At 35.6% G+C, this 144179-nt stretch overlaps 2 pseudogenes; both read right to left on the reverse strand.

Annotated features, from left to right (window-relative positions):
• Positions 1-21615: 21615 nt before the first annotated feature.
• Positions 21616-94089, reverse strand: LOC118837342 (annotated as a pseudogene).
• Positions 94090-105031: 10942 nt separating this feature from the next.
• Positions 105032-113600, reverse strand: LOC118837343 (annotated as a pseudogene).
• Positions 113601-144179: the final 30579 nt, after the last annotated feature.

The raw sequence follows: 144179 nt of genomic DNA on the forward strand, positions 1-144179 counted from the left end.
TCCCTCCAATCCTTTCTTATAGAAACTGCTAAATCTTGTGTTGTCTTCACTGTGGTTCCATGATACTTGAGTCATTTTTTTTCTGGCTGCTTGCAATATTTTTGCCCTGACCTGGGAGCTCTGGAATTTGGCTATAATGTTCCAGGAAGTTTTCTTTTTGGGATATCTTTCAGGACATGATGAGTGGATTCTTTCAATTTCTATTTTATTTTCTTGTTCTAGATTATCAGGGCAGTTTTCTTTGATGATTTGTTGAAAGTTTATATCTAGATGTTTTATTTGATCATGGTTTTCAGGTAGTCCAATAATTTTAATTCTCTCTCCTCAATCTATTTTCCAGGTCAGTTGTTTTTTCAATGAGTATTTCATATTACACTCTATTTTTTTTCATTTTTGGTTTTATTTTATTCTTATCCTCATTGAGTTGTTGTACCTCTTTTATCATTTGGCCTAGTCTGTGTTGTAAAGTATTTTCTTTTTTTAATTAATTAATTGTTTTAGTTTTCAACATTCATTCCACAAGATTTGAGTTCTAATTTTTCGCCCTATCTCTACTCTCCAGACCACCCCAAGATGGCATGTGTACTGATTTCCCCTTCCCACGTCTGTCTCCTTCTATCACTCCAACCTCTCTTTATCCACTCCACCCTTACTTTCTTGTAGGGAAGTGAATGAACAAGTATCCCAGGCTCCACGCTCTCATTTTAGTTTGCATATCCTGTCCAACTATGCATTTTGTAACAACAACGTTACTTGCAGATATTGTGTTATGTCAGGCCAATAACGCCAGCACACAGAAGGGCTGCTAGCACAGGTCTTCACCCAAAATTCTGAGTGTTACAATAATTTCTCTTGATAACTAGAATCTATCACTCCAGCAATACATGTATTCCTTGAGCTGCTAGTCCTGGTATAGGTAATATGCATCCAAAGTAATTCTTAGGGATTCTCATAATATCCTTAAGAGGTTCTTCTTATCTCTTTTCTATCCAACCTAAGTTCTCTATGAAAATTGTAAATCATATCCTGCCAACTATACCATTTCTAAAAACAGCGTTACTTACAGTCACTGTGGCTGTGTAAGGCAAAAAAATCAGTACACAGGAGGGCAACTGGAACAGATTCTTTGATCTGCTTTTCTAAGGAAAGCAACTTTAAGGGGTTTACAATCTCACTTTAAATAACATACATATTTCATTCACTTAGTTCAGTGGAAAAAGTCAGCACCCTGAACTGCAGAGAAAACACAAACAGAAATTACAAACAGAGACAATATAAACAGATCAACAAACAAGTTTCTAGCTGTCAGTCCAAGACATTACATACATAGTTACCAGAGTGAGAAGCACCAACATCTGGGTTTTCAAAGCTGTGGCAGAGTGGAGCTCCTTGACAGACTACCCACAGTCTCCACACCAACACTTTTCCAATGAGTGTGCCCCTAAAGTATAGTGCCAGCCTCAGAGCATATACCCTGTTTAGGTTCCTGGGGCTTAGCACTTACTTAGCAAAAAGGTACAGACCTAAGGCTTAGCATCCACTTAGCAAAAGGGTGTGAGAAAGATCTTTAATCACTCCACCACATCATATATATTGTTTAAAATCTGACTCTTCATTCAAACAAAGGCAAGAAAAATCAAAGACACTTAATTGTCTTAGTGCTGAGAACAATTCCAAAACAAAAAAACAATAAAAAGTCCCATTTTGCTTCCCTGATTCAAACAAAGCCAAGGGTCAAAAGCACTTGATTACCTTAAGTGTTGAGAAGCACTCCAAAATTAAAGACAACCAGAAGTTCCACCCTGTTTGTCTTTACAACAAGATAGATTTCTATACTCCATCACCTGTATATCTTATTTCTCTGTTGTATATAAAAACAATTTTTAACATTTGTTTTCAAAACTCTGAGTTCCAAATTTTATCCCCTCTTTGCTCCCCACCCACCCTCATTGAGAAGGCAAACAATTCAATATAGGTTATACATGTGTAGTTATGCAAAACACTTCCAGAATAGTCGTGTTGTAAAAGACTAACTATATTTGCCTCCTTCCTACCCTGTCCCCCTTTATTCACTTTTCCCCCTTGACCTTGTCCCTTTTCAACAGTGTTTTCTTTTGACTACCTCCTCCCCAAATCTGCCCTCCCTTCTATCATTCCCCCTTATCGCCTCTCCCCACTACTTTGCTGTAGGTGAGATACCCAATTGAGTGTGTATATTATGCCCTCTTGAGGTGCTATTTTCTTCATTATTTGTGCTTGTGTCTTCTTTACCAAGCTTATGACTGATTTTTCATGATTTTCTTGCACCACTCTCATTCCTCTTCCCAATTTTTCTCTACCTCTCTTAATTGATTTTCAAAATCCTTTTTGAGCACTTCTATGGCCTAAGACCAATTTATATTGTTTTTTTCTTGGAGGCTTTGGATGTAGGGACTTTGACTTTATTATCTTCTTCTGAGTGTGTGTTTTGATCTTCCTTGTCACCATGGCAGCTTTCTGTGGTTAGATTGTTTTTTCTGTGGTTTGCTCATATCCACAGTCTTTTTCTTGACTTTTAACTCTTTGTTAAAGTAGGTTTCTGCTTCCATGGCGAAGGGTGCACTCTTCTGAGCTTTAGGGGTTTTGTTCAGCAATTTTCAGAGATACTTCTAGAGACCTATAAGTTTTCAGTTCTTCCAAGGAGATATAATCTAAAGAAAGGCTCTAAGAGAGATCTACTCTCCTCATATGTGCTCTTGTCTCTGAGTCACCACAAGCACCCTTTTTTGCACTGAAACATTGACAAGGGTCCCCACTCTACTCTGACCCCAAGTTCTGGTGTGCTAGTGTTCCTCCTCACCATGTTACCACCATCCAGGACTGTGACTCAGATGTGAGTATGTGCAAAGCATCAGAGTCCTGCTTCAGTGTTAGCATAGAGACCCTTTTAATCTCCTTCCATCCAGTTGCTCAACCTCCTTACTGTCTATGAGCTGAGAGCTGCATAAGCTGCTGCTGTTTTTGCTGATTCATTGGCTCCCAGGGCCTGTTTCTGGTTTGCTGTGCTGGGGCTGTGCTGGCATGGTTTGTGCTCCTCTCTCACCCTGGTGTGACAGATCTTTCCTGTCAATCATCTAAGTTGTCTTTGGCTGGAAAATTGTTTCAGTCTGTTTTTTGTGAGTTCTGCCACTATGAATTTGTTTATTGTCATTATTTAATGGTGTTTGGAGGAATTTTGGGGAGAGTTCAAGTTGAGTCCCTGCCTTTACTATGCCACCTCTCTGAATTGTGTTACTATTTTGTCTAGTTCTGTAAAGTACCATTTTTGTAGTTTGATTGGTATGGCACTAAATATTTAATTTAACTTTGGTAATATTGTCATTTTTAACTATGCTGTCATAGACCCGTCATCGACACTAAATATTATCTATATCTATATAATCTTTAAGAGATATATTGCAACTGAATCTTTGTAGATATTGAATGTTTTTTTGGTATGGTGACACCTCCAAAAAAGAAACAAAAGTATATGTGATACACTTTTAAGTTTAATCTGCATTTTGTAGTTATTTGGAATGGATTTCCCATTCAGTTGTTGTCTCCTTAATTTTTGTTTTTATCGCATAAATATCTAGCTGGTTTTTTATAGGTTTATTTTATAACCTAAAATTTGGTTGTTACCAGTCAACTAAATATGTTTTGCAAAACAACTCTCCAATGCCACCTACTAAAATATAAAGTAGTGGTCATCTCTTTTAACAATGTGCACCCAGAGTGAAACAAACAAACACACAAATGGCTTCGTGAAGTGATGTTGCTGTCTTGGATAGGGTGTAAAATTGATGTCAGATCTCCTCTGATACTTTGGAGATGCAGTTTCATGTGTTCTACACTTAACTTTTCTAAGTCCTGGTTTCCTAATCATTAAAATCAGGATAACAATATCTACTTTAAGGGTTAGTGATCATCAAGAATACATATTTGTTCTCAAAACGGTGGAGAAAACTTGAGCAAAATCATATTCGCTTGGTTCTCCAGTATACTCCCTAAGATTATGATTTGTGGGCCTGTTACAGAGTGGCATTGGTAGAGAAATATACCTCTTGGGTGTCTTTTTCATGGGGATGGGCTGGAGCACAGCTCCAATCTCCTTGAAGAAGCCAGTTGCTAAATTTTTGGTTTGTCCATTTATTCCTCAAAAATGAGCTAATAGCACAAATTGGGACTTGATCTCTTGATCTGTTGACTGTTGAAACTTAAAAAAAGATATGGAGATGTTAATTTGCAGTTTAAACTTAAAAGTGTGTCACACATATTTTGCAATATGATTTTTTCCTAAATTGCCAATTATTGAAGTTATAGGTTAGGACTAAAAAAAAAAGTAATCTCTCTTTCAGGGTTTTTGTGAAAGTCAAATATGGTAATTTATGTTAAGTCCATTATAACCTTTTAAAAATGCAATATAAAGGTTAGGTTTTTAAAAATTAATAATGCCTGAAACTTATCTATTTAGCACTTTGGAATTTATAAAGTGTCATGCTTATTTTATGCAGCTAGGTGGTACAGTGGATAGATCACTGGTTGTCAAGTTAGGAAGCTTCATGTCAATGAGTTCAAATCTGGCCTCAGATGCATTCTAGCCATGTGACTTAACCTTGTTTTCTTTAGTTCTTTGTTAAAATGAGCTGGAGAGAAAAGTGGCAAACTACTCTAGTATCTGTGACATGAAAACCCCAAATGAGGTCACAAAGAGTCACACAAGACTGAAAAATGACTGAACAGCAACATGCTTATTCTGTCAAAGAAACAGTAACTTGTCATTGTGAGCACATTGATAAGAAGGAATTTAACTAGACCTCTAGAACCTTCATTTCAATAAGCTTCATTCTTTGACAGTTGATACCAATACAAAAAATAGAACTATTGAGTGCTTAAGGAAAACAGCTCATCTATTGGGGGGAAATTTTATTGTTTTTTTCAAAAAGGGAAAATAATATCTCATATTTTAGATTAATCTGAGGGAGCAAATAAAACTTAGGAAGAAATTGCAGGTGTTGGTATTTTTTGTTTAAAGAGTTATTATATAGATACCTCACTCATTCTTAGGCATGTGTTTAAAATTTTCCTCAATTATTGGAATTATCCATTAAGTTTATATATCATATAGCAGTGTAAACAAAAGGAAAACATAAGAAGTACTATTCAAATTCAGAGGGGTCAGTTTGCAATGCTGATCCCAGAGACTCTGTTTTATACGGTGGATACTTCACAGTATCAAGTCATGGACAAATGACTTCCTTGCCCACTGGGAATAGTCCAACCTTGCCAATAGAGACTGATTAAAGGAAACAAAATTATTTCATTCAATCTAGAGAGAAAGAGGATGCAAGTATGTGTTTGTTGGGGAAAATTCTAGTAGTATATACCTTTCTCGGGGGTAAGTGTGTTTTTAATCTTTGTGTTTGTATATATCAATTCATGGCACAGTATCACAGTACCTTGCTTGATTTAATTGAATATGATTATGGAAGACATCTAGCACAAATAATAATGTTCAACATTTTGCATTAAGTAAAGATTTTTAAAATAGGAAAAAGCCTTAAGATTTCACATGCAAAATTTGTTAGATGATAGAAAAAATTCTCAAAGATGTTCCCCTGTAGTGGTCTACATGTGGTATTTTACAGCCAATTGTGGCAGCACACCTGAGGACTGCTACTGTGAATAATTTTAAGGGTCTAACTGCATAGTATAATGAACTCTCCTTTTATTTAGAATTAAACATTGTTCAATAAACTAAATCATAATATTCATAGCAACATCCTTAAGCAAAACATATCATTTGATATATATGTATATCTCATAACACTCAGTGTGTCATATGACACATGGCATATTCTTTGCATTCAGCAGTATGCCCCAAAATACTTGTTTGTATGTTCCCAGGCCAGGGTCTTCCCTAACACAAAATATCATTCTGAAGGGGTAGCAGAAAATTAAAAAAAAAAAACAAAACATCCACCCGTAGGTCACAGCAAGTTACAATCTTCTCAGTCAAAACAGAGTGTCCAAGTAAAGTCCTCTTTCATCTTGACTCATGGTTGACTTCCAAACCCCATGGTTCCTTCTTCATGAGCTGACCACTCCCAGCCCTTGCCTGGATTCACACACAGGCAGCTCTCCACTCCTGCTCCTTGTCTCAGCTCATAGGCACTGTTCCATTCCAAGTTCTTTCTGCACCTGCCTGACAGCAGGCTCCAGGGGCTGCTGCCCAAAGTCTCTGTTCCTGGGAAAACAAAGCCTAACAGGGCTGCAACAATATTTACACACATTGCCAGCACCATCATTAATACAGAGCAACACACTAACAGGTTAACACATTAAAACAGATCAACAGACAGGACTTCTGTCTGAGAAGTTAACAGAGGTCAATAGACAGGGCATTAACATCACAAACAGTCTTTCTGTTAGGCCTTCCCACAAGCAAGTTCCCCTAGCCTACTCATCCTCACTTCTCTCTCTCTCGGCTCTGCTTCTCTCTCTCTACCCACACCTCTACTTCCAAGTAATACATACTGTCTCTAATCAGACTCTTGATTCAGTTGACAGCAAGACTCTATCAAGGGCACTTGATTGACATAGCGCTGAGAAGAATTCTAAAAGAAGCAACAGCAAAAAATCCCAATTTGCTTGTCATTACAGGTATTTATTAAAGATTCATAAAAGAAGAGATTTTTTAAAAAATTAGATGGTAGACCACTGGTGACCTGCCTTTGGTTGGACTCATAACGACATGTTTTTTAAGTTCTCAGCAAAATAAATTACCCACACATAAGAGCTTTTACTAGAATCATATCAGAAGCAACATTAACCTTCTTAGTCATTCTTGTACTTTTTCAGTGGTAGCTGTGAAAGTCATTAACACTGGGTGAAGCCAAGGTGGTGGTGTAAAGGCAGGGAATTGTCTCAAAGTGAGAATAACATACACACTAAACTGGATATAGAAATCTATCTCATTCTATAGCAAAGTAGGAGGGGAAGGAGATAAAGAGAAGGGGGGGGATTGATAGAAGGGAGGGCAGATTGGGGGAGAGGGTAGTCAGAAGTAAAATGCTTTTTGTGGAGGGACAGGGTGAAAGGAGAGAGAGAACAGAATAAATGGAAGGAATAGGTCAGAGGGAAATACCATTAGCAATAGTAACTATGAAAAATGATTGAAGCAAATTTCTCAAACATATAGAGAACTGAATCAAATTTATGAAACTAAGAGCCATTCTCCAATTGATAATGATCAAAAGATATGACCAGTTTTCAGAGGAATTAAAGCTATCTATAGCCATACGGAAAGAAAAAAAAAGTCCTAACTCACTATTGATTAGAGAAATACAAATGAAAACAATTTTGTGATAATATCTTATACCTATTAGATTGGCTAATAGGACAAAAAAGGAAAATGACAAATGTTGGAGGAGATGTAGGAAAACTTCAAGCACTAATGTGCAATTGATGAAGCTGTATACTGATTCAACAATTCTGTAGAACAATTTTAAACTATGTTCAAAGGGCTAAACCACTATACCCTTTCACATAGCAATACCACTATTAAGTCTGTATCCCAAAAGAGTTTTTTTTTTAAATGAAAAGGATCTATATGTTCAGTTCTCTCTCTCCTTTCACCCTGTCCTCCACAAAAGCATTTTACTTCTGACTACCCTCTCCCCCAATCTGCCCTCCCTTCTATCAATCCCCCTCCTCTTTATATCCTTCCCCTCCTACTTTGCTATAGAATGAGATAGATTTCTATCCAGTTTAGTGTGTATGTTATTCTCACTTTGAGACAATTCCCTGCCTTTACACCACCACCTTGGCTTCACCCAGTGTTAATGACTTTCACAGCTACCACTGAAAAACTACAAGAATGATTAAGAAGGTTAATGTTGCTTCTGATATGATTCTAGTAAAAGCTCTTATGTGGGTAATTTATTTTGCTGAGAACGTAAAAAAAATATTGTTATGAGTCCAACCAAAGGCAGGTCACCAGTGGTCTGCCATCTAATTTTTTAAAAAAATCTCTTCTTTTATGAGTCTTTAATAAATACCTGTAATGACAAGCAAATTGGGATTTTTTGCTGTTGCTTCTTTTAGAATTCTTCTCAGCGCTATGTCAATCAAGTGCCCTTGATAGAGTCTTGCTGTCAACTGAATCAAGAGTCTGATTAGAGACAGTATGTATTACTTGGAAGTAGAGGTGTGGGTAGAGAGAGAGAAGCAGAGCCGAGAGAGAGAGAGAGAATGAGGATGAGTAGGCTAGGGGAACTTGCTTGTGGGAAGGCCTAACAGAAAGACTGTTTGTGATGTTAATGCCCTGTCTATTGACCTCTGTTAACTTCTCAGACAGAAGTCCTGTCTGTTGATCTGTTTTAATGTGTTAACCTGTTAGTGTGTTGCTCTGTATTAATGATGGTGCTGGCAATGTGTGTAAATATTGTTGCAGCCCTGTTAGGCTTTGTTTTCCCAGGAACAGAGACTTTGGGCAGCAGCCCCTGGAGCCTGCTGTCAGGCAGGTGCAGAAAGAACTTGGAATGGAACAGTGCCTATGAGCTGAGACAAGGAGCAGGAGGGAGAGCTGCCTGTGTGTGAATCCAGGCAAGGGCTGGGAGTGGTCAGCTCATGAAGAAGGAACCATGGGGTTTGGAAGTCAACCATGAGTCAAGATGAAAGAGGACTTTACTTGGACACTCTGTTTTGACTGAGAAGATTGTAACTTGCTGTGACCTACGGGTGGATGTTTTGGTTTTTTTTTTAAATTTTCTGCTACCCCTTCAGAATGATATTTGTGTTAGGGAAGACCCTGGCCTGGGAACATACAAACAAGTATTTTGGGGCATACTGCTGATTGCAAAGACATATGCCATGTGTCATATGACACACTGAGTGTTATGAGTATATACATATATATCAAATGATATGTTTTGCTTAAGGATGTTGCTATGAATATTATGATTTAGTTTATTGAACAATTTAATTCTAAATAAAGGAGATTCATTATACTATGCAGTTAGACCCTTAAAATTATTCACAGTAGCAGTCCTCAGGTGTGCTGCCATAATTGGTTGTAAAATACCACATGTAGACCACTACAGGGGAACATCTTTGAGAATTTTAATTCATTTTAATTTAGTTGATCCTTCACCAGTGGAGATGTACTATTAGCCAAAAAAGAGAATATTCAAGGAATTACTTTTCAATTCACTAAGTATTCAATGTTTAAGGAATACATGTTTAGGTTTACATACATGTGTGTCATTAAATTCCACCAATTCAGAATAATCTGGGGCAAGTGGGGATTTGAAACAGTGAAACAAAATATATTTTTGTTATGGTGTAATTACGGTCCTTAATATTTCTGAAACATCTCATTGCAAAATATCTTTCTAACCAAACTGTGAGTCTAATCTTCTAACATATATGTATATATATATATATCTATATATATATATATATATATAATATATTTGTGTGTGTGTGTGTGTGTTGTGGTGTGTGTGTATTTACTTCATGGCTAATCTGGCTTGTCACCTATAATGACTATTGCCCAGATTGGTTTACTACGTCATACAAGTGACTTGGCAGCAACTGGATTTTTTCTGTTTCCAAAAATCAAATCCATTATCAAATCATATGCTTCTGCTGAAGATATTTAAATAAAAGTGCCACAGGCTTTAAAGTCAGTTTCATGAAAAGAGTTCCAAAAGCATTTTGGACAAAAAATCTTTATAGTGAGGATAGTCTACCAAGGGTATAACTTTAAAAGCTTTAAGAAAAGGTAGAACTTTTAGTGAGTTAGTGGGTTGGTGGGGGAAGCTTTAATGTCACATCTTACTTTATTCCATCCTAGTTGGGAGAAACCAATAAATATCACATGTGGATTATACCTGTTTTTATTCATCCTTTATAATGTAATCAGCTTATAGTGATTTTAAGATGGCAGTGATTTAAGTCAACATTAATGGCTTTTACATATAACTAAGGTTATTTCATAAAACGTTTTGTATTTTTTAGCTACGAATGTAGTGGTAACATTACTCTGATTCCCTTATAATAAAGAAAGTAATGGCCTCAACGTGACTCCTCCTGCTTAAAATGAATTCTAAAATGAAGCAAGCTGTTCCTGATATAGATGATTAATCAGAAACTTGTTTTTTTTTTCACCAAACAAGTCAACTCTTGGTATCCATATTCAGTGAACATATATTCAAGAAGAAAATGGAAAATTGAGGGCATAAATAGAAATAATTATATATTTAAATCCTAAACTTCTGCATCATTTATATATTGTTTATAGGAACATTCTGTTTTTTCTCCTTGTTGCAGGGGTCTAGATTCTATCATTTACTTAATAATCAGACATTTATTAAGCATTAACTATATATAAAACAATATGCTAGTTGACAGGTACTACCCTTATCCGTAAAACAAAGTATGTGAATTAAATGATTCCTGAGGTATTTTCTAACTCTGATAGTCTTTGATTTTCTACTAGATGAAACATAATTTAGCATCCTTTTCCTCCCTAAAAAGCAACCTCATTCTTTCTTCTGATATATCTTATATCTGACACCTCTATGCTCCCACTGAGCTAGCCTCAATAATTTTGTTTCATCTTTCTCACTCATTCTCATCATACCACTGGATCCAGTCTCCAAAACTTATTAATTAAGCATCCTTGATGTGTAAAGGATCTGTCCTTTGGTTCTCATTCTTTATAGACTAGTTCAGACATTCATGTTCACACACACACATTAATACTTAATAACTTTAGGTCCCCCAACACTTTTTTCCAGGTTCTTTTCTGGAAACTTTTTACTACCAGGTGTCTTTTTTTTACTTTTTAAAACCAATAAACTGGAGAGAGAAAAAACGCCACTTGCCTGAAAAGGTGAATTGCACCCTGCCTTGAAGCAGTCAATGTAATCAGCTTCTAATTTCAATTTCTTTAGTGTAGGATTTTAGCAATCACACACCCGGGAAGAAGGGGTCATGTAATATCTCTCTCTGTATGTTCCACAGCTTTCCTATTTGTTTGCAATCAATCATAGAAGCAGCAAATAGAGCTCTCCCCTACTGGTAGGACTTCAAGCCAAGCTGAATGACCATTTCTTAGGTATGTCAGGAAGCAGATTCTTGATTAGGCATGGGTTGGACTAGGTGGCCTCTGAGGTAGGATATCATACGATTCTGTGGAGTTGCTTAATTTTTCATAGCATCATACAGCTATTTTGATTTTAGGTCTTCTGTTTAAAGATGTCCTCAGTGTAATCTGCTGATCAATATGATTAAGTGAATTTGATTAACTACGTGAAAGAAGAAAAACATTATTAAACTGATTACATTACAAAATCTTTATGTTGTGGTCTGGATCACTGAAGAATTCATGTAGACTACAGTAGGTCATTTGTGGTAAAGTTGTACTTAATTCATTCCAACTGGAATGAATTAAGTAGTAGCTAAATGGTAGGTGAGAGAGAAATAAGTATGAAAACCATGTATCCTCTGTTCTCAAGTATTTTAATACAATGGAAAGAGTGGACATAATTATACACAAAAATGAAGAAAAAATGTGATGGGAGTAAATGAAAACCTAATAAAATACAAATAAACATTAAGACAGATATGGAAGAGGGAGCATCTGATTTGGACTTTGGAGGAAGGGAAGGATTTAACACATGGAAACTGTTGCATCTGGAGAGGAGTGGTTTATCCCAAGAGTGAAAAGATAATGTGAGCAAAGGCTCTGTGATAGCAGAGGACAGAGAGAGAAAGTAAGGGATAGACAGCTGTCTACTTATTTTTTAAAAAATTGATTATGTCAAAGAGAATGCTGTGAGATAAGACTGTATATTTAGGTTGGAAATAGATCATTGAAATTCTTGAATTCCAAGAGAAGGAGATTAAACTTTATAATGCAGACAACAGAGAGTCACTAAAGACTTCGAGCATATTCATGAAATGAAAATACCAATTCATTAGCAAGATTACTCAGATATCAATAGCTAAGATGAATTCCAGGAAGGTTATACCAGAGATAATAAATAAGCCAGGACAACAACTTAGGTGAAAATTTGGGTGGTTGCATTGGCTGCAGATAAAAGGTTGAGGTAGATGTATCCACAGAAGTCTGAGTGAAGCATGAAGGTTTGGACACAGAACCTAGCTCTAAGACCATGTGTTGTTATCTAGATAGGAATGGAGTATTGGCATTAGTATTGATTAGATTCAGGTTTTTTAGTGACATGAATTTTGGGATTATTGACTGAGGATAAGGGCAGATATTATTTGGGCATGAGAAGATCTAACATGTTTTGCCTAAGAAATAAATAAAATTTATGTTAAATTTTTGTCTTCAGTGTTTAAAAAATAAAAAAAAAATAAGTTGAATGCATTATAATTATTTGAATATAAGAGACAAATTGATTCACAATGGAAAATGTGAACTAAGCTTAACTTTTCTTGCTTTTTTATTAAATTTATTTATTTTAGTTTTCAACATTCACTTCTGTAAGATTTTGAGTTCCACATTTTGTCCCCATCTTCCCCTCCCCAACCCAAGATGGTGCATAATGTGATATAGGCTCTACATATACATTCATATTAAACCTATTTTCACATGAGTTAGGTTGTAAAGAACAATTAGAACCAATGGAAGAAACCACAAGAAAGAAGAAACACAAAGGGGAGAGGCAGGGAGGAAGGGAGGAAGAGAGCTAGAGAGGGGGAGGGGGGGAGGGAGAGAGAGAGAGAGAGAGAGAGAGAGAGAGAGAGAGAGAGAGAGAGAGAGAGAGAGAGAGAGAGAGTGCAAATGATATGCTTTGATCTGCATTCAGATTCCATAGTTCTTTTTCTGGATGTGGGCAGCATTTTCCATCATGAATTTTTTTGGAGTTGTCTTAAATCCTTGCATTGATAAGAAGAGATGAATCTATCAAAGCTAGGTAATGCACAATGTGGCTATTACTGCGTACAATGTTCTCCTGGTTCTGCTCACTTCACACAGCATCAGTTCATATAATTCTTTCCAGTTTTTCTGAAGTCTCTCTGCTCATCACTTCTTATAACACAATAGTATTCCATACATTCATATACCACAACTTGTTCAGCCATTCCCTAATTGATGGACATCTACTTAATTTCCAATTCCTAGCTACTACAGAAAGAGGTGCTATAAATATATTTGGACATGCAGGTCCTTTTCCCCATTTGTATGATCTCTGCGGGATACAAACCTAGAAGTGGTATTGCTGAGTTAAAAGGTATGTGCACTTTTATAGCCCTTTGGGTAAAGTTCCAAATTCTCTCCAGAATGGTTGGATGAGTTTACAACTCCACCAACAATGAATGTGTCCCAATTGTCCCACATTTTCTCCAGCATTTATCATCTTCCTGTTTTGTTATGTTAGCCAATTTGGTAGGTGTGATGGTACCTAAGAGTGGTTTTGATTTGCATTTAAATCAATTGTGATTTAGAGCATTTTTATATGATTAAAAATAGATTTAATTTCTTCCACTGAAGACTGCCTGTTCATATCTTTTGGCTATTTATCAATTGGTGAATGATTTGTATTCTTATAAATTTGAATCAGTTTTCTATATATTTTAGAAATGAGGCTTTTATTAGAGACACTGGTTGAAAAAAATCTTTCCTGATTTTCTACTTCCCTTCTAATCTTGTTTACATTGGCTTTGTTCAAAAACTTTTCAATTTAATGTAATCAAAATTAACCATTTTGCATTTCCTAATGTTCTCTATCTGTTGTTTGGTCATAAATTCTTTAATTTACCATAAACGTGATAGGTAAACTATTCCTTGCTTTCCTAGTTTGCTTAGAGTATCAGCCTTTATATCTAAATCATGTACCTATTTGGACTCTATTTTGATATACGGTGTAAGATGTTGGTCTACTCCTACTTCCTCTCATACAATTTTCCTGTTTCCTGAACACTTTTTGTGAGATAATGTGTTCTTAACCCAGAAGCTGGAGTCTTTGGGTTTATCAAATAGTTGATTACTATACTCATCGATTTCCGTGTCTTGTGGAACTAATATATTCCATTAAAGTTACCACTCTATTTTTTATCCAGTAACAAGTGGTTTGGATGATGGCTGTTTAACAATGCAATTTAATATGTGGTTTAGTATGGCTAGACCACCTTCCCTTGCATTTCTTTTCATTAATTCGTTTGATATTTTGGGCCTTTTGTTCTTCCAGATGAATTTTATTATTTTTTCTAGCTCTATAAAATAATTTTTCATAGTTTGATTGGTATGATGTTGAATAAATGAATTAATGTAGGTGGAATTGTCACTTTTATTATATTAACTCAGCCTACTCATGAGCAGCTGATGGTTTTTTTCAGTTATTTAAATCTTTCTTCATTTCTGTGAAATGTGTTCTGTAATTATGTTCATATAGTTCCTTGGTTTGTTTTGGCAGGTAGACTCCCAAATATTTATGATGTCTATAGTAACTTTAAATGAAATTCTCTTTCTGGCTCTTGCTGTTGGACTTTGTTTTTAATATATAGAAATGCCAATGACCCATGTGGGTTTATTTTATATCCTGAAACTTTGCTAAAGTTGTTTATAACTTCAAGTAGTTTTTTTTCACTTAATTATCTAGGATTCTCTAAATATTTTATCATATCATCTGCAAAGAGTCATAGCTTTGTTTCATCTTTGCCTATTCTAATTCTTTCAATTTCTTTTTCTTCTTTTGTTGTTAAAGCCACATTTCTAGTTCCATTTTGAGTAACAGTAGTAATAATGGACAGCCTTGTTTCACCTCTGATCTTATGGGGAATGGTTCTAGCTTATCCCCATTTCAAATAATGTTTGGTCATGGTTTTAGGTACATAATACTTATAATTTTAAGGAAGACATAATTTATTCCTATGATCTTTAGTGTTTTTAATGGGCATGGGTGTTGCATTTCATCTAAAGTTTGTTTTTTTCTTTGCATTTGTTGGAATGATCATAAGGTTTCTGTTAATTTTGTTGTCGATAAGATCAATTATGCTGATAGTTTTCCTAATATAGAACCACCCCTGCATTGGACAGGTAAATCCTATATGGTAATACTATATTATTCTCATGATAATTAGCTGTAATCTTTTTGATAATTTAAAATTTTGCATCTTTATTCATTATGGTAATTGGTCTATAGTTATTTTTCTCTGTTTTGACCTTCCCAGTTTAAGTATCAGTATCATATTTCAATTATAAAAAGAATGTGGTAGGTCCCCTCACTTATTTTCCCAAATAATCCATATAGTATTGGAAATAATTGTTCTTTAAATGTTTGGTAGAGTTCACTTGTAAATAAATCTGGCCCTGGAGATTTTTTCCTAGGGAGCTGTTTGATGACTTGTTCAGTTTCCTTTTCTGAAATTAAGTATTAGTTAAGTATTTTATTTCCTCTTTTGTTAATCTGGGCAACTTATATTTTTGTAAACATTCATCCATTTCACTAAGATAGTTCTGAGATGGGCAGACTGAGGTCCCCCCCCCCCCGTATAGTTTTTTATCTATCTCTTCCTGTAGCTCCCTTAATATCACCTCTAAGAATTTGGATGATGTGCCATTAGATGCATATTGTTTAAACATGATATTACTACATTATTTATGGAACATTTTAGGAGGATGTAGTTTCCTTCCATATCTTTTAATTAGATCTGTTTTTGCTTTTGCTTTGTCCAAGATTAGCATTGCTATCCCCGTTTGTTTCTTTTTACCTGAGGTGACTCCTAATATATTCTGTTCCAGCCCCTTACCTTTACTCTGTGTGTATCTCTCTTTCTTCAATCTCTTATTCCCATAAATGACATATTGTAAGTTTATGGTTCTTAATTCACTCTGCTATCCTCTTCTGTTTCGTGGGAGAGTTCATCTCACTCACATTTACAGTTATTATTATTATTATCTGTGTCTTTCTCTCCATCCTATTCCCTCACCCTATTTATGCTTTTCTTTCTCCTTTTTTCCTTTCTCTCCTTACTAGGGTTTTGCTTTTGACCACTACCTCCCTCAATCTGCCCTCCCTTCAATCAGTCCCCTCCTTTTTCTTTTCCTTTTCCCTTACTATCTACTTCCTCTCTTCTTTCTATCCTCCTTTGCTTTTCTTTCCCCTTTCCCCTCCTGCCGTCTATAGGGCAAATTAGATTTCTATACTTAACTGAGCATGTTATTCTCTCCTTGTGCCAAATTCAATGATAGTAAGATTCAAACAGTGCTCATATTCGTCCCTTCTTTCCCTCTACTGTAATATGTCTTTATGCCTCTTCATGTGATGTAATTTACCCTTTTCTGCCTCTTCCTTTTCTCTTCTCCCAGGACAATCACTTTTCACCACTTAATTAGGTTTTTTATCATCACATCGCAGTCCACTTATATCCACACCTTCTGTCTATGCATATCTCTTCTAAATGTCACAGTTCTCAAGAGTTAAATGCATTATCTTCCTATTATGTTTACCAAGTAGGTAAACAATTTGCCCTTATTGAATAATATTTTTTTTTTCTTTTTTCCTATTTACTTTTATGCCTCTCTTGAGTCTTGTATTTGAAGATCAAATTTTCTATTGAGCTCTGGTCTTTTCATCAGGAAGGTCTGGAAGTCCCCTATTTCATTGAATGTCCATCTTCTCCCCTGAAAGTTTATGCTCAGTTTCACTGAGTAGTTGATCCTTGGTTGTAATCCAAGTTCCTCTCCCTTACAGACTATTATATTCAAAACCCTCTGATCTTTCAATATAGAACCTGCAAGGTCCTGTGTCATCCTGACTCTGGTTCCACAATATTTGAGTTGTTTCTTTCTGTCTGTTTGCAATATTTTCTCCTTGACCTGGTAATTCTGGAATTTGGCTACAATATTCCTTGGCACTTTCAATTTAGGATAGCTTTCAATAAGTGATTGGTGGTTTCTTTAATGGACTATTTACCTCTGGTTCTAGGACCTCAGGCAGTTTTCCTTGATGATTCTTGAAAGATGCTGTCCATAGCTCTTTTTGTTTTGTCATGTGTTACAGGTAGACCAATAATTCTTAAATATTCTCTCATGGATCTATTTTCCAGGTCACTTGTTTTTCCAATGAGGTATTTCATGTTTTCTTCATTTTTCATTCTTTTGATTTTGTTTGACTCATTCTTGATGTCTTATATAGTCATTAGCTTACACTTGCCCAATTCTAATTTTTAACAAATTAGTTTTGTAGCTCCTTTTACGTTTGGTGAATTCTACTTTTAAGGTACTGTTTCTTCAGTGTACTTTTTTCTCCATTGTGTCAGTTGTCTTTTTAAAGAAATTGTTTTTTCTCTTCACCAGAGGCTGCACTAGAGCATGGGTAAGTTCAGCAGCTGGTGCATGGTGTCTGCTGGTGCACGTGTTGGTTTTCTAAGCTGGTGTTTGCCAGTTCCCCTGGCTGTGCCAAGGCACATGCGGGTCCTGGTGTTGGTGATTGCTTGCCTCCACCACCCTGGGGCTCAGGATCTCCTACTGCTTTGCTAGGGCCAGGCTTGCCACAATGCCTCCTGCCCTGTACTGGTCACCTTCAGCCACAGCAAGAGGGAACTTTCCCATTAATCTCCCTAGCCTCCCAAACTAAAAGACTGCTGTATTCTGTCTTTCTGCTGGCTCTACTGTTACAGGATCTTTCCTTGGATGATGTTTTCTGGGTTTTTCAAGGTCAATAAGGGAGGGTGAGAGTGTCTTACTGTTTACCTCTGCCATCTTGGCTCCCCAGAGTCAAAGTGGATGATTTTCACACATTCTGTCTTTTGGCTGAGAGCTCCAGAAGAAGCTGCTGCATTGCCACTTGCCTCTGCTGCTGCTACTGCCATTTAATTCATTCAAGGCCTGCTCCTGGTTTGCTGGGGCTGGGGTTGTACTGGTGGGGGCCTATTGTGAACTGCACTTCTCTTTCACACAGGTCTGACCATTTTGCTTTTTTAATTAAACAAATAGGTTTCATTTCACAACATCCCAAAGTAGAATAATATGGATAGAAATCACCATTATTTTTGAAAATAATATCAGATATTTTTAAATTACTGAACAATAATTTGTTAACCCTTATTTTAATGCATGTGAAGTGTTTAATAATTTTACATTAAAATATTATTTTATAGTTAAGACCAATAAAGATGAAGCAATTTAGGAAAATATTTTATTATTAATTATCTAATAATATCCCTCAGTAAGGAAAAAGGAAAAGAAGAATGACAACTTTTGCTTTCTACTGGGATCCATCACTAATTCTTAATTTCTTTTTTTAATGTCTTTTTTTTGTATTTTTAGTTTACAACACTCAGTTCCACAAGTTTTCTGTTCCAAATTTTCTCTCCTTCCCTCTTCTCCCCCTTTGCCCCTAAGACAGCATGTAATCGATATAGGTTGTACATATACTTTCACATTAAACTTATTCACAGTATAGTCAAATTGCAAAGGAGAACTATAAACAATGGAATGAATCATGAGAAATAAGAAACCAAACCAAAAAGAAGGGAAATAGAGACCAGATAGTTTGCCTTAATCTGCATTCAAACTCCATAGTTCTTTCTCTGGATGTGGATAGCTGAACTATCATGAGTCTTTTGGATCTGTCTTTGAACTTTTGTATTATTCAGAAGAGCCAAGTCTATCAAAGTTAGACATCACAGATACTATGTGTCTGTAATCAGTATAATGTTCTCCTGCTTCTGCTCCCCTTACGCAGCATCAGATCATGTAAATCATTCCAGTTTATTGTGAAGTCTGTCTTTTCCTCATTGCTTAAAGCACAATAATATTCTATTACATTCATATATCACAACTTGTTTAGACATTTTCCAATTGATGGGCATCCCCTTGATTTCCAATTCTTTGACACTACAAAAAGAACGACTGTAATTATTTTGTACATATGGGTCCCTTTCCCACTTATGTAATCTCTTTGGGGTACAGCCCTAGAAGTGGTATTGCTGGGTCAAAGAGTATGCACGTTTTATAGCCCTTTGGGCACAGTTCCAAATTGCTCTCCAGAGTATCTGGATCCATTCAATCTCCATCAACAATGTAACTTTTTTCCCATTTTCCCCAAATCCTCTCCAGCATTTGTGATTTTCCTGTTTTGTCATGTTAGCCAATCTGATGGGAGAGATGCAACACATCATTTTTAAAAAGGCTATGATATTTGAATGTAATCATATTTTGAGTTATAAAGGAGCAGATGTAAATCTCAATATTAATTGTTTTGAACTTTATACGCAATTAGCTTATGTTTGTTTCAAATTTATTAATATAAATCTCAACTTTACAACACAAAATAAAATGGCATTTCCACATACATAAAACAACCCCAAAAAAGGTTTATATGCTAATCTTCAAATATCTATCATGTACAGTTTTATAGGCACTTAATGGAACCTCAATGCCAACCTAAGAGATCAATGAAACAATGGACTTCCCTTAAGTGGAATTGCCTCTGAATAATTACATACAATTTAGGAGTGAAAGAGAGAAGGCTAGAATCGTTATAATGCCTGGATAAATCTCTTAGAGATTTAACTTGTGTAGAAAATCTTTTGAGGACCTCCTAAAAAGTCCGGGTGGCATCTAAAATACATAGAGGGAAGAACCATTAGGAAAAATCTTTCAGAAATTTCTTTGGCTGCATTCTATTACCAAATGTGTGGAAAGTCGGTTAGGGGACAATATTTAAAAATACATATGTCATACAACCACCAGCAACAATAACAACTAAAACCATTGACACGTACTTACTATGTTCCAAGTATGAAGAGTTTTAAAAGACAAACAGAAGATTTTATATTTGACCTAAATTCCTAGATGTAATAGGGAACACTGGAATTATTGATGATGAGGTCAGTCTTGATCATTCACTTTGCCAGCTTTTCCATATGATGTCAGTGTCCTTTATTTTTATCTAGGGAGTCCTCTACCGTGATTCTTTGCAAGTTACTTAACTTCTGTACATTCCATGATTCATAGCATTATCACATCATGAGGAAGATATTAGTACGAGAAATAGTGTCTTTGTTGGCAGCAAGCAACTTAAAATCATTGAACATACAACCTAATCTCCCATAAGTGATAGATTTTTCTCTCTTCCTCTGATGCACCTATTGTTATTTAGAATTCAGCTATACTATAGCATAAAAACTTGGTAGAATGACCTATTTGTTTAGCCTGAGAATTTAATTTCCCCCCTTTGGAAACAATATCAAATAATTTTCTCGTTTCCTCTTGATGATAGATAAGAGAATGCTACTATATTCACCATATTAATCTCAAAAAGACACACAAACACACACTCACATGTGGCATACCTAAAAATGTATTTGAATTCTTTGGGACTATACATATGCACCTTTCATTTCCAATGAACAAATGTAATAATCTTTTAAAAATCATATTCTAAAAGCATGACCCTCTATTATACTAAATTCTGGAGAAACCAAGGGAAACCATTTCAATTTCAATAGTTCCAATTTTTTCTCATTCTCTAGGGCAAACATTAACCACTCATATACAGTTTTATACTAACACATAAAAACATGAAGTCAGGAAATTTCCCATTAGGACATATAAAATAAAAATGAATGGAATATTCTATTCTAATGTGGTTTAGTATAAAATGAAACATCATAATTTCTCCTCCCCATACATTGGAGCCCCTCAGTTGGATGATCAATCTTCACTGAAATAAAAGATAGGGTGTGTGGCCAAGATGGCATTGTGAAAGGAAGGAAATACTGGAGCACTCTCACAAATTCTGTTATATATGTCTAAAAAAGTGAATCTAAGCAGATTCGCAAGAGTTAGAAACCCACTAGTTGCTGAGAGGGGAAGGAGCCCTGGGCATGCGGAAGGGCACCAGACCAAACCAACCAGGAACAGCAGAGAAATCCAGCCAGCGCACAGGTCTGGGAGAGCATCGGGCAAGTGAAATGCCTGCTCAGGCTGAGGGAAGAACCACCTATTGCAATTGAGCCCCAGGCCTCTCAGCCCCAGACGGGAATCTGTAGGAGATAAGGAGACAACAGTGCACAGCCTGTGGCTGTGGTGGGGGTGGGGGGTGCAGAAAGCCCAGAGGCCTGCAGGCCACAGTCTAAAGGTTTGAAACTTGCTTTCTTGAACTTCCCGGAGCTATGATGGCCAGGTAAAATGGCTCTCATCTCTCCCTTGAATAAACCCAGAGAATTCTACCTCAGGAGAAACAGAAGAGCCAGAAGTGGGGCTTCAGTAATGAGAGAAGTTGGGGAGAGGGCCCTTATTTTGGTGGCAAAAGGAGACTAATGCAGGAAGAGAGGTGTCCCAGCAGCCCTCACCTCAGCAGAACCATGAGAGTAACTGAGCCCCCAGGGAGGTGGAGTTAACAAAGGTCAAAGCCAGGACCCCAGATGTGGGGTCTTTGAAGTGGGCTGGAGAAGGCTTAAATGGGGCTAAGGGGGATGGTGGAGTGGAGGGAGTTCCTTCAATGCTAAGACAGGTTAGGAGAGGAATAGGGGAAAAATGGAGAGGAGAGGCAGTGTGGGGTATGGACTCAAAGTGTAGTATAAGGAAGAAAGCTAGAAGGAGAGGGCTCAGAAAGGAGCTTCTCAGGAAGTACAAGTGGCCATTAGGGCCCATTTTAGTTGCATGTAGGTGACAAACATCACTGCATTCCAGGAGCCCAAGCAGAGAAAGGAAGGCACTGAACCCTTTGTTAAAAGGCTTGGGTCCCTCCTTCTAAAGCATGGTGAGATGTGCTTGGCCAGAACTGGCATTACTAGCCTGTGGCAGAGTTAATTATATCATCTTGACCATGTCAACAGGGAAGCAATGATGGTTGTACAGAAGCCAACCCAAAGTCTGATGTGAAGTGGCATGAAAGGTCATCAGTCATAAGATGGGCCTTCAGGAGGGCATCTTTGATGAGATCACAGATCACCAGCTCAGCACAGTTGACGATAGTATTGCGGGCACATTGGCTGAAGTTCCTTTCTATAGCCCTGAAGGCCCTCCTCTCTGGAAATAGTCTTATAGACATCCACTCTACCCTGATAGCTCTGGCTGCCACCTGCACGAGCCTGGACCTGGACACATACCTTCACCACATCTGTGGGTTTAGATCCCTTGGTGTAGAACTGATTGACAAAGTCATAAAGGCCAGTGCACACAGAGGAACAATTCATCTGACATTGCAACCCAGGCACCAGCCCATTGTACAGACTGCCAGGGCCCTCAGTCTTCACCATGGTCAGAATGGTGCCCATGACACCCTGGCACTGGGCATTGGTAGAGGAAGGCTTGGATGGGCCACTGGCTCTCTCCTTGATCTGCAGCTGGACTTTGGCTGTGGCCAGGAGGAGGTGATAAGGCCAACAATGCAGGCAACAGTGCCAGCCCCAAGGAACTTCACAGTGGCTGTTGGAGGCACATCTCTAGGCTTAAATCCAACAGTGATGAATGCTGGCTTTCTGCTACTTTCTAGGAGAAATGGAAAGATAGCCTCCACTGATTGAGCAAGATGAGATAGAGGAACTCTGCTGGAGTCCTGATCTGGAGGGTCTCACAATGATGGCACCTTGATCAAGCTTCTCTAAAGGTGTCCTGATCTTCAAAGTTGCTCAAGGCAACCATGACCCATTTCCCTTGATTTTCCATAGAAAGTTGTGGGGAAACTCAATACCTAATGATCATACTATGTGCCCAGGATCACAGAGGAGAACACGAAGAGGTGAAAGGAGGCATGAGGCCTTCAGCAGAATCTGGCATCCAGCAGGCTGGAAGGGCTGCCTAGCTCCCTCTCCACAGGGTTGCCAGGAGGTCTCAGCCTTAGAGGAACTTGATGCATGTACTGAGCTGGAAGAGCCTGTTTCTAAGGAAACTCAAAAGAGATCATCTCCTGGGCTCATGGATTCTACCTCTGCAGTACAGGAAGACTTGAGAAAATTTTCTGAGACATCTGTGACTAGAAAGAACCTTCTATCTAGTGGAACTGTTTCAGTATCTGAAACACTGTAACAGAAATGTTTCTAGCTTATCCACATTACATATAATGCCCGGTTATGGTTTTAGGTAGATGCTATTTATCATTTTAAGGAAAACTCCATTTATTCCTATGCTCTCTAGTGTTTTATTTTTCAAAAGCTTTTTCTGGATCTATTGAGATAATCATATCATTTCCATTAATATTATTATTGATATGGTAAATTATGCTCATATGCTGGAAGCTGAGGGTTAAATAGAAATGGAAAGAATCCATTGTTCAGTTCCTGAAAGAGATGCTAAAATGATAACTCTAAGGAATATTACAGCCAAATGCAAAAATTATTATATCAGGAGAAAACACTGCATACAGCCAGAAAGAAACAATTTAAACATAAAGCAGTCAAAATCAGGATCACATAGGACTTAGCAGCTTCTGCACTAAAGGATTGGAGGGCTTGGGATATGATATTTTGGAAAGCAAAAAGCTTGGATTACAACCAAGAACCAAGTACACAGCAAAACTGAACATAAACTTTCAGGGGAGGAGATGGATATTCAATGAAATAGGGACTTGCAAACTTTCCTGATGAGGAAGACCATAAGTGAACAGAAATTTGTTCTTCAAATAAAAGACTCAAGAGAAATATGCAAAGGTAAACTGGAAAGTAAACAACAACAACGACATACTATTGAATAAGGTTAAACTGTTTACATCCCTACATGGTGTGTCAACAACCCGGCTGGCAGCTTCTGTGGGGGTATAAGATTCACCCACGGCCAACACCCAGAAAGCTGCCAACAGCACAGGTTCTTTTGATCTGCTTAATTAAGGGAAGCAAGGTGAAGGGGTTGACAAGCTTACTTTTAATTCAAATATCATTCAGTTAGTTCAGGGGAAAAAAAAACCAGCACCCTGAACTTCAAAACAAAATGCAAATTACAGACATCAATAGACTTTGTCTGATTCAAGTCCCAACAGATAGTTACCACAGTTCAACAAAGTTTCAACATCCGGGTTACAAGCTGGAGGGCTCCTTAGCTACAGCTGCCCGGAGTCTCCTCATCAACACCATCTCCAGAGCCCCGCACCAATAGCTCTGTCCTCCCTTCTTATAGGGCTTTAGACATCATCAGACATCATCTGAATCACCAGAGCTCAGGCTCTGGTGATTGGTTCTTGAGTTGGCCCTCCCCTTAGGACCCTGGGATGTTCACATCCACATGGATTACATTAACACCTAATGGGGTTTGGGCCTGGGGCTTAGCACCTAGTAAAGCTCACTGAGATAATTGAGTCACTCAAAGAAAACAAAGACAATTCTGGTTACACATGGGAAGATGATACTTGTTATTCTTGAGAACTGTATCACTATTAGGTCAAATAAAGGAGGATACATAGTCAGAGGAAGAGGGTATAAGTAAACTTTGAAGTGACATATAAAAATTACATAGTTAAAATGAATTGAACCGGTAGAACAGGAAAGAGAGAGGCAAAATGAGGTAAATTGTATCATATTAAGGGGTAGAAAGCATCTATTATAGTAGACTGAAATAAGGGAGGGAGTGAGCATTGTCTCAATCTTACTCTCATCAGATTTGGCCCAAAGAGGGAATAACATACACACTCAATTGGATATAGAAATTTATCTTACATTATAGGGAAATACGAGGAGAAAGTGGAGAGAAAAGAATTGGAGAGTGATAGAAGGGAGGGAAGATTTAGTGAGGCTCTGGTCAGAAGAAAAACACTGGTGATGAGGAAGAGGGTGAAAAGAGGGAGAAAAGTATAAATGGGGGAGGGGAATAGAATGGAGGGAAATACACAATTAGTAATCATAACTGTGAATGTGAATGGGATGAACTCTCCTATAGAATAGAAGTGGATGGCAGACTGAAATAAAAACCAGAATCCTACAATATGTTGTTTACAAGAAACACTTTTTTCCCAATTTCATTTTATTTTTATTAATTTCTTTATTTTTAGTTTTCAACATTCATTTCCACAAGTATTAAATTTTCTCCCCCTCCTCAAGATGACATGAAATCTGTTATGGGCTCTACACATGCATTCCTATCAAATTAATTTTCACACTACTCATGTTGCATAGAAGAATTATAACAAATGAGAGAAACCATGAAAAAAGAAAACAAAACAAAACAAAAAAGAAAATAATCTGCTTTGTTCTGCGTTCTGACTTCATAGTTCTTTCTCTGGGCATGGAAGGCATTTTCCATCCTGAGTCCTTTGGAATTCTTTTGCATTGCTGAGAAAGTATGTCTAACAAAATCAGTCAGCACAAACTGTGACTGTTAATGTGTACAATCTTCTTCTGGTTTTGCTCACTTCACTCAGCATTAGTCCATGTAAGTCTTTCCAGGTTTTTCTAAAATCTGCCTGTTCATTATTTCTTATACCAGAATAGTATTCCATTATGTTTATATACCACAACTTCTTCAGCCATTCCTCAAATTATAGGTATCCCCCAATTTCCAGTTCTTGGCCATCACAAAAAGAGCTGATATAAATATTTTTGTACATGTGTGTCATTTTCCCGTTTTATGATCTCTTTGGGATATAGCCTTAGAAGTAGTATTGCTGGGTCAAAGGGTATGCACATTTTTATAGCCCTTTGATCATAATTTCAAATTGCTCTACAAAATTCTTGGATCAGGTCACAGCTCCACCAACAAACAATTAGCATGCCAAATTTCCTGCATCTTCTCCAACATTTATCATTTTCTTGTTTGTCATGTTAGCCAATCTGATAGGTGTGATGTGGTACCTCAGAGATGCTTTAATTTGCATTTTTCTAATGAATAGTAATGGAGAGCATTTTTTCATATGACTACAAATAGCTGTAATTTCTTCCTCTGAAAACTGCCTGCTCACATACTTTGACATTTATCAAATGGGAAATGACTTGTAATTAGGAAGAAAGACTTTTGAAACAGAGAGATACTCATAGAATAAAGGTAAAAGGCCAGAGCAGAATATATTATGCTTCAGCTGAAGAAAAAAGGAGGGGTAGCAATCATGATCTCAGACAAGGCAAAAGGAAAAAAAATAGATCTAATTAAAAGAGACAAGGAATAAAACTACATCTTGCTAAAAGGTAACATAGATAATGAAGTAACATTAATACCAAACATACATGTACCAAGTGGCATCCAGGTTCTTAGAGGAGAAGCTAAGTGAGTTATAGTAAGAAATAGACAGCAAAATTATACTATTGGGGGATCTCAACCTCTCCTCAGAAAAAGATAAGTCAAACCACAAAATAGACAAGAAAGAAGTTAGAGAGGTGAGTAGAATTTTGGAAAGGGTAGATATGATAGACCTCTGGAGAAAACTGAATGGGAATAGAAAGTAATATACCTTTTTCTCAGTAGTACATGGCACCTACACAAAAACTGACCATGTATTAGTGCTTAAAGAACTCACAATCCCATGCAGAAAGGCAGAAATAGTAAATACATCCTTTTCAGATCGTGATATAATAAAAGCTACATGAAATAGTGACATGGAAAGCTAGCTTAAAAATTAATTGGAAACTATTTTAATCTTAAAGAGTGAATGGAACAAACAACAAATCATATAAACAATAATTCCATCAAAGTGAATGACAACATTGAGAAAACATAGCAAAATTCATGTAAGAAAGAACCTAGGGGAAAATTTACCTCTCTAAATGTTTGTGTGAATAAAATAAAAAAAGAGCAGATCAATGAATTGGGCATGCAACTAAAATAGGCTAGAAAATGAAGAAATTAAAAATCTCCAATTCAACAACAAATTAGAAATTCTGAAAATCAAAGGTGAGATCAACAAAATTGAAAGTAAGAAAAATATTGCAGTAATAAATAAATCTAAGAGCTGGTTTTATGAAAAAACAAGAAGTTACATAAACCTCTGATTAATTTCATTTAAAAAGAAAGAAATCAAATTATCTGTATCAAAAATGAAAACAATGAAGCTGTCAGCAATAAAGAGGAATTAAAGCAATAATTAGAAGCTGTTTTGCCCAACTTTCTGCCAATATATCCAACAAGCTAAGTGAAATGCATGAATATTTACAAAAATATAAATCATGCAGATTAACGGAAGATGAAAAAGAAACTGAACAAGCCATTAATAAACTCCATAAGATAAATTCTCCAGGGCCAGGTGGATTTACAAGTAAATTCTACCATACATTTAAAGAACAATTAATTCCAGTACTACATAAAATATTCTGAAAATAAGAAAAGAAAGTACCCTACCAATTTCTTTTTATGATAGAAGTGTTGATAAATGAACCAGGAATAGCTAAGACAGAGAAAGAAAATTATAGAACAATTTTCCTAATGAATATAGATGCAAACATTTTAGCAACACATCAAGGAAAAAAATACAGCAATTTATTACCAGGTTAATACACTATGACCAGAGAGTATCTATAGCAGGAATGCAGAGCAGGCTCAATGTTAGGAAAACTATCAGCATAATTTACCATATCAATAATAAAATTAATGGAAATATGATTATCTCAATAGATTCAGAAAAAGCTTTTGAAAAATAAAACACTAGAGAGCATAGGAATAAATGGAATCTTCCTTAAAATGATAAGTACCATCTACCTAAAACCACAATCGAGCACTATATGTAATGTGGATAAGCTAGAAACAATTCCTGTAAGATCAGAGGTGAAATAAGGATGTCCATTATCACCACTGTTATTCAATATTGTACTAGAACAAAAGGTTAAGAAAAAAAGAGGAATTAATGAAAAACAAAGCAAAGGAAGGTTCCTTAGACATACCAATTCTAAAACTATATTATAAAGCAGCAGTCATTAAAACTATTTGGCACTGGTGAAGAAACAGAGTGGTGGATATCTGAAATAGATTAGGAACACAAAATATTCTTCAGGATGGCAAACAATCTGATATAGGCTATATATGTGTAATTCTATTAGATGTATTTCCACATAACTCATGTTGTGAAGGAGGAATGAGAACAAAAGGAGAAAACTATGAGAAAGAAAAAAATATGCTTCTATCTGTATTCAGACTCCATAGGTCTTTCTCTGGATGTGGATAGCATTTTCCATCCTGAGCCTTTTGAAATTGTCCTAGATCATTGTATTGCTGAGAAGTTATAAGTCTATCAAAGTTGTTGCTATTACTGTCTACAGTGCTCTTCTGGTTCTGTTCACTTACTCAGCATCAGTTCATGTAAGTCTTTTCAGGTTTTTCTGAAATCCACCTACTCATCTTTTCTTATAAAACTATAGTATTCCATGGCATTCATATACCAAAGCTTGTTCAACCATTTTCCAATTGATGGACATCCCCTCAATTTCCAATTCTTTGCTACCACGAAAAGAGCTGCTATAAATATTTTTGTACATGTGGGAAAACAGAATATTGTAATACAAAAAACAATAAAAGATAAGTGTTGAGAACTTATGAACTCCAAAATTAGTGACATTTGAAAAAAAAAGTATACATATACATATATATATATATATATATATATATATATATATATATACATATATATATGTATATATATAACCTCCAGAAAACAATCCAAAGTTAACAACAACAAAAAATCTTGTACTCTAAATACTAAGGGACATAGTTGTTATATTTAATAACCCCAACAGCAAACAACAAAATGTACTAGTGACCAGGAAAAACACCTCCAAATATTAAGTTTGGAATGAAGCCTGGGTGTCTTGGTGATACAATATATAGAACGCCAGGCCTGGAGTAAGGAAGACTCAGTTTGCATAGTTGAAATATGGCCTCAGACACTTACTATCTATGTAACCCTGGACAAGTCATTAACCCAGTTTGCCTCAATTTCTGTATCTGTAAAATGAATTGTAGAAAAAAATGGCAAATCACTCTAGAACCTTAGTCAAGAAAACCTCAAAAGAAGTCACAAAGTGCATGAAAGGACTGGAACAACAACAGAAACAAAGCTCATAGCCTTTTTTACATGGTGGCAAAGCATACACTAGAAATGCCTTTGGATATTTACTGTTATACTTTTTTCAGGCCTTAATGTCTCTGGTTTGTTTAGTAGTATGTAATTCAATAGTTTATGTTGTGAATCTCTTTTAGGACCTTAAGGTATAGTTCTATGTTTCTAGACTTTTGAGAAAGTTAGCACTTCCTAAGTAATTTCCTATCAAAATCTCAACTGTTCCCAGAAGGAATATTTGTAGGGAAGCCATAAACTGCCAAAAAAATTCTTTCATAACACTTTGACATCTGTAAAGTTCTCTATTTTCCTCTTGGAATCTTCTAATCATGCTTTTCTGATCTTAATTTACATACTCATACAGTGTAAATTTAGGGGAAAATATTGAGAAACATATTCTAAACTTATATTTCTTATGTTTTTATTTTTAATTAAATAGCTTTTAATTTCTCACCATAACATGCACCAAAGCACAGAAATTCTTACATCTATTATGCATAGTGAAGAAACAAAAAAATCCAATATGGGCTATGTTGAAATTACTTACTTATAATTTTGATTGCCAATTACTTTTGAACTTTACATAAAATTCATAATAAACTGAAAAAGACATCTTTTTAAAACAAGTAATACTCCATTAGGTGAAGCTGGTTGTTAAAAGGACACTTTATTTCCCAACTTTCTAGTGGTATTGGCATATATAATCAGTATTTCCAAAGCACTTCTATTTTCTCATGTGAAAGGTGTTATGTATTCTGAATGACTCTCCCTCAATCTGTTCTTTGGTTGCTATGGTGATTAGTCATGTACTTATACATTTAAAGAGAATTTTAAACATACCTTTCAAGCCACAATACAAAATGCTGAATGCATTTGACACACTTGTATTGCTGCAACAGCACTTAATCCCTTATTAAATATCATTCTAAGAAATTCCAATTTATTTAGCAGACAGGAGTAGATAAGAGCTCCTGAAGGTTAATAAGTTCTTGTCTGTTCTTCACTTTGTTCTGACCTTGATCGGATTTTAATAATCACAAAGAATGTCTAGCTTAGATTGCATTTAAATCAGATGCTTAAAAATTCTGTCTTTATGTATGTATGTAACAGATTCTAATTTTTATACTCAATTTCATCCGTCAGTGGTGAAATCCATTGAGCATATACCTAGAGTTTGAATTTACATAGCACAAATAGATATAGGGTCATGTAATAACTATTCAGGTGCATTAATCAACATAATAAACTAAAGAATAGTTTAAATCTTTGGTTTCTTTTAGCTACTTTTACCAAATTATCTACATTTGTCTTACATAGACATCATCTCCAAGCTTGTGTTTAAAAAGACAGGTAACTTATCCTATCATGAGGACTTCTTTAAAGTAATAAACTTTTTTAAAAAAATATAGGTTTATTAATATAAAACTAACAAAAATAAATTTACATATTAATATATATAACATATGCTTCATGGAGAATAATTGCATTTTCCGAAAGAATGAAAAGGGTGAGAAGAATGACATCATATTATATTTTCACATATGTGGCTTGATGGAAGACACAAATTCTTTTTTTTAATTAAATTTTTTTTATTTTTAGTTTACAACACTCAGTTGTATATGATTTTGAGTTCCAGATTTTCTTCCCCCCCATCCTCCTTCCCTCCCCAAGATGGCATGGAATACAGAATATCTTCCACATATAACTTCGCATTAAATTTATTTACACAATAGTCAAGTTGTAAAGAAGAATTATGACCAATGGAATGAATCATAAGAAAGAAGAAACAAAACCAAAGAAACAAAAACAAAAGAGAAAAAAACAACAACAAAATGAGAGCAAATAGTTTACCTCAATCTGCATTCAGGCTCCATAGTTCCTTCTCTGGATGTCAATAGCTCTCTCCATCATGCGTCCTTTGGAATTGTCTTTAAACCTTGTATGGCTGAGAAGAGCCAAGTCTATCAAGGTTACTCATTACAGAATCAATGTATCTGTGGTTGTGTATGATATACTCCTGGTTTTGCTCCCCTCACTCAGCATCATATCATGTAGGTCCTTCCAGATTATTTTGAAGTCCGTATCTTCCCCATTTCTTATAACACAATAGTATTCCATTGCATTCATGTACCATAACTTGTTCAGCCATTCCCCAATTGATGGGAATTCCCTTGATTTCCAATTCTTTGCTACCACAAAAATAGCCACTATAAATATTTTTTTTACATATGGGTCCCTTTCCCATTTGGGTGATCTCTTTAAGATACAGCCCTAGAGGTGGTAATGCTGGGTCAAAGCATTTGCGCGTTTTTATACCCTTTGGGCATAGTTCCAAAGTTGGTTAACCCTGTTTGTCTTAATTTACTCATCTGTAAAAGGAGCTGGATAAGGTAAGGGCTACTCACTCCAGTATATTTGCCAAGAAAATTCAAATGGGGTCACAAATAATCTGACATGACTGAAATGTCTTAACAATAGCACATTAAGTAAAGTCAGCCTCACATGAATGTGAACTTTGCAAAAGGAGAATTATTTTAATAGACATAATGTAAGTATTATTATAAAACAATAGTTTTGCTCTTATGCACCTGTTTAAAGGGTCTTGACATCCTCCATTTAAGAAGAAATACAAGGTATATATTATTTTAACATCTTGGTTTGATTGATTTATTCAATAGAGATGCTCTCATTTTATAAAGGCATTAGAACTAACGTGTTCTGTTTTTGTTACTTTAAGTAAGATAGGGGAATTGATTGACTAAAATCCTGTTCCTTACAAAGGAAAAGCTTATTCATATGAGAGCTTCCCAAAAGTAGAATGTGCTCCCTCTAGAAATGGTGAGTTCTTTCTTGCTGGAGGATTTGATGCAGAGATTTGATAGACACATTTTGAGTATGTACTGTTAGTGGTTTCTTTTATCCATGTTACAGGGATTTTTTAAATCTTCACTACTGTGATTTGGTATCCTTATCCAAAGCCTTATGAGCTAATATTTGTAAAGTGCTTTAAACACTTTAAAGTGTTATATAAATGCTGGCAATAATTACCAATTCTAGGCAGTACTACTATCAACATAAATCTATGATCTTATAAATGATGCTTTTGTTTTAAACGCCTCCTTTCTAATTTTATATTGTCTCACCATTATTTTACAGATGAAGAAATTAAAACCCAGACAACCTTATAGCCAGCTAATACAAGATATGGGATTAGAACTCAAGTTCTTCAACATCTTTTTTCATCATTCTTTCTATTGTGCCATTAGACATCAACGTATTGGGTGAAAAATTCTCTTGTGTGAATGAATCGATGGTGAACCCTGTTCTGTTTAATTTTCTAAATAAATTTTTAAAACAATTGACTTCTATAAAGGCATTAAAAATTACTGCCTCCATTAGTGTCATGCATTTACTTAAGGTCTCATTTAAAATTCATCATTAAGACCTGCTTGTTCATTTTTCCTTAGCCTGAGGATCATAGTTGTGGGATGATTTGAAGAAGTAAACTAATATTAATGTCATGTCCTGAATTAAAATGGGAACTAATATTTTGTAAGCCCTGAATGGATTCTCTGTCTATAGAAATCTTTCTTTTCCTTTTGCAACCTTAAGCACAGGTGCTACTTCTTCTAGCAAGTATTCTCTGACTCCCTCTGATAGATAAGATCCTTTTTTCATTCCCCAGAAATTTAACCATCTTTGTTTAACCTACACCATGAATTCACTATATTCTATCAATTATTTTCTAACTTAGTTCCTAAGAGACTCTGAGGTCCTATAGGTTTGTCAAAGATTACACCTTTCATCTTCATCTATCCCCAATATTTATGTCTAATTTCATTGAATTGACATGAACCGAAATCATCTTAGTTTACTGCCAGCTCATTGTTTGTATGTTTCATATGGTTGAATTGAAGATATCCCAAACACATTTGATCAAGAACAACAAAAGTAACTGAACTTTAAATACAGGTAGATGGAATTTTCAAAGATGGCGGGAGAAGAAAGAAAATCTAAAAAGTTATTGCAAAAAGGAAAAATTTAAAAGAAACAGTGCTTCAAAAGAATGGTATTTTGATAGGAAAATGAAAATGCTAATCTACAATTTAAAAAAAAACACAGTATTAGAAAAAATATTGGTGGCAGAGGCAAAATTCAGGAGTAAAGACAGGTATTCCCTTTAGCCCTCCCCCCAAACCCTCCAAATAAATGTAAAAATGACTAAAATTATAGTGCAGCAGAACCCACAAAAAAAAACAGAGCGAAACAAATTTTCAGCCCCAAACAACCTGGAAAGTTGAAAGGAAAGGTCTATTGCACTGGGCTGGGAGAGGAATGCAATCCAATGCAAGCCACACCAGCATAGCCTTGTCCCCAGTGAACTTGCAGCAGGGCTCAGGGGACTGACGCTCAGCCAGCTGTTGTGATTTTCATACTTTCCAACCAACACATGCCAAAGACAACTTAGAAGGTCAGTAGGAAAGGCCTGTTCGACCTGAGTGAGAGAGGGGCTCATTGAAATCCCAGCCCTAGCATAGCACTGCAGTAGAGACAGCAGCAGTGACAGTGGCAGTGGAAGTGGCAGCATCAGCCAACAGATCGTAAGGGGATCAAACAACTGATCAGAAGGAGATTATAGGGGTTTCTTTGATGGCACCGAGGCAGGATCCACTTGCTTTGCCCAAACTCGGATCTGGATCAGAGTCCAGGGGGAAGGAGGAGCACTGACACAGCAGAGCTTGTGACATCAGTGGAGAGGAACCCTCCTCACAGTTCCAGGGCAGAAAAGAGTGCTTGTGGTCACTTGCAGTCCAGGAGAGGAATAAACACCTCTCCTTATATCATACTGCCTTGGAAGAAATGAAAACTTGTAGGTTCCTAGGAGTATCTCTGAAAACAACTGCACAGAACCAATGAAGCTTGGGACAATACAACCTCCACACTGGAAGCAGAGTCCTACCTTAACAAAGAGTTAAAAAGTCAAATAATTGGGTACGAAAATGAGCAAATATAGGAAAAAGACTCAGACTATAGAATCTTAGTTTGATTATGAGGAAGATCAAAACATACACTCAGAAGAAAACAACAAAGTCAAAGTTCCTACATGGAAACCCTCTAAGAAAAACATGACTTGGTCTCAGGCTATGGAAGAGCTCAAAAAAGATTTTGAAAATCAAGTAAGAGAAGTAGAGGGAAAATTGGGAAGAGAAATGAGAGTGATGCAAGAAAACCAAGAAAAATGAGTCAACAACTTGCTAAAGGAGACCTCCTCAAAATGCGGAAGAAAATAATACCTTAAATATAGACTAGACCAAATCACAAAAGAGGTCCAAAAAGCCAATGAGGAGAAGAATGTCTTAAAAGTAGAATAGGCCAAATGGAAAATGTGGTCCAAAAGCTCACTGAAGCAAATGATTCCTTGAAAATTAGAATGGAGCAAATGGAAGCTAATGACTCTATGAGAAATTATAAAAACAAAAAAAAGAATAGAAAAAAGAAGAAAATGTGAAACATCTCAATGAAGAAACCACTGACCTGAAAAATAGATACAAGAGAGATAATTTTAAAATTATTGGACTACCTGAGGGACATGATCAAACAAAGAACCCAGATATCAGAATCAAAGGGTAAAATAGAAATGGAAAGAATCCACCAGTCATCTCCTGAAAAAGATCCCAAAAGGAAAATACCCAGGAATATTACAGCCAAATTCCAGAGTTCCTAGGTCAAGCAGAAAATATTATAAGCAGCCAGCAAGAAAAAATTCAAGTACTGTGGAAACACAATCAGGATAACACAATATTTATCAGCTTCTACATTAGGTGATTGGAGGGCTTGGAATATGATATTCCAGAAGTCAAAGTAGCTAGGATTACAAACAAGAATCCCTTACCCAGCAAGTCTATACACATATATGTCTGTATGTGTAGATAGATAGATAGATAGATAGATAGATAGATAGATAGATAGAGATATAGGTAGAGGGCACAGGGTGAGTTAAATATGAAGGCATGATTTCTAAAATAACAAAATTAAAAGGTGAGAGAGGAATGTACTGGGAGAAGGTGAAAGGGAGAGGAAGAATGGGGTAAATCACCTCACATAAAAAGGCAAGGAAAAGTGTTTACAGTGGCGGGGAAGAGGGGGGAGGTTAAAGGGAAAAAGAGAATCTTTTTTTGGACTTAGCTTAAGGAGCAAATAACATACACATGTAATTATGTAGGGAAAGCTATCTTACCCTACAGGACAGTAGTGGGGAAGGGGATGGGGGGCGTGGTAGAAGGGAGTACAGAATAGGGGTTGGGTTAATCAGAAGCAAACACTTTTGAGGAGGGATGGGGTCAAAGAAGAGAACAGAATAAATGGGGTGGGGGGAATAGGGTGGAGGGAAGTGTAGTTAGTCTTTCACAATATGACTATTATGGAAGAGTTTTGTATGACTATACATGTATATTCTATTTCCAATTGCTTGTCTTCTCAATAATGGTGGGTAAGGAAGGAAGAAGGGAGAGAATGGGGAACTCAGTTTTAAAAACAAATGTTAAAAATTATTTTTACATATGACTGGGAAATAATATACACAGGTAACGGGATATGGAATCTCTCTACCCTACAGGAAAATTGAAGGAATAGGGGATAAGAGATGGTGGCATGTGGAGGTGGGTGAGTGGGATGTGGAGTAGGGAGGATAGATTTAGAAAAAGAATAATCAGAATGCATGCAGTCTTGGGGTTAGAGGAGAGAGATAGGGACAAATTTTGGAATTCAAAATCTTGTGGAAGTGAATGTTGAAAACTAAAAATAAATTAATTAAAAAAAGAATATTATAAAGCTTCAAATTTAAGAGAATTTATTTCAGAAAAAAAGTAATCCATTTTGACTGGATAGTAAAAACCTCAATTTTCCAACTTGGCTTTTTTTTCCTTTATCAGATTAATTGGCCACAGGCCTTATTCCCATTCTGTTCTAAACTCTATTGATAAATATTTTCCATACAACACTAGTGAAGCAGAAGCATTTTTTTTTAAAAAGTCTATTTCTGAGAGGAAAAGAAAAAACAAAACAAAGAAACTAAGTAAAGCCAGAATAGACTTTAGCCAAGAAAGGCATATGAATCACTTACTGAAATTGTCAGAAAACAAGTTATTCTTAGAAAGGTACATAAATATGTTTCTGGTATTTCTACCAAACAGGAGTGGAGATCACTATTCATCTAACAAATGACTTTTTAGGTAAGAAATCACTTTATAGGAACACAGTTCACAGATTCAGCAGGAAAAAAGAAAAAGAAAAAGAAAGTTGAAATGAATGACCCTACTGGCTTTATGACTGCTGGCAAGATCCTCTTCTTAAAATTTCAAATGACTGGCATCAAAGTCACAGATTATAATCACCTTGATATAAATATGAAAAGGCCATGAGAACAAACTTGTAAAAGGTCCTGGTCCAGGTATGTTTGATAAGAACTTAAAAGGGGCAGAGGAAAGGAAACAGAGAGTCATGTCTAGTAATTTCTGTGCTAGTCACTTTTTCTAGATAGATAATCAATTATCTAAGAAGGAAGAAAGTAAATATTGATTTTGGGTTATTATTTCTTAGTAACACTGAGTAAGTGATGAGGAGGGGGAAATGTCTTTATTCTTTTTTAATCTTTTTAAAACTTAATACTCTATTTTTTTTAAAAAAATATTACTCTAGCATAGTCTTCCACTCTTTCTGCCTCACCCAATACCCTAACTACTACCACTTCCAATACCATTTAACTTTTATGTGATGAGTGATAACTGCTCAAGCATAGTAGTAATGAACACCATTTGAGTTGATTTACTTTCTGCTTTGATCTTTGCTCATTATTCATTAAACGTTGTTACATTTATATAAATTCACTACATTTACATGGAACAAAAATGATTTCTATTTAAATGTAGTACAAAGAGAAGCTGCAAATACATACATTTTTTAAACCACACTTTTAGGTTCTAAATCCATTTGCATGTCATTTTTAATCCTCAAACTAATACCATGCGGTAGATATTAATAATAATAGCTAGCACTTATATAGCAAATCTATGTATTAATACAAATATTAATGATAATAGCTAGCACTTATATAGCACTTTATCTTTTGCAAAATAAAAATATGTAATTTCATCCTCAAAACAGTCTTTAGAGATAGGAACTATGTTATCTTCATTTTATAGATGAGGAAACTGAGAGAAATAGAGGTTGATTGACTTGCCGAGGGTTTCACGGCCAGTGTCTGAGGCTAGATTTGATCTTAAGTCTTTCGGGATTCGGGCCAAATGTTTCATCCCTTGTGCCACCTTGCTGCATATCTGTACACACACACACACACACACACACACACACATGCATATATGCAAACATGCACGTATGTGTATATATTGATGTATTTCTGCGTATCTGTATGGCATTCTAACTATTTAATCACTGCCCCCAAGGCCCGGAGCTCACCTCCAAAGGGAACCCTACCTCAGCCATTAGGTAATTAGAGTAACAGACAAGTGATGGCATTTTTCACTCTCGTTCCTGCTGGTCTGGGTGCCTAGATAGTGATAAGTTATAATTTCCCTGAAGGACCTATACAAAGTAAGGAAAGGAGAAGACTTAAACCTTCCAAGGGGGAGGGAGAGAGTAGAATGGGTGAGTTTTGAAAGATAATGCTGGGGATGGTTGTTTCTGGGACAGGCCCCACAATTGGGAATCTAGGCAAGGGGAATGAAGACTCATCTTCTTCAATGCTTCATTGATTGGTTACACACTCCTTGGGGTATGGCTGTGACCTGAGACTATTGAGATCACTGTTTTATTGCATTACTAGTCCACTGAAGTTGGGGGAACAAAACATTCTTTTAATGAGAAACTGATACCATTCATAGGACCACTAACTTTGGTTATATATTATTGAAGTATTAGCAGGAAAGACAATCCAAATAACAATCATATAATCCATTTGAACTACAAAAACCCTGAAAAAAATACTTTGAAACCTTACATGAACTTTGTTTAAAAAAAGGAACAATAGCTGGTATAAAAAAGATAAAAAGGGAGAAATAACAGAGGAAACAGTGGCACAATGCAAAACTTGAAATATTTCCCAAATATAAAAGTAATTCCTAACATTTTTGGATTTGATTTTTTTATTTCTCTCAATTGTATGTAAGTAAATATTTTTAACATTCGATTTTTAAAATTAGAAGTCCCCAATTCCCTCCATCTCCTGGCACCTTTTTGAGAAGTCAAGCAGTATGATATGTATTATACCTGTGCAGTAATAGAAATCATTTAAATATTCGTTGTGTAAAACAGACAAAAGAAAAAAAAAAGACCAATAAAGAGTATTTTTAAACTATGCTTCAGTTTACATTTAGACTCTACCAGTTCTTTTTCTGGAGGTAGATAGCATTTTTCATCATAAGTCCTTTTGAATTGCCTTGGATCATTATATTACTGGAAAGAGCTACATCATTCATACCTGATCACCATGCAATATCACTATTACTGAGTACAATATTCTAGTTCTGCTCATTTAACTTTGAATCCATTCATGTAAGACTTCTTAGCTTTTTTTGAAAATATCCTGCTTGTCATTTCTTATCTCCCAATAGTATTCCATTACTATCATACAATACACTTGTTTAGCCATTCCCAAATCCTTGAACATCCCCTAAATTTCTAATTCTTTGCCACCACAAAAAAAATGATCTGCTGTGAATATTTTTGTATGTATGGGTCTTTTTTTCACTTTCTTTGATCTCATTGTAATAAAAACTTAGTAGTGGTATTAATGGGTTAAAAGGTATTTGCAATTCTAAGGCCCTTTCAGTATAGTTACCAATTGCTCTCAAAAATGATTGGATAACCTCACAACTCCACCCATCGTGCATCAGCGTCTCAATTTTTTTTCCTCACAACCTCTCCAACCTTTATCATTTTCCTTTTCTATCGTATTCACCAATCTGATAGTTGTGAGGTGGTTCCTCAGAGTTGTTTTAATTTTTAATACTCTAATTAATAGTGATTTAGAGCTTTTTTCATCTAACTATAGATAGCTTTGACTTCTTCATCTGAAAACTGTCTTTTATGTCCTTTGGACATTTATCAACTGAAGAATAACTCATCTTATAATAAATTTGACTGAGTTCTCTATATATTTAAAAACTGAGGTCTTTACCAGAGAAACTCACTATAATCCCTCCCCCCAGTTTCCCACTTCCTTTCTTGGCTGCATTGATTTTGTTTGTGAAAGCTTTTTTTTTTTATTTGATGTAATAAAAATTATCCATTTTAAATCTAATGAATCTCACTAACACTTGTTTGGTCATAAATTCTTCCCTTATCCAGAAATCTGACACTTAAATATTTCATGCTCCCCTAATTTGCTTATAATATCACTGTTTATGTCTAAATAATATAACTATTTTGACCTTACCTCAATATACAATGTGAGATGTTGATCTATACCTAGTTTCTGCCAAACTTCTCTCCTATTTTCCCAGCAATTTTTGTCAACTCATGATTTTTGTGGCTTAGAATCTCAGATCTCTGGGTTTGTTAAACATTAAATTACTATGCTTATTAACTACTCTGTATTATGTACCTAGAATATTCCACCACTCTAGTCTTAGCCAGTACCATATTGTTTTGATAATTAACACTTTGTAAGACAATTTGAGATTTGATACTGCTAGGTCATATTCCTTTTTATATTTTTTTCATTGATTCCTTTGATATTCTTGACTTTTTGTTCTTCCAGATGGATTTTGTTATTTTTCTCACATTATAAAATACTTTTTTCATAATATGAATAATATGACACTTAATAAGTAAATTAATTTAAGTAGAATTGTCTTTTTTCTTATATTGCCTCAGGCTGCCCCTGAACAATTGATATTTTTCCAATTGTTTGTATCTGACTTTGTGTGAAAAATGTTACATAACTGTGTTCAGATAGTTCCTGAATTTGTCTTGTGTATTAGCAACCACACTTGCACACAGTGGAATGTTAGCACGGGTTCTTGATCTTCTTTTATAAAGGAAAGTCTGCTTCAAAGGGGTTAATAATCTTACTTTGATTAAACAATGGAGAAAGATATATTACCCAAGAATGACCAATATCATCCACTAGTTCAGGGGGGAAAGGAAGCACCCTGAAGTGGAGAAAATCAATTCCTTACAAGCAGAGAGACATTAAGAAATTAGTTCCGATAGAGAGGGCTCCAACCGTCTTAACAGAATAATAGAACTATTTAAATACATCACTAGACTGAGAGAGAGTGCTGACATCTGGGTTCACATAGCTTAATAATGGCTACCCAGAGTCCTGTCTAGGAAATCAAGAATACCTCAGGCAAAGCATTCTTCCCATGAGTGAGCCTCAGGGCAAAAAAAAATCCCCTGAATATATATAGTTTTCAAACAAAGACTCAGCACCTGATTGACTCAGTGCCAAAAAGAACGTGAAAACTCACCTGATTCAGCACCTAATTGGCTCAGTGCCAGCAGGTGTGGAAGCCAGTGTGACTCAGCACCTTATTGGCAATGAAAAATACCTGGGATCACAGAAATTGTTATGGCCATGGATCCTGGGAAACTAAACTCCAAGAAATAATAACTAAAATCCACTTTGCCTATACTTACATTTTGGCAGGTGACTGCCAAGTATTTTATATTTTCTGCATTCATCTGACAAGGAATTTACTTTTCCATCTCTTCCTGCTTGCCTTTTTTTTTTGCTAATATATAGAAATGCCAATGATTTATACAGGTTTATTTGATCTCCTGCAACTCTGTTAAATTTGCTAATTATTTCTAATAGTTTTTTTTTGATTCTCTATGATTCATGATTACCATGATATTATCTACAAAGAGTGATAGTTTTGTCTCCTCAATGTCAATTCCAATTCCTTCAATTTCTTTTCTTTCTTTTCTTTCTATAGCTAACATTTCTAGTACTATATTGAATAATAGCAGTGATAATGGGCATCCTTGTTTCATCCCCAATCTTACTGGAAAGGCTACTAGCTTATGCCCATTATAGATAATGCTTGCTTATGGTTTTAGAAAGGTAGCAGTATTCATTTATTTCTATCCTTTCCACTGATTTTAGTAGGCCTGAGTGTTGTCTTTTGTCAAAAGTTTTTTTTTTATCCACATATTAATATAATCATATAATGGTTTTTGTAGTTTGTGTGTTTTCACATTTTATATGGTCAATTATGCTGATAGTTTTCCTACTGGTATAAATCTCACCTGGTCTTAGTCTATGATTTTTATGATATATTGCTGTAATCTCCTTGCTGGCATTGTATTTAAGATTTTTTTCATCAATATTCATTTGATTTCTCTGTTTTTGCTATTCCTGTTTTAGATATCAGCACCATATTTGTAGTGTAAAAGGAATTTGATAAAATTCCTTCTTTGCTATTTTTCCAAATTATTGTATAGTATTGGGATTAATTGTTCTTTAAATGTTTGGCTAAATCCACTTATGAATCCATCTGGTCTTGTGGATTTTTTTCCCATAACTGTTCCAAAAACAAAATCACAATTAGAATGAGGAAACCCAAGATCATTATTAGCTATATTTAGTAACAAATTGAAATAAAATCTGCTTTTGGAACAGATGGCTATATCTCAGTTGTGTTACTATGATACAAGAAATATATTTTTAAAATGCTAACTATATCACTAAAATGTCATCAATGCTTCAAGTTGATTTATTGGAGTTCTCAATAGAATGTAGGTTTTAAACCTTGATGGGATCTTAGAGATTGCCTAGTCTAAAATTTCCCCTTTATAGACCAGGTAATTGAAGTCCAAATATATTAAAAGATTCACCTTAAGCCTACCCAGGAATAGTATTAGGATGTGACATAATATCCTCAGATCACAAATACAATGTTCATTTTAAGATGCTAGGTTGTCAGTCTTTCTTTGTTTTAAAATTTATAAAAAAGAACCTGTCAATGCAAGGCACCTATTTTGCTGCATGTCAAACCTCAACTCATAAACTAGAACATGTAGAATGATTTGATATGAATTCCAAAGGAAGGAGTCATGAGAGAAGGGTGAAATGTGGTTCCTTTTTCTTCAAATATGATTTGTATCTGGCAGAATGAGACTTGTGGTCCTCAGGATTGGGCTGTGCTGAAATACTTATGACCCACATATCATTCTTTTCTAATAAACTGAAAAGATTTCCACCAACTCCCATACTGGGACTGTATGACCTTAGACAATACCCCTAACCTGTCTATGCCGCCAATAGACCTCTAAGACCATAAGATAGTCAGATAAATTGTATATCGGCATTAGTATAGTATCACACATTATATCAGTAAAGCAAGATAAATGACCTTGAAGATAACCATGAACATGCCCGAATGGTTCAGAATTGCAAAGTATGAAAATCTCTATGTAGAAGGCAGGGGAAGTATAACATTTATTTCGACTCCAGAGGATAAAATCCAAGAACCAATACCCCCAATTCCATATAGTAGGAATGATGTTTCAAAACCAGTAAGCCCACCACAGTTTAGTAAAAAGGAAATTATAATACAGTATTGTAACAAGGAACCAAGTAATCCTGCAAACTTCCCACCCTGCTAGGGCCTTCCTGTAAACAATCACTCACAAATCCTTACTCTCCACTCAGCACTCTCTTCTGCAGCTCTGACAATGCTCATTCTCTCAATGTCTGTTCTTCAGTGCCGTCTTGATGTCTGCTCCCTCAGTGTCTTCCTTTCAGTTCTGCTGCTCTCAGTTCTGCTGCTTTCAGTCCTGCTGCTTTCAGTTCTGTTGTGTTTTAATTCTCTTCTCCTCTTCCATTCTGCCCCTGTTCCATTCTGCTCCTCTTCAATTCTGGGTTCTCTTTTTATACATTTCTACCTGGCATCTGATTGGCTAGAACTAAGGTCTCTGATTGGCTGAATTCATGATGGACTAGAAGTCAGTGCAAATACCACTGCCTCTGGTCTTAGCAACTGCCATTAGGGTCCTGAGGGCTTCACGCCCACATCACCTACTTGCAAACAAAAATATAATCAAGCTTTCTCACCTAGGCCCACCTGAGGCTTATTGAATAGTAGAAATGACCTGCAATCACATCAGTACTATACACATCTAGCAAAAGAGTAGATGGGACAGAACCAGGATGGCTGAGTAGAGGAAGTAACCCAAAAGAACATTTTCCATTATTCCTCTCAAAATCTGGGAAATGAAATGTATACTTGTAATTATATGAAATGAAAAAAAATGCACAAACAAAACAAATGCAGAAAACATTGGAAGGAATGTATGAAACTGATGACAATATTTTACTGCAAAAAAATTCTTATTAAAGCCTCATTTTTCAAGTATATAGAGAACAGGTAAATTTATTTTAAAAATGAGCCACTCTCCAATTGAAAAATGGTCAAAGGATATGAACAGGCAGCATTAAGAAGAAAATAAAATCAAAGCTATCAGTAGTTACATAAAAAGTTCTAAATTACTATTGATTAGATAAAATTAAAAGAACTCTGAGTACCACTTTACATCTATCATTCTGGCTAACATGAAAGAAAAAGAAAATGATAAATCCATGAGGGAATTGTGGATAAATAGGGTCACTACCACACTGTTGGCGGTGTTTTGAATGGTCCAAATATTCTGGAAAATAATTTGAGCTAAGCCAAAGGGCTACAAAACTATGCACATCTTTTGACCCAGCAATACCAGTACCAAATCTAAATCCCAAATAGATCAAAGAAAAAGAAAAAGTACCTATATTTCAAAAGCATTTATAGCAGCTCTTTTTGTGCTGGCAAAAGACTGGAAACTGAGGGGATGCTTATTGATTGGCAAGTGGCTGAACAAGTTGTGGCACATGATTTTGGCAGAATATTATTGTTCTACAAGAAGACATTAGCAGGATATTTTCAGAAAAAAACTGTGAAGACTTGCATGAAATGATGCAAAATTAAGTGAGCAGAAGCAGCAAAACACTGTAAATAGTCACAGCAATATCGTAATGATGCTCAATTGTGAAAGAAAGCCAATCTTTTCAATCCAACCATCCAAGACAATTCTGAAATACTCATGAAAAAATGCTATCCACCTGTTTATTTTATTTTATTTTCTTCCTTTTTTTTTCTTTTTCTTTGCAACATGGCTAAAAATGGAAATATATTTTGCATAATTTCACATGTATGATTGATATATTGCCAGACTTTTCTATCTGCTGAAGGGAATGGAGGTGGAAAAGAATTTGTATCTTAAATTTAAACAAAGAATATAACAAATATACAATACATTTTAAAATATCTTGCATCTAATGAACTTTGTACGAAGAGAATATGTATTACATTCTTTCTAGGAAATTGTCATGGGCATAGTGGGGAGAGATCTTAGTAATACTGCTGTTACATTGGAATTGCACTCATTTTTATTATGTTTTGGGTGTCTTCCAAGTTCTCCTTTTTTATGGCTAGCTCTACACAGAGCTCTTTATGAAATTAAAAATAATAATATTTGAATTTCTTGAGTTTCTTAATGGGAAGAGAATTAAACATTTGTGGGTAGGGGCCATTCTACTAAGTCATATATCAGATAACTTTTCTTTTTAATTTTGTTTTCTCCTCCTATAAGTCTCATTAAGTTGTTGCATCAGAAGAATTAGCCTATGGGTCATTAATCTCAAATACTAATATTTAGTTCATTGTGGAATCACTGCATTTGCACAATGGTCCATTCCCTTTACTAAGAGTTGCCTCAGTGAGCATTTACTACATCTGCTCATCATCTCAATGCATTATCTAAGAAGTTAACAAGGCCATAACTTGAACAAAAGGTGGAATGATCTGGAATACATTTGTTGTTGTTCAGTTGTTTCAGTCCTGTCTGACTTTTCATGACCCCATTTGTGGTTTTCTTGGCAAAGATGCTGGAGATATTTGCCATTTCCTTCTCCAGATCATTTCACAGCAGAGAAGACTACGGCAAACAGGGTTAAGTGACTTGTCCAGGGTCATAGGACTAGTAAATGTCTGAGGCCAGATTTGAGCTCAGGAAGATGAGTCTTCCTGAGTCCCACCTGGGCACTCTGTACACTATAACTGGAAGCTCTGATTTTTTTAAAGAATCTTTTGATAACTAAATGACCACTTAGCTCCACCATCTGGTTGTAGTCACAATCTACAAAGCAGTCAGAGAATATTCTACAACATCCTATTTCCTTCCTCTCAAAACCTTCATGTTTTCTGAATCCTTCAAATCTCATGTCCAAAATTCCATTTGCTATGTAATAGAGATGAGGTGATAATACATGGGCTTTTACTGAAATCACTTTAATCATTTTACCAACTATATTAAGCATACATGTAAGGTATAGAAGGTCCAGAATGTATGTCTTTGCTATTTTAGAACATGTTTGTTACAATGGTACTATACTTGGTAGTCTGAAAATGTGAACAACTTTTCCATACACATGTAGATTAATACCAAATAAATGGGATGTGAATTCCATATGGTACTAAAAAAATACATAAATGGTAGAATAAGAAAATATTAAATCAAATATTTGTTTCAAAGATGACCCTTTGTACTAGCAATACATATGTTATCATTGAAAATATTATGTTATATTCCAACAAGGTCCAGGTTGACAATATCATCTTCATTAACTGGCCTCCATTATGTTGCGATTTCTATAAAACAAAGAGAATGGTGTTATATTTGTCTTGCAGGGCTTTACTAACTCAAGGAGGTATGCCATTAAAGCAAAATTCATGTCCTTGAAGAGGACCATGAGCATGCCTGAATGGTTCAGAATCACGGAGTACAATGAATTCTCTAGGTACAAGGCAGAGGAAGTATAACATTTATTTAGACTCCAAAAGGTCAGACCCAAGGACCAATGCCCCAAATTTGATACCATGGCAGCAACATTCCAAAACCAATAAGCCCACCTCACTATAGTAACAAGGAGATTACAACAAAATATTATAGCAACCAGCCAGACCATACTTGTGCTTCCCCTCAATGCTAGGGCCCTCCTATAAGAAGGTCATTCAAAAATCCTAAGTTCCTGCTCAGCCCTCTCTCTCCTGCAGCTCTGCTGACTCCAAGTTTTCAAACTCCCTCTTGTGTTCAGCACTCTGCAGGCTTTGGAAGCCGGCTCTTGGCTCCTGAATCTTGCTGCTCTCTGTTTCTTGATTTCTTTAGCTTCTCACTTCTAGTCCTCCATTTCTCAGTTTCTGCAGCTTCTGCTATTTCTAAGCTCCATTCTCTCTTTTTATACAGTACTTAGACATCATCTGATTGGCTAAAACTCAGGCACATACCACTGGCTCTGGTCTTAGCATTTCTCCTTAGGGCCCTAAGGGCTTCATGAGTCTCTCAAACTAGATAACTAGTTTGCTAACCAGTCTGGGGCCTCACACATAACTAGTGAAGGGTGTGGGTTTCTCTCTAATCGGACCTCCCTTTGTTGGCCCCACCTGAAGCCTATTCAATGGGCGGGAAAGATCTTTTCACTTATTGATTGGCTTTACTGGAGGACATGAATACTCATAGTAATTAGACTTTATCAAACATTTTGCTGACAAATATGATTTTTATTTTTAAAAAACTGTCAGCGGCCAAATTTTGAAAAATCCATAGAAAGGTCAGAGTATATTTAAAGGTAAGAAGTAATTCTATGGCATTATCTTTGGGGAGCATTATATTTTGGGGCCTTCAAATTTATAATGCTCACTCCCCTTTTCCACTGTAATATATATGGTCCAGTGGTTAGAGAGCTGGGCCTGAAGTCAAAAATGTTTGAATTCCAATCCAATCTCACTAACTGTATGACCACTGGACAAACTGTTAAAACTCTGTTTGCCTCACTAACCGCACCCCGCCCCCCACCATGTTAAATGGGTCTAATAATATTACCTATCTCACAAGCTTGTTGTGAGGATCAAATGCAATATTAATTGTAAACATGCTATGTGGCACACAGTAGATGCTATATAAATAATAGTATTAATATTAAAACCAGTCACAAGACATTTACTAGCTGTGTGACCCTGGGCAAGTCACTTAACCACTGTTTTTCTCAGTGTCCTCACTTGTAAAATGAGGATAATAGAACCCATCTCCCAGGATTGTTGTGAGGATCAAATAAGATAAGATTTGTAAAGAACTTAAAATGGTGCCTGGCACATATTGGGCACTATCTAGATATTCGTTCCCTTTTTTTTTCATCTGTTCTAAGAGGGACACAAGTCACCTCTACCTATCAACAGTGATGGCATAAAAAGAGCATTCTAAAAAAAAAAGCCTAAAATCCAACAAATTTTAAGTAAGAAAAATAATGGAACAATCATGTAGCAAATGAAGGATATTAAAACCAGCTATTTTGCTGGTTTCTATAAAATGTTAAAGCATCTAGCTCAAGGTCTCATAGGCAGCATTGTAGGTAGCTACTCAATGAGGCATTTATGGGAAAGTATGCACAAGAAACTTGTAGGATAAAAATGTGAGGGTATTGTGATCTCCATTAGTGGAGAGAGTGTCCAAGTCACTAAGACCATGGGGCTAGGCCTACTGCTAAAAACCTGGTTTTGTAAAAGTAATTTAGATGCTACAAATAAATGCACGTAATGAGTGAAATATTATTCTTAAGGATTTGGGATGTAAGAGTTTTAAAAATATATTTGGCATATACTTCTCCTTAGCAGTTATTTCAGTTCCCTACATACAGAAAGTGTGAAATAAGAGGAAAAACTCCGGGTTTATTTACAGCCAGAGGGCTTATATTTAAATCCTAGTTCTGCCACTTAATTCCTGTGTGACCATAGGCAAATTACAAAATCTTTAGACCTTAGTTTCCTCATCCATAAAAGATGGAGTTGGACTAGATCAGTGGTTTCAAACTCAGATAGAAATGAGGGACACTAACCAATACACAAGGAATTTTGAAAGTGCATATTGACTTAAAAAACCCATAGCAATATTATTTATATTTTATTTAATTTTTATTTTTGTTAAATATTTCCCAATTACATTATAATTTCTCTTTGGCGGCTTTCAGAAATGTTGAAGACTACATGTGACTTATAAGGAATGTGTTGATATCATTGGATTATATTATTTCTAAACTCCTTTTTTGTTTTAAATCCCAATCATATGATCTAACATACAATCATTTCTCAATTTCTGTGGCTTAAGTGAATTTGAATTTCATAGGATTTCAAAATCTGTTCCTTTCTCTTTCATTAGGACCTGGCAAATGTTTCAGGGTATAAATGATATGGAGTAGTAACAAGTTTCATTTTGTTCAAACAGTGAAAGCTATTTTTAAATGCAATCTCATCTTTATCTCTGTCTCTTGCTCATAAAAATGTACTGACTTATCAAAAAAGATTGAATTAGCAATTCCTTGGGAAAAAACATAAAGCAAGAATGCATGCTGACCAAATTATTATCTCCATACATGTATACAGATATTGCTTTTATTCATCATTTTACTTTTGAAACTCTCAACATTGTTCTGAAGAATTGTGAGCTATGGGAAACACTGGCACTGGATTGTCCAGCACAACATGCCCACATAATGAAGGTATTATGCTATTTGAGCAAAGGAGAATTGTGGTAGCTTGTGTTGTACTTCATTTTCAAAGAGGACCAAGGCATAAGGAAAGGATGACATGACTTGCAGTTGACTTTGATTTGAGTGAGGGAGGGCTGTGCAAGGTCACCAGCCTCACTTTCTGCTCCAGAGCTATCTGAACACTTTGATGGGGTGTTGTCCCCCTTCAGACAAAAAGGGCAAACAACCAAAAGAAGCATCAGTGTTTGCATATACGCATATGTGTGTATAGATGATATATGCTAAATATATGTTATTACACGCATTCATATATATTTATATACATATGCTTTGATACATTGATTAAAACATACACATTTAGGCATGTGCATGTATTTATGCATGCAAGCATGAATGTCTATCTTGACCAATTACTGTAAGTGGATCCATAAATAGTTCTGATAGATGGAGCCATTGGTCTCTTGATCCAATTGTAGTTCAGACTAGGTCATGTGAGGGAAATCATAGAATTTCAATGTTTGAAAGTTGCTTGTTGCTACAAATTCTCATCTTCAGAACAATAAATTTAATCTATGAATGCTATAAGTTTGCAAAGCACTTAACACTTTACTCTTTGTTGAATTAAAATCTCTGAGGAGCCAAAGGACAATGGAAAGTTAAATGATGGGTTCAAGTATGCTCCAGTAAACAAACATTGATGATATGTACACACAAATGACATAAAAGACATCATTAAGAACTTTTATGATGGGAAAAGAGTCTGGCTCAGTCATATTACTAAATTAAGAGACAACAAACTGACAGCCCGAGTGCTTCAGATAAAAAATTTGAAAACAATGAGAGGAAAGCTTCAAAGGAACGCAGCATTGACTGAGATATATGAATATGAATCACACAAGTTGAGAAACCATGCATTGCTTTCAGCTGTTACATGTTGTGAATTATCCACAACATCACGAATCTATTGAAATATTGAAGTATGGTTTAACGTTTCTAATTCCATATTGACCAGGTTATATGTTTGCCAATGGATATAATAATGAATCTTACTCCAAAGAGTAATGTATAAGGGTTAGGTATGGATAAAGCTGGACAGGGATAAATACATACATATATTATTATATGTTATATATGTATGTTATATATGTTATATGTATTACATATATACATAAACCCATATGACACATATACATATACACTTACCCATCTGTCTATCTATATCATATAGCTTCTTCAAGGAATGTCAAAAATTCCTAGTCAAATTGAAAAGGATACCCCAAAGAAGTAAGAATTTGATTGGATCATAACAGAAGTTTTGATGAAGCAATTTAAGGCCTTTCAAAATTATTGGCATATTTCTACATGGTAAATCAATCACATCATTTTTTAAATTTGACTGATACAAAATTATAAAATCATTTTGAAATCATGTCTTTGAATCCTTCAATTAATATACAGACATTAAATGTTTAGCTTCGACATTTTATTTCGTTGTCATTGTATCTAGCCAATTAATACAAAGGTGCCTTTTAAAATTATAAGAGAATGGTTTTTTTATGAGTGGGCTACTAAAAATCATATTGTGGAGTGAACATGTTTTCTTTTCAGGGCAATATTAATCCTAAAATGAAGAATTAAATGAATAGAAGGATCCTTATAGGTTCTTTATGAATGCAGCTTCCTTTTGTGTTTCTAGAGCAAAAATATAAAATGGCCTAAAATTTGTCTTTTATTATAACTGTTTTAAAGCTGCAGGAAAAGAGGCCTTTGGAACATCCCATATCTATTAAAAATGACACTGAGATCATCATCCTTAAATTGAAGAAGAGGGTAAAATATTTGTCACAATATAGTCTTTCCACCCTACTTTCCCAAGAAGAATGCTGTGACTAAAATTAGAGAGTACAGCATTACTTAATTTCAGTCTTTTGTAAAGGGAGGAGAGAATAAGGCCTGAGGAGATAAATAGAGCTCAGAACAAAGGAAAACTAGGCAGTTCTTGTAAGTGTCTCCAACAACCCTGGGTGGTAAGACAGCAGTGTCCAAGAAACATATGCCAGGCTAAAAACTCAATAGAGGGGTGTCTGTGAATTGCATCAAACCTCATATTTTATCTTTCTTTGTAACAAGCTTAGCTTCTGCAACTTGAAAAAGTTTTTCTTTAATTTCATATTCTCTGGTTGGTCTTTTTAATCTATAAAATAAGGTCAGTGCATCATTTTTAAACACAAATCATATTTATATCACATTAGAAAGCAGTTTTTTTTAACACTCAGTCACAAAATGCCCAACCCGATCTTAGTGCCTTCCCTGCCAGATTTAAGACAGTGAGTCATGGACCTCAGGAAATCCTTGTCTCATTTCAATACTAATCTTGGATAAGCACTTAATAGAGAAGGTAGCAGGTTGAACAAATTACATTAGTGACAAAAATACAAAGAAAGTATTTAGTTGTCTGGAAAGAGGTTGAAGTCAGATGATTCCAAATTCCTAAGGCATTGCAGACCTGTTTGCTTTTTTTTAGTCACAGCTTCAATACTTTGCTAATATTCATTACTAAGTGAACAAACAATATTCATATATCAAATGATGGTGAAAGATGTTTAGTTATTATTGGATGAGTATTTGTTACTGCTATAGGCTTTTTATTGTTTTCATATACAACAATTAAGGAGTTTCTTGGTGAACTCTGTAAAGAAAAGAACATTGCCCACTAGTAGCATAATTTCATTCATTTAAATAAGAAATATCTACAGATATTAAAGATGAAAATAGCATTGCAATATTGCATCTGAAATAGTACAAAGAACATGTATTTAGGTTGCTACTGATCTTTACAAGACCACATTTGTAGGCTGTCCTTGAACTTGTTGCCTATTTAAAGTTGCCTTTCAGAGTTGATGTGCATTTCATTAGTTGATTAATTTTCAGTTGGTGTGTGGATTTATTTGCAGGAATTTTCAAACGCTGAGAATTGTCTTTCTTTAAAAGATTTCATTAATATAGCCAAAAACAGCTAATGGATTGTAATAGAAATAGTGTGATGTGATAGGAAGACTACCAGGCTTAGAGTAAGAAAATTTAGGTTTTATAGCTGATTTATACACTTATCTACTATGCCCCTAGGGACAAGTAAGACTTTAAAATGATTTTTCCATTCACTAAAATGAACATAAGTATATTCACACTGCCTTTCTCATAGAACTGCTATGAGAAAAGTGTTTTGTAAATTGCAAACCCCAAATAAACTTGAAATGTTAATAACTGAACTCCAAGGGTTTCTGGGATCATAAGCTCTCATATCAGTAGTAGAAAAGGACCTCAGAGTTGATTTATTAAAGTCACATCCTTTTATACATGCAACTGAAGCCCAAAGAGCTTCTGTCTTGCCCAAGGTGAAACAGATAAAAATTAACATAACCAGGATTTGAATCTAAGTCTCTAGACAGGATTTAAAACATTCTTTCCTCTCTTACGTACCAAGTCCAACAAAAAGTTAGAGCTAGAAATAGAGAGTCTAGACCTATGATTTAATTAGCCTACAGAGTTTCTGATAAAGCAGCTTCCCTCCCAGATCTTTTTCTTCAACTAATAAACTTAGAGAGTATCCTGGAGTATTGTGGGGTTAAACGCCTCACCCCGGATCAGGAAGCCAGAATGCTTAAGTAAGAGTAATTGAATTGATGATATCCTGACTTCAAGGGCAAGGACCTTTTTCCACTTCAGTTATCCCTTCTACCCTTGATCTGGAAAATCTTTGTAAAATTTTTGCCCCTCCTTTTGTGTAAGAGAAGAAGTCAGAATTATTATGATACTTTAAAAGTGTTTATATTATATACTACATATGTATATTTTATGCATTTCTGAGTTTCTAAACTTTTTCTGTGTCATCTGCTGGAGTTCATATATTGTCTGTGACTTCCACAAACTCCCCCAAAATTACCATTTAAATTCTTATGTCAACCTGTGATATATTTAAACCATGATGGGGAAAGTTACAATGTGGAAGGGATAACCGTACTTTATGTTGTCTCTCCAGTAATATTTTTTAAAAGTATTCTATGCTGTGCCCTCATCTTATCTTCCTCTACACTCTTTGTAACTTTACTAGCTCCTATGAATTTAACTTCTCTAGGAAGACTTCTATACCTTTATATTTGTATATATAGATCTACCCCAGTCTCTTTTCTGAACCTCAATCCTACATCCATAGTTGAGACATTTTGAACTGAATAGCCCAGATATATCTTCAATGTAACACACCCACAACTGTCATTATCTTTACTGCTTACCACCACTCATTCTTTTTCTCTTCCAAATTTCCCTATTTCTAAGGTACCACCAGGGGCAGTTACATGATACAATGGTTAGAGTGCTGGTTCTGGAGTCAGGAAGCTTCATCTTCATGAGCTTGAAACCAGGAGCTCAGGAGCTGACTGACGCTTACTAGCTGTATGACCCTGAACAAATCATTTAACCTTGTTTGCATTAGTTTCCTCATCCGCAAAATGAGCTGAAAAAGGACATGGCAAACCTTTCCAATATCTCTGCCAAGAAACTCCATTGGGGGTCATGAAGAATTCAAAACAACTAAAAAATGGCTGAACCGAACAGGATACCATTATGCTTCCAGTGTCTCAACTATGCAGCCTCATTCACATTCTAACATGAGACAGTTAGGTAGCACTGTGGACAGACGGCTGGGCCCGAAGTAAGGAAGTCCTGAGTTTGAATCCAGCTTCAGACACTTATTAACTGTGTGACTGGGCAAATCTTGGTTATGTCTTCTGAAAAACAGGGTAAGAACAAAACCTACCTCCCAGAGAATCAGATGAAAAATTATCTGTAGTACACTCTGAAACTCTTAAAACACTGTATAGATATGTAAATATATTTAGATTTTATATATATATATATATGCATATATATATGTATATAGATAGACAGATAGATAGATAGATAGATAGATAGATAGATAGATAGATAGATAGATAGATGTTAAATAATACTATAGTTACTACTGGGTGCTAGGTGCTGCTTGCCATGGGCTTTCATTGGATAGATATAAAGCTAATTTGGACATCTTTTCTTCTGTTATAGACATTAAAGTTAATCATGGAGAATGTGAAGTGTGTGTGTGTGTGTGTGTGTGTGTGTGTGTGTGTACATAAATAAGTAACATTTGAAGCAGGTAGGTGGAACAATGGATAGAGAACTGGGCCTGGACTCAGCAAGACCTTCCTTCAGATCTGGCCTCAGACATTAGCTGTGTAACAGTGGGCAAGTCACTTAACCTCATTTGTCCCCTCTGTAAAATGGGGATAATAACCACCTACATACAAGTATCTACATCTCATGGTTGTAGTGAGGATCAAATGAAATAGTAATATAAAGCACTTAGCATAGTGCCTGGAACATTGGAAGCACTATATAAATGTTAGGTATTATTATTACTACTCTTGCTACTACTTTGACTGTTATTACCCTTCACCTCACATAGCCCATCTGTTGGTAAGTCTTACTGTTTCTACTTCAACAACATCTACCTCATTGAGTCTCATCCTTCCACTCAAATCTTATTTGATGTCTTCCACTTCTTGCTCATGTTATTGCAACAAGTTTCTAATTTATCTTTCTGAATCAAATCTCTCACCTATCCAATCCATTCTACACACCACTACCAAAGTTATGTATTCCTGAAACACAGATCTGAGTATCTGACTTCCCTATCAATTAAATCCTGGTGCTTTCTAATAGCTCTATGACATAAAATGTGAACTCTTCTAGTTTTTAAAGATATACACAATTTTGGCCAAACATAACTTTCCAACTTCACTAGCCATTATTCACTTCACATACTTTTCAGTCAGCCAAACTGTCCTTTTCTCTTCCTTACACTCCATCTTGTATTTTTACACTGATCTTTATGCCTAGAATACTATTTCTCACCACTTCCATTTTATAGAGTCTCCCTCTTCAAGATGTAAATCAAGCTTCATCTTACCCACTTTTGTTGATCTCTGTCCCCACAAAATACTAGTGCCCTCCCTTCCAAAAATTATCTTGTATTTAACTACTTTGAATATTCTATACAATAATATTTTCTATATAATCTAAGTTCAGAATAAATAATTCACTTACAATAAGAATAAGGGGTGACTAAAACAAGAGAAAATAAAAGAGAGTTAAAGTACTGAATGATTACATTACTAGAGTCACGTAAGAGTATTCCATTTTTTTTAATTTGTAAAGCATAATTCAACTTGAGCAAAATTGTATTCATTTAAAGAAAAACTCTCTCTTGGATGGAGTCAAGATGGCAAAGTAAAAGCAGGGACTTAGTTAAACTTTTCCCCAAAACCCTCCAAATACCTGTAAAATGACTAAAAAAAAATCTAGAGTAGCAGAACCCAAAAATGACAGACTAAAACAAATTTCCATATTGAGACAACCTGGACGGTTGACAGGAAAGATCTGTTGCACTCAGCTGGAAGAGGAGTGCAGTCCAGTGTGGGCCATGCTGGCACAGAGAGGGCCCCCAGCAAACCTGAAGCAGGGATTAGGGCACTGAATCACCGGCAGTTATGACATCTTAACCAACAAACACCAAAGACATGTTAGAATATTAGTAGCAAAGGTCTGTAGGACCTGGGTTAAAGGAAATGAGATCTGGCCCTTGCCCTGGGGTGGAGGAGGTGGTGGAAGCTACTGAGCTCTTGGCCCACAGAAGGCTGTTCAGATGAGATTGTAGGGATCTTTTTGCTGGCTCCAAGACAGGATTTTCTTGCTTTGTCCATACTTGGATTTGGGTTGCACTCCTGGGTTGTGGTCATGGGGTAAGGAGGAGCTCTGGCATGGTGTAGCTTGTGCCTGGCATGGAGAGGTAATCCTCCTCACAGTTCTGAGGCAGACAAAAGTTCTTGTGGTCTCTCAGAGACCAGAGACCAGAGCACATGCTGGGAGAGGAGTAAACTCCTCTCCCTTGATCATACCACCTTGGAAGAACTGAAAATTAGCAGGTCCCTAAAAACATCTCTGAAAACAGTTGCACAAAACCCCTGAAGCTCAGCACAGTACACCATCCACACTGGAAGCAGAGTCTTACCTTAACAAAGAGCTCAAAAGTAAAGTAATTGACTGGAAAAATGAGCAAACATCTGAAAAAATCAGACTATGGAATCTGACTTTGGTGACAAGTAAGAACAAAACACACAACCAGAAGACAACAAAGTCAAATCTCCTGCATCAAAAACCTCCAAGAAAAATAATATGAATTGGTTATAGGCCATGGAAGACCTCAAAAAGGATTTTGAAAATCAAGTAAGATAATTAGAGGAAAAATTGGGAAGAGAAATGAGAATGAAGCAAGAAAATCATAAAAAAACCAAATCAACAACTTGCTAAAGGAGTCCGAAAAAAATGCTGAAGAAAATAACACCATATAAAAAAGGCAAAAGGCAAAAGAGGTGCAAAAAGCCAATGAAAAGAAGAATGCCATAAAAACCAGAATTGGCCAAATGGAAAAGAAGGTCCAAAAGCTCACTGAAGAAAATAACATCTAAAAAATTAGAATGGAGCAAATGGAAGCTAATTACTTTATGAGAAATCAAGAAAGCAAACTAAAAGAATGAAAAAAAAAACATAAGACAATATGAAATATTTCACTGGAAAAACAACTGACCTGGAAAATAGATCCAAGAGAGATAATTTAAAAATTATTGGACTGTGTGAAAGCTATGGTCAAAAGAAGAGCTTAGGCATCATCTTTCAAGAAATTATCCAGCAAAACTGCCTTGATATTCTAGAAAGAGAAGGGAAAATAGAAATTGGAAGGTTTTACCACCTAAAAGAGATCCCAAAAGGAAAATTTCTGGGAGCATTGTAGCCAATTCCAGAGTTTCCAAGTCAAGGAAAAAATATTGCTAGCAGCCAGAAAGAAACAACTCAAGTATTGTAGAAACACAATCATGATAAAATTTGGCAGCTTCTACATTAAGAGATCAGAGGCTTGTGAATATAATATTCCAGAGGTCAAAGGAGCAAGGATTGCAACAAAGAATCATCTAAAATATAAAATTAAGAGGTGAGAGAGGAATCTAATGGCAGAAAGAGAAAGGGAGAGGTAGAATGTCGTAAATCATCTAATTTAAAAGAGGCAAGAGGGGGGTGGAGCCAAGATGGCAGCTGGAAAGCAGGAACTTGCTTAAGCTCTCCCCCAGGTCCCTCCAAACACCTGTAAGAATGGCTCTGAAGAAATTCTAGGGCTGCAGAACCTACAAAACAGCAAAGGGAAGCAGGTATCCAGCCCAGGAAAACCTGGATGTTCTCTGGGAAGGGTCTATCACTCCAAGCTGGGAGCAGAATGGAGCAGAGCCCAGCGTGGGCCATGCCAGGACCAACTGGATTGGGAGCTAGGTGGAACAGGCTGTAGGGCCTTGAATCATTGAGCTGTGGCAGTTACCAGACTTCTCAACCCACAAATGCCAAAGACAACAGAGCAGGTTAGTGGGAAAAACTTCTGGGACAGATTGAAAGGAGTTCCTAGTTGGCCACCACCCCAGGGGCTGTGGAGGTGGTGCAGCTCTGAGGCTGCTTACAGAGCTACAGCTGCAGTTGCTTCAGGCCTCAGGCCCACCTAGTGGGAGGAATTAAGCAGCAGATTAGAACATGAGTGCAAAGCCTGCTTTGCCCTGCCTGGATCTAGGCCGCAATATTGGTTGGCAGTTCTTGAGGGAGAAGGAGCGCTAGTGTGGCAGAGCTTGCTGTGTAGAAGTAGCTCTGGAAACAGCAGCACAGCAACTCAAGCGTGGGACAAGCTACTCTCTACTCTACAAGTTGTCATACCCCGACAAAAAGCTGAAGGGTCAAGTATTTGGCTTGGAACGTGAATAGGCAGCGAAAACAGACTCGGACTCAGACTATTGAATATTTTTTTGGTGACAAAGAAGATCAAAACTTACAGCCAGAAAAAGTCAACAAAGTCAAAGAGCCTACATCAAAAGCCTCCAAGAAAACCATGAACTGGTCTTAGACCATGGAATAGCTCAATAAAGATTTGGAAAAGCAAGTAAAAGAAATAAAGGAGAAATTAGGAAGAGAAATGAAAATGATGTGAGAAAACCATGAAAAACAAGTCAATGACTTGCTAAAGGAGACCCCAAAAATACTGAAGAAAATAACACCTTAAAAATAGACTAACTCAAATGGCAAAAGAGCTCCAAAAAGCCAATAAGGAGAAGAATGTCTTGAAAGGCAGAACTAGCCAAATTAGCGAAAAGGAGATCCAAAAGACCACTGAAGAAAATACTACCCTAAAAATTAGACTGGAGCAAGTGGAAGCTTGTGACTTTATGAGAAGTCAAGATATTATAAAACAGAACCAAAGGAATGAAAAAAATGAAAGACCATGTGAAATATCCCATTGGAAAAACTACTGACCTGGAAAATAGATCCAGGAGAGATAATTTAAAAATTATTGGATTACCTGAAAGCCATTATCAGAAAAAGAGCCTAGACATCATCTTTCAGGAAATTATCAAGGAAAAATGCCCTGTTATTCTAGAGCCAGAGGGTAAAATAGTAGAAATTGAAAGAATCCAAAGATCACCTCCTGAAAATGATCCCAAAAAGAAAACTCCTAGGAATATTGTTGCCAAATTGCAGAGCTCCCAGGTCAAGGAGAAAATACTGCAAGTAGCCAGAAAGAAACAATTTGAGTATTGTGGAAAAACAATCAGGATAATACAAGATCTAGCAGTTTCTACATTAAGGTGTCAAAGGGCTTGGAACATGACATTCTGGAGGTCAATTGAAGTAGGATTAAAACCAAGAATCACCTACCCAGCAAAACTGAGTATCATGCTCCAAGGCAAAACAGGGATTTTCAAGAAAACAGAGGACTTTCAAGCGTTCTCAGTGAAAAGACCAGAGCTGAGTAGATAGTTTGACTTTCAAACACAAAAATCAAGAGAAGCATGAAAAGGTAAACAAGAAAGAGAAATCATAAGGGGCTTATTAAAGTGAACTGTTTTGTTTACATTTCTACTTGGAAAGATGATGTGTGTATTTCATGAGACCTCAGTATTAGGGTAAGTGAAGGGAATATACACACATACACACACACACACACACACACATATATGTATATACACACACACACACACACACACACAGAGACAGAGACAGAGGGCACAGGGTGAGTTGAATATGAAAGGATGATATCTAAAAAAAATCAAATTAAGGGCTGAGAGAGGAATATATTGAGAGAGGGAGAAAGGGAGAAATAGAATGGGGTAAATTATCTCACATAAAAGCGGTGAGAAAAAGCAGTTCATTGGAAGGGAAGAGGGGGCAGATAAGGGCAAATGAGTAAATCTTGCTGTCATTGGATTTGACTTGAGGATGGAAGAACATACACATTCAATTGGGTATCTTACCCCACAGGAAAGAAGGAGGAAGGGGACCAAAAGGGGGGACAATAGATGGGAAGGCAGATATGGGGAGGAGGTAATCAAAAGCAAACACTTTCGATAAGGGACATGGTCAAGGGAGAAAATTGAATAAAGGGGGACAGGATAAGAGGGAGCAAAATATAATTAGTCTTTCACAACATGAATATTGTGGAAGGGTTTTGCATAATGATACACATGTGGCCTATTCCGAATTGCCTGCCTTCTCAGGGAGGGTGGGTGGGAGGGAAGAGGGGAAAGAATTTGGAACTCAAAGTTTTAAAAGAAGATGTTCAAAAAAAAGTTGTTTTTGCATGCAACTGGTAAAGAAGATATACAGGCAATGGGGTGGAGGAATCTATCTTGTCCTACAAGAAAGTAAGGGGAAAAGGGATGGGGTGGAGGGGGAGTGGGCTGACAGAAGGGAGGGCTTACTGGGCAACAGGGCAATCAGAATATATGCCATCTTGGAGTGAGGGGATGGTCAAAATAGGGAGAAAATTTGTAACTCAAAATCTTGTGGAAATCAATGCTGAAATCTAAAAATATTAAATAAATAGTAAAAAAGAGGTCAATGAAAGAGGAAAAGAACATTTATGTTCAAAAATAGTTATTATAGTTTTTCCCTGGTGGCATGGAATTAGAACTAAGGGGGTGACCATCGATGGGCAATAGCTGAACAAGTTATTGTGTATGTGCTGGAACACTAATGTGCAAAAGAAATGATATGGGGGATGATTTCAGAGAAAACTGAGAAGACTTGTATTTACTGATGCCAAGTTAAGTAAGCCAAACCAGAAGAGCAATTCAAACAATAATAACTATATTATAAAAACATATAGATTTCAAAGACCTAGAAACTCTGATCAATACAAAGACCAACAAGAATTCCAGCATATTCATGATGAAATATGCTATTCATTTCCAGATAGGGAGACATACTTTTTGGACATGGCTAATACAGGAATTTATTTTGCTTGGCTATGTGTATTTGTAAGAAATTTTGTTTTTTCTTTTCTTTTTAATGGGATAGAAGGGAGGTTGAGGATTTTTGGACTAAATACAATAAATTGTCTTTAAAAATAAAAAAAAATATAAAAGCGGCATGAAAGAGCTTTGACAACGGAGGGGAAGGGGGGGAGGTGAGAGGGAATGAGAGAACCTTACTCTCATCAAATTTGGCTTAAGGAGGGAATAACATACATACTCAGTTGAGTATGGAAATCTGTCTTACCCTACAGGAAAGTAGGGGAGAAAGGGATAAGAAAAGGAGGATGAAAGAAGGGACAGCAGATTGGAGGAGAGGGGAATCAAAACAAACACTTTTGAGGAGAGACAGGTAAAAGGAGAGAAAATAAATGGAGGGCAGGACACATTGGTGGGATTCAAATGAATTAAAAAAGTTTCTTCATGGAACAGTGCCAAGTCCCCACCCCAACTAACAACCAGTTCTCGCAACTAAACCTAAAGTTAGGTACCAGTTCTACCAAACCAATGCAAACCAACAGAATCCCCCAGGGAAAGGATGGAGAGAAATACAGTAAGTCCTTTATAACATGACTGTTATGGAACTGTTTTGCATGACTACACATGCTAACCTATATCAAATTGCTTGTCTTCTCAATGGTGGTGGTTGGGGAGTGAGGAAGGGAGAAAATGTGGAACTCAAAGTTTTAAAAACAAATGTTAAAAATTGTTTTTACATGCAACTGGGCAATACACACACACACACACACACATATATATATATATATACATACATACATATACAGGCAATGGGGTATAGAAATCTATCTTGCACTACAGGAAAATAGAAGGGAAAGGGATAAAAGAAGAGGGAGGTGATAGAAGGCAGGGAAGATTGGGGGAAGGTGTAATCAGAATGTACACTGTCATTGGGTGGGATAAGAGGAGAGATGGGAAGAAAATTTGGAACTCAAAAATCTTGTGGAAGTGAATGTTGAAAACTAAAAATAATTAACAAAAAGGCAAAAAAAATCTCTTTCTCTGAATTCAGTCTCTTTTATTTGTAGATACTGGAAAAATGGATTCGTCTCTAAAACATGTTATTACAGTTAGTACTAAGTCCTTTCTAAAAAAAAACATGATTTGGGCTCTTCTTAATTAAATGGCAATCATATATGCATATACACATATATATATATGTATGTGTGTGTATATATGTGTATATATATATATATATATATAATACACGTAATATTTGCATTTTGAAAGGCTATCAGTTCTCAAAGAATGAACTAAAATGTCACTTTTGTCAAGAAGTCTTCCCTGATAACCCTCTTCACAAAAAAGTATTTTTTTAATAATGCCTCCAATAAAAATTTGTACTTTTTATGTTCCCAATATATCGTAACTTCATCATAAAATATTTGTTGTGGAATTATGGCTCACTTTTGATTACTTGTGGGTAAATTACATCCTCTATGATATAATTTAAGTTCCATAATAGGAAGGCAGATGACTTAATTAGCATTACATTTACCTTAAGAAAGCACATAATGAACAGGGCCCGATATATTTATGTACTTAAGAAATGGGTACTCACAATGCACAGAATATTGGACCTGAGGATAGGAAGACCTGAGTTGAAATCTGGCCTCAGATATTAGTTTTATTGCCCTGGGTAAGTCATTTGAGTAGGAATTGTGGTAATTCAGTGAGCCACACTAACTCAATCTTGGATCTAGCTCAGTTTAGTTGACACAATTCCCACAATTCTCTCACTTATAAGCTGTTTGTGTCAGTTTCCTTAATTATAAAATAGGAAAAATATAGCAGTTACCTGCCAGGCCCAGAGAAGTTAACAACTTATCCAAAGATACATAGTTACCCAATGACAGAACCAGAATCAGAGCCTAAGTTTTAAAACTTCTAATCATTTAAAATAAACCTACATTGGCATTTCAATAATAAATAATAAATCATTGACATTTCTATGTAATACTAACAAAGCCCCACAGCAAGATAGAAAGAGAAATTTCATTTAAAATAATTGTAGACAATACAAAATATTTGGCAGTCTAACTGCCAAGAAAAACCCAGGAATGCGATGAACAAGATTACAGAACACTTTCCACATAAATAAGTCAGATTTAAATAATTGGAAAAAAATTAATTTTCATATTCAGTGCCATACCAATCATGCTATCAAAAATAATTTCAAAGAACTAGAAAAAAATAATAACAAAATTCATCTGGAAGAGCAAATATTCCAGGATATCAAGGAGATTAATGAAAAAAATGTGAAGGGAAGGTGGCCTAGTGGTACCAGATCTTAAATTGTATTATAAAGCAGCAATTATCAAAATTACTTGGTACTGACTAAGAAATACAGAGGTGGATCAGTGAAATAGGTTAGGTATAAAAGACAGTCAATGGATATAGTAATCTACTTTTTGATAAACCCAAAGACTCTAGCTTCTGGGATAAAAACTTAGTATTTGATAGGAACTGCTGGAAAAACTGGAAAATAGTATGGCAGAGACTGACAGCATACATCATTTACCAAGTTAAAGTCAAAGTGGGTAAATCATTTAGACAGAAAGGGTAACACTAAAAGCAATTTAGGAGAGCAAGAAATAGTTTACTTGTCAGATATATGGAGAGAAGAAGAATTTATGACCAAAGAAGAGAAAGAGAACATCAAGAAATGCAAAATAGGTAATTTTTATTACATGAAATTAATTGTTCTGTACAACCCAAAGCCAATGCAACCAAGATTAGAAAGGAAGCAGAAAGCTGGGAAATATTTTTATAGCTAGTGTTTCTGATAAAGGCCTCATTTCCAAAATATACAAAGAACTGACTCAAATTTATACATACATACATACATACATACATACATACATACATGTATCTATGTATATATATATGTGTATATCTCATTCCTTAATTAATAAAGGGTCCAAGGATGGGCAGTTTTCAGAGGAAGAAATTGAAGCTATCTATAGTCACATGCAAAATGCTCTAAGTCGCTATTGATTAGAGAAATGCAAATTAAAACAATTCTTAGGTACCACTTCACACCTATCACATTAGCTGTCATGACACAACAGGAAAATGATAAATGTTGGCAAACATGTGGGGAAATTGCATGGTTGGTGGAGTTGTGACTTGATCCAACCATTCTGGAGAGCAATTTGAATTATGCCCAAAGGACTATAAATTTGTACATACTCATTGATCCAGAAATACCTCATCTAAGTCATAAAAATGGGAAAATGACTCACATGTACAAAAATATAGCAGTTCTTTTTGTGGTGGCCAAGAATTGGAAATTGAGGGGATGTCTATCATTTGGGGAATGGCTAAAGAAGTTGTGACATATTAATGTAATGGAATACTGTTATTATTCCATAAGAAATGATGAGCAGGAAGTCTTCAGAAAAACCTGGAAAGATTTGCATGAATTGATGCTGAATGAAGTGAATGGAACCAGAAAACATTGTACACAGTAACAGCAACATTGTTTGATGACCAACATTGATAGGCTTAATTCATTTCATCAATGCAATAAAATAAGACAATTCCAAAAGACTGATGTTGGAAAATGCTATCTCCATCCAGAGAAAGAACTACAGAATTGAATGCAATTAGAAGCATACTATTTTCTCTTTTTTCTTTGTTTTTTTTCTTTCTCATGGTTTTCCCCCTTTGGTTCTAATTCTTCTTTACATAATGACTACTGTGGAAATATGTTTAATGTTATTGTACATGTATATCCTGTATCATATTGCACACCACCTTGAGGAGGGGAAGAAGGGGAAGAAAATTTAAAACTCAGTATTTTATAAAAGTGAATATTAAAAATTAAAACTAACTAAATAAATATTAAAAAATTGTAATCCCATCATCTATGCTCTACAATATATATGTTTTTTTTTTATTTTATGGATTTAAAAATATTATTCTGAGAAAGAGTCCACAGTTTTCACCAGACTACCAAAAGGGTCCATGTCACATACATGAAGGTTAAGAATCTGCAGCTCTGGTGAAAAACAAAACTAACTGACAAGAACAGGAACAACAAATTTGCTTTTAAACCAACAATACAGAGGGAGGAAACAAAAAACACAATGGATAGTTTGAAACTCCTTACCTTTTGACAAAATATCTGTGTTTTATGTGGATAATATCTTGAAAGGAGGCAGGAGGAAGAAAGACAATCTAATTGTCTCTTTTTGTCAGTGAAGAATCTGAAACACAGGGAAGTTTAAGTGAGGTTATGTTATATAGAAATTTACCAGAATTCTCCACTTCTTTGTGTAGGAATCTCCTAGAGCCTATTTAACAAAACATAAGCACACTCATACAGCAATGGTCTCATATAGAGTGTTAATTTTAGCTTCAGAAACACCTGAGTTTAAACTCCACCTCAAACACATTTTAGTTGTGTGCAGGTTTGCCAGTCACCTATTGACTTTGAGCCTTAGGCAATTCTCTCAAACATATCTGCTAAGTTTTAGATGAGATGGATAAAGGTAATATTTTGGGTATACAATTAGTTCTACATTACCATAACCTACCTAATGCTCAGAAGTCAATGAATGTAATAAAAATCTACATTTTAGTTAGCTAGACTACTTTCCAAATTATTACTGAATTGTGGAATTTTCTAGTTTACTTAAATTATTATCAAATATCAAATTATGCATCTATACACACATATACAATTATCACCAGTTATGTGGAAAATAAGAGGGAGGAAATATTGTACGTCTTCAGTCATAAACCAATTAAAGAGGGGAAAGAGGCACACAAATACAGATTTCCATGCTGCACAACACCAGAAATTTTCAATCAGAACAAAGCAGGGAGCAGAATAACAATTAACTTGTAGATGACTTTTCATTTCCATCTGAGAGGAAAAAAAAGGCGCCTTCTGAAAAAAAATAAGACAAACCAAATATTTCAACATGCATGTGAAGAAAAAAATTGTCTCATCAGATAATGAACATGTGAGTGATATGAATAGAAATACATTGATTACTAATGCTGGTAACAAGGCCAGTTATGAGAACAGAGGATTTGCTTACATCTAATCATGCAAAATTTTGTATTCGTCTCGCACAGATATCATCACATTGCATTTTGTGTGTGTACCTGTATACATATCATCATATTATACACACATACATATATACGCACACACGTATCTGTGTATATGTCTCATCACTACTGTTAGAATATATGACTATTTGGTTTAAAAAAAAAGACTCCATATCTTGCTAATTAGGACAGCATGGTGTTAATACTTGTTACTTCAAAGTACCTTGACCTTGGCTGAGCAAAATTCACCAAATGTTGACATGAAATGCTTTGCATAAAGAAGCAAAATTTAGAATTATTTAATTGACAGCTTAAGTGAGAAATTGAGAATCAAAATTTGGCAGCATTTGTAGGAAAAAAATTAAAATATGATAAAAACATATGTTAAATTTTAAATTTGAATCTATCTTTTAAAAGTATGCTTCAAAATTGATACATAGCAGAGTACTGGCTTTACTAAGAATGTTAGAAAAACATTTAATATAGATTATTTTCTTGCTTTGTTCTTTGTTCTTATTATTGATATCATTTATTCTGACATCATGTTTATTTCTGAACATATATCTTCCCATTCTATACCCAACAAGCCTTCCCTAGTAAAAAATATTAGAAGAAGACTGAGTTAGCCCACTCCAATCATCACCAACAACATAGTTCAGCAAAATCAACAACCTATCAGCTTTGACTGACAGTGCAAAGAAAGGAGAAAGAAGCATTTTCTCAACTCTTTTTCATTGCCAGTCTTGGCAAATTTAAAACACTTTTAATGATAAATTGTGTGTAGAACTTCCTGGAGCATCCACAGATCCTAGTCTTGGAGAATTTACTTCATGCCCTCCATGTGATTGTGATGAGTAATGTTCTTTCCTCTACCCAGAGCTGTTACTTGGATGGGGAGCCTAAGGATTTTCCCAAGGACAGACTGTTAAAGGATACAGATAGGCTTCTGCTTCTACAGCAATGGTAGGTAGAAAAAGCTAAGAAATAGCAGGCAAAATCAACCAAAATTTCAACTAGTCAGCAAGAATAATTAATTAAAATAAAAATTAATAGTTGACAAACTCCTTGGAGCACTATCTCCCCTGACTTAAGGCTCACCCAGGGTGAGCTCTTTCCTGGTCCTGTTCTGCCCTGTTCCACCATCTGAAGTGGCCTGTTCAACAGTGACCTTGCAGTGACACAGAAGAATTTCTTCCAGTTAACAGATAATGTTACTACAAGTAATTTTCTGAATACTGCTGGAGGAAATCAGAAAATCATGTTGGACTAGATCCACTGCAAATTATTGTTATTCAGCATGGGTCCACATTGCCGCACAGCAATCCTTTTTAAAATCATGTTCTGATTCTATATGACATTCCCTACAATAACTGTTCTAAACATGCTCTCCTTTCCTGTTCTGATCACTCACAGATGAGCTGTCTCCTATTAGCCTTAAAACGTTAAGGTCAGTCTGTGTGAACTGCCTCAGCTTCATTGTTTGTTTTTTTTCCTCTTTAGCAGTGTCTTTACCCACCTTCTACTCCTACTTTTCGGTTTCAGAGGATCAGATTGCTCTCCTCCTTGAAAGATAACCTCACCTACTGTAGCAACAAGCCTGTTTCCCTCGGTTATTTATCCATATTTATCAATATTTCTCCCTCAGTCATCCACCATTTCCTCAGTCATCTTCAGTCTCTCCGTTCCCACAATGATCTTTTTTTGCCAATATACAAATTTGTTTAAACTTCCCATAGCATTAAAAATCATTAAACAAAAACATGAACCTGCCAATCTTTCAGGTTATTATTCTTTCTCCTCCTTTTCACTGACACAATTCTAAAACAAGTAATGTCCATTGATTGACTGCATTTTTTGTGTATCTATGTCTGCGTGTTAGGTAAAGTTGATATTGGAAATTATCATTGAGGAAACTGTCTTGATTATTGCATATTGCTGTTTTGAAATTTAGTCATAAAAAGTTACTTGAGTCAAATGGAGGAAAACTATCTAATCTGAATAACAGTCTGCATGTTTCTGAGATCCGATTTTAGATGAGGTCTTCCTGATGCCTATACTTGCTCTTCATCCATTTAACCATTCTACCTCTCTCATTTCTTGCACTTCTTCAATATCCACCAAATCCTCAACCCCTTTGTACTCTAACATCCATCCTCATTTTCTACATAGCCTTGTGAAATACATGTTTTTTGAATTGAATGGAAACATCTATCTCTCTTTGGTAACTAATGACTTGCTTTTTGCAAAATCTGATTACCTCTTTCCTGTTCTCACATCTTTGATTTCTCTCTGGCATTGGCACTGTAGATAATGATTCCCTGGATGAGAGTTATGCCTCCACTTCACATATGTCATTACACTGTGTATATCTCTATCCTTTGTAGTTACCTCATCCTTCTTTGTTTTATAGATATGTATTTCTAGTCTTTTGTTTTCAAATAAATCGTAAGCTCTTTGAGCACAAGTTTTATGTCTCTTACTACACCTTTCTCTCCACAGTGTCTAACATAATCTCTAACACAGACTTGAAACTTGATCAATTTTCCATGAATGAAAGAGAAAGAAAAGACTTTCTCCTGACCAATGTCAAAATAATATGTAATTAAAGATTGCTGCTCTTGAAATCAGAATACTTGGGCTCCCTTCCTTTTTTCTGTTAACTACTAACTATGAGACCTTAGATAAGACATTCAATCTTTCTGGGCCTCAGTTTTTGTAATTTCTAAAATGATGATATCAGACAAGATCATCTCAAAATGCCTATCAGCTGTAACTCTATGATTTAGTACAAATTCAAAGTCCCAAGTTGGCAAAGATATAAAGTCCTCATCTTCAATTTGTCATAAAATTTTTCTGGAGATAAATTTCCCAAATCCATAAAAATTAAGCATGCTCTAAAATTCCTTTTGCTTAAGAGGAATGTAAACTGAGAAAGCTTCGGGCTCTGAATTCAAGAGGAACCTTTCTCTCCCCAAATTATCATTATGGTGCCTTGAGGATTGCAAACACAATGAAGGTATCTAACTTGAGATCATGTGAGGGAAATAAGTACTACAGATATGATCACCCCTCATTTGGCAGATGAGAATACGGAATAAGACATTGAATGAGTTCCTCATATGAAAAAGTGACTTAATTAAGAAGAATTAGTTGTTTACTATATGCAAAGCACTATGTTAAATTCTGGAGATATAAATGGTAAAGTGAAACTGTCTCTGTTCTCAAAAAGGTCACATTCTAAGACAAAATGCATAGGAGGTTTTAGCTGTAAGTCAGTTATAAAGATTCCACCATCCTTAGAGAATATTGACAAAATAGAAGAAATGAATCTCCTTTATTGTCATTTCTATGATTAAGCCATTTGATATTACCAAGAATCTCAGTGGTGAAAACTTTTGTTTTTCTGGTATGTTGGATAATAGCTGGATAAAGCAGGCTAGAAGTAGCTTTGGGTCAGGTGGATGAGTGTTTTCAGGATTTGGGATTTGTCTGACCACAGGTGGTAATTGATTGACATTTGTGTTGTTGCCACCTGGGATCAAAGCCCTGCTCCACAGGGTCCCTGCTTCCCTGGATTATAGCTGCAGGGATAGCAGGGTTAAAGCAAAGCTGGTGATCTAAGGTGTCCTTGTCTTCACAGGTCTCTTGGTTTGTTGTGACCTAAGATTTAAAAGCAGTTTTCTCATTATTCTATGTCCAGCACTCTTTCTCATACCTCTGGTCTGCTTGCAGTTCCTTCTAATCCAATAACAATATCCCATTATCTCTGAGTCCAAAGTACTCTCTCTGAATGCTTGGATTTTGTCCTGATGACGTCCTCCTGATGCCTGCCTATGATGACAGCTGCCTATTACTACATATGCCCTGCCTACTGTCAACAATTCTCTTTGATGGGAGCCTAATCTGTTCTCTACCTTAACTGAAACTTAGCCCGATTTTGCAGACAGGTTGCCAAAAAGCTGCAGCCTTTATTCTATGACCACAGAAGGATAGAATCATCAAGTTTAGCATTGCAAGAGATAAAAACAGTGATCTAATCCCATCCTCTCATTTTATAGATGAGGAAACTGAAGCCCAGAGACAGGAAGTGACTGGCCAAAGAACAGATAGGGACTTAGGGGTAAAGGTAAAGCTAGTATCTATATTTCCTAATGCTCAGCCAGCATCACAAGGTAGAAGTAAACACAGACTAAGGGATCTTCGAGTTATCAAGCAGTGCTGTTTTCTAAAGTCAGATATATACAGTGTGTATAGGTTATTCAGGGTCATCTGTTACAATAGCCTTGAAGGCAGCTGAAGCAGACACTGTGGGGCACATAGAGCTCAGTCAGGCATCAAAGACACTAAGGGCATCCACTGCATTCTAGGTTATCAACAGTCATCCTGACTTTTGTCTTGTCACTGAACTCTGATAACTCCCACTCACATCTCTGATATGAGAATTCTAAATTGATCTGTAGAAACTTGCCTGAACAGGGCTTTGGATTTCTTTCAGTTCTAGGCATAGAGTTAAAAACTAAATATTAGTTTAACATTTAATTGATTATAAAGCATTTTATTTATTATCTTGTTTCCTAGTTGAATATTAATAAGGGACTTGTGAAAATTGAAAGTCTTCAAGAACTAAAGGGATGAATGTATAATTCTAGAATCCTTGACATTGTGGCTTATGGGGGTGTGTGTTGGTAAGCAAAATGGGCTCCTTAGCACTTAGTTCAACCAAGTGCCCTTGAGTAGTTGGCCTTTGTCTCCTTTGAGTGATTCAGTATATTTCATTGAAACTTACTAGGTGCTAAGCCCCAGGCCCAACCACCTATTAGGTGTAGAACCTATGTGGGTATGGATTGGTGACTGGGGTGGGGCCCAAGGTGGGGCTGGCAACCCGATCAATTCATAAGGACAACCCAGTACTGGACATAACTAGACCAAAATCCCTGTTCAAATAAGCAATTCTAGGAGCTACCTGTTAGAATAGTCTTGCTCATAGAGGGTAGTAGTGGGTGATCTATTCTTTGATTTTTATTCTTACCTACTATTGTGCCTGATTCATTCCGCTACTGACATCCACTGACATGTAGAATGCACATAATTATATTTTACTCAGGGTAAAATCTGGTTTTGAGATGTTCTTTACATTTCAAAATCACTTATCCATTAGATGCCATCAAGCTACCTGAATATTATAACAATTTAAAACTAGATTAATCCTTTGATGATAGACTTAATTATGAACTCCTAGAACATATGGAAATTCAAATCTGTCATTAAACTCAAAGAGTTATTACTCGTATTAAAATTATAGATGAACTTTACAAAGAAAAATAATATCATGTCCTGTTGGATTCAATTCTAATTATTAAAATAATAGAAACTGGCAAAAGTCTAGTGCCCCCTACAGTTTCATATTATTCTCCAGCTAAACAATCTTTCTGCAAGATATATATATATATATATATATATATATATATATATATACATATACATATATATATACACACATATATGTGTGTATGTATGTACACACATACAGAAATATATATATATATATATATATATACACACACATACACACACACACATATATATGTATATTAGTATCAATGTCCACTATTGTCCTAATTAGTCTAACATAATGATTTTTCTTTCCCTGTTTCATAAAACGTAGCAGCATACATGTGAGGGTAGGAAGGATAAAATCTTTAAGTTGGTAAGGATGTTTTAGGTCCTTTAATCCAAATTCTCATCTGGTGCACGTATTCCACTCTACAAAATGTCTGAACCCCTCCACTCAATTTAATGTATTATACTAAAATAAGAGTCATTCTGTCACTAAATAGTTTTAATTGCTAAAAAGTTCTTTTATTTTGCTCATTGATCTGAGTACTGTTCTGTGATGCTATACAGAATAGTCCCCACTCATAGGTGGCCATTCAGACAACTGGAGACAAGGATTATGACCTTATATTTCTTCTCTTTTACAGCCTAAAGGTAACCATTTTCTCCAACTATTGGTCACTATGACAAGGTTTTTAAATCTTTATCATCCTGTGTAGTCACTTCTAGATGTGCCTTTATTTTTCAATATCTCCTCTAAAACATGGTCAATGAAAATATCTATGTCTATGTCTATAACTATAACTCTATCTATATCTATCTATCTGTCTATACTTTTGTTAGTTCAGTGTTGTAGAGTGGAATTATTTTGTCCATCACTCAAGTCACATTACATATCAACTTCATGAAAGCTAGAAGTATTCTTGAATACCTCAATGAATCCATGATCTTATTGATGTAGGTATGTCCTCTAATCATTTAGGCAGCAATAAATTCATGTTTTTTCATCCTATATGACTCACTGATATCCTTTCAAGGAATTTTAAAGAGGTCTAGCCAACATAATAGGGAAATAAGATAAGGTTTTTGTTTATTTCAGCAAAAATGTCATACTGTTGAATTATATTGAACTTGAATACTGCTAAAATTCTTATATCATTGGAGATAAAGTGCCATAGATCTGGTTTTCCTCACTTTATATTAATGCAATGGATCTTTTAAACAAAAATCTAAAATTCTTCATTGCTTCCTACTATATTTTATTTTATCAATAGTGAATCATTATTGTCATGAATGTTTCCTTCCAAGCTTTGAAAATGTTGACTACCTTGTGGAACTGAATGTTTTAGACTAATAATAATTAATTAATTAAAAAAGAAAAAAAAAAAACATTGACTAGTCCTATGCTAGGGGAAAGAAACCTGCAGCCTTCATTTCAAATCTCCATTTCTTCCTGTCTATCTGTCTGTCTGTCTATCTGTCTATCTATCTATCCATCTATCTAGCTTGCTATCTATCTATCATCTATGTGTATGTAAAAACTACAATATACCAACAAAAAGATGTGCCAATAATAGTGATAAGAGAGTACTAAAAATAGCATTGATGCATTTCTTTTACACAGGGTAAGGTGCTGTATATGTATCATCTTACTCGAACCTTACAACAGTCCTAACACTCTAGTTCATGAGACCCAACGAGCATGTTTCCCCTTAACAATTAGTATGTATTGAGATATCATAGTAAAAATAAAAGCTACAAACCTTTGCTCCCCCACCCATAAATCATTGGCATGCCCTCACAAACATATACTATAACCGTGGATGAATTAGTCCAAACATAGAGTACAATAGTAGTAAGGCACATGTTAAATACATATATGGATAATGTAATAGAATATACACTTATTAAGCACCTGCTATATGCCAGGAACTGTGCTAAGTGCTAAGGATTCAACTAAGAAAAAGTCCTTAAGGAACTTAAAACCTAATGGGGGAAGACAACATACAAAATGAAGGTGGAAAGTGGGCAAAGAATGGAGGACACTTCGGGGAATGATGATAGTGAATTTGAAGCAAAAGAATACAGCTGGTAGAAAATGGAGAATTGGCTGAGTTTCTAGGTTCTCTTTAAATTGAGGTTTGGGGTAGAATTCTATGCTTTGCCCTCCAGCTCTCTAATGAGAGGGACAGAGTCATGTAAAGCTACAAATGAAGTATGAATACCAAAGTTGGAACAATTGCCATGATGATGAGTTTACTGGTGATATCCTTGGGCCTAAGGATGATGCTAGAGTAGATAAAAATCAGTGCAATTGGTGGGGGATAGAAGTATGTACCAAAAAATCCCTGCTGCTGCAGGGTCTGGAAGTCATCTCTCTTCAGTCATAGCAGCTCCATTTGGGTGCAATATCTCTTAGGGGCAGGTTCTTATTTGGGTTTTCAGAGGAGCTGATTTCTCCACATCACGTCATTATTGTTAGGGTTAGCTGTCTCTTAAGTCCCTAGTTGATTTTCTTCAGGGGATCCATTCTTTGAAGCTTCTTTTTGCCTCTGGTTGCAATACATCTTAGTCTTCATTTATTATTTCTTGAAATATGGTATCCAGTGTTTTTTTGTTTGTTTGCTTGTTCATGGTTTTCAAGGAATCTGATGATTGTTAAATTATCTCCACTTGAACTTTTGTCCAGGTGTTACAGGCCAGGCTAATATCTCAAGGTTTAGGTGACGATTATGCACTTGTAGTTAATCTAACTATTATGAGAGCTTAATTACCCACAACAGGTGAAAGATATCCCAAGCAGTGGAAAAGATGGCGGTGGAGTATATAACGCTGAATTAATTGACCAGAGTTTCTTGGTGTTGATCCTGATGCTTTTCTCCAGGTCCAAATATCAGGGAGAACACTTCTAACTCATCATTTATTGAATCTTCAACTCTATTTCAATGGACTGGACCTTAGTTCTGTGAGCCTTCCAGTCTTAAAGACAGTTCCAATAATATTTAAAGAACTGCATAACTTTCATGAGATAGGATCTTAGCAAAAGCCAGACCAGTACACAAAGAGGAAGACTATAATAGATATTACTTCTAACACACCAAGTCAATTGCCATTCATGTAAAAGATATGTTATGCTTTCTCCTATTTTTTTCATTCTATCATTTTTATTTAATATCTCTTCATTCATGGGGTAATTTGTTTGTATTTGTTCTTCTCAAATTGTTAGGGAATCCATTACTTGGGTAATATTTTCTATTATAATTGTTATGCTTCTAATTCTCTAATCCACAGCTGTTAATTTCACTTATAATTTTTTTCTTTGAACAGATACTTGTATAGTCTTTAGGAACAAACCATGTTTCTCTCACTGAGATTCTTCTTGTAGTCTTTGTAGCGTTACATTCTTCATGTATGTGTATATGTCTTGGAAATCATTTGATACATAATATTTTTTTCATATGTTTGAAAACTTCTCTTCAGGCATATATTTCATCTCACTTCTTGTTTTGGTCTTTGTGCCAAAGCTAGGCTGTGTCTCCTCCCATGGTCTTTTTATGTAATGGAAGGGCTTTCACTGGTTCTAATTTCAATTATGTAGGCTGCTGCCAATGATTTCCATTTTCCCTGGTGTATCTGTATTTACTGGACAGGCAAATTTCAGACCCCCCTGGATTGCCTGGGTCCATAATGTTGGTTTCCAAGTCCCTTGGATGGGGGATTATCTGTACAAGAACTCCTGTTCTTTCTTCCAGAGGAGGTACATTCCACTCTGATCTTTCTTAACTGGAAGTCATAATAATCTTTTCATGTAGTATGGTATTTGCTTTTATTCTGACAATTTGTGAGATATAATCATTTTCAAAATACATGTAATTCTGTTCCTGACTCTTTGGACTTCCCCGCCTTATACAGCAGCCCTCTCAATTCTCACCCAGAATTGTGCCTCTGGGTTCTTGGCCCTTCTTCTAATCGGTGAGTTTCTCCTCAGAACCTCCATTCAAGGAAATGTCCAAGCCAGCCATGATTACTGTTTTTTTTTTATTTTCTGGCTCCAATCATGATTCTCAGGACTTGTCCAGCTTACCTCATTGATTTCTGTGAAGAAAATGATATATCATGGGCAACATATAACAGAAGAGGAGATGGTGACAGCAAGGAGAAGGCACTTACAACAATAACAGGCTACTTGAATTTTTTCCACCCATGCAGAAAAGGATGACAGAATGTAAGCTTCTCAACAATTTCATTTTTTCCCCTTTGTATCCTCACTACCTAGCACAGTGATAGACATAGAAATGAGAGGTACTTAATATATGAACATTTACTAACAGACAGAAAAACAAAATGTGCCTCTATGAGTATTGTGATGAATATTTCTCATTTCTGCCACTTTTAAAGGTAAATCAGAAAACACCTACAGATATACAAACACATTCTTCAGTGTATTTCCATTTCTTCCCACAAGTCTATGATGATAATCATTTTATGTCAATTTGGTAACCTCTTCCTTTATCAACAAGCCCAGATGGGGTTGACTTAAGAGCATTCTTTCCTCTGCTCATAGCCACTATGGATGAGACCCTTCACCCAAGACACTACCTTGAATAATAGGACTTTTTCTTATCTTAATATTTTACAGACAAATAATATTTTATGGTGTGTTAATGGTAAAGAAAGTACAGATATCCTGGATCATAATTTCAATTGACACTTTGTCAACTCTCTTATCTTACTGTATTTACAATTCTATCCAATTAAGGAATTCATTGCTTATACTGTGGTTACACATACATGGAGAGCATAAATTTGAGTGACAGAGACATGCTGAGTTGAGACTATTTTAAAATGTATTTAAGCTTTCTCATTCTTTTGTTCAGATAGTCAGAACTTATGCTGTGGCTCCTTGTATGTACAAGTAAGCAGCTATGCTAGCTTTAAGGGAATAAATAATATGAATTTACATATCACCTAGTTTGTTTGCCTCCTTTAACCAAACTCTTGGGTAGACAATACAGATGAAATCTGCTCAAAATGGACATCAAAAGAAATTGAAAGAAATAAAAAAAATTTTTCTGTGTTCCCAACAGAAAAGTAAGGAAATGTTGATGAGGGATGTGCTGGTAATTTTTAACAACAGAGGTCTTTAAAAAGTATGCATGATACACTTTTAAGTATAATCTACTTTATTAGTATTCTCTTCATCACTTTTTTTAAGTCTGGAAAGGAAAAGGGAGGAGAGGAGAGAAGAGGAGAGGAGAGGAGAGGAGAGGAGAGGAGAGGAGAGGAGAGGAGAGGAGAGGAAAGTGATGTTTGTGTTTGGTTATCGAAGAAGACCATGACATCAGGGAAATGATGACATGACTTGCACTTGACTTTGATTTGAGTGAGGGAGGGCTGTCCAAGGTCACCAGCCATTCAGTGAATAAGCCTCTTTAAGAAGTAAATCAAGGGATGGCTCCTTTAAGCAAAACTCAAAAAAAAAAGTTAAGGAGGGAGCATTCAGCCATGGAAAATGTACCTTTATTTGGGCAGAGCAAGGAGTGGAGAGCAAGAGGGGGAGGCAAAGACAAGGGCAAGGGCAAAGACAGGTTACCTTTAGGTTTACTGTCTAGATTTCTTTCTCAAAAACCAAACCTTAAACCGAATTCACTCTGCAGCTCATAGATTGGACAACAGGTCTCTGCCCTCCTAGCACAGAGTGAATGTAAATACTAAATAGTAACTGTTTCTCTTTTGACCAGAAAGCCTGAGGGTCTTCCCTTCCCAGTTTGATTTTTTTTTTGAGTAGGTCATCCCTTGATTAACTTCTTAAAGAGGACTATTCACTGAATGGGCATTACCTCACTCAAAATGAGAACCTGAAAAAACCTTAGCCAAAAAAGGGTCAGGGTCTCCCAATCCATCCTGGGTCACCTCCAATTGTCCTGGTGAATATCGGGCCCCTGGATCCAGATGGCTCTGGAGGAGAAAGTGAGGCTGGTGACCTTGCACAGCCCTCCCTCACTCAAATCAAAGTCAACTGCAACTTATGTCATCACTTCCCTGATGTCATGGTCCTCTTCAAGAACACAGGACAAGCACAACCCACAGGTCTTGAGAATCAACAATATAATACGTTAATCCCTGATTTGTAGGATTTGCTGATTTCTGAGGTGTAAATGCTTAAAATGAAATTTTTAACAATTGACTCTTGAGAGTCAGTGTGAACTGGCTCCAGTATACTCCTGCTTCTAGAGAAGAATGTTGCATATATTGTCAGAAGAGATCACTGAATTGAATTTTTTACTTATTTTTTTTTCTGAGTTGCAGTGGAGGAATAAGTTTTGGGATTTGGATAGGAATGAAAAAGAAGAGCATTTCCTGAAACACTTATGATTCAAAAATAAATGGCATCACTAAAACATTACTGGTTGTCATAAAAGGTCAATGTAGAACTCAACTAGAGCATGGGCATAGGAGATTGATAACAGGTGATCTGTCTAGGAGGAGAGAAGTGGAAAATGCCAGACAGAGCACCTATACTAGATTTTCATTTATGTTTGAAAGTGAGCTTTCTATCTCCCAGGGATAGGAAGTAGGAGGTTCCTTATAACATTCCCTTATAATGAATCTGGTTTTGAGAAACATCATTTTTTTTGTAAATAGAGTATTCATATAAGACACTTGAAGCCCCAGAAAATATTGGATCTCAGAGCTAGATTTTTCTATAGATAATGGCAAAGTTTCCCCATGATAATTGCAGAAGGCTATATCTGTCCTTAATTTGAGATAGAATAAAAGGTACTTGAGAGCAAGGACTATTCATTTTTGTCTTTGTATTCCTAACGCAACACTTAGCATTTTAGGTTTTAAAAATAGTTGATGAAGTATAGAATGTCCGCTCTAATGAACTGGCCAGACATTTGCATAATGATTCTGGTATGGACAGCTGGAAGACAATATTCAGAAGTTAAGGGTATACTGATACCTATATGAATTAGGAAAAAAGGGTAAGGTTTAGTGAGTGAATATAAGGATAAGCATAGGACAAATTGGACTCAAATTATGCATGTATACAAACTCTTTTCCCTTAGATTTGAGCCAATGATAAATTGACCCCACAGGCGATAAATCCACTTTTCCCTCTCATTTTACCCTATAACAAGTCATCATGATGAAGGGAGCATAGGAAAGCAGGTATTGAACCTTGAGGTTTGTTTTACTATCAACTAGGAGTCAATCTTTCTATCCTTCTCTCCCATATAATAAAACATGAGGCCTGAGGCAATTACCTTTCCTTTCCATTTTTCCAGATTAAGTAGGTTCTGATAACGACATAATAAAATATATATTGTAGCTGCACACACAAATATCAAAGTGACTTCTCTTATTCCTGATGCTGTCAAAAGTCCAGAATATCATAATGGTTCACTATTCTTAGAAGAAATTCCTTTAAATAAGGCACCTTGTTTGGACCCATGCTATTATGATGACTGAGTATCTAGATCTAGATTCAGCTAGATCTCTCAATCAATCAATTGATTGAATGACAGATAGAGAGCGACAGTGAGAGCGAGAGAGAGAGGGAGAGAGAGAGAGAGAAAGAGAGAGAGAGAGAGAGAGAGAGAGAGAGAGAGAGAGAGAGAGAGAAGCAAAGTGTCCTTATATTGATGTCCATAGGCAGTGGGGGAGAGAGCAAGAAACCACAGTTTTATGTCCATCTCTCTGAATTTCAAACAAGCATATAATTGTTTTTGACAAATCAACTCTTTTTAATACTCATCACAAGATTACTTCCTGAGCAGAAATATTAAGTGAACTTTATTCTTCTTACTTTTCATATAAACATTGTCATTAATGCTTTAAATCTATAAATACATTAGGATGGCACTTTAGATGGAGGGGAGAGGCGATATTCATAACTAATGATGTTTATACTTTTAAGTGTCGCAAATTTTCACATTAAAAAGGTTTGCAGTCTGGCAGCTTATAAAGGGCACATATGGTTGGGAAAAACATGTACTTTGTTTTCACTCTTAATTTTTTTTCAAAAGTTGTGGTCCCCAGGATTGAATTCATCCAAACATTGGATTACCAGTCAGGAAGCCCTGAATGTCTCTTATAATCTTGGTGATTCAGAAGAATTTGGAATATTCCTTAGGGTACCTATTTCTAGGGACAGGGGATGCCACATGAAGAAAGACCATCCTATTTTTTAGCAACACAGTGAAGAGGTTCTCATGGGCCAAAAATATCAGGGGATGTAAAGCCTATACAAATATCAAAAGTTTATTTACAATTATAATACGAATGAGGCAGCCTGCTTTACTACAGAAAGAATTTTTTAAAAATCACAATCCACAAGGGAGCTGTGTTTGAGGCATCCACCCCCTCTTTATGTTCAGTGACACATTTTACTGGTGAATATCCCTTACTTAGTTCAACCTGACTTCCTAACAACAAACACCATATAATCTGGGTGTTCATGGATTGATATTGGATGAGCTTAATAAAGGGTTCTACTTCTGTACATCTTTGGAGTTAAAACAAAAGGGACTAACCCTGCAATTAACAGCTGTAAATAACCTATAATTTTAAAAAGCCCAATAGTAGTTTTTATGATAATCCATTGTGCTCCAGATAGTGGCCTAGTTGCAATATATTCTGCCTTAGGAGAGCTGAGAATTTGTTTAAATGCATTGAAATGTCCATATCTGGGCATAGCAGAGATAAAAGTTGCATTGTCAAGAAGCATACAACACCATGTTGTATGTTTAGTAATGTTGTGTTTGTTAACAATTAGAAATAGCCATGGCAGCTTCATGCAGTATAGTCATTGTGGGTTTCCCTACTATCGATATAAAATAATCATTGAATACATCACAATTTAGATTTAAGTTTCTTAATCCAGTATCTAATGATTCATTCCAACATAATAGATTACACATTATAGACTTAATGGAAAGAATATTTGTTTTAGAAACAGAGGACATCTGGGTTCAAATCCTACCTTTATCTTTTATTATCTCTTTGACTTAGTGGGAATCACTTCCTCTGTGGGCATGAGTTTCCTCAAATATAAAATTAGAGGCTCGATTGAGAACACCTCTATGTTCCCTCCCTTCTACTTGTATACGTATGATCACATGAACATAACAGAAAAATGAAGCATCTATGATATTTTCTTTTTTAAAAAAATAGTATTTTGTTCCCAATTACATGTAAAAACAATTTTAGCATTTATTTTTAAGTCTTTGAGTTCCAAATTCACTCCTTTTCTACCTCCCTTTGTTGAGAAGGCAAGCAGATATGGGTTATACATATGTAGTCATGCAAAAATGTTTCCGTAATAATTGTGTTGTACAAGAAAACACAGGCAAAAACCCTTAACAAAAATTTTGTAAAATGAAAAAGTGTGCTTTAATAGCATTTTTCATCCTAAGTTCTTCATAGTTGTCATGGATCACTATACTGCCGAGAATAGCTAAGTCATTCACAGATGATCATCTTACAATATTGCTGTTACTTTGTACACAACACATTTCACATTCCATTAGCTCATGTAAGTCTTTCCAGGTTTTTTCTGAGAGTATCTTGCTCATCATTTCTTAAAGAACAATAGAATTCCATCATAATTGCATAGCATAACTCATGCAGCCATTCCCCAATTGATCACCTCAATTTCCAATTCTTTGCTCCTAGAAAAGAGCTGTTATAAATATTTGTGTACATATATGTCCTTTTTCTTTTTTAAAAAATCTATTTTGGAATACAGACCTAGTAGTCTTATTGCTACGTCAAAGAGTATGCTTGTTTATAACGGCCTTTGGTCATAGTTCCAAATTGCTATATAGAATGGTTTAATCAGTTCACAACTCCACAGAAAGTGCATTAATGCCCTATTTTCCCCACATCCCCTACATCATTTGTCTTTTACTATTAGCCAATCTAATATGTATGAGGTAGTAACTCAGAATTGTTTCAATTTTCATTTCTCCAATCAATAGGGAGTTAGAGCATTTTTTATTTTTTCCAGGCTTTCACTTCCTCTTTTTTAAATTTTTCTTTATATACTTTTTTAAATTTTAGAGAAATACAAAGATTTAAATATATAATAAGAAAAGAAAAAGAAACATTATAAACTTCAATATTAGAATTCAATGTAAAATAAAAAAACAAGAAGAAAACATCATGTGCACAGCAGAATATAGGAGAGAATTCAAAATATATACCAATAACTTACCATTTCAAGAAATCTTATATGTTAAATACTGTGCATTAAGGTGAAAGCTGTCCATCTTTTCTTTGCTTCCTTGTAGGCTTTCTTTTGTTCTCTGCTGTACACTTTTTATTTGTTCTTCTTCCCCCTTCTGCCCAACTACCCACCACACCAAGGCTACCATTGAGAGTTGATATATTTATATATAGGTATTCATAGATGCACACGTGTACACATACGCACATCCATACACAATACATCCATACACATATATATTTGTATATAGGTATTCCTATATACACACATACATACACAATACATCCGTACACACATATATTTATATAGGTTTTCATATATACACACATGTGTACATATACACACATACGTACACAATACAACCATACACACATAACTTTATATATAGGTATTCCTATATACAACCACGTATACATATATGCGCATACACATGCAATACATCCATACATATACACATTTATTTACGGGTATTCCTATATACACATACGTGTACATATATGCACATACACACAATACATCCATATACATATACATTTACATATAGGTATTCCTATATACACACATGTATATATACGTACATACACACAATGCATCCATATACACATGCGTATGTATGTATGTATGTATGTATGTGTGTATTCCTATATACACACACGTGTACGTATACGCACATACACACATAATACATACATACACATATATTTGTATATATAGATATTCCTATATACAAACATGTGTACATATATGCACATACACACAATATATCCATATACACATATATTTGCACATAGGTATTCCTATATACACACATGTGTACGTATACGCACATACACACACAATACATCCATACACAAATATATTTATATATAGGTATTCCTATATACACCCAGGTGTACATATATACACATACACACAATGCATCCATACACACATATATTTATATGTAGGTATTCCCGTATACACACAGTGTACATATATGCATATACACACACAATACATCAATACACATATACATTTACATATAGGTATTCCTATATACACACACGTGTACATATATGCACATAAACACACAATACATCTGTACACATATACATTTATATATGGGTATTCCTGTATACACACACGTGTACATATATGCACACACACAATACATCATAGACACATATTTATATATAGGTGTTCTTATACACACATACATGTACATATACACATATCCATACACAATAAATCCGTACACATGTACATTTGTATATAGGTATTCCTATATACGCACCTGTGTACATTTATGCGCATATGTACACAATACATCAACACACATGTATTTTATATAGGTTTTCATATATACACACATGTGTACATATACACACATACACACACAATGCATCCACGAACACATATATTTATATACAGGTATTCCTAAATACGCACACGCGTACATATACACACATACATACTCAATACATCCATAAACATATATATTTATATATAGATATTCCTATCTACACACACGTGTACATATACACACATACACACAATACATTCATACAAATATACTTTATATATAGGTATTCCTACACACACACACACACACACACACACACACACGTACATATATGCACATACACACACTATACATTTATATATAGGTATGCCTACACACACATATACATATATGCACATGCGTACACAATACATTCATACACACATATATTTGCATAAAGGTATTCCTATATACACACATGTGTACATGTATGCACATACATACAGAATACATCCACACACATATAGTTATATATACGTATGCCTATATACACACATATGTACATACATGCATAATACTTCCATACACACATATATACACACATATATTTGCATGCATGTATTCCTATATACATACATGTGTACATATACGCACATACACACATAATACATCCATACACACATGCATTGATATATACGTATTCCTATACACACACACACACGTATACATATACGCACATAGACACACAATACAACCATACGAATATATATTTGTATATAGATATTCCTATATACAGACATGTGTACATATGTGCACATACATACACAATACATCCATACACACGTATATTTTTATATAGGTTTTCATATATATACACACACATATACATACATACATACATATACATACATATATATACACACGTGTGTACATATACGCTCATACACACATATATGTATATATAGGTATTCCTATATACACCCACATGTACATATACACACACAATACATCCATACACATAAATTTATATATGTGTATTCCTATATACACACACAATACATCCATATACACATATAGTTATGTATAGGTATTCCTATATACACCCACGTGTACATATACACACATACACACACAATGCATCCATGCACATATACATTTATATATAGGTATTCCTATAAACACACACGTGTACATATATGCACATACACACAATACATCCATACACATATATATTTCTATATAAGTATTCCAATATACACACATGTGTACATATACACATCCATACACAATACATCCATACACATATTAACATATACTTTTCCTAAGAGAGTCTATTCCTAATCTTCTATTTGTGTTTGTGCATGTCTCTTTTCTCCCATTTCTCCTAACTCCTCTACTTTACTTCTACCTGGTACCTTGACCTCCTATTACTTAACCTACCCCCACTCCAGCAATCCCTCCATTACCCTCCCATTCCTAAACCTAAAAACCATTTTGTACACCACCTTGACCTATTTCATCCCCCTCCACTCTAAAGCTCCCTCCCTTATATTCCATTTCCCTAAATTTAGTTGGCTTTCTATTCCCCCCTTTTCGCCTATTACCTCACCTTACCTTCTAAATATCTCTCCTTTATCATCTCCCCTCTTTGTATCCCCTTAGAGTTTTCTTTCTTTTTTTTTAATTTAGGAGACCTTTATATTCCTCTAGATTTATATGTATTTCCCCCTCTTAAACCATTCCCAATGAAAGTAGGTTTCCAGAACTAATAGCCACCCTCCCCAATCCAATTCCTCTGTATTGTTTGCATTAATTTCTCTTTCACCTCATTTGTATAGGATAATTACTCTTTTAGCTGTTCTTGAATGGTTTAACTTTTTAAAATCACATCACACTCAGGTCTACCCCAATCTTTCTTATAATCTTTCATTATTATCTTTCTTATAACCTACCTAATTACTTGTAATAATCCTTGACAGAGGTTTCACATTTTCCATACCTAAAAGGTAAACATTCTATCCTTATTGAGGTTTTTGTAATTGGTGATTGATATGTACCTTATTTTTTGCTTGACTCTTTTACGTCAAATCTTCTATTGAGTTCAGTCTTGGTGGTGTTGTTTTTTAACAGAGTCCTTAAAGTCTGGCTGTTGATCAAATGTCCATCATTTTCCATTCAAAAATGCCTTTCCTGGGTATTATATTTCTGGCCAGAGGCCCAATTCTTTACACTTTGATATATAGTGTTCCAAGAGCTATGGTCTTTTAGTGTCGCCAAAGCTAGGTCTTGTGTAATTGTAATTGTGGTACTATCAAATGTAAATTGTTTTTTCTTGGTTCTTATGTTTTGTGCTTGATTTGGGGATTTCAGGATTTAACTGCATTATTTCTCTGAGTTATCCTCATAGGATCTCTTTTAGGTAGAGATTGGTGAATTTTTTCTATTGCTACTTTCCCCTCTTGTTCTAATGCTTCAGGACAATTTTCTTTAATTATTATTTATATTATTGTATAAACATCCTTTTTTGATCATAACTTTCAGGTAGCCCGATTATTCTTATGTTTTCTCTTCCTGATCTGTTCTCTAGATCCATTGTTTTTCTTATGAGATATTTCATATTCGCTTCCATTTTTAATTATTTTTTTTTTCCAGAAGGGTATGAGAAGTGCAATTGTGGTTAAGTGACTTGCCCAAGGCCACACACCTACTAAGTGTGTCAAGTGTCTAAAGCCGGATTTGAACTCAAGTCCTTCTGACTCCAGGGTTTTACTCACTGTGCCACCTAGCTGCCCCCTTTTCATTATACAGGTTGTCCATAAAGTCTGGGCACATAGGAAAACATTGCTAACAATATTTTCTTTATTTAATCGGAATATTCCTTAGCCCCCGTGACATCTTTTTCTGCGGTATGCTAAAGGAGAAGGTGCACTCAATGAAAATCACAGATGCAACACACTTGATTGAACGCATAAAGAGTGAATATGCTAATATTGGGGGCAATGAGGAGTTGTTGCATCGAGTTCAGGTGAATCTTGCAAAGCACAACAACCTTTGTGTCACAAATGATGGAAATCATATTGAAGATGTTATTTGTTAATATTCCATTTAAATAAAATATTGTTGAAAATTTCATTCATTTAATTTCTTGAAAATGTGCATTTTTGCCTATACGTCCAGACTTTAGGAACACCATACACACACACACACACACACACACACACACACACACACATATATACACACATACATATACATGCACACACATATACATACACATGCATATACACACACACACATATATATCATATAATATATATTATTTGAAGATACATATTATATGAAGATATACATACACATATACATATACATACATATATACATATATAAATATACACACACACACACACACACACACACACACACACACACACACACATATATATATATCTTCATCTCTTGTAATTTTGCTGGCTTCCCCTTTTCCAATTCTAATTTTCAAGGAGTAATTTTCTTCCTTAAGATTCTGGATCTCCTTTTCTAATTGGTTGACTTCCTTGTCATGATCTTCTTCTTTTTCTTGTATTATTCTTATTTTTCTTTTTAATTTTTCCTCAAGCTCTCTCAGTCTTTTTAAAACTATTCGATGCATTCTTTTTGGGCAAGTGACCATTTGACATTACTCTGAGGATGAATCCTGGTCTTCTCTATTCCCATAGTAACTCTCTATGGTTGGATTATTTCTCCTTTGCCTGGAAATTTTTTGGTAATAATTTAGGTTTTTTAATCACCTCTAGTTCTGGGGTATGGGGGATGGTGTCTCTGGCTTCCAATCATCTTCAGTTCTGCCCTTTGACCAATACCTCCAGGCTCCTGTAAGTGCCCATAGTCACCAGGGTCCCCACCACACTGCTTCTACTCTCACTATGCATTTATTGGTCCCTTCTTGCCTGCCATTCTTTGCAGCACAGCCATGTCTAATGTTTCTTGTCAGCAGACATTCCCTAGATATTCCTCAGGTTAAACACCCAAATCCCCTTACTTTCCTGGGGGTAAAATTTCCTTTGGTGGGCCTAGGCTGCCTCTCAACTCAGCTAACCCCAGGGATTTCAAATTGTTGTTTAAGCAGCTTGCCTCTGGTTGTTAAAGGGAACTCTAGACTAACAGTATTTACTCTTCACAGGGAGGAAATCTTATACTGGAATTTTTCTTCTGGTCTTCTCCAATTGTCCGAAGAGGATCCCTGTTCTGCCCCTACTCTTATTTGCTTTCATGGCCCTATGTTCACCCAGAGTTTCTATTTTATCTCTTTTTTGGTGGAAAATCTTGAGAGTTTGAAATTCTCTGACCTATTCTACCATCTTCCAAGAATCCTCTTTAAAATACTTTTTTAATATTGCTATAGATAGCTTTGATTACTTCATCTAAAAATCTATTTCTATCTTTTGATCGCTTATCAACTGGGGAATAGCTCATGTTTTTGTAAATTTGATTCAATTGTCTATATTTGAGAAATGAGGCCATTATCAGAGAAGTTTGCTTCAAAAAAGTTTTTTTTTTCATATTTACTATTGCTAATGGTATTTCACTCCATTCTATTTCACTGCTCCACCTTGTCTTTTATCCTCTATCTCCTTTCACATTATGGCTCTTCAAATGTGTTTTTCGCTGACTACCCCTCTCACAAATCTACCTCCCCTTCTATCACACCCCTTCTTGTAATCCATTCCCCTCATACTTTTCTGTAGGATAAGTTAGATTTCTATGCACAATTGAGTGCATATGTTTTTCCCTGTTTGAATCAGTTCTGATATAAGTAAGGTTAACTCATTTCCTCTCAATTCCACCCTCTTCTCCTCCACTGGAAAAGCTATTTCTTGCCTCTCTTATGTGAGATACTTTATCCAATTCGACCTTTCCCTTTCCCTTTCTTTCACTACATTCCTCTCTCACACTTTAATTTTATTTTTTTTTAGATATCATCCCTTCACATTCAATTCACACCTGTGCCCTCTGTCTATACCTACTTCTACTAATTGCCCTAATGATGAGAAAGATCTTGTGAGTTATAAGTATCACCTTCCCATGTAGGAATATAAACAGTTTAACCTTATTAAGCCCCTTATGATTTCCCTTTCCTGTTTACCATTTTATGCTTTTCCTAAGTCTTGTCTTGGAAAGTCAAATTTCCTATTCAGCTCTGGTCTTTTCATCAAGAATTCTTGAAAGTCCTTTATTTCATTGAATGATTATTTTTTTCATTGGAAGGATTATACTCAATTTTGTTGGGTAGGTGATTCTCAGTTGTAATCCCAGCTCCTTTGCCCTCTGGAATATCATCTTGCAAGCCCTCTAGTCCTTTAATGTAGAAACTGCTAAATCTTTGGTTATACTCCCTGTGGTTCCATGGTACTTGAATTGTTTCTTTCCCCCTACTTGTGCTATTTACTCCTTGAACTGTGAGCTTTGGAATTTAGCTATAATATTCCTGGACATTTTCATTTTGGAATTTCTTTAAGAAGGTGTTTGGTGGATTCTTTTCTTCTTTCATCAATTAATTAATTTTTAGATTTCAACATTCATTTCCACAAGATTTTGAGTTCCAAATTTTCTCCACATCTCTCCCCTACCCCACACCACAAAATGGCATGCATACTGATTACTTCTTCCTCCCCCAGTCTGCCCTCCTTTCCATCACACAAGCACCCCTCTTATCCCTTTCCCCCTTAGTTTCTTCAAGGGCAAGATAGATTTCTATACCCTATTGCCTGTATATTTTACTTCTTAGTTGCATATAAAAACATTATACATACATACATATATATATATGTGTGTATATATATATATATATATATATATATATATATAAAATGTTAATTTTTAGTTTACAACATTCATTTCCACAGAAAGATGGCATGAAATCCAATGTAAATTATGTATTTCCCTTCTCATTGAACTTATTTACGTAATAGTCCAGTTGTAAAGAAGTATAGCCAATAGAAAGAATCATGAGAATGAAGAAACAAAACCAAAAGAGAAGGAAAATGTAGAGAGAGCAAATAGTTTGCTTCCATCTGCATTCAGACTCCATAATTCTTTCTCTGGATGGGCATAGGTTTTTCCATCATGAGACTTTTGGGGCTGTCTTTGTAGTTTCATTTATGAGAGAAGTCAAGTCTATCAAAGTTAGTCCTTACAGCTACCATGTGTCTGTAATTGTGAATATTGATCTCATGTTTCTGCTCCCCTCACTCAGAATGAGTTCATATAAGTCCTTCCAGGATGTAATTATGTCCGTCTACTCTTCATTTCTTACAGCACAATAGTATTCCATTACTTTCATATACCACAATTTGTTTAGCCATTCCCCAACTGATGAGCATCACCTTGATTTCCAATTCTTTGCCACCACAAAAAGAGCAGCCGCAAGAATATTTGTACATACACGTCCCTTTCCCACTTGTGTGATCTCTTTGGGATGTAGCCATAGAAGTGGTATTGCTGTGTCAAAGGGTAGGCACATTTTTATATCCCTTTGGGCATGGTTCCAAATTGCTCTCCAGAATGACTGGATCAGTTCACAACTCCACCAACAATGTAGCAATATTCAAGTTTTCCCACATCTTCACCAGCATTTATGATTTTCCTGTTATGTCATGTTAGCCAATCTGACAGGAGAGATATTGTACATAAGAGTTGTTTTGATTTGCATTACTCTAATCAACAGAAATTAATAGCACTTTTTCACATGATTATAGATATCTTTAATTTCTTCCTCCGGAATCTACCTGTTCATATCCTTTGACCATTTCTCAATTTAGGGATGACCTGTATTCCTATGAATTTGGTTCAGTTCTCTGTATATTTTAGATATGAAGAATTTATCAGAGACATTGGTTATAAAGATTCTTCCCCCAATTTTCTGCTTCCCTCAATCTTTCTTGAATTGGCTTTGTTTATGCAAAACTTTAATTATCCATTTTGCATTTTGTAATTCTCTCTATCTTTTGTTAGGTCACGAATTCTTCCTTTTCCCAAAAATCTGACAGGTAAACCATTCCTTGCTCACCCTAATTGCTTAGAATATCACCCTTTATTCCTAAATAATGAACCCATTGTGACTTTATTTTTGTATATGGTGTAAGGTATTGGTCTATACGCAGTTTCTACCATACTATTTGCTAATTTTCTGAGCAGTTTTTGTGAAATAGTGAATTCTTAGCCCAGAAACTGTATTCTTTGGGTTCATCAAAGAGTAGATTGCTACAGTCACTGACTATTGTGTCTCGTGTACCTAACCTATTCCACTGATCCATCACTCTATTTCTCATCCAGTACCAGGTAGTTTTGATGACTGCTTCTTTATAATACAGTTTAATATCTGGTATGGCTAGGCCACCTTCCCTAGCACTTCTTTTCATTAATTGCCTCGATATTATGGATCTTTTGTTCTTCTAGATGAATTTTGTCATTATTTTATCCAGCTCTGTAAAATAAATTTTTGGCAGTTTGATTGGTATGGCACTGAATAAGTAAATAAATTTAGGTAAAATTGTCATATTTGTTATGTTACCTCGGCCTAACCATGAGCAACTGATATTTTTTTTTTCATTTAAGATTTGACTTTATTTGTGTGAAAAATTACTCATAATTGTGTTGATGTAAGCCTTGGGTTTGTCTGGGCAAGTAGACTCCTAATATTTTATAGTGTGTACAGAAACTTTAAATGGAATTTCTCCTTCCATCACTTGTTGTTGGGCTTTGTTAGTAATGTATAGGAATGCCAAGGATTTATGTGGGTTTATTTTATATCCTCCAACCTCGTTAAAGTTGGTCATTATTTCAATCAGTTTTTTTTTTTACTTGATCCTCTAGGATTCTCTAACTAAATCATCTTATCATCTGCAAAGAGTGATAATTTAGTTTTTTCTTTGCCTATTCTAATTTCTTCAATTTCTTTTCCTTCTCTTATTGCTACAGCTAATATTTCTAATACCAAATTGAATAATGGGGGTGATAATGGACATACTTGTTTCACCCCTCATCTTATTTGGAATGAATCTAGCTTATGTCCATTATGTATTATGCCTGCTGATGGTTTTAGGTAGATGCTATTTATAATTTTAAGAAAGACTCCATTTATTCCTATGCTTTCTAGTGTTTTTAATAGTAATAGGTATTGTATTTTGTCCAAAGCTTTTCCTGCATCTATTGAGATACTCATGTGGTTTCAAAGAGTTTTGTTGCTGATATGATCAATTACACTAATATTTTTCCTAGTATTGAACCAGCCTTGCATTCCTGGAATAAATCCTACCTGGTAGTAGTGTATTATTCTCATGATAAGTGTCTGCAATTTTTTTGGTAATATTTTATTTAAAATTTTTGCATCAATATTAATTAGGGAAATTTGTCTATAATTTTCTTTCTCTGTTTTGACTGTTCCTGGTTTGGACATTAGTACTATATTTATGTCATAAAAAGAATTTGGTCGGACTCCTTAACTTATTTTCCCAAATAGTCTATAAAGTATAGGAATTAATTGTTCTTTAAATGTTTGATAAAATTCACATGTAAAACCAACTGACTGTAGAGATCTTTCCTAGGGAGTTCATCAACAACTTGCTCAATTTCTTTTTCTGAAATTGGGTTATTTTGTCATTTTACTTCCTCTCTTGTTAACCTGGGCAATTTATATTTTTATAAATATTCATCTATTTCCATGAGGTTATTAAATTTATGGGCACAAAATAGAGCAAAATAATTCTTAATTGCTGTTTTAATTTCCTCGTCATTGGAGGTGACTTCACCCTTTTCCTTTTTGATACTGGTAATTTGGTTTTCTTTTTTTTAATCGAATTGTTTTTTTTTCATAAAACCACTTCTTAGTTTTATTTATTAATTTAATAGTTTTCTTGGTGTCAGTTTTATTAACCTTTCCTTTGATTTTAATTTTTTCTTATTTCGTACTTAATTAGGGATTTTCAATTTTTTTTCTAGCTTTTTCAGTTTCATGCCAAATCAATTGATTTCATTTTTATCTGTTGTATTCATGTAAGTATTTAGAGTTATAAAACTTAACCTAAGAACTGCTTTGCTGCATCCCATAAGATTTGGTATGTTGTCTCATTATTATCACTCTCTTGAATGAAGTTGTTAATTGTTTCTATGATTTGTTCTTTTGCCCACGCATTCTTTAGGATTACATTATTTAGTTTCCAATAAATTGAGTTTATTTTTCCATGGTCCTTTATTACAAATAATTTTTATTCCATCATGTTTTAACAATCCAGCTAGCAGCTCCTGCTAGCAGCTCCTGTGGGGGTGTAAGATCCCCCCACAGCCAGCACCCAGGAGGCTGCTGGCATGCCAGGAAACCACAGGTTCTTTTAATCTGCTTAAACAAGGAAATCATGGTGAAGGGGTTGACCAGCTTACTTTAATCCAACATTCAGTTAGCATACAGACAACATTCATTTAGTTCAGGGGAAAAGATGCCAGCATTCAGTTAGCATTCTGTTTGTTCAGGGGAGCAAAGAGACAAGCATCAAGAGACAGATCAAACACAGTTTCATTCACTTACTTCAGGGGGAAAAGCCGGCACGCTGAGGTTCAGAACATTCATTTAGTTCAGGGGAAACGAAACAGCATCCTGAATCTCAAAACCAAAATACAAACAAATTACAAATATCAACAGACAGACCCAATACAATTCAGTTACCAACATGTGGGCTCTGCCCGAGAGCAAGGGCTGGCCCAGAGTCACGCTTGCCAATGCTCCCGCACCAACCAGAAAAGGAAAGAGAGGAAGCTTCAAACTGTCTTCTCTCCTCTTATAGAGGTTTTGACATCATCAAGTGCCGCCTGAATGACCAGGGCTGATTGGTTCTTGAGTTGGCCTCTCTCCCTAGCGTAGACTAGGTTACCACCCAATAGGGCATAGCTCTGGAGTTAACACCTCCCCTCAGCCAGCCCCATGACTCATCACACAGGAAGTTCTCTTCTTCCTGGCATGGTTTCTGGGCTTCCTGCCCTGGAAGAGAAGCCCCAGATCCCAGAAAGGCTCAATGAGGTAAGCTGAGTCACTCAAAGAAAACAAAGGCCATTCTGGCCACACATCATGATCTGAAAAGGTATGCATTGACTATTCCACCTTTCTGCACTGCATTGTGAGGTTTTTACACCCTAGTATATGGTGAATTTCTGAGCATACTGCTGAGGGAAAAAAAAAGTATATTCCTTTGTATCCCCATCCAAATTTTTCCAACAGTTTATCATATCTGCCTTTTCTAAAATTCTATCCACTTACTTAACTTCTTTCTTGTTTATTTTGAGGTTAGATTTATCAAGTTCAGAGAGGGGGAGGTTGAGGTCCCCAACTAGTATATTTTGGCTGTCTCCTTCTTCCTGTACCTCCCTTATCTTCTCTTCTAAGAATTTGCATGCTATATTACTTGATGCATATATATTAAATAATTATATTGCTTCATGATCTATGATGACTTTTAGCAAGATATAGTGTCCTTCCTTATCTCTTTTAATTATATCTATCTTTCCTTTTACTTTGTCTGAGATTAGGATTGCTACCCCTGCTTTTTTTTTTTACTTTAGCTGAAGCACAATATATTCTATTCCAACCTTTTACCTTTATCCTGTGTATATCCCCCTGTTTCAAATATGTTTCTTGTAAACAGCATATTGTAGGATTATGTATGTACATGTATAAACATACATAAAGCAAAATAATCCTATATAAGGATGTAAGCAATTTGCCCTTATTGATTAAAAAGTTTTCTGGTTTTTTTCCACCTGTTTACCTTTTTATGTCTCTCTTGATTTTTTGTATTTGAAGATCAAATTTTCCATTAAGCTCTGGCCTTAAAATCAGTAAGGTATGGAATTCCCTTATTTCATTGAATGTTCATCTCCTTGCCTGAAATGTTATTCTCTGTTTTGCTAGGTAGTTTATCCTTTCTTGTAGTCCAAGCTCCTTTGACTTTCACGATATCATATTCTTATCCCACCGATCTTTTAATGTATAAGCTGCAAGATCCTGTGTCATCGTGACTGTAGTTGTGCCATATTGTAATTGTTTTTTTCTGGCTTCTTGCGGTATTTTCTCCTTGACCTGATATTTCTGGTATTTGGTTATAATATTTCTTGGAGTTTTTAATTTGGGATCTCTTTCAGGGGGTGATAAGTGGATTTTTTCAATTACTACTTTATCATCTGCTTCTAGGACCTTTGGGCAGTTATCCTTGTGTTTTATCAGAAGAGACTGTCCAGGCTCTTTTTCATTATGGCTTTCTGGTAGACCAATTATTCTTAGATTATATCACCTGGATCTATTTTTCAGGTCGGTTGTTTTTCCAATCAGATATTTCAGGTTTTCTTCTATTTTTTTCATTCTTTAGATTTTGTTTGACTGATTCTTGATGCCTCATAGAGTCATTAGATTCTATTTGATTAACTCTAATTTTTAATGAATTATTATCTTCATTTTGCTTCTGAGTCACCTTTTCCATTTCTTTAGTTTTACTTTTTGGGGCACCATTTACTCTCATTAGATTCTGAATCTCCTTAGCCTTTTTGCCAATTTTACTTTTTCCAGATTTTTTCTGCTATTTGATTATTTTTTTCCAGTTTTTCTTTTACCTCTATAATTTTGCTTTAAAAATCCTCCTTGAGCTCTTCCAGGAATGCTTTTTGGGCTTGAGACCAGTTCACATTCCCTTTTGAGATTTCAGAGGTGAGCATAGGGTCCATGATGCTCTCTTCCATGTTGGTATTTTCATCTTCTCTGCTCCAGAAAAAGAATCAATGGTCTTCAGTTGATTTGAGTGCTTCTTCATGTTGGTTAACTCTTTTTCCTGGCTTTAAAGGGGATTTCTGCTTCTGGGTCTCAGGGGCTCTGTCCCAGAATTCTTGTTTTGGGAACTATGCGCCTAATTACTGGCTTTGTTTGTTATGGCCTCTGGTTTCATGAGGTTTGGGGGAGGTGTGGTCTGGCTGATGGAGGTCTCCTCTTCCCTGGGACTGCTGTACAGCAGGGTGGTCTCAGTTGTTGTCTGTGCTGGTGTCTGCCACTTTCCCTTTCTCTGTAAAGGCACATCTGGTGTCCTGGTGTTGATGTTTCCAACTCCGCACCCCTGGAGCTGAGTAATTCTCATCGTGCTGCTGAGGTGAGGCCTGATGGGTCACTTCCTTTACTAGTCTCCTTCTGCTACCACAAGAAGGGCCCTCAACCCAAGTTCTCTCACAAAAAGGCTACTGAAGTCCCACTTCTGGTTCCTCTGTTTCTCCCAAGGGAATATTCTCTGGGCTTATTCAAGGGAAGAATGACAGCCAATTTACCTGGCTATCATGGCTCTTGGAAGTTCAAAAAGGTGAGTTTCAAACCTTTAGGCTGCAGGCTGGAGGCCTCTAGGTTAGCAGCTCCCACTGCCACAGGCTCTGTGCTGGTGTCTCAGTATCTCTGATGGACTACCGTCTTGGGCACTGTAGCAGGTACTTCCACCCTGGGCCTGCTCCTTCTCTGGCAGTTTACTCTCCCAGCACTCTCCCAGAACAGCATGCTGGCTAGGTTCCTCTGCTGTTCCTGATTAGTGTGGTCTGGTGCCATTTGGCATTCAGGCACTCCTGCCCCTCTCAGTCTATTAGTGCCTTCTAACTCTTTCAAATCTGCTCATATTTACTGTTTTAGATGTATCTGACAGAATTTGGGAGAGAGATCCAGTAGTTCCCTCTTTCACAGTGCCATCTTGGCTCCACCCACTTCTTTTCTTTAACAAAGTAACCAAATGTTTATAGATTTTATTGTTTTTTTCATAAAACCAGCTCTTATTTTTGTTTATTACTTGTATAGTTTTCTTGATTTCAATTTTATTAATCTCTCCTTTGGTTTTCAATATTTCTAATATGGCATTTAATTGAGGATTTTCAATTTGTTATTTTTCTAGCTTTTTAAGTTGCATGCCCAATTCATTGATCTCCTTTCTTCTATATTATTCATGTAAGTATTTAAAGATATAAAACTTCCTCTAAGAACTGCTTTTGCTGCATTCCTTAAGTTTTGGTATGTTGTCTCATTATTGTCACTCTCTTGAATGAAGTAATTAATTGTTTCTATGATTTGTTCATTGACACACTCATTCTTTAGGATCAGATTATTTAGTTTCCAATTAATTTTTAGTTTATCTTTACATGTTCCTTTATTACAAATATGTTTAATTGCATCATAATCTCAAAAGGATGCATTGACTATTTCTGCCTTTCTGCACTGGGTTGTGAGGTTTTCATGCCCTACTACATGGTCAATTTTTGAGTCTGTGACATGTACTGCTGAGAAAAAAAGTATATTCCTTTTTATCCCCATTCAGTTTTTTCCAAAGTTCTGTCATATCTACCTTTTCTAAAATTCTATTCACCTCCTTGACTTCTTTCTTGTTTATTTTGAGGTTAGATTTATCAAGTTCAGAGAGTAGAAGGTTGAGGTCCCCATTAGTTTAGTTTGGCTATATGTTTCTTCCTGTAACTCCCTTAACTTCTTTGCTAAGAATTTGTGTGGTATACTACTTGGTGTGTATATGTTAAGTAATGATATTGCTTCATTGTCAGTGGTGTCTTTTAGCAGGATATAGTGTCCTTACTTATCCCGTTTAATGACATCTATCTTTGCTTTTGCTTTGTCTGAGTTTAGGATTGGTATTCCTGCTTTTTTTTTTTTTTTGCTTTAGCTGAAGCACAATATATTCTGCTCCAGCTTTTTAGGTTTACCTTTTGTGTAACCCCTGTTTCAAATGTGTTTCTTGTAAACAATATATTGTAAGATTGTGGTATTTAATCCATTTTGCTATCTTCTTGCATTTTATGGGAAACTTCATTCACATTTGCAGTTGTGATTACTATCTGTGTCTTTTTCTCCATCCTATTCCAGCCCCACCTTTTATGCATTTCCCTTTTTCCCTCATACTGCCTGTAGGACAAATCTGGTGTCTATACTTATAGAGTACATTATTCCCTACTTGAACCAAATCCAGTGAGAGTAAAGTTCAAATGATGCTTTTTTCCCTCCCTTCTTTCCCTCTATGTTTTTGTGCATCTTCATGTGACATAATTTACCCCTTTCTACCTCCTCCTTAACTCTTCTCTCAGAACAATCCCTTTGCACCCCTTATTTTTTTATCATCACATCAGTTACTTTACACTAACAACCTCAGCCTATGAATATCCCTTTCAATTGTCATAACTGTACCATTCTCAAGATTGACCTATGTATATAATATATATATATAAATCAATGTAATCCTATATAAGGATGTAAACAATTTTCCCTTATTGAATAACAGTTATTTTCCCTGCATTTACCTTTTTATGTCTCTCTTGAGTTTTGCATTTGAATGTCAAATTTTCCATTGAGCTCTGGCCTTTTCATCAGGAAGGTCTGGAATTTTCTTATTTTATTGAATGTCCATCCCCTTGCCTTAAAAATTATACTCAATTTTGCTGGGTAGTTTATTCTTGGTTGTATTCCAAGCTCCTTTGCCTTTTGGAATGCCATATTCCCATTCCTCCTTTCTTTTATTGTAGATGTTGCAAGATCCTACACGATCCTGACTGTAGTTCCATGATATTTGAAACGTTTCTTTCTGGCAGCTTGAAGTATTTTGTCCTTGACCTGATAATTCTGGAATCTGGCTACAATATTCATTGGAATTTTCAATGTGGGTTCTCTTTCAGGGGGGATTGGTGGATTCTTTCTATGACTATTTTACCCTCTGATTCTAGGACCTTGGGGCCATTTTCCATAGTGATAACTTGGAAGATACTATCCAGATTCTTTTTTTTTTTATCATAGCTTTCAGGTAGACCGATAATTGTCTGAGGGAGGGAGGAAGGGAGAGCCAATTTACCTGGCCATCATGGCTCCTGGAAATTCAAGAAGGTGAGTTTCAAACCTTTACACTGTGGGCTGGAGGCCTCTGGGGTAGGTTCTCCTGTGGTCACTGATAGCTCCCATAGCTCTGACAGACTCCCATCCTGGGCTGAGAGGCCTGGGGCTCGATTGCCACCGTAGCTGATACTTCCACCCTGGACCTGCTCCTGTTCCCATGTTTCACTCACCCAGTGCTCTCCCAGACAGGCATGCTTGCTGGGTTCCTCTGCTGTTCTGGGTTGGTGTGGTCTGGTGCTATTCCACATGCCAGGTACTTCTGCCCCTCTCAGGCTACTAGTGGCTTCTAACTCTCTGAGGTTTTTTCAGATTCCCTTTTTTAGACATATCTGATGGAATTTGTGAGAGAGCTCCAGTAGTTCCCTCCTTTCACAGCACCATCTTGCCTCCACCTGCCTCAGTTCTCATCTTTAAGGAAGTATTTTCTTCAGTGAATTTTTGTACCTCCTTTTCTCACTTGGCCAATGATACTTTTTAAAGAGTTTTTTCTTCAGTGAATTTTTGTCTTTCTTTTTTCCAATTGGCCAAGCTATTGACTCCTTTTTCATAATTTTCTTGCACCCCTTTCATTTCTCTTTCCAAATTTTCCCCTACCTTCTCTTGATTTTCAAAAACCTTTCTGTGGTCTTCCATGGCCTGAAACCAATTCATATTTTTCCTGGAGGCTTTGGATATATGAGCTTTAACTTTGTTATCTTCTTCCGACGGTGTGTTTTGATGTTCTTTGTCACCATAGTAATTAACAATAGTCAGAATTTTTTTCTTGTTGTTTGCTCATTTTCCCAGCCTATTGCTTCTCTTTTAATTCTTTGCTAAAGTAGGACTCTGCTTCTAGGGTGGTGGGTGAGCTGTTGCATGCTTTAGGGATTTTGTGCAGCTGTTTTCTGAGATAGTTCTAAGGACTTGTAAATTTTCAGTTCTTCTCAGCTGGTATGATCTAAGAAGATTTTTACTACTTCCTTGGCCTGTGGTCTGGTGTCTGAAGGACCACAAGTGCTCCTTTCTGCCCTGGAACCATAAGGAAGTTCTCCCTTCCACTGTGGCTGCAAGATCTGGTGTGCTGGTGCTCCTCCTTACCCTCGACTCACACCTAGGACTGTGGCCTAGGTCAGAGAATGAGCAAAGTAACAGAGACCTGCTTCAGTGCAAGCAAAGAGACCTTTGTAATTCCCTTTTGACCAATTGCTCAACCCCGTTACCATCTGTGGGCTGAGAGCTCTGGAAGCAGCTACTGCTGCTGTTGATTCAGGAACTCCTCATGGTTTGCTAGGTCCTGGTCCAATGTGGAGTCACCTCTGCTGGACTGAGCTCCTCTCTCTGGTACAACAGACCTTTTTTCTGAACTTCTAAGTTCTCTTGGGCTAGAAAATTTTTTCACCCTGTCTTTTTGTGTATTTCTGCTGCTCTATAGTTTGTTTTTAGTCATTATTTAATGATATTTGGAAGGGTTTGGGGTAGAGCTCAGGCTTGTCCCTGCCTTTATTCTGCATCATGGCTCAGTCTCTCTGATACTTCCAATGGGGCAACTCAAGTTAGAAACTTCCGCCATCAGTGAAGATAAAAACATGTGTCTGGCTTAGTAGATAGACCATAGATACTTTCCAGGTCACATAAAACCAAATGACTTCTTCCAGGTCCCACAACTACAACCAGAGTTTGTATTGGAATCCTGTGTTTTCCTGATTCAAAGTATAGTGCTCTATCCACTATACCACATAGCCTCTACTTAAGAGTACATTCTGAGAAATATAGCAGAACAATTATAGGTTTAAAACCAATGACATTTCATAAATCCATAAGAGGAACAAATCATAGATTCAAGTCTTTTCTTGGCAAAAGCCTGGGCTCAGCAAGTACTTTGAATGAGCAATTTCCTTTAAAAAAAATGGAAAAGTAACAAGTAATTGATGACACTGGTTAAACTAATTACATTGAATTGCACATACCCAAATCTAATAGTATATCACTGTTTAGTGCTTAAACCATAAAATTATTAGGAATACTATTTCAATTATGTGAAAGGATTTCAAATTGAAAAAAAAATATTTTAAGCAACATTGTACAAAGAAGATGTGTTCCCAGTTTAATCTTTCATTGTACTTTGCATCTTAAAAACTCACACAATAAGCTAGTGTTGGGTAAATCACAGGAAATTAACATTCCTGAGTCTCCGCTAATGGTTGATTTGTTCCTCAGGCAAGGCAAATGATTGTGTGTAAGTAGTACAAGCCCTTAAAGGAGGTAGCACTGATGTAAATTCTCAGTGAATTCACTCAAGGTGATATAAACTTTCTCTCCTGCTGACTTTTTACAATAATGAACTGTGTTGTACCAGAAGCGAGTGAGACACGCCGCAGAGTAAGTTTTAAATGGAGAATTTATTAGCCGGCGGCCACTGGGGCTACAACCCAAATCACTGGCCCCGTATTGGGGTGACGGTTTGATTTATATAGGACATGCGGGGGTATAGTGGTTAATTATCTCCTGGAACCTACAGGTCAGGTCATGGGGTGGGGGGTGGAGAGGAGGGAACAGAAACAAAGGTCCTGGCTGATCAAAAGTTTCAGTCAGGTTATCATTAACTGGGATAGTCTTATTGACATTCATTGGTGGAGTCACAGAGCCCCAGGGATATCTGCTAGAAAGGGTCTGTCAGGTTATCCTTCAGTGGAATGGTCCTATCTATTGACATTCCTTGGTGGAGTCATGGAGTCCCAGGGGGTTTGCTAAATGCAAAAGATATCTGAGTCCATTCTTTCTGGGGGTGCTTGTCAGTAGCTAGGGGTTTCTCAGGGGTTCCTACTTTTTCCAGTATTACAATTGGGCATATTAAAAAAGAAAAGTTTTAAAATCCCAGTGAGAACCTCTTCAGTCAATTGCTAAAAGAGCAAAAGTGCTGTCTCTAAGTTCACTTTTACATAATAATCATAAAATAATGTAGTAATTCTAATGATTTAATTACCATTTTTTCATCATTGAGACTACTGCTTCAGTTTACACTTGCTTCTTGGTATTTAAATCTTCCATGCACGGAATTTTAAGGATTGAATTTACATGATTCAGCCATTACACTAGAAGCTTCTCAAGGACAGGCACTATAGTGAGCCAATAAATATTTATCAAGCACCTTCTATGTGTCAAGCATATACTAAGTGTTGTAGTTGAAACCCAGAAGGGCAGGAATAGAACAATTGTAACCCATTGTAACAATAATAATATTACAGTCCTACTCTAATGTCTCGTTATATAGAGAGACGCACCTGAGTTCTCACAGGCTATACTAGTTTTAGGCAAACACTGTTGTGTCCTAGAAAAGGTGAAAAGCTCTAAATTCTAGGCACTGACTGAAAAGTCTGATCAGCAGCCTATCCTCCAGAAGGTTGGCATCTGTTGCTCAGATATTTACAGGCACAAAAACTCATGAAGATTGTCAAATAAGGTACAGAAATGTGTTCTACATAAATGGAAAAGTAGTCACACAACACCACTCCTATCACTAAATCTGCTGCTGCTGCTACTCTTTAACTTCTTTGCCTTTTCTCCATAATCTTCCTCTTCAAATGCCATGAAGGGATCTCTTATTTCGTAGATTTCACTATTCATTTCAACAAGACAGAGTGAAACTCATATATAACTGCTCAACTTATGCAACTATAGTTCATTTCCTATCATATATTTGCCATTTTGTTTAGCGAGCAGAAGGTGGAGACGGGGAATGTGACTCAATATACTGAAGACCTTCATGTTCTCTTTATCATAAAGTAGCAGAGCCATCAATCAATTCTCACTCATTCTTATCATATCACAACTTCAACTGCATTTTTTATCATATGTTACTTTGGTGAAATAAATAATAGCAACCACAACTTATATTGTTCACTTCTTCAACTGATCCTGTCAACAACCTTGTGATGTAGATGGCACAAGTATTACTCTTTCTCTTTTAAGAATTTGGAAAATAAAACTCAGCTTAAATGATTTGCCTAAGTTCACATAGGGGAGCCAAACTGGAAATGAGACCTTGGAATCAACATGGAGTTCTTTCAACAATGCCAAGCTCTTGGTACAATTTTACATAGATGAAAAGAATTGAGAAAGAACCTATTGATACTACTTGGCCTACCATTTCAGACTTTCAAGAAATCAACAGAAATTTAGCATCAGCTAAAGAAAAAGTCTCAGGTACTACACATTCAGCATGTCTATAAACAGAAGAGACATATCAAATCCAACTGGTTAACAGGTGTAGATTTCAGGTTAAAGGAAAGGTTGTCTTAATCATATTCACACTTTACAGATATATGACGGAAATTATTTTTCAGTTACTCTTTTGCAAAAAGCAATTTAAATATTATTGAGAAGTGGAGAAATGTCTTAGGAAAACACATATATGATGGAAAAAAAAACTTTCTAAGGCAGGAGACATAGGACCTGTTTCATATTTTGGTTCCACCATTGATTTTGAAATTTTATTTGAGTAGGTTAGTGTATTTCTTTGCACCTTGATTTCATTTAAAAAAGGTTGGTTAATCTAATACCTATTCTACATATCTCATATGGTTCCCTTTCAGTTAATGTTTGTGAAAACCCTTTTAAAAGTTTTTTTTCACGTTATACTGCAGAGCTATTTAGAAACAGTATGCTGATTGATTACAAATATATGTATGTGTGTGTGTGTGTGTGTGTGTGTGTGTGTGTGTGTTACTATAGAACCATTGGTGAGGATACAAGGAATATACACATAAGTAAATTATAAGGACTAAATTATCCATACAAAGAGGTATTTTGGTGCAATCATAAATGACAAAGACATCAGTTATAGTGAGTGGTTTGATTCTAAACTTTTCCTACAGTCTGAATGCTTTTATTTTTGTCTTTAGATCCTCAGTACCTGGTAGATAGTAGGAACTTAATAGATACTTGTTGATTTTTGAAAGTCCTCCATTTTCTTTCTCTCAGTTTCCCAATCAGATTCCTTATTCAGATGTATAATTCCTTCATCATTTGTTAATTCGACCATCAAAGTTAGAGCTCTAAATTGATTTATTAAACAACTAAAATTCTGAGGTTTATAGAAGCCATAAGAAAAGCTTTTAGCCTTTTATTCCTTGCATCTGTGCATACTACTTATCCTGGTACATACTAAAGTCACAGCCTTTATTGTTTGTTTTTAGGGTACGTGTGTGTTTGTACATGTGTTCATGTTGTCAGCTGGACCAAATAGGCCTCTAACCTGTGGATAGCTGGAACTGAACAGACCAGACTGGAGATAGGAGAGTCAAAAATCAATCAGAATTTTAATTTTGAAGTGAGAGAAACAGCTTGCCCGCAATGACACAAGTGTCAGGGCCCTGCTCCTAGTGGTGGGGGAACTTGAGGCAGTGTGGGGAGATCTCACTGTTTATACCAATGGCTATGCAATGGGCTATAGCCCTAACAATGAGGGTTAATGGCCACAATCATTTGTTTGATTCATACCAGGGCTTCACGACCAGGACGTAGGTACTTGTCCAGTGCGTGGCTGAACTCAGAGAACACTTGGTTCCAGTCAAAGTAATGTAATAATTATGTGATTTTACCAGAGGATGAGATCATCCAGAGGGTAAGGACAAAGGATTCTGGCACAAGGCACAGCTTGCTTGGTGGACCTTAGGTCTAGAAAACGGGGTGTCTCCTAATATGTTGACAATGTGCTTACATAAGTCCTCCAAAGAAAATAAAATTTGTAACATACATATACTATTACATATGGTGTCTGCACAGCAACCTACCATGCCAGTGTTGTTTTCTCCTTAGTCTGATCTTGCACTGTATCTTTTTCATGTTTGCAGTATCCCTGAGACTGTCACTTTCCTATGCTAGAGAAAGATATGAATATTTCTACCAGCCAAAGTGATCTCTACACTTTGTTCGCTAATATGGTGTAACAGGTGGTATTCTTAGCTTCCTAAGTTGTACAGTATGTGTGTTTTAAAATGGAGGTTCTCAGTTTCAAATGTAAAACTTTTAGTTTGCTTTTTTGAAAAATTTCATTATATTACTTTTTCCTCTGAGATTCTCCAAAACATACTTACTGAATAACTATGCATTGCATTGTTCCCTCAGATAACATGATTTCAACATGAATGTATAACATTAAATTTACATTAAATGATTAAAAGTATCACATGGAAAAATAGTGACTTGTTCCTGAACTAAATTTCCAATATTTCAGGAGAAGATATACTAGGAAAAAATGAAAAAAAATTAGAATATGAAGAGTACTTAGAGATTATCTAGTATGACCCTTTGACTTTGTTTTATTAAAATTTTGGGAATGTCTTTTGTTTTTAAATCACTACCAATTGTCAATATTACCCTACTCACTTAAGACCACATTTCACCTCAGGTCCTTCTGATTCCAATTTCTCTGAGACCATAAGTGACTCCATTTTTTTGTATATTTGCCATTTTGCTCTGCATTATCTTATAATGAACTTTAGTACCAACTCTAATAGCTGGTTCCCTTATGTGTTTTCTTTGTTCCCCTAATTGTTATAAAGAGTTTCTTAGTAAAAATAGAGGAATTAAAGAACATAATGAATATTCCCCCTCTGTATATAGCCAGAGAGTTGATATACAGTTCCTTTTTGATTTGGGAGAAATAGCTATACTATCAAGGAGACTTTTTTTCCTCAATCTTCTGTAGTCAAAATATCTATCAGTCTATCTACCTATCAACTGACCTATCATCTATCTATATAGATATATACCTTAGTATATATGTACTGACATACCTTAGTTTTCTAATTTCATACTTATTCACTACCTCCATTTCACAGAATATGTCTCTTCCTTTAAGATACAGTTCAAGCATCATTTTCTCTCATTCAAGAACAATTAAAAAACCAACAAAATTAAATATATATATATATATTTTAAATAATTTCATAATAAAAGCATTCTAGCAAAATATTTTTTACAGATAAATGAGATCCTAATGCCTAAAACAGGTAGAGAAAAATAAAATGAATTATAGATTTATATAATGAATGAATGTTTATGAAAAATTAAAAAAAAATCTTAGCTAAAGAGTAAAGCTATATATCATTTCACCAACTTATTCAATATGGTCATCTAAAATTTATTATAGGAATGAGAATATAGTTCAACATTGGGCTAATAATAATAATAACAATAATAATATCAACAAGTAGTAGAAATTGTGTCATACAAATATATGCAGAAAGCCTTTGACAAATTGTATCAGTCATTTATTGTTTTTTCGTAAGGCACTTTGCCAAATGTTTAATTTCATTGTTTTAATATCATGAAACCATTCTAAATGTATAGCTCACTACTTTAAAGTGGAAGAAGACATTGAAATTTAACTCCGCAGTTCTTTTACAAGCTGGTGTCATGTTAGCTTTTTAAGTCAGAACAGCTTGAAGACTTCCTTTGAAAGAAACAATCATTTAATTTTGTTTCCCCTGCTAAGAGGCCTTATAGAAAGAGTTGTCAGGATGTTCAACTCAGATTTAACCAAGAGATATGAAGGGCATGAGAAGTGGGCATCCATTTAGCAGATGGGAGATGAATGTGCCACCTCAACAAACCGTACTCTTGTTCAGATATAATTCACATCTTGTTTATAAAGGGAGATAAAGCAATTCATAAAAAAGGGCAGGACATTCAGTAAACTGACCCGAGACTAACCAAACCTGACATGAGAAAAAAAATCAATCTGTGAAGTAGCAAACTTACAGCAGACTGGTTTAACCCCAAACCACAGGCCTGCAATAATTTTCCCAACCTCTTGACTAACTTCACTTCTTCAAAGGTAACTTACAATAAATAAAAAAGCAACCCTCCCAGCCCGCCCCCCAAGCCCACCCCCACTCCTCACAAATGCCCAACAGTGCATTTCACACATGCCCCAAAGATCCAGAGTGTCAAAGCTAACCTTGGAGATAACTGAGTCCAACCCCAGCATGATCTTGAACAATCACAATAATTTCATTAAATGTAAAGCTTTTAGCTTTGTAAATAAAATGTGTGCTCACTATTGCTTTCAGTTTTATGTTACAGTGTCCTTTTTTGTTTGAAAAGCATTTATCCCAAGTCAAAAATTCTGTTCTCTTGAAGCGCATCAAGCCCCTTGGGAAAGCTGAGCCCCAGGATCAAGGGTGGGCATGCTGGACTTTAGCTTTGGTGGGTTCATCTTGGTTTCTTCTCTTGACATTCCAGTTGTGAACTCAAGCCATATTGACTTCTGTGGTGGTAAACTGATCCTGAAGGAAGTCCAAGTCTTCCTTGAGAGATTCCAAATTGCTGTTAGCAGTGCAGTGGTTCTTCTCCAAGAGAGCCTGAGCTTCATCAATGTCATATTCAAGCATCACGTTGGCCCCCAACCACAGGCAGACTTTATCCGTAGGAGGAACTGAAGCTTTGCAGTAAAGGTTGTTGGCCAGTAAGAATCTAGTCTCCAGGGCTTTGTGGTCTCTTTTTTCTTCTGCATATATTTTAAAATGTTTAATGTCTGGTTTCAGGAATCTGCCTTTTTAGCCTTCTTTTCTTCTGAGCAAAGTTAAGTTCCATAAACTCATCCTTCTGATAGTGCTCATCCAATTTCTTGAGTACAATATCTACAGACTCATTCCCAGGTTGTTTCCTAAAAGCATCTACATGTTCCACAAACACCGCCTCGGAGATGCCCAGGTGCCCGCCACCACCAAACCACCGGTACTCAAGAACTCCTTGGCAGCTGCCAGCTTGGAAGGAAGCCCGCATAGGTCATTTACGCTAAAAACCAGGAAGAATACTGGAACAGACCTACCATATGATCAAGATCTACATCTAAACTCTTAAGTTAGAGTTATTGCAATGGGAACACACTAGAAGCCTTCCTATTAGATACAGGAAAACAGCAAAAATGCCCCATTTCCCTAACGATAATTTACAAAAATCCAAAAGTGCTAGTAATAATAATACAAAGTGTACATAAACAGGCAAAAATTAGATACAAATAACTATTTGCAGGTTTCGACAAGGTTCATTCAGAAACCCTCATCATCCTTATCTACTTAGTTTATGTCTTACTCAATTTTACCTATTCACATTGAGTTGATTAGGATCTATATTTGATTTTCTGTTAATTTTGATATTATTTATCTTGTATATAATTTAAACTTTAATTTTCAATTTTTTTCTAGCCTACAGTCATGAATTATAGGTTTGGAGAAATAGTTTTTATTTCTTTGGTTTGTATTGCAAAGTCAACTGTTTTTCTCTTTATAATATTATTTTAGTAATTTAATTTCCTTTCCCTTTATTTTAAATCAGGATAGGTTATCAGCTTACCAATTTCCTCAGATTTTTGCAAGAACTAGCTTTTAGATTCACCTGTTCTGTAGTCTTGTTGTTTTTCTTTTTCTTTTCTTTCTATCTTCCCCTAATTTTTCAAGATTCCACTTGGTATGTTATATTTATTCATATATATATATATATATATATATATATATATATATATATATACACACACACACACACATACACACACACAAGCACATAATAAACTCATATAATGCTATATTTATCTATGTCCATATATCTATATAGGTATAATATAATATTTTATTTTCATTTGAATTCAAATTTTAATTCATGAAGATATGTATTTGTAATCTATGTCTCTCTAAGCATGTTAACTTTTCTTTTATGCTTTTAGATGTCATTCCACTTGATTTATACCTTTTTTATAATGCTTCCCCCCTCCATTGTACATTTTAAACATAGGTACATATTCACCAAGTAGTTTCTCTGTTTATTTTTCCTTAACATTTTTTATTCTTATTTCTCTGATGTTATAGTCATAATTCATGCTTTTTAAAAATTGTATGCCATATAATAAAATTTGCTCTAGTACCTTATTTTTATACTTTATGTTTATACACACACACTCATAATACACATGCAGTTGAGTGGAGTTTGATTTTATCTTATCTCTAATGCTAGTCTTTTATTTTATTGGACTTCTAAATCGATTCCCATTTAAGGTTATGATTTTCACATTTGCTATTTCCTCAATTTATTTCTCTCATATTGATTTTACCCCTTTCCTCTTTGAAGTCAGCAGATTGTCCCTGCTATTAGCTTTGTTCATACTACCTAGATGTTGTATGCAACCAAATACTCTCCTGTGCAACCACGTTGCATTTACCTGCTTTAGTCCATGTTCTTTGAACTTTTTAAATTTTTGATTTCTTTTATCCATGCATTCATGTATGTGCATGTATATATCTGTTTGCATATGTGTGGAGGTTCTTTTGTTTGCTGTTTTATTTATTTCCAAAGTGTGTTGAGAGTCAAAATAGCTAGCTATGTGTTCTCTTCCTCTGCATAAGTGAGATGCAAGGAAGCTCTAGTTCCCCATTCTCTCTTGCCTCTTATTACCAAAGCTGAATAATTTTCCACTGCTATTCTCTTAATAAAAATATTGATTTGCTTTTCAAGGTATGTGAGATTTAATCCTAAATTACCTCTTTTTTTCCACTTTCTAGGTCTTTTAGAGTAATCTTGAGTCCTTAGTGCCCCTATGTGTGTGTGTGTGTGTATTTGGATCATATATGAATAAATATTTCCCTTTCATTAAAAGTATATATGTGTATGCATGTATTCATACTATATATGTATAAAGCACACATGAGTATGTGTATAATATATATATATATATATGCGTGCATATGCATAAATATCTTTGTATACATACTTACACACATAAATGTAATACATATATGCTCATATATAAAGACATATATGTATATGTATATATACATACATATATATGTATATGTATATATATATATATACACACACACACACACATATATTTAATTTTTTTCACTTGAAACCCCTTCTCCCACCAGTTACCAGTGATCCATCTTCATTACTTTTAGGGAAAGAATGTTCCATAGAACTAAACAACATATTAGAGAATGCTAATATTTTATATGATATATCTCAAATCCTTGGCTCCACTTCTTCAAATTGATGAGGGGAAGTCTTTTCTTATGTTATTTCTTTTGGGGAAAAACTTAGTCATTATAATTCAGCATTGCATTTTCAGTTATATATTTTTGTTTAAAAATGTCATTGCACATTTTTTTGTGATTTTGCTAAATTCATTTTGCATCAGTTTATATGTCTTTCTTTCCTATGTGTTTTTGTTAGTCTTACAGATACCTCAAATACTAGACTCCTACCAGAACCTGTGATACAAAGATTATTTCTTGGTAAATTGCTTCCTTTCTTAAAGTAGTAGTAGAAGTATGATTAGTGAGTAGAATACGAAAGAAAGTAGCCTTTTCTTTACAAAATAGCTGTTCATTTCCTTTCAAAAGATAATACTTAGCAATGTTTTATGGTCTTAAAAAACTTCTATGAGTTTTTCCTTCTTTCTTTATGCTTACTTTAGACATGATATGTTCATGAGTAAGAATTTTCTCTCTTGGAATTTTGACTTCTATCCGTTTTTCCTGTCTTGCTATTGATTTTCCTTTGTTTAATCTCCTTGCTATTTTGGCCTTCTTTCCACTGCTGTGCCATTCACATTTTCCCCTCAATAAATGTCAGAGGAAGACCCTTTAACCTCCATTACGTGAGCGTGGTGTGTGTGTGTGTGTGTGTGTGTGTGTGTGTGTGTGTGTGTGTGTTGTTTCAAAGGAGGGGGAATAAGATTGAAGATAACTTGAAAATCCTTTTTTGCAATCTGTGGGATGACAAAGCGTCTTGTGTTAGGACCTCATGGAATCAAATATCACTGGATTAGAGAACATGAAGGGAGCTGTGGCATAAGAAGACTGGAAAGGTTAGCAGGGCCAAGTTATAAAAGGCTTTAAAAGTCATGCAAAGAATATTATATTTGATTCTGGAAGTTATAGGGAGCTCCTGAAATTTATTGAATCGGAGGGAGGGACATAACTTAAGATGTTGAAAATTGAAATCACTTAGGTAAGGTCACATAGCTGGGGCAGTCATCTTCATCTCCCCAAGCTGAATTGTAAACAGCCACTGGATTCCCTATTCTGAAAGGTGATATTTCACTATGTTTAATGTAGAATTAGACCTTCGTGCCACTTCCCTACTATCTATACATAATGCACAGTAATTACCCAACCTCCATAATATGATGGTGTATTAGATCTTCAACTTCAGAGACTAGATGGATATATTTAATTGAAAGACAATGAAAGACCATTAGTTCAAGGTATAGTGAGATAGCTAAGAATGATCTTCTTTTGATTTTGGGTAATGAAAAAGAAGTAGAACTGTCCTCCCCAATTTGTAAAAAATAAGGCACAAAGTTTCATTCATTTAAAGAGAAGCAATAACCACATTTCAGTTCACAGAATTTCTGCGGACTCATCTGGTAAATGGGTTCTCCCATCTTTTGTCTTGAATGCCAGTCAAATTTTCCCTATCAGGAACTAAATGAGATAGTGAAGAAAATCGGTTTGGATTAAATAAGTGACAATTCCTCCAATATCACAAGGCAAGTGTATTATTATTACTGAAATGTTGACCATGTAAGTGACAGAACATAAACACAACTTTAATACTTAAGAGGTTCTACTTTATTTAACAGTAGGCTTTAAAAGAGTTGGTAATATGAATTAGGAAATTCTCATGATCCACCATCACTGACTTGGAGAAAGCGAAGATAAAGAGCTTAGTTGATTACACACACACACACACACACACACACACGCGCGCGCGCGCGCACACACACATGCACACACATATGTGTGCGTGTGTGTATACATGTACTTGTGTATATACTCACACATAGATAGACACACATATGTTTATGTGTTAAGATAATTTCATAAAATACCATTGTTGTAAAGATATTTAATTGCTTTTGCTGACATTTAACCTAATAATGACCCTATCAGATAGATGTAAGAAAGATGGCAAAGATGCATGTCAAGATTCTACAGAGGAAAATATGGAAGAAGTGTGTAATTTTGTAATTTAAACAGATAGCAGTAAAGTTTCAAATAGAATTTGGTTTTCTTAATGTTGGGCCATCAGGTGGCAAAGTGATACAGTGCCAGGTCTGGAGTCAGGAAGACAACTTACTGAGTTAAAATCTGGCCTAAGATAATTAATAGCTCTTTGCCTCAATTTCCTTATCAGTAAAATGAGCTGGAGAAGGAAATGGCCAATCCCTTTAGTGTCTGCCAAGAAAACCCCAGTGGTTTCACAGTCAGATATGACTGAAAAAATGACTGAACAAATTATTAGTGTTAATAAACAGGTACAGGATAATTGTGCCTCCCTAAAGTCACTTTCTATTTTGTTGCCAATTTCTCACTTAACTACATATGTTGTCTTAACTTCCTTTTTGAACTATACATGACTACAAGAAGAAAAGAAATCTGGTAGAAACATTTTTGGAAATTGGTGCTCTCTTGATTGGTTGCAAGAATCAGGACAATGGAGAGTAGCTTCATACCAAAGACTAATTGAAAAACAGCAATAACAAGGTACACAAAGTGTCAATGAAACACAACAGTTAAAGTAAAAATTACATATGTGTGTGTGTCTATATGTGTATATATGCATGCATGTAATGATGGAAGCCAACTCAAAAAGTGTGTGCTTTATACAGTTTGATTTAGTTTATAAATTCTTTTTATTCCTTTTAAACTACATAACTGCAACCAACTTATTTCCTTGCTTCCTTCAATCTTTCCTTTTCCTTTCTCCCCTTCCTTTCTCACTTTATTTCTTTCTTTCTAAAGGTCATATCCTCCATGAATAGTTCAAGAATACGTGCATTAGAGTAGAAACAAAGGAGTAGGCACCATTTTTACAAATGACATTATAGCCTTTACCTAAAGCTATTTTGTAAGGATAATTTCATTCAGCTTGTGAATGACTCATGGTTTCATATGGTTCACATCTTCAAAGGGTCTGTGTTAGGTGACCCTTGTTTTGAGAAATGTAGTTTTCAATTTTGCTTTTGGAAATGTGAGTACTTTCCAAACCATGGTAGTCAATTTGTCAGTGTCCTTGGGCAAATTTGTTTCCCCAAAGCAGAAAATCTAAAAGAATAAATCTGATACACATAAGAGTTCCAGAAGAAGTTGTTCTCCACACAACACACATAGACACACACACATGCATACACACAGGCACACATGCATGCACACAGAAGCACATAGACACAAAATCGCAACACTTTTTTCCATCTAAGCATAAAAGAGTTTTAATAATTTGAACAAGGTGAGTGTCTCTCCGAGCTAGTTTAAATCTAGCCATAATTTTTGTCTAAATCTAGCCATAATTCAGATATAGAAATAGTTTTACAATATCAACTACTGACATTTTTCTTTGCTTTGCTATAATAGGAAAAAATATCTACTTGCTTCCTAATTGTTTTTATATATATTAGGCATAGAAATAGTAAATTTTCATTACTTAACATATTTGTTTCAGGTATAATAAACTGGGGCTATGTATGTCTTTTTAGACCTAATGTTGTGACTATGATGGATGAAAGGAGGGTCCAATGATACTTCCTTTAACTTCATATAAAAAGAAAGTTAGAATTGGCATCTGTAAAGTATATCTCTAGAAAAGAATCTTGACAAAAGGAAAGGAGGATCAACTTTTCTTTCATGAGATATTTTCCCACATCATACAACTGTGCTGTCTAGCATTCATAAAGGACATTGAATTACAGCTCTTGATTTGTAGTCCCAATACAGTGTATATGATGGTAGCTTCCCAAAGCTATTTACAACATATTGAATCAAGTCTCTCTCAAGAAGGAAAAAACCCAACAAACTTCCCCCATACTATTCCTGTTTCCTAAAATTTGTTATAATTTGTTGTTCAGATGAGTGAACAGAAAAAATGTTATTTTACCATTGCCCACAAGTCAAATGATCATATATCTTCCTCTGGGAGTAAGAAGATGTAGATTTGAACCCAAGAGAAGAGCTGTGATTCTAATGTCTTCTATTGGCTTAATTCTTATTTTAAGTACTTCTTAAAACACAATAAGTTGTCAGCAACTATAGTGGAAAGAATATTCTAGCTAGATTCAAGAGAAACTTTTATTAAAATCCTGAGTTACTAATTTTGTATTCATAATTAAGTCATCCAAAAACCAGGAACATAACATGCTTCCAATCTAGTACCTATTGCCCTATCAGTCTCAGTTGTTCATGTCGGTTCAGTGAATACTTAGAGAGAATCAAAATAGCTATGAAAAATGAACTCAGCTGTGTATTTTGAATAGAATAGAATTATTTGTCAAAAGACAGAGCACTTCACTTTCCCATGAAAACATCACACATTCATTCTTTGTTACACAGTTAGAAAAAAGTTCAGCCTATAATCAATCTTGACAACTCACTCTTTCAACCACAAATGATTTTGTTTTGGATTCAAGCTAAAAAAGAAAAACAAAAGAAATCAAAAACAAACAAAACAAAAACCCAAGAGCTATAGTGATAAGGCAATGCTCACAGCATCTATGGTTGCTATGAATATGCCAGTGTAGTTCTGAATCACAAAATATAGCAGACTCTCTTCATTGAAGACAAAACCAAAACATTTATTCAACATCAGAAAGCCAAATCCCACACCAGAAAGCCAAATCCATCATAACAATAAAGAAATCTATATACATTATCAATGCAGGGGGCACCAACTGCCCCAAGCCTTTCTCTGTTAGTGCCTTTCCACAAGAAGGGCAAAATCACTCCCTCTGTCACTCACACTGGCTGTTGCTCTGTGTGTCTCTCTCTTGCAGCTCTGATCCAAATCAACTTTCTACTCCAACCCTGCCTGCTCCACCCACTTAGCAAACTTTCTCCCACAACAGGCTCATGTGACTCAGGCTTCCATGTGACTCAGACAGGTCACATAGGCCTATTAATTGATGAGAAAAATATTCAAATTGTATTAACATTACAAGAAGTTATTTAATGTCTACCTTCATGTAATGGCACTGTTATTTCTGAATCGTCAACAACATCTGTAATCCTAGATCATTTAAAAAAATCATTCTAAGAAAAAGTTTCAATATGCAACTTATGCTTATTGCTATTGCTTATTCATAGATAATAGAGCCAGTCATAGAGATTCATGGTGTCCTTTAAATGATCTCAAGAATATTTTCCAAATGACAGAGTGCAGTCAGTCAAATGACCTTTGAGATCCTTTATAATATTTGTTTAAATAAAATCAAAGGAAAGGAAGACTGGGGATGTATTCACATTGGCAGGGACTTTCCTGAGTTTTCCCCCTGAATTACTTTAAACAACCTTAAGTAATACCTCAAAACAAATTCTACAATGGCAGAACCCATAAAAGATGGAGTAAAACAATTTTCCAGCCAAAGATAACTTAGCAGGAAATTTCTGTTGCACCAAAGTGAGAGTGGTGCACAGTCCAGTGCAGGCCCAGACAAAACAATCAAGGAGTAGGCCTCAAGGGCAACCGAATCAGTGGAGGTAAGGGCAATTTGAAAAACTCTGAGCCCACAGATGGTAAGTGGGGTCAGGCAACTGGTCAGAAAGAGATTAAATGATTCCCTTTGCATGCAACAAAGATAGGACTCTGTTGCATTGCCCACACTTGGATCTGGATTGCAGTGGTGGGTCTCAGTCCCAGGACTAGGAGAAACTAGCATACCAGATCTTGTGGTGACAGGGAAACTCGAACCCTGGTCATAGTTCCAGAGTAGAAAAGAGTGCTTTTGGTAGACAGTATAAAATATTTGGGAGTCTATTTATTAAGCTATAACCAGGAACTATATGAACACAGTTACCAAACACTTTTCACACTAACAAAATAAGATATAAAAAATTGGAAAAATATCATTTGCTTATGTGTAGGCTGGGCTGATAAAAATGACAATTCTACCTAAATTAATTTACTTATTCAGTGTCATATCAATCAAATGGCAAAAATATTTTATAGAGCAGAAAAATAATAGCAAAATTAATCTAGAAGAACACAAGATGAGGAAAATAAAGGGAAATCAGTGAAATAGATTAGATATATAAGACACAGTAGTTAATGATTATAGTAATCTACTGTCTGGTAAACCCAGACTCCAAATTCTGGGATAAGAACTCACTATTGACAAAAACTATTGGGAAAATGGGAAAAATAATATGGCAAAAAGTAGGCATAGACCAACATCTTACACCCTATACCAAGATAAAGTCAAAATGGATAAATGTGTGAGACATAAAGGATGATACTATAAGTGAATTAGAACATAAAGGAATAGTTTACCAGTCAGATATATGGGAAAAGAAGAATTTATGATGAAACAAGAGATAGAGATCATTATGAAATGAAAAGTGCATAATTTTGATTGAAAAAAGGAAGTCTTGGTTTCAGTTCCAGGCCAGAAGGGAAAACCGAAGGAGAGTCTGAGGTGATCCATTAATAGGCCCCTCCCCCAGAACTAAAAGTGATTACAAAAAAAATAAATTATTACCAAAAACTGTGCAGGTAAAGGAGAAAGAATCCACTTACAGAGAGTTATAATGGGAATAGAGAAGATTGGGGTTCACCTTCAGAGAAGGATAATGAAACAAAGAAATCTTCTTCTACCTCAAAAAGAAATATCAAATGGTTTCCTGTCCTAAAAAAATCATAGAAGAACTTGAAAAATACCTTAAAAATTGAATGAGAGAATTGGAAAAAAACCTAAGAAATAAAAAATAAAAACAATCCAGGAAAAATGAGGTTATGAAAAGAAAGTTATCCAATTTGAAAAGGAGATCCAGAATCTTAAAAATGAAAAAAAACAACCCCTTGAAAATCAGAATTGGGCAAGGGGAAGCCAGCAAAATTATAAGAGTCTAAGACATAATAAATATATATATAAAGTATCAAAACTAAGAGAGAATGTACCAACTCATGAAAAACAAAACAAACAAAAAACACCTGATATGGAGAACAGACCAAGAAGAGAAAACATAAGAATAAATGGACTACCTGAAAGCTATGATTAAAAAAAAAATCTTGATGCAATAATACACGAAATAATTAAAGAAAATTGTCCTGCAGCATTAGAATAAGAGGGGAAACTAGAAATAGAAAAAATCCACCAGTCATCACCTGAAAGAGGTCTTCTGAGGAAAACCTATAGGAATATTGTAGTTAAATTCTGAACCACCTAGCTCAAGAATGAAATATTATGCAAAAAAAGAAAAAAAAATAAATATGGCAGTGTCAAAATTGGAATCTCACAAGACCTAGCAGCAGAGACACTAAAAGACCACAAGTCTTGGAACACTATATATAAAAGAGCCAAAGAACTGGAATTCTGGCCAAAATATCATAACCAGCAAAGCTAAGCTTAATCATGAATGGAATAAAAAGACATTTAATGAACTATCAGACTTTCAGGACTATGTTAAAAAACTGAAATTAATGAATTATTTGACATAAAGATACAAGAGAAATATAAGATACATACCAAAGACTAATTGCAAAGGACTCAATAAGGGCAGACTGTTTACCTTTCATGTATGTAAAATGTAAAATACATGTCTAAGATTGTTATTAGTAATTGGGTAGTTTGTAAGAAAGATTAGGGTAGACCTGGATGTATGACTTAAAAAGTTAAACCATTTAGGAACAGCTAAAGTGATTAATTAGTTTATCCAAATGAGGTGTAAGGGGAAGATTGACACAGAGGAATTAGATGGTGGGGCAGGGCTGTTACCTCTGGAAACCTACTTTCATTGGGAATGAGTTCAAGAGGCAATGCTACATATCCCTCTAGAAGAGTATAAGAGGAATCTAAATTCAGAAAGAAATAAAGCACTGAGGTGATAAGGAGGGGAGAGAGGATAAGGGAGGGATCTCTAGAGAGGAGGTAAGGGAATAGATTAATGGGATGTTATAGAAGGATATTTAGATTTATGAGAATGGGAAAAGGGAGACATTTTTGGAGTGGGGTAAGTAAAGCAAAAAGGGGCAAGGTTGTGGATAGAAGTAAAGAAGATGAGTTAGGAAGGATAAGAAAAAGAGGTGGATACAAATATAAAAACAAACATCAGTAGTAGAATTTATTAGGGAAAATATATGTCTATGTATGTACGTATGTATGTATGTAAGCATGTAGTTATGTGTATATAAGTATATGTGTATCTATATAACCACATCTGTATATAAATATATCTATGTTTAATTGTAGCCTGGGGGCAAAATAAAAACTTCATAGCAGAGAACAAAAGAAAACTTACAAGGAAGCAAAGAAAAGATGGATAACTCTTAACACAATTTATTGCTATATATTTTGCATCCTTTCTTACATTCTGTTGGATACATGACATAATTTTTTTCTTTCCTTGTTTTGTCTTAAAGTTTCAATATTTAACTTTATAATATGTTTATTTTTTTATTTTCTTATTGTGTATTTAAGTTTGAGTAACAAAAAAGGTTTTCCACAAATTAAAAAATGCAAGCAAGATTAGAAGGGAAGCAGAAAGCTAGAAAACAGTTTTTACAGCCCATTTTTTTATAAAAGCCTCATATTTAAAATATATAGAGAACTGACTCAAATTTATAAGAATACAAATGATTTCCCAATTGTTAAATGGTCAAAATATATGAACAGGCAGTTTTCAGATGAGATGAAGAAAGTAAACCTATCATATGAAAAAATGCTCTAAATCTTTATTGACTAGAGAACTGCTAATTAAAACAACTCTGAGCTACCACATCACACGTATCTGATTGGCTAATATGACAAAAAAGAAAATGATAAATGTTGGAGAAGATGTGAGGAAATTGGAACACTAATGCATTATTGCAGTTTTGAATTGCTCCAACAATTCTGGAGAGCAATTTGGAACTATGCCCAAAGGGCTTTAAAACTGTGCATACCCTTTAACCCAGCAATATAATTTATAGGGCTGTATACCAAAGGGATTATAAAAATGGAAAAAGGACCCACATGTACAAAAAAAAGAAACTATAGCAGCTTTTTTGTGGTGCCCAAAGATTGAAAATTAAGATGATACCCATCATTTGGGGAACGGCTGAACAAGTTTTGATTTATGAATGTAATGGAATACTTTTGTTCCATAAGAAATGATGATGAGGAGGATGTCAGAAAGCCCTGGAAAGAATTACATGAACTAATGCTAAGTCAAGTGAGCAGAACTGGGAAAACACTGTACCCAGTAACAGCAACATTGTGCAATGATTAACTATAACAGACTTAGCTCTACTCAGCAATACAATGATCTAATAAAATTCCAAAAGACTTGTAATAGAAAATGCTATCCATATCCAGAGAAAAAACTGTGGAGTCTGAATGCAGATCATAGCATGCTATTTTTACTTTTTTGGTTTTTTTTCTTTCTCATGTTTTTTCTCCTTTGTTTGGATTCATCTTTCACAATGTGACTAATGTGGAAATATGTTTAATGTGATGGTACTTATATAACATACATCAGAATGGTTACTGTCTTGGAGAGGGGAAAGAGAAGAGAAGGAGGGAGAAAAATTTGGAATTCATAATCTTACAAAAATGAATGTTGAAACCTATATTTTTATGTAATTGGAAAAAAATAACTTATTATTAAGTGCAAAAAAAAATCCTCATGGTTGCACAAAGACTAGACCACAGACCACGGTAGTAGTAAACAAACCTCTTTCCAAATCATACCCCCTTGAAAGAACCAAAAACTAGCAATTATCTCTGGATTGTCCATGAATACAGCTGCATGAAAACCTTGAAGTTGAAACAGTGCCCCCTTAACTCTGGAAGCAGAGCCCCATTTTAGTATAGTGATAAATGTTAGGAAATAGGCTGGAAAAATGAGTAAACAGAAGAACAAGGTCCTGAGTATAGTGTAACAACAAGGGTACTTGCCTCTAGGGTGGTTGTGTAAGGCCAATAACACCAGCACACAGGAGGGGTGCTAACACAGATTTCTAAGGAAAGCAAATTTAAGTGGCTTACAATCTCACTATGTGCATATACATATGCATATATGTATATATAGATACATATATGTATATGTGTATATATACATATGCATATATGTATATATAGATACATATATGTATATGTGTATATATATACATATACACATATATGTACACACATACATACAAATACACATGTAGTAATATGTTTATATATGGATATGTATATATGGATATATATTTGTGTATTTATACATGTATATATGTGTATATGTGTATCTATATATACAAACACATATATGTGTATATATGTATATGTATGTATGTATACATATGTATATATGTGTATGCCTATATCTATATCTCTCTGTATATACACAAATATCTATCTACCTTGATAGATATACCTATATCTATATCTATCTATAAATACATCTATATCTATATCTATAGCTACAACTGTATCCATATCCCCTGCCTATGTCCATGTCCATATCCATGTCCATATCTATATCTATATCTATATCCACATCCACATCCACATGCATATCTATGTCTATATATGTAGATAGATAGACAGATAGATATAGATATAAATGTATCAATATCTACAATTATGCCTATTTGTCTATATCTATCTATGTATCTATCTACGTATCTATCTATCCATGTATCTACGTATCTATCTATCCATGTATCTATGTATCAATCTATCTGTCTATCTACCTATCTATTTATCTGTCTGTCTGTCTATCATTCCATTAGTTCGGTGGAAAAAGTCAGTACCCTGAACTTCAGAGAAAACACAAACAGAAATTACAAGCAGAAATTATATAAATAGAGCAAAATAACACAAATCAGCAAACAGGGCTTCTAACTGTCTGATTATAGTAATACATACATTTACCAGAGAGAGAAGCACCAACACTTTGGTTTTTCAAAGCCGGGGGGGCTCTAACAGCTACCCAGGGTCTTGTCTGACCAAATCACTGGACGCTTTTCTAGTGAGTGAGCCCCAAACAAAATGCTAACCTTAGAGTATGTATGGTGGAGTTGGTTGAAGCAGCAGTGGCAGCAGCACCAGCGGTGTGGGCTGATTTTGGAGCTCCAGGCCCACAGATGGTGGGGGGGACTCAAGCTGCTGATCAGAGTGAGAGTACAGGGATCAGTTGGCACTGAGGTAGGGTTCTCTTGCTTCGCCCTGCTTGGATCTGGGTCACAGTCTTGGTTGGTGGCCCTTAGAGGAGGAGGAGTGCTGGGAGTCAGAGCCTGTGGTGCCTGTGGAGAGGGAGTCCTGGTAGTTACATGGCAGAGAGAAGTGCTTGCACTCACAGAACAGAGCACAGGCCAGGGGAGGAGTATCATACCACATCAGAATAGAAGTAGCTCTGAAAACAGCAACGTAAAACCTCTGAAGCTTGGAACAGAGCACTCTCCACTCTGAAAGCAATGATACTGTGATAAAGAGCTCAGAAGTCAAGTAATTGGATGGGAAAATGAGCAGGCAGTGGAAAAGGGCTCAGACTATAAAATTTACTTTGGTCACAAAAAAAGATCAAAACGTCCAGCCAGAAGAAGTCAAAAAAGTTCAAGATCCTACATCAAAAGCCTCCAAGAATCCACCAATTACCTCTTGAAAAAGATCCCCAAAAGAAAATTCCTAATAGCATTGTAGCCAAATTCCAGAATTTCCAGGTCAAGAGAGAATCTTTTGTCTTTCACAACATGACTGTTATGTAAGTGTTTTGCATAATGGTACATGTATAACCTATATTGAATTGCTTACCTTCTCAAGGAGGGTGGGTTGGAAGGGAAGAAGGGAGAGAATTTGAAATTCAAATTTCTGAAATTAAATGTTAAAAAAAAAATTCTTTTTATATGAAACTGGTAAATAAATTATATAGCCAATGGAGTATTGAAATCTATCTTTCTCTACAAGAAAGTAAGGGGAAAGAGGATAAGGTGGTGGGGAGTGGGGTGATATAAGGGAGGGCAGACTGGGAAAAGGGGCAATCAGAATACATGCCATCTTGGGTGGGGGAAGGAAGAGATGGGGAGAAAATTTGTAGCTCAAAATCTTGTTATCTTGTAGAAATGAATGCTGAAAACTAAAAATAAATTAAAAGAAAAGAAAAAAAGAAAGAATAGAGGACTTTCAAGGATTCTTGATGAAAAAATCCGAGTATAATGGAAAATTTGATTTTCAAATACAAGACTCAAAAAAAGCATAGAATGGTGAAGGCAAGAGAAATCATAAGAGATTCAATGAGATTAAACTGTTCACATTCCTACTAACTGGAAAAGCTACAGTAAGTTTCTCTGATAAACGACCTCATTTCTCAAATGTATAGAGAACTGAGTTAAATGTGTGGAAAGAAGCAGCATTCTTCAATTATTAAATGGGCAAAGGAAATTAACAGGCAATTTTCTGATAAAGAAATCATAGCTTTCTGTGGTCATGTGAAAAAAATGCTGTAAATCAGTATTGATTAAAGAAGTGCAAATTAAAACAACCATGAGCTACTACCCCATACCTATCAAATTGGCTAATATGACAGTAAGGAAAAATGCCAAATGTTGAGAGGTATTGGAAAATTTAGATACTAAAGCCTTTTAGGTGATATTGTATACTGATTCAATCATTCTGTAAAGCAATATGGAACTATGCCCATGTATACCTTCTGATCAAGCAATAATACTACTAGGTCTATATCCCAGAGAGATAAAAACAAAAAAGCAAAGGGACATATATGTACAAAAATATTTATAACTGGTGGTAAAGAATTATAAATTTAGGGAATTCTGACTGGGAAATGGCTGAACAAATTGCTGTATTTGATTCTTATTGAATACTATTGTGCTATAAAGCATGACATGGAGGATGCTGTCAGAAAAAAATCTGGAAAGCCTTATATGAACTCATACAGATTAAAACCAGAAGAACCAGGGGAACATTGCATATAGTAACAGCAGTATTGCACAATGACCGATTGTGAATTACTTAGCTATTCTCAGCAATACAATGTTCTAACACAATTGTGAAGGAATTATGATGAAAAATGCTATCAATTTCCAGAGAAAGAACTGATAGAGTCTGAATGCAGATGAAAGCATACTTTTTCTTTACTTTGTTTTTCTTGCTTTTTTTTTCTGTGTTTGCTTTTACACGACTAACATGGACATATGTTTTGGTTCACTGCACATATATAACCTATACCTAATAATTGCTTGCCTTCTCAATGAGGAAGGGGGAGGGCAAGGAGGAAGGCAGAGAATTTGGAAACTTTTTTTTAAAAGAATGTTAATAGAAAATAATATGGCAGAAACTGGATATAGACCAACATCTTATCCTATATACCAAAATAAGGGCAAAATGAGCACATGATTTAGACATAAAGGGTGATACTATAAACAAATTAGGAGAGAAAGGAAAAGTTTACTGTCAGATCTATGGAGAAGGAAAGAATATCTGGAAAAGACATTAGAACCCACCTTTTCTGACCCCCTTAGAAAACAGTTGAGAGAATTGGGGCTCATAAAGTTTAAACGACTTGCCTAGGATTAAAAACCAAGTATGCTTCAGAGTCAAGACTTGAACCCAAGTCTTCCTGGCTTTAAGTCCAGAGGTCTTTCCAGTGTCACATTGCCTATCAACTAGTACTTTAGAATTTCTCTGTATAATTTAGTTCTAGTTGTAAGTTGTCATGTTCTTTATTTCATTCGGTGAAATGGAGGAAAATCTACAGAGGAATTGGAAATGGAAGGCAAGATCTGTGGTACCAATCAATGTTTTTACTACTTTAATATTCAATGAAGATAGCTGAAAATCTAGGATGTAGACAGATAAATACATGTCAAAGAATATGTTCTTATTAACCATGTTTTCTTTCCTTCTTTTATCTGTATGTAATAAATGTTGGTCATGTGCTACATCTGTCTGAATAATATTTTGCTCAATTTAACTGCTCTCTATGTTAAATAAATTAACAACTAAACATGCCAACTTATTAATTTATTGTTGGTATCTTCTGAACAGTTGTGAAATCAAGGTGCATCAAGATGATAAAATATAGATGCTGCACAATTTCATAAGCAGTCACTTGGCATATGTTTGCCAGAAAACTTAGTGTTTACAATGACTTTATGAATACCAAATTATAAAAAAATGTAGTTAGTGTAAATGTTTGAAACTACTCCATAGAATTTTCTTAGTAATTGAACATTTTTTGAATCAAATCTTATATATATTTCTTTGAATTTCACAATGAGGAGGCAAATCTATTAGCAAGACTTTGCCTCATCAGAATGCCATTTGCCCTCAATTTAGCATACTAAGTGGTCTTTCTTTGAGAGTTGTTTTGTCCAACATGTCTTATCATTATCTATAAGCTATGTATACACAAACCTGGTTTTAACTCAGGCTGTCCTTAAATTACTACTATAGAAGGAAAGCACATGATTATGAGCTCATCTCTCCGTAATGAGATGGGCTTCAGAAATTGCAAAGTACTTCACTTCCTCAGTATGCAGATTGTGTATAATACCAGATGCACAAGCGCTTATCCAGTTGCCAAATTCCAAGGAGAATTCAGTGATTCATTCACAAATTGTCACAAATTTAGATACTCAGGAACTAGCAGCCTGTTCAGGACTACCCACATGCATGAAGAATGTACTCCACAGTATGTTGATCCAGCACCTGGCATAAGAACCAACTATTCAGGTCTTGTTGCAGGTCATATCATTGTCAGAGTTAGTCAGTATCAGAAGTGCTCTGTGTGTGTGTGTGTGTGTGTGTGTGTGTGTGTGTGTGTGTGTCTATAGTATGTGGATCTACTCATTCAAGAGTGAAAGACCTTTCTAATGAAAACATTAAAAACAGTCTAGGCAAAAATTGCCACCTCTTTGAATTTTACAATTGCATATTATAGCTTTGAAACAATTTGAGACCCCAAAATTTTAGGTTAAATACCAAAATCACATATGAAAGACAAATATGCCAATATCACGGCCTTAAATTTTAATTGCCATCAATGCATAAATAAAAATGAGAGGATCCTTAGGAGGGATGGTGTAAATCAACATATGATATCTCCAAATCCCTAGTCATATTATGTTTATGATTTTAAATACCCATTTTAGGACATGTATGCCAAGATTTTCTTAAAAGAATAAGTAGGTTTATTCAATCCATTTACCACAGGTTTCACCTCTATGGTCTAATATTTTAGTCAAATGAAATAATATTTCCTTCTTAGGTATCAATCTTAAAAAATGAAATTCTAAGGGAAAAGGCTAGTAGACCTTTGAAATATTGGATTTCTTCTAGGGATATACACATATGAAGATATGTATGTATCAGCTCGCAGCATTATCAAGAATAATTAGTATCTCTTCTAAAGCTTCACAATATAGATATCATCCTCCTCTTCCTCTATTGCTACTGTATTATTCACTAATTAACACATGATTGCAAAGCTCTGCACAAATATAAAACTCTAAATGATAGTGTTTATGCTGTCTCATTAGTGACATATTTTATACAGGATTGTACAGTAATCACAAACATCAGAAAGATCCCTTTGAATAAGAAGACAGCCTATATAGAAAATGATTAGCAGATAGACTGAAAAAGAACACCCTCTTCCTGGGTTAAACTTTTCTGCCAAAATAATTCAATCAAGTGCAATATTTTCTTATCTCATTGAAAATTCTTTGTGCAATCTTTCAGTAGATTCAATATTCCAGCTCATATTAGGGGTAAAGAAAATCATACTTGATACAGTTTGGTATGGAGCTAACCTGGAAAGTTGAAGTTCAGAACTTAATGTTTTTTTTTAATGCTATTCAATTCAAATGGATCTGAAATCTCCTTTATGTGAATACCTCTTCCAATGATGCAGCTCACAAACCATCCATTCTTGAACATTCTAGGAAACTATTATTCATCATGATCAACACATATGCTAGGAGCCTTCCATGTTTTGTCCTAACATTGTGAGTGAGTGCACAGCTTGTTCAATGTTCACCCTACACTCTTGCCCTATGGCCAGTTCATCTTCTCTTAAATCGTCATTCTGAAAATATCCTTTATTCCAAATCTTTTTCAAAGTTTTTTATTTCTTACAAGCTGATGTGAGTGATACGCATTTTCAAATTTTCAGACTGTTCTTTTTAATTTACATCAAGCCATAGCATAACATAATTTTAGTATATAAAATGGGCCTTTTCTAGGGTTTTTGGAAAAATAAAATAAGTTTTACAATATCCCAACTGCCCTACAGACCTCTGTTTTAATTTGTTCTGGGCCAAACTCATTTTTTCACTTCAACAAAATAACTCAATTTTTGCAATTTATTCAATCTTCTATCCAAATATGTTCATTTAAATATATATATACATACATATATATATATATATATATATATATATATATATATATATATATATATAAAGACATAAGGTATGGATGAGTCCCCAAATTAAGAAGGAGGAGGAGGAAGTGGAGGAGGAGGAGGAGGAGGAAAAGGGGTTGGATTTTATTTGGGAAATTTCAAAATTCCTCTGATGACCATGGCTTTCTCCCAGAAAAAGGCCACTTTTAGAATACTCTTATTGTATCTTGCTGTGTTTTTGAGTCAAGGAACACTAGTCTCAGAAAAAATGAAAAGGGACATTGTTCAGAGGGAAATGAAGAAGCACAAGTATGTGTTTGATTATATCATTATTTTTATAATATTCTGAGTGCAAATGTGTGCTCACATGCAATAATGAAGTTCTATTGATTGTCCTAACTGCACTTGGTAATCTTAGTAATAGCTATGCCTCAGGCCCTTGATTTTCTTCTGCCAACCTTCTCCATCTACCTTATGTTTTAGTTCAAATTATTTTAATCAGACTTGTAAAACACCTGGCAAATATTTTACCATTGTTGTTTAGTCATTCTTCATTTGTTCATATTCTTTTCTTCATACACAGGACTCAGTCATCATTAAATTTTAACCTCTGGTCCATAAGACCAAGACTCCTTCTCAGATACCACCTCCATAGTAAGATATTCATATTCCAAAACATCTGTACTATGTTGCATCTCTTTCTTTTAGTGGATGAAAATGAGGAAAGCACTGTCAGTGCCTCTAAGGTCTTTAAGATTTTGAAGTTTTGGGCAAAACATCTGAACACATCACTAGGGATAATGAGTTGTCATCAATTTTAGTAATTCTTAGGGTTGTTCTCAATAATATCTAACAGAGAAGGAAGTGAAATTTCTTAATAACCCTATATCAGAAAAAGAAATTGGGCATGCCATCAATGAACTCCCTAGGAAAAAATCTCCGGGGCCAGATGGTTTTACACGTGAAATCTATCAAACATTTAAAGAACAACTAATTCCAATACTTTTTAGACTATTTGGGAAAATAGGTGAAGAAGGAGTCCTACTAAATTCTTTTTATGACACAAATATGGTACTAATACCCAAACCAGGTAGAGTCAAAACAGAGAAAGAAAATTACAGACCAATTTCTCTAATAAATATTGATGCAAAAATTTTAAATAATATATTACCGTGTGTGGTAAACTAAAAATAAATAAATAAATTTAAATTAAAAAAATAAAAAAAATAATATCTTTGATATATGCTTGGGAAGATAACAAGTCTGTTATTATTATGAGGTTGAAAGAAAGCTACCTCATTATCCTAGAGCAAGAAATTACCTACTACTCTTTTTCCCTTCTTCCTTCTATCTTTCCTGCTTAATCTCTTCCTGTCTAGCCACTGGGTCTTGACTATATAATTCTTCAGAGCTGAGGCTATTTCTTCCTTCTTAGTGCATTTAGTTCCCTCCTTTTAAAGCTGAACAACACATATGTTAAGTTCTTCCTTTCCCAATCTCCATTTCGTTCCCTTCCTCCTCTGTGTGACGCCAATTGTGTGGGTCAATTTTTTCTTGCTGCACTCAGCACCCCCTGGTTACACCATTGATGTATCACTTAAATCCTTAGGGAATATTTTTCCTTAATAACCTGCAATGTAGAGAGGTGCTTTTTTGTCTCTTTTCCTCTTCCCCAGGGAAAGATATCAAACTACATACAGAACATAGATGCGAAATTCTGTACCGGAAGCATAAATCAGTGCATACTAGATACAAGCCAATTCAGTTTCCACTAATCAGTTTACTGCTTGATATGTTAAGCCTTATTTTTAAACTCCTTATGGATATCTGCACTTCAACTCCAAAGCAGCTTTTAACAACTGTTATAGCCAATTGTCATCCATTAATAACTTTCTGTTACTTGTGATAAAAAAAAATTGTACCTTGATGTTTGAAAAAATTACAAACTACTATTTGGAATCATAGCCACCTTTTTTGGTTGATTTTTTAAAGATACAAATAAAAAAAGTGAAAGCAATGCAATCTCACCAGACACTGGTGTTTTTTAATAAAAGGAGAAAAATTATTTTCTACCATTTTATAAGGGGAGTTTAGGCAGCCAACACTTTTTCTCTCCACTTATAAAACACTTTATTTATATAGAAAATAATCATACCTTTTATTCTTATGTAAGTTATTTGTAACAGATTTTCAATTTTGAACTGATTGAAAATTGAATTGATGAAGATTACTTTCAAAAGTCAGTCGTATTACTGGCATAAGTTGTACTATACTTAGAGGCTACTCGAAAAATGTTATTCAAGTAGTTTTTTTTAATAATTTTGTGTAAAAATGAGCTTTTTACTAATGAAAAGAATTAAGAATTATTGACATTAATGTAACTCAAAAATAGAAAACATGTTTATAGTGACTATTTTGTTCCAAAGTAAATCTTTTAACTTATATCTAATCTTCCAGTTATAAATGTCAACATATCCAAATTGTACTCAATGAGTTTGGGGGAAAAAGCCAAATCATTTAGCTCATTACTATACTATACAACAAGAAAACTTGAGTTGCAGAATTCCAAAGTTGCCAGAAAGAATGAGGGTCTTGTAGGCAAATTTGTCATTTTACATATGAGCAAACTGAGTCTAAGAAAGATAAAGTTATTCATCCATTGTTTCTAAGTAAATTGCTTATGTGGCTGAAATAAGACACCTGGTTATTTAATTTTCAGTACAATATTAATTAGTCAGTCAAAAAACAGTTTTCAAAAGCTAATATCTGTCAGATACTATGCTAAGCACTGGTGATGTAGAAAAAAGACTACTTATTCCCAAGGACCTCATGGTCTAAATGAGGAAACAACATGAAGAGAACTATATACAAACAAGATAAATACTGCATAAACTGAAGAAAATCTACAGAGAGAGAGAAGGGAGTATTCTTAAGGAAAGTCAGGAAAGGTTACTTGTAGAAGACAGGATTTCAGTGAGAATTTAAAGGAGCCAAGAGGTGGATGGGAGAACAGAGAGAGTTTCCAGCAGAGGTGATAACCAATGAAAATGCCTCGTCAGGAGACTGAGTGTCTTGTCTGAGCAACATCAAAGAAGAACAATGTCGTTGGATCACAGAGTATGTGATTAGGAAAGGTGGGGATATGTAGAGCTTGAAAAGTAGGAGGTGGCCACATTAACATCAGAGCATTTTACATTTGATTCTATATCACTTGTGGGTGACAGTGAGCTACTAGAATTTATTCAATAAAGGGATGTCATGGATGCTTCCACACTTTAGTAAGAATAATTTGACACATAAATGTAGGAATAACTGGTGTGAGGAGAGATATCATGTAAGGATATAAAAGACAATTAGAGTAGTCCAGACATAAGGCAATAAAGGGGTGCCTCTCTCAGAGGATAAAATAGGGCATAAGTGAAAGATGTTGCAAAGGAAAATCAATAAAGCTTGGCAACAGACTGAATATGGTGAGAGTGAGTGAGAAGTCAAGAATAAAACCTGGGTTTTGAGCTTGAATATCTGGGAAAATTGTGATGCCCTTGGCAGAGGTAGGGAAATTCAGAAACGAGAATACTTTGGATTTCAGTTTTGGATATGATGAGTTTAAAGTATCTATGGATCATCCAGATCAGTGTCCGATATGCACTGGGACATGTGAATCTGATGGTTAGTAGAGAAGTTAGTAGAGAAGTTAGTAGAGAGATTTGATAACCATCACCAGGGAGATTATAATTATATGCATAGGAGCTGGTGAGATCACCAACTTAAATAGCATAGAGGAGGCATAGGAAAGATATATTTCTGGGGAAGTGAGAAATCAATAACATAACCATATTTTTTTGGAGCTAAGATGGAGGGGAGGAGAAAGTCATTTAAAATGAGTAAGTTTAAGAAGTGTGAGGTTTTGGTATTTGAGGGAGTTTTAATATCTCTACCTATCTGTCTGTCTGTCATCTGAATACTCAGGAAACTTTCTTTTTTTATTATTTTTAGTTTACCACACACGGTTCTACATAATTTTGAGTTCCAGATTTTCTCCCCTCCCTCCCCCCTCTCTCCCCAAGATGGCATGGAATCTCATAGAACTACCATGTATAACTTTGCATTGAATTAATTTATACACTAGTCAAGTTGTGGAGAAGAATTATGACCAATGGAATGAATCATGAGAAAGAAGAAACAGAACCAAAAAAAAAAAAACCCAAAAGCAAAAAGAAAAGAGAAGAAAAAAGATGAGCATGTAGTGCGCCTCAATCTGTATTCAAACTTCACAGTTCTTCCTCTGGATGAAGATAGCATTCTCCATTGTGAGTCCCCTGGAGTTGTCCTTGCACCTTACATTGCTGAGAAGAGTGAAGTATGTCAGGGTTGGTCCTCATGGAATCCATATATCTGTGGTTGTGTACAATGTTCTCCTGGCTCTGCTCCGCTCACTCAGCATTGTGTTGTGTAGGTTTTTCCAGGTTGTTACGAAGTCTGTATCATCCCCATTTCTTATGGCACAATAGTATTCCATTACCTTCATATACCACAGCTTGTTCAGCCATTCCCCAATTGATGGGCATCCCTTTGATTTCCAGTTCTTGGCTACCACAAAAAGAGCTGCTTTAAATATCCTTGTACATACGGGCCCTTTTCCTGCTTGTGTGATTTCTTTGGGATACAACCCTAGAAGTGGTATTGCTGGGTCAAAGGGTATGAACATTTTTATAGCCCTTTGGGCATAGTTCCAAATTGTTCTCCAAAATGGCTGGATCAGCTCACAACTCCACTAGCAATGCAACAATGTTCCAATTTCCCCACATCCTTTCCAGCATTTATCATTTTCCTGTTTTGTTATTTTAGCCAGTCTGACAGGAGAGATGTGGTATCTACGAGTTGTTTTGATTTGCATTTGTCTAATCAGTAGTGACCCAGGAAACTTTCTAAGGCTATAAAATGCATATAATTTGCAAAATCCCAGTGGAGTACATTGTTCCTCATCAGCGGTTTCTTATATCAATCCTCCTTCCTTCCTTCCTTTCTTCTTTCTTTCCTTCTTTCCTTCCTTCCTCAAATAATACTTTGTTTTCATCTCACCTGTACTGATTAAACTACTGGCTCCTCTCCTATTCCTAACCATGCCCTCTCTGCAAACTAGTGCCTGTACATACATTCATTACATTCATATCTTCCTTCCTTCCTTCCTCCCTTTCTCCCTTCATTCTTCTCATCCTTCTTCTCTCTCTCCCTTCTTTTTTCCTTCTTTCCTTCCTTTTTCCTTTCTTTTTCTCTTCCTTCCTTCCTTTTTCCCTTCCTTCCTTCCTTCCTCCCTTCATTCTTCCCATCCTTCTTCACTCCCTCCCTTCCTTTTTTTCCTTCTTTTCTTCCTTTTTCCTTCTTTCCTTCCTTTTTCCTTCCTTTTTTCCTTCTTTCCTTCATTTTTCCTTCCTTTTTTCCTTCCTTCCTTCCTTCCTTCATTCTTCCCATTCTTCTTCACTCCCATCCTTCTTTTTTCCCTCTTTTTCTCCCTCCCTTTCTTCTTTCTTCCTTTCTTTTCTATTTTCTTCTTTCCTTTCCTCTTCTCTATTTTATTCTCTCCTATCTTCCTCCTCTCTTTCTTCTTTCTTCCTTCTTTTCTTCTCTCTTGCCTTCCTGAAAAATCGTCAGTGTGTCTTTTAGATGTAATATCTTTTAATTCCAAAATCCTCCCACTTTATTCCCGCTTTATCACCCTTCTTTGACATAACCCTTTATATTACTTCTTCACTTTGCCTTACTTTTTCTGGTAGCTGGCCATCTGATGCCACTGTAAACCATTCCATCTCTTGGAGACTTCAATGCTAGTCTCTAGGTGTAATTGAGTCTAGATATCATTTCCCACCCAATGTATGGAAGCACTTTTTTCCCCTTTGGCCTTATAGAGGTTTAGTACTATAATCACATTAGATAATTGGAAAAACCATAAGGATCAGCTTTTAAGCCAAAGGGAAAAAAAGCAAGGTTAAAGGTTTTCTTCTCCTTTAGGACTGAAAAGGTAAGACCAAGTTTTATTATTGTAGTACTGCTAGTCTATAGCTCTAAATAGATTTTGACTTGAAAAAAAAATCCAGGTTGGAATGTTATCATTTACAAATAATAGGTTAGCAAGATTACTCTCTTCTTAAATCTATTTGTTTCAGCTCTTGGCTACATAGAGTTTTAAGCACATTTATATTAGCTAAGTTTAATATTGCATTAGCTGATACCACATGATATCAGTCAGTCAGTCAAGAAATATTTATTAAGTACCTACTATTTCCAAGGCACTGTGGTTTTAGATGCCTTTCTAATATCTTAGTATTAATCTTTAATATCTTAAAGTACTATCTAAATATCACTGTCAGCATCATCACCAAATGATTTGAAAAAATATACTCTAGTTCTGACACATTCACTGTTTTAGTTTTTCCAGTATATGAAAGAACAAATATACCCAATGCTGGAGATGGAAGGTGGAATCTCATACGTAAAAACAATGAGAAAACCAATTTGATTGGACTGTGGATTTCACTAATGATGGTGATTCTGGTTATGATTCTGTTGGTGCTGATGGTCACATTTAGATAGTGCTTTCAGTTTCTCAAAATGCTTTACTTTTTTTCATTTTATGCTTATGACAGCTCTAGGAGGCAGGGACAGTTATCTTAATTTTAAAAATTAGAAACCTGAGGCAGACAGGATTTTGGTATTTTGCCTAAAACTAGCAGGCAAGAATTTGAAGCAAAGTTTCCCTAACTGTAATTCTTGTGCTCCACCCACTACACCAGCAAATTGAAGGGAATGAATATATAATAAAGCTGAGAGGTAGGTTGGATCCAAATTGTGAAGGGCTTTAAATGTCACATAGTAGAAATGGTATTTGATTACAGAAGAATTAGAAAGCTGCTGTAGTTCATTTAACAGGGGAGTGACATAGTAAGAGGGATGCTTTATGAAAATCATTGTGGCAGTATATGAGGACAACTTGGAGATGAAAGAAACCAATAAAAATATGAATACTAATAGAGGTGATAAGGGCTAGAGAGATGATAAAGGGTTTCAACAATTGTGATGACCTTGTGAGTAGAAAGAAAGGGAGAGAAGTAATACATGTTTTCAAGGTTGAATTGTTAAGATATGGTAACTGATTGGATTTATGGATAAGAGAGAAGAGGGATGTGCAGTTAAATGTATCTTTTGGTCCGTTTTATTGAGGTTGTGCTTAGGTTTGAATTTTCAATGTCTACATTATCATGATCTTTTCAGGGCTTTAGTCTTTAATCATTTAAAGGATTGATAAAATATGTGGATTTCCAAGAACAGAGTACGTAAAATATAAATTCTTATTCTCTATCCTTTTCCTTCCATGAGTAATTCTAGACCAGTTGAATCTTATAGCATTTGCTCCTTTAAGTTTTTATTCCCAAATAGCACCAACACAACTGAAATATTTCCTCATACATTGGATTCCAAAATTCAAAATGAAGGAAAAATTTTGGGGAAGTGTTTCATTGTTACTAAAAATTTGTCATACTAAAACAAATCTGTGTAATGTGCTCATGTGATTTTTTTAATTTATTTTTTTATTTTTAGTTCACAACAACCAGTTCCACATAATTTTGCGTTCCAGATTTTCTTCCTCCACCTCTCCCCTCCATCCCCAAGAAAGCATGGAATCCGATATATCTTCTACATATAACTTTGCATTGAACTTATTTACACAATAGTCAAGTTGTGAAGAAGAATTATGACCAATGGAATGAATCATGAGAAAGAAGAAACAGAACCAAAAAAAAGAGAAAAAAAAAACAAGGAAAAGAAAGGCAAGCATAAAGCATGCCTCAATCTGCATTCAGAATCCATAGTTCTTTCTCTAGATGTAGATAGTTCTCTCCATCATGAGTGCTTTTGAGTTGTCTTTGCACCTTGTATTGATGAGAAAAGCAAAGTCTATCTGGCTTAGTTATCACAGAATCCATACATCTGTGGTTGTGTATGATGTTTTCCTGGTTCTTCTATGCTTGCTCAGCATTGTATCATGTAGGGTTTTTCAGGTTATTTGAAATCCGTATCATCCCCATTTCTTATAGCACAATAGTATTCCATTGCCTTCATATACCACAACTTGTTCAGTCATTCCGCAATTGATGGGCATTCCCCTGATTTCCAATTCTTTGCTACTACAAAAAGAGCTGCTTTAAATATTTTTGTACATATGGGTCCTTTTCCCACTTGTGTGATCTCCTTGGGATACATCCCTAGAAGTGGTATTGCTGAGCCAAAGGGTATACACAATTTTATAGCCCTTTGGGCATAGTTCCAAATTCCTCTCCAGAATGGCTGGATCAGGTCACAACTCCACCAGCAATGTAACAATGTTCCAATTTTCCCACATCCTCTCCAGCATTTATCATTTTTCTGTTTTGTTATTTTAGCCAATCTGACAGGAGAGATGCGATACCTAAGAGTTGTTTTGATTTCCATTTCTCTAATCAGTAGTAATTTCGAGCATTTTTCATATGCCTATACATATCTTTAATTTCTTCCTCTGAAAACTGCCTGGTCATATCCTCTGATCATTTCTCAATTGAAGAATGGCTTGTATTCCTGTAAATTTGGCTCAGTTCCCTGTATGTTTTAGAGATGAGGCCTTTATCAGAGACACTAGTTGTAAAGATTTTCTCCCAATTTTCTGCTTCCCTTGTAATCTTGGTTGCATTGGCTTTGTTTATCCAAAAATATTTCAATTTAACATAATCAGAATTATATATTTTGCATTTTGTCATGCTCTCTGTCTCTTGTTCTGTCATGAATTCTTTTCTTTTCCATAAATCTGATAGGTAAACTATTCCTTGCTCTCCCAAATTGCTTATAGTATCAGCCTTTATTCCCAAATCATGAAACCATTTTGACTTTATTTTGGCATGTGGTGTAAGATACTGTTCTATGGCAAGTTTCTGCCCTACCATTTTCCAATTTTCCCAGTAGTTTTTGTGAGATAGTGAATTCTTAGACCAGCATCTGGATCTTTTGGGTTTATCAAAGAGTAGATTGCTACAATCATTGACTATTGTATCTTGTGTACCTATCCTATTCCACTGATCTATGACTCTGTTTCTTAGCCAGTATCAGGCAGTTTTGATGACCACTGCTCTATATTATGGTTTAATAACTGGTATGGGTAGGCCACCTTCCCTAGCATTTCTTTTCATTAAAGCCCTAGATATTCTAGACGTCTTGTTCTTCCAGGTGAATTTTGTTATTATTTTTTGCAGCTCTGTAAAATACTTTTTGGTACTTCAATTGCTATGGAACTGAATAGATAAATTAATTTAGGTAAAATTGTCATTTTTATTATATTAGCTCGGCCTAACCATGAGCAACTGATATTTTTCCATTTATGTAAATCTGACTATATTTGCCTCAAAACTGTTTCCTAATTATGTTCATATAGGCCCTGGTTTTTTCTTGGGAGATAGACTCCCAAATATTTTATGGTGTCTACAGTAACTTTGAATGGAATTTCTCTTTCTATCTTTTGCTGCTGGACTTTGTTAGTACTGTATAGGAATGCTGAGGATTTATATAGGTTTATTTTATATCTTGCAACTTTGCTAAAATTATTTATTATTTCAAATAGTTTTTTACTTGATTCTCTAGGATTCTCTAAGTAAATCATCATATGACATGCAAAAAGTGATAATTTAGTTTCTTCTTTGCCTATTCTAATTCCTTCAATTTCTTTTTCTTCTCTTATTGCTACAGCTAATGTTTCTAGTACCAAATTGAATAGTAGGGGTGATAATGGACATCCTTGTTTCACCCTTGATCTTATTGGGAATTCATCTAGCTTATCCCCACTACAAATAATGCTTGTTGATGGTTTTAGGTAGAGGCTATTTATAATTTAAAGGAAGGGTCCATTTATTCCTATGATTTCTAGTGTTCTTAATAGGAATGGGTGTTGTATTTTGTCAAAGTCTTTCTCTTCTTTTATTGAGATGATCATATGTTTTCTACTAGTTTTGTTGTTGATATGATTAATTATGCTCACAATTTCCCTAACATTGAACCAGCCTTGCAGTCCTGGAATAAATCTTACCTGGTCATAGTGTATTATTCTCATGATAAGTTGCTGCAATCTTTTGGATGACATTTTATTTAAAATTTTTGCATCACTATTCATTAGAGAAATTGGTCTATAATTTTCTTTCCCATTTTAACTATTCTTGGTTTGGGTATTAGTACCATATTTGTGTCCTAAAAAAGAATTTGGTGGGACTCCTTCTTCACCTATTTTCCCAAATAGTCTATAAAGTATAGGAATTGATTGTTCTTTAAATATTTGATAAAATTCATATGTAAAACCATCTGGCCCTGGAGAATTTTTTCCTAAGGAGTTCATTGATGGCTAGCTCACTTTCTTTTTCTGTGATGGGGTTATTCAGGTATTTTACTTCCTCTTTTCTTAACCTGGGTAATTTATATTTTTGTAGCTATTCATCCATATCCCTAAGGTTATCAATTTTATGGGCATACAATTGGGCAAAATAATTCCTAATTATTGTTTTAATTTCCTCTTCATGGGAGATGAATTCACCTTTTTCATTTTTGATACAGGTAATTTTCTTTTTTTAAATCAAATTGACCAAAATTTTATCAATTTTATTGTTTTGTTCATAAAAACAGCATTTTGTTTTCTTTAATAATTCAATAGTTTTCTTGGTTTCAATTTTATTAATCTCTCCTTTTATTTTCAGTATTTCTAATTTGGTATTTAATTGGGGATTTTCAACTTGTTGTTTTTCTAGCTTTTTCAGTTGCAGGCCCAATTTATTGACCTCCTTTTTTCTCCATTTTATTCATGTAAGCATTTAGAGATATAAGACTTCCCCTAAGAACTGCTTTTGCTGCATCCCAGAAGCTTTGGTATGTGGTCTCATTATTGTCATTCTCTTCAGTGAAGTTGTTAATTGGTTCTATGATGTGTTCTTTTACCTACTCATTCTTTAAAATTAGATTATTTCATTTCCAATTAATTTTTAGCTTATTTTTCCATTGTTCTTTATAACAAACAATTTTAATTGCATCATGATCTGAAAAGGATGCTTTGCCTACTTCTCCTTTTCTGCACTGTATTGTGAGGTTTTTGTGCCCTAGTACATGGTCAATTTTGAATATGTGCAATGTACCACTCAGTAAACAGTATATTCCTTTTTATTCCCATTCACTTTTTCCAGAGGTCTATCATATCTGCCTTTTCTAAAATTCTATTCACCTCCTTAACTTCTTTCTTGTTTATTTTGAGGTTAGATTTATCAATTTCAGAGAGGGGGAGATTGAAGTCTCCCATTATTATAGTTTTCCTGTCCATTTCTTCCTGTAACTCCCTTAACCTCTCCTCTGGGAATCTGCATGCCATACAAGTTGGTGCATATATGTTAAACAATGATATTGCTTCATTGTTTATGGTGCCTTTTAGCAGGATACAGTGTCCTTCCTTCTCTCTTTTAATCAGATCGATCTTTACTTTTACTTTGTCTGAGATTAGGGTTGCTTGCCTTACTTTTTTTTTCACTTTAGCTGAAGCATCATATACTTTACTCTGGCCTTTTACCTTTATGCTTTGTGTATTCCCCTGTTTCAAATGCGTTTCTTGTAAACAGCATATTGTAGGATTATGTTTTTCAATCCATTCTGCAATCCACTTCTGTTTTATGGGAGAGTTCATCCCATTCACATTCACAGTTATAATTACTATCTGTATCTTTTTCTCCATCCTATTTCCCCTGTTTATGTTTTTATTTCTCCCTTTCCCCTTTCACTCCTCAACAAAGTTTTGCTTTTGACCACTGCCTTCCTCAGTTTACCTTCCCACTTGATTCCTCTCCCTTATCTTACCATTTTCCACTTGCCACTTCTTCCATCCCTTCTGACCACCCTCTCCCTTTTTTCCCCTTTCCCCTCCTACTGCCTGTAGGACAACTTAGTTTTCTATACTTGTCAGAATATGTTATTCCCTTCTTGAACCTAATCCAATGAGAGTAAAGGTCAAATACTGCTCTTCCCCCTCCCTTCTTTCCTTCTACTATAATGTGTTTTTGTGCCTCTTCATTTGATGCAATTTACCCTTTTCTACTACCTTCTTACCTCTTCTCCCTGAACCCTCCCTTTATGTCTCTTAATTATGTTTTTTATCCTTATATCAGTTATTTTATACAGACATCCACAGTCTATGTGTATCCCTTTCAATTGTCATAATAACTGTACTATTCTCACGATTGACACATATATATATGTATATATATCATAAATAAGATGGTATAATGCTATACAAAGGTGTAAAAAATTTGCTTTCCTTTATCAATGAGGTATGTGGGGTTTTTCCTGCCTGTTTACCTTTTTATGTCTCTCTTGAGTTTTGTATTTGAAGATCAAATTTTCCATTTAGTTCTGCTCTTTTCATCAAAAAGGTCTGGAATTCCCTTATTTTGTTGAATGTCCATCTCCTTGCCTGAAAAATTATGCTTAATTTTGCTGGGTAGTTGATCCTTGGTTGTATTCCCAGCTCCTTTGCCCTTCTTTTTGATTGCTTGCAGTGTTTTCTTCTTGACTTTGTAATCTTGAAATTTGACCATAATATTTCTTGGAGTTTTCAATTTGGGATCTCTTTCATGGGGTGATTGGTGGGTTCTTTCAATGACTATTTTATCCTCTGGTTCTAGGACCTCTGGCCAGTTATCTTTGATAATTTCTTCGAAGATACTGTCAAGGCTCTTTTCTTAATTGTGGATATTTGGTAGACCAATAATTATTAAATTGTCTCTCTTCGATCTATTTTCCAGGTCAGTTGTTTCTCCAGTCAGATATTTCACATTTTCTTCTAATTTTTCATTCTTCACATTTTGTTTGACTACTTCTTGTTGCCTCATAGAGTCGTTAGCTTCCACTGGCTCAATTCTTATTTTTAATGGGTTGCTGTCTTCATTTATCTTTTCAGTCCCCTTTTCCAAGTGGTTGATTTTACCTTTCAGGGTGTCATTTTCTCTGTTTAGTTTCTGAATCTCTATAGACATTTCACCAATCTTATTTTTTAAAGACTTGATTTTGACAGTGATTTTTTTTCCCATTTTTACTTTTACCTCCCTAATTTGGTTTTCAAAATCCTCCTTTAGCTCTTCCAGGAATGCTGTTTGGCCTTCAGACTTATTCACATTCCCTTTTGAGTTATCAGATGTGGGTATAGTGCCAATACTATCCTCTTCCGAATTGGTATTTTGATCATTCCTGTCTCCATAAAAAGAATCTATGTTCCTCGGTTTTTTCATGTTCTTCTTCATTTTGGTTAGCTTTTTCCTGGCTTTACAGTGGATTTTTGCTTTGGGGGCTCAGGGATCTCTGTCCCAGGTTTCTTGTTCTGGGAAATGTGAATCTAGTTACTGGCTTTTTGTATTATAGCCTTCAGTTTCCTGAGGTGTGGGGGAGCGGTCTGGCTGCCTGAAGTCTCCTTTTCCTCTGGGGATGCTCTCCAGCATTTAGGGTTGCCCTTCAGCAATGGTTTCAGCTGTTTGTTGTCTGTGCTGGTGTCTGAAACTTTCCCTGGCTGTGCAAAGGTATGGTTGAACCCTGCTGGCTCTGCCCCTCGGGGACTCAGGAACTCCCACTGCTCAGCCATTGAATCCCCCCCCCCACCTCTGTCTCCTCTACTCCAGCTTTTTTGCCCAGGAATTCTCTGGGCCAGGGAGGGAAGTATTAGAGCCATTTACCTGGCCATTATGTCTCCTGGAAGTTAAAGAGGGTAAGTTTCAAATCTTTGGGCTGCAAGCCTCAGGAGTAGATGTCTCATGGCCAGAGACATTGCGCTGCTGCTTCTTGTTGCTTTGACAGACTCCCATCCAGTGTTGACAGTCCTGGGGATCGCTGCCAGTTTTGGGCACCCAGCTTTCTCCCAGCCTGCATGTGATGTCTTAAAATTAAACATTACTGTTTCATATTTTGTTAATTGAGAGGGTGTGAAGACTAGAAATTTCTTCCATTTGAAAAATAATTCAACTAGGAATTAAAATCCCAGTAATATTCAATTGCTACTTGTCAATACTGTATACAGATTAAATACATCCATGAAAATGACAGCAATTTGGTGAGTCATTCAACCCCTGAGGACATAATTGCAAATAGAGGCAAAATGTCAGGACCTTTCTGAAAAATTAAATCAAGATTTCTAGTTACCCTCCTGGCATAAGTGGAGAGAGCAAATTCTAATTCCCTGAAGCAGCTTGCAAGAGAAGAAATCCTCAAGCAAAATTCAGAGGTATCTTTAGAATGAATGGAAAGGAATGAAAATAGTTGTTTCAGAATTTAAAGCAGGAAAAGTTTCCAATTCCAGGAAACAGGGAAAATACTTAAAAAATACATTTTATTTTATATTTTTACCCCATATGTCTTCTGACTAGTAAATATAGCAATAGTTTCTAAATAGAGTTTGTATTTCATGAAGTCACTTAGTTTAACTGGGGTATATATTCCCTTAAAGATTTGTAAATTATTTTCCACTTTGGGAACTTATTTCAAGTTGATATTTCTTACAATTGATTTCTCTGTCTGGAATTTAGCTTTCTTCTATGTCTCTGTTTTAAAGAATGAATATTATGACCTATTTTTGGTGAGCTGAATACCAGGACACATTGACCACCACAATCATTATCCATTAAGCTGAAGGGTGAAGATCTTTGAAGCAATATTTTAGTTTAAGAAATTTGGGACATGGGAATAGGGCCAAATAGTGTAAGAAAGGCAGAGGATCACTTGAGCTCACCCATGTTCCCTTACAAACAATTTTAAAATAATACTTCAAATTTTTTTCTGGAGTGGCAGCGCCACAAAAAGGTCAAGTGAAACAATTATTTTTTGTTCCCACTTGATGGTATTTTATTTTTTTCCAATAATATATAACAATAACTCTCAGGTTTCACTTTTATAAGATATTGAGTTCCATTTTCTTCCTTCTTCCCTTCCTTCCCTCTCCCTAAGAGGGAAAGCAATCTGATATAGATTATACATATATAATCATATTAAAAATATTTCCACAGAAGTCATGTTGTGAAAAAAGAATCAGAACAAAAGGGAAGAACCACAAGAAGAAAAAAAAAACAAGAAAAGGGAAAATAGTATACTTCTATCTGCAATCAGATTCCATAGTTCTTTGTCTGCATGTAGATAGTATTTTCCGTCATAAGTCTTTTGGAATTTTCCAAGATCATTGTATTGCTGAGAAGATGTAAGCCCATCAAAGTTGATCACCCCACAATGTTGTTCTTATTTGGTACAATGTTCTCTTGGTTCTGCTAATTTCACTCAGCATCAGTTCATGTAATTTTTCCAGGTTTTTCTGAAACCTACCTGCTCATCATTTCTTGCAGCACAGAGTTTGTTAAGGGATTACATAATGGAGCCTCTGAGGAACTGTGCAAGTGCTATTTTAGGGTGGGCCCCTTCCATGGTTTGGTTGTCAAGAATTCTGCTCATGCTGCTTTCCAATTGGCTAGCTATTGTGGTTTTATCTGGTCAAGATAGATGATGTAATTGTGATTGCATGCACCTGTTTCATGGAAAAGAGTCTATGGGACAGTGCTGGGTTTCTGTTTCCATGAAAACTAAGAGTTCAGGGACATTCCTGCTGTTCTAGTGAGCAGTGAGGCATAAGTTGGGACATTGGTGGGGGAACCAGGTGGCTAGGCAAAGTGGGGAATGACATTAGAGCATTGGGGCTGTGGGCAGCTCTATTAGGACTCCATCATAATCACATATTCCAAGCCCCCTGATCTTTTCAGGTAGATGCTGCAAAGTCCTGTATAATCCTGGTTGTGGTTCCATGGTATATAAATTGTTGCTTTCTAGCTGCTTGCAGCATTTTCTCCTTCACTTGATAATTCTAAAATTTGTCCATAATATTCCTTGGTGTGTTCAATTTGGTATCTCTTTCAGAAGGACGTTGGTGGATTCTTTAGATGACTATTTTACCATCTAGTTCTAGGACCTTAGGGCAATTTTTTTCATTATTTCTTAAAAGATGCTGTCCAGGATCAGTTATTTGATCATTGTTTTCAGATAGACCAATAATTTTTAAATGGTCTTTCTTGGATGTATTTTCCAAGTCAGTTGTTTTTTCAATGAGGTATATCGTGTTTTCTTCTATTTTTTCAGTCTTTTGATTTTGTTTCACTTATTCCTTATGTCACAGAGAGTCATTAGTTTCTACTTGCCCAGTTCCAATTTTAACAAATCATTTTCTTCATTAGCTTTGTACCTCCTTTTCCATTTGGCCAATTCTAATTTTTAAGGGGTTGTTTTCTTCAGAATACTTTTTTCAATTTTCTCAATTGTATTTTTTAAAGAATTGTTCAATTTTTCTTTTGCCTGTCTCATTTGACTTTTAAAATACTTCTTGAGATCATCTCAGAAGTTTTTTGGGGCTCAAGATCAGTTTATACTCCCCTGAGGATTCAGATAGGGGTATATCGAAAATGTCCTCTCCCAAATTTGTGTTTTGAGCTTGCCTGTTACCATAATAAATTTCTATGTTCACATTTTTCTTTGTTGCTTTTTGCTCATCATGTTTGCCTTTTCTCTTGATCTCTGTTTTTGAGGCACAGATGTCACTGTTGCAGGCTTCATTTGCTAGAGACTAGGAGCCTGGTTACTGACTTTGTGTGCTGGCACCTCAGGTGCTGGCATCTGGAGGGATGTTGTGTTGATTATTCTTCTGGTAGATTAGCTGGTGCTGAGCTGGAGCTGGTGGTGGTGGCTGGTGTGTGGCTGGTGTTGGTGCTTCCCTGCTCTAGCACAATAAGGCTCAGGATTTTCTGCTGGTTTCCTGAGGTGAGGCTTGCCTCTGGCTTACTGGGATTCCTTCCATCCTGTACTGGTCCCTTTCAGCCAGATTGAGAAGACACTTTCCCATTAATCCCCAGAGCCTCCCAAGATTTTTATCTGGACTGCTGGACACCATCTTCTTTATGGTTCTACTCTTCCAAGATTTTCCCCAGGCTGATATTCTCTAGGTTTTTCTAGAACTGTAAGGTCATATGAGTCTAACTTACTGCTTACTCCACCATCTTGGCTTGTGGAAGTCAAAAGAGGTGACTTTCAAACATTCTGTCTATGAGGGTATAGCTAATAGCTCCAGAAGCAGGCACTGCCATTGCCACTGTTCCTGCCACTGCTGATTGTGTCACTCCCAAGGCCTGCTCCTGGCTGTAGTTGTATGGTGTATGCTGGATTGTGCCTTCTCTCTCACCCAAGTCCACCATATCCTTCCTGCTGACCTTCTAAGTTGTCTTTGTTATCTATGAGCTGAGAAGTCTAGAAACTGCCACTGCTTCCAATGATTCAGTGCCCTGAGGCCTGCATTGGTTGTGATGTTGCCAAGTCAGGGCTGGCACAGTTTGTGCTGAACTCTACTCCTCTCTCAACCTGTTGCAACAGACTTTTACTGTCTACCTTCCAGGTTGTCTTGGGCTAGATATCTGCCTCACTCTGTCTCTTTGCAAGTTCTACCCCTCTAGAATTTCTTCATAGTCACTTTTAAAAGGTATTTGGAGGAGTGTGGGGGAGAGCTCAGGTGAGTTGCTGCTTTCACTCCACCATTTTGGATCCACTATTCTCATTATTTTTTAGGGAAAAATAGTATTCCATTCCATTTGTATATTGCATCTGCATAGTACATTTGTATAGTATAGTACGTTCAGCCATTCCCAAATTGATGTTCATCACCTCAATTTCTAAGTATTTGCTACCAATAAAAGACCTGCTATAAACATTTTATATGTAGGGATCCTTTTCCATTTTTTTATTATCTCTTTAGGATACAGACCTAGTTGTGGTATTTCTGGGTCAAAGGGCATGCATGGTTTAGTTTTAAAGGTTAAAGGGTAAAGAAGCATGTTTGCTGTTGCTCACACCCCAGGGCACAGGCCAGAAGAGCAGTGGTTACACTTAAGCTTAGATTACATGACCTTGGAAGAACCAAAAAAATGCAAACACCCAAAACTAGTTTTTTTAAGTGCCTGTTATGTTTCACTCACTATATTAGGTATTGGGGATCAAAAGGAAGTAAAAGCATCCTTGATCTTAAGAAGCTTACAATCTTTTTGAAACTCCAAATCATAACAAATATGTACAAAATAGATTCACACACATATCTATCTATCCATCTATCTATTTATCTATCCATCTATCTATCTGTATATTAAAAATAGAGAAAAATTAAAAGAATGAAGGTACTAAAATTAAGAGGGATTGAGAAATGTTTCCTGTAGAAGATAGTACAGATGAGGAGGGAGAGTATTCCAGGGAGTGTGTACAATCAGAATTAATGCCTGTAGCTGAGTGATGAAGTGTCTCTTTTTTTAAGATTTTGCATTATGAATTTTCTCCCCATTTCTACCCACCCCTCCACTCCAAGATGGCATATATTCTGATTACCCCATTCCCCAGTCAGCCCTCCCTTACTGTCACCCCACTCCCCCCCATCACCTTTTCCCTTATTTTCTTGTAGGGCAAGATAGATTTCTATGCCCCATTGCCTGTATATCTTATTTCCTATTTGTGTGCAAAAAAACCCTTTTTTTGAACATCTGCTTTTAAAACATTAAGTTCCAAATTCTCTGCCCTCTTCTCTCCCCACCAGCCCACCATAAGAAAGCAAGCAATTCATGATTAAGTCACACAAGTATCATTATGCAAAACCCTTCCATGATACCCATTTTGTGAAAGACTAACTATATTTTGCTCCCTCCTATCCTGTCCCCCTTTATTCAATATTCTCCCTTGACCCTGTCCCTTTTTTGAAAGTGTTTGCTTTGGATTATCTCCTCCCCGCATCTGCCCTCCCTTCTATCACCCCCCCCCCACTTTTTACCTCATTCCTCCTTCTTTCCTATGGGATAAGATACCCAACTGAGTGTATATGTTATTCCCTCCTCAAGGCAAACCTGATGAGAGCAAAATTCACTCATTCCCCCTCATCTGCTTCCTCTTCCCTTCTAATGAACTGCTTTTTCTTGCCACATTTAGCTGAAATAATTTACCTCGTTGTATCTCTCCCTTTCTCCCTCTCTCAATATATTTCTCTCTCATCCCTTAATTTGATTTTATTTTTTTAGATATCATCCCTTCACACTCAACTCACTCTGTGCTCTCTCTCTCTCTCCTCCCCCCCTCTGATCCTTGCACATAATGCTGATATAGAGAGAATATACAGAATGCTGAATTATGAGGAAGTGGGGGTCAGGGGACTAGCCTTGGGCAATACCCAGAATTATACCTTAAGCAGGTTCAAGCGATTTCAGGGTATAGGGCAGAGACAAAGGCAAGAATATAAAGGGGATTAATGATGGGCTCAAAGGGGATTAATGGTGGGCTTAATGGTGGGCTTCAATTTAGGTGTAACAAAATGAGGGCAATGTAAGAAAATCATGAAAAAATGAATCAACAGCTTGTTAAAGGAGACTCCAAAAAATCCTGAAGAAAATAACACCTTAAAATAGACTAGCCCAAATGACAAAAGAGGTCCAAAAAGCCAATGAGGAGAAGAATGCCTTAAAAAGCAGAATTGGCCAAATGGAAAAGGAGGTTCGACAGCTCACTGAAGACAGTAATTCCTTAAAAATTAAAATGGAGCAAGTGAAATGTAATGATTTTAAGGGACATCAAGTAATTATCGAACAGAACCAAAAAATGAAAAAAAAATGGAAGACAATGTGAAATATCTCTTTGGAAAACCAATGACCTAGAAAATAGATACAGAAGAGGTAATTTTAAAATTATTGGACTATCTGAAAGCCATAATCAAAAAAGAGCCTAGATATCATCTTTCAAGCAATTATCAGGGAAAACTGTCCTGATATTCTAGAAAAAGAGGGTAAAATAGAAATTGAAAAAATCCCCCAAT

Source organism: Trichosurus vulpecula, chromosome 2 (genome assembly GCF_011100635.1).
Source record: "Trichosurus vulpecula isolate mTriVul1 chromosome 2, mTriVul1.pri, whole genome shotgun sequence".
NCBI lineage: Eukaryota > Metazoa > Chordata > Mammalia > Diprotodontia > Phalangeridae > Trichosurus > Trichosurus vulpecula.